A 134,846-nucleotide genomic window follows, 5' to 3' on the forward strand; every position below is an offset into this window, starting at 1 on the left:
TACTGCAGCCCCCCTAAAATAACTATGCAACCCCCTTGCAACTCCCTTTTGGGTCAAAACCCTCAATTTGAGAAACATTGGTCTCCCCTGTGAAATCTGTATAGTATAGAGTAAAAGCACACAAAAGACCAGATTTCACGGTGGGAGACCAGATATCACGGTCCGTGACACATTTTTCATGACATGAATTTGGTAGGGCCATACCTATACTAAGTGCCCCAGAGAGGGATCCTTTTTTCTACATTAACCATCCTTTGTTTCTCAGCAACTGCTGTGGCCACTAGCTGAGAAATCAAGGTCTCAGAGATTTTCTCCTCTTCTGCTCCAGAAGACTGGATATCAGAGGCAAATAGGTACAGGAAAATAACTGCTTTTGGTTGCATTTAATCTGGAAGGGGTTAATACATTACAGTGAGTATTCTGACATACCTATTTTGCTTCAGTCTTCACTAAAAAAGTTAATTATGATCAGGTGCTTAACACAATTAATACTAACACGACAGAAAGAACAGGTTAATGAAAATTTACATAAGTTAGATGTATTCAAGTTGGCAGGGGTTGACAAAATTCACCCTAGGGTATTTAAGGAACTAGGTAAAGCAATCTCTGAACCATTAGTAATTATCTATGAGAACTTGGAGCACGGGTGAGATCCTAGTGGACTGAAGAAGGGCAAACATAATACCTATCTTTCAAAGGGTAACAAAGAGGATCAGGGGAATTATAAACCAGTCAGTCTAACTTCAATACTTGGAAAAATACTGGACCAAATTATTCAACAATTAGTTTGCAAGCATTTAGAGCAGTGGGGGCAACCTGCAGCCCATCAAGGTAAGCTGATTGTGGGCCGCGAGACATTTTGCGGCAAGAATGGCCCCCCGCAGCTCCCAGTGGCCACGGTTTGCCGTTCCCAGCCAATGGGAGCTGTGGGAAGTGGCGGCCAACACATCCCTGCGGCCCGCGGGGTCTGTCCTGGGTCTAGTAATATTCAATTTTCATTCATGACTTGGATAAAGAAGTAGAGAGTATGCTTATAAGATTTGTGAATGATTCCAGGCTGGTGAGGTTGCAAGCACTTTGGAGGACAGGATTAGAATTCAAAATGACCTTGACAAATTGGAGAATTGATCTAAAATCAACAAGATGCAATTCAGAAAAGACAAGTGCAAAGTACTTCATTTACAAAGGAAAAATCAAATGCACAAATACAAAATGGGGAATAAGGGGCTAGGCAGTGGTACTGCTGAAAAGGATCTGGAGGTGGTTGTGGAACACAAATTGAATATGAGCCAACAATGTGATGCAGTTGTGAAACAGACTTATATAATTGTGGGGTATATTAACAGGATTGTTGTATGTAAGACATGGTAAGTAATTGTCCCACTCTGCTCAGCACTGGTGAAGCCTCAGCTGGAATACTGTGTCCAGTTTTGACACCACACTTTAGGAAAGATGTGGAGAAATTAGAGAGAGCCAAGAGGAGAGCAACAAAAATGATAACAGGTTTAGAAAACATGACGTATGAGGAAGGGTTAAAAAAACTGGGCATGTTTAGTCTTGAGAAAAGAAGATTAAGAGGGGGGATCTGATAACAGTCTTCAAATATATTAAGAACTGTTATAAAAAGGATGGTGAGCAATTGTTCTCTATGTCCATTGAAGGCAGGACAAGAAGTAACGGGCTTAATGTGCAGGAAGGGTGATTTAAGTTACATATTAGGAAAAAAATTCTAACTATAAGGATAGTTAAGTACTGGAATAGGCTTCCAAGGGTGATTTGTGGAATCCCAGTCATTGGAGGTTTTTAAGAACAGGTTAGACAAACATGTCAAAGATGGCCTAGGTATATTTGATCCTCCCTCAGCAGGGGGGTGGACTAGATGACCTCTCAAGGTCCTTCCAGCCCTACATTTCTGATTGTACCACACATTTCCCTGCTTGACTGGGCTACAGCTGCACAAAAACTTCCAGATCACTTATTTGTTTGTTTGGGTAAACTGCCTGCCCAAGTCCATCTCCTATTTTTGAACACAGTTTAAGTGACTGGTAAGAAATAGCTGAGGGCATATTATATTTCAGATGTTGCTGCATTACACAGTGGAAGGATTAGTACACTGCTTTCTATTTTAGTTGGGAGTCTGAGTATATCTTTCTTGTAAGCTGGAGTACAGGCAAAGTACTTTAGTTGGAAAATATTGCCAGACATATATTCTGTGACCTAGCAATGTTTGTGAGGGATACAGCTTTCAAAGTTACTCCTTTAGAATGCTTTCCTCAAGGATGCTTTCCTCAAGCTCAAACTGGTGAGTCTGACAATCAAATTTCTGGCAGCCTTTGTTTCCTTGACTAAGATCAGCATTACCCATAGGAGTAAAAGGGAAGATATATTCAGAGACATTGGCTTTTCCCCTCACTTTTTCCAGATTCTAATGACATGGCCTGCAAATAAATGTTGTACTAACTACGTTTGGTTAGATTTGATTAAGCATCTTGTAAATGTGGTATGTTTAGAAGATTACTCTCTCCATTTAGACCCAGCAGCCTTACATTGTATAATTATACTTAGTAGTGAATTGAACAGAGAAAGGAAGCCCACTAATACATTTTAAATTAGAAGTTCTCGCCATCTTATTTCTCTAAGACCACAAAGGATAGACAATTTATTCTAGGTTTCCCATTTTTCTTTCCACTTGATTTGATTAAAATTCTTGAGACAATCCTGGATTTAGTCACCAGATGGCACTGTAATGATATTCTCTTGTAATCCTCTCTGAATAGCTGAGGTTTCATTTGAAGTGACCCATAACATTGTCTACAATGAAAAATTATTGCAACTTTTTCAAAAGAGTTCTAACACTCCATTATTTGCAGTTTTACTTTGAACTTTGGCAGGGAGATAGTTCTGGGAAGGGCTCTTTATTGGCCTCATGCAAATCCATTCAGATTTTTCCAAGTTAAAGGTTTTGACAATTGCCACTGCCTGTCTTTGTCTGACACAGCACATGCTATTTTCGGAAATACACCAAAATCCCATAACATGCCATTAGCATGGCACATGCAGCTCCCTGGTACTTCAGCATTTTCCACTCAGAGCCGAACCTTCAGATGGGACAGACAAAAATGCATGATGATGGTCATTATCCTCTTCAACCTGCTGCAGCTTTTCCCTATCCCTATACATTTTGGTCTAGGTCCAGGAGAATATATAATGTACTAAGACCTAGCCCTAGGCAACCACAGATTCTAATCTAGACTCACCTGTTTTACTAACCGGTGTTGTTAATTCTGTGCCTTTCACAATCCTTATTACTGATCACAAAGTGACAGGTTATACAAATTGGGAATACAGCACAGATCTCTATCTAGTGCAGCAGAACCTTGTCTCAAAATTAAGAACAAATAAACTGCTTGTGTGAAAACATGCTTAAGTAGCAGTCATGCATCCCCTTTATTCCCTACCTCGCTTGTTTGTTTTGAATTTTGTTTATTTCAAGGGCCCGATCCTCCAAATATACACATGCAAATTAGGGGGGTACTGCTAGTAATGTTCTGCACGTGTGTTTGCAGGATTATGGTCTAAGCGAGTAAGCACTTTAGGGCAGTGACTACTATAATGAAACCTCAGACTTTTTCAGGCCTTTAGATATAGCGTAGCTTTACGACGAAGGACCCAAAACTGCTTCACTCTCTGTAGAGATCCACTAAACCACAGCCGTTTCGACAGAGGGTGGCTGCCAAGAAGGGTGCGGCAGGATTTAAAAGGGCAACCCCCTGCTCTTCTGAAAAGCGCCATGGGATGAACGTCCCAGCACAGCGAACGGGGCATTCCGGGACACAAGCAAACCTGCCCCCACCCCATTGGAGTACGCCACGGCGCGCGCGCTCCAGCCCACACAGTCCCCGACTAGTCCCAGCTTCCACGCGCTTGGCTCGTACGCTCCCCACGCCCCCTTCCTCCCGCCGGTGGGAGTCACTGCGCAGGCGCAACGGCTGGACAGCTGGAGGGAGGGGCTTTCCTTAGAGACGTTAACTCGTTGGGGTTGGCGCCGCCGCCATTTTGAATTCGCTCGCTGGTGGTCCGGTCGGTAGCTGCGGCGGCTAAGTGCGGCTCCGTGACCCCCTGAGAGCGCGAGAGAGACAGAGGGAAGACGAAGCATGGCAGCGAACAGCCGGAACTTGAAACAAGTGCGGATCGAAAACAGCTCCCCGGCGGCCCCGCTCGGCATGGTGGGGGGCGGCGGCCTGAAGGGGCTGCGGGGCCTGGAGGCGGACAACGAGGTAGGGGCCATGGCGCTGGCGCAGGTCAAAGAGGCTGGCGACGAGGAGCAGGAGGTCGGGTTCACCATCGACATCAAGAGCTTCCTCAAGCCCGGCGAAAAGAGCTACACGCAGCGCTGCCGTCTCTTCGTGGGGAACCTGCCCACCGACATCACCGAGGAGGACTTCAAGCGCCTCTTCGAGCGCTACGGGGAGCCCAGCGAGGTCTTCATCAACCGCGACCGCGGCTTCGGCTTCATCCGCCTGGTAAGGGCCTCTTTCCCCGTACGTGTCTGCGAGGGAGTCGGACAGGCCTCCCCGCTCCGGTACAGGCACCGTGTGGGGGTCAGTGGGACAGGTCTCGTCTCGGTGTTTGCATCCCGCACAGGCATTGTGTGTGGGGGGGAGACTGGGACGGACCTCGCCCCTACAGTCGCCTAAACTACACCCCCCTGACACGATGTGTGTGTGGGGGAGAGGGACAGTGCTTGTGTCGTGTCCGTCCCCCCTCTCCCCCGCCTCTGTGTGCCTGTTGGGGGCGGAGTGGGACAGATGTTTCTCTGCAGCCTCGTCTCCTTTCCCTTGTCGGTGTGATCAGTGCTAGTGTCACTGCCACCAACCTTATTGCTTCTCTTCTTCTGCTCCTCCGCCTGGTACAGTTCTTTCTTCCATACCTTGTCATAGTCCCGCTTCCATACACGGATTGCCACCTGCCTTATCGCCCCCATTTCTAGCCCCAGTAGTGCACACTGCTGCCTGTCCACCTGCATGTCCAGCTGCCTTCATGTCCCACCCACCAGTCCCACTTCTTCTACACCAGGGGTTGGCAACCTTTCAGAAGTGGTGTGCCGAGTCTTCATTTATTCACTCTAATTTCAGGTTTCGCGTGCCAGTAATACCTTTTGACGTTTTTAGAAGGTCTCTTTCTATAAGTCTATAATATATAACTAGACTATTGTTGTATGTAAAGTAAATAAGGTTTTAAAAATGTTTAAGAATCTTCATTTAAAATGAAATTAAAAATGCAGCACTCCCTGGACCGGTGGCCAGGACCCGGACAGTGTGAGTGCCACTGAAAATCGGCTCTTGTGCCACCTTCGACATGCGTGCCATAGGTTGCCTACCCATGTTCTACACAGATAACCTGATACTGACCTTCTAATTTTCAGTAATAGAAAATGGAAAATGCTTCTTTGAGTAAGAAAGCATGTTTAGTTGGGTTGAGATGGTTGGCCCATCCTCGCATTGCATTATTTCCAGAAATTTCTTTGTGTGACTAATTGGATTATTCCTGTTTATGATGTAGCATGAATTAACGTTTTATTATACTTTAAGGGGGAGACTCTGGATACTTCTCCCCTCCTTTTGTACTTTAGTTCTTTGAAAGCCAAATATGCACAGTCTGAGCCCGGTAGGATTATTTGCTGTAGGCTTTCATTCATGAAAGCATGAACATCAATTTCAGAGGTATACTGAGATATACGGAGTTATAGCATTTGCATTTTAGTGAAATATATTGTTGTTAGATACAATTGCTGTTTCCTTGAGATCCTTTTGAAAAGAAGGGCCTATATTTTCAAAAGTTGCGAGTACACCTCTATCCTGATATAACGCGGCCCGATATAACATGAATTCAGATATAACGCAGTAAAACTGCACTTGGGGGGGGGGGCTTGCGCACTCCGGCAGATCAAAGCAAGTTTGATATAATGCGGTTTCACCTGTAACGCGGTAAGATTTTTTTTTTGGCTCCCAAGGACAGTGTTATATCCGGGTAGAGGTGTACCAGTGTTTTTGCATGCCCCACTTAATGGTCTCCACTTTAAGAAACCTTAAAGGGGCCTGCCTGGTTTTTGGATGATATGTGCTCATCATTTCTGAGGATCTGGTTTCTGGTATCTCATGAAAAAATTGAGGCAGTCAAAACTAGGTTATTGGCCATAGGTTTTAACATGTTAGTCTGCTTGCTATGCTGAGATGCTTTTCATAGCCAAATCGGCTGTAAATAGAGAGTGCACAGGGTGGTGGACATAGAAAGGCAGAGTTAAGATTTTTTGGGGTACTTAAATTGTCAGTTTCCATAATTTACAGTATTTTAGATTTGTTTTAAATTGTAACTTTGCCATTGATTTTTCTAATGTCTAAACACTTGTATTTTTTAAAAATGTTGCTATACGTAGGCTTTTTTTCTTGACTATATAACGGGGAAAGAATACAGCCCCTTTGCTAGTAGTAGCTGAGAGGATTAAGAAATGGAGCATCTCATGTCACTCTTTTTTGCAGCCTTTTTGGCCAACTGAACAATTTTGCAGAGGTTGTGGAGAAAGCTGTATCCCACTTTCCTTGGTTTGAGGAATGATTCCTTTAGTACAATAACTTGGGGTATAGGTGAAAGAAGTTAAAGGAAAAACTCCAGGATAAGAATGGGAGGGCAACATCAGGGAAGACTGACACTTGGGTTAGATAGATGCAAAAGACACAAAAACAAGTGAAGAGTAATAAATACAACAGGCATAATGAAAATCCCTAGAGAAAACAAAACTCTTTGCTTCTAGGATGTAGCTTGTATTTTACTTTATTTCAGCTATCAGTTCAATCAAAAGTGATAGTGGATAAAAAGAATGGTAACAAAAAAAAATCCCTATAAATTTAAAAAATTCTGTCAGAGTGAATGAGGGAACACCCCCCCCCCCCCACCACCACAGATGCAGAAATAAAAATAATATATATATCCCTATGGAAAAAAAGTTGTGTGAAAGTTCTGAACTCTCTTTGGCTGTCATATAAAGAGTAGCATACTTTTCTGCAGTAGGAATGTGTTAGGGGAATCATCCTCTAACACATGCAAGCAAAACTCATGAATTTAAAGTATGACATCGGCGGAATTGTCACAGATTGAGGTGTCACTAGAGGAGATTTTGGAATTAATTAATAAACTTAACAGTAACAAGTGGTTTGAGCATTGTCCTGCTAAACCCAGGGTTGTGACTTCAATCCTTGAGGGGGCCACTTAGGGAACTGGGGTAAAAAGCTGTCTGGGGATTGGTCCTGCTTTGAGCAGGGCGTTGGACTAAATGACCTCCTGAGGCCGCTTCCAACCCTGATGTTTTATTCTAAGTCATCGGGACCAGATGGCATTCACCCAAGAGTTCTGAAAGAACTCAAATGTGAAGTTGCAGAACTATTAACTATGGTTTGTAACTTGTCTTTTAAATTGGCTTCTGTACCCAATGACTGGAAGATAGTTAATGTAACGCCAATACACCTCTACCCCAATATAACTCGACCCAATATAACACGAATTTGGATATAACGCGGTAAAGCAGCGCTCCGGGGGGTGGGGCTGCGTGCTTCAGCGGATCAAAGCAAGTTCGATATAACACGGTTTCACCTATAACGCAGTAAGCTTTTTTGGCTCCCAAGGACAGCGTTATATCGGGGTAGAGGTGTATTTAAAAAAGGCTGTAGAGGTGATCCCAGCAATTGCAGACCGGTAAGTCTCACATTAGTACCGGGCAAATTAGTTGAAACAATAGTAAAGAATAAAATTGTCAGACACATAGAAGAACATAAATTGTTGGGCAAAAGTCAACATGGTTTCTGTAAAGGGAAATCGTGTCTTACTAATCTATTAGAGTTCTTTGAAGGGGTCAACAAACATGTGGACAAGGGGGATAGTTAATTTCCAGAAAGCCTTTGACAAGGTCCCTCACCAAAGGCTCTTAGGTAAATTAAGTTGTTATGGGATAAGAGGGAAGGGTTCTTTCATGGATTGAGAACCGGTTAAAAGACAGGAAACAAAGGGTAGGAATAAATGGTAAATTCTCAGAATGGAGAGGGGTAACAAGTGGTGTCCCCGAAGGGTCAGTCCTAGGACCAGTCCTATTCAACTTATTCATAAATGATCTGGAGAAAGGGGTAAAAAGTGAGGTGGCAAAGTTTGCAGATGATACTAAACTGCTCAAGATAGTTAAGACCAAAGCAGACTGTGAAGAACTTCAAAAAGATCTCACAAAACTAAGTGATTGGGCAACAAAATGGCAAATGAAATTTACTGTGGATGAATGTAAAGTAATGCACATTGGAAAAAATAGCCCCAACTATATATACAATATGATGGGGGCTAATTTAGCTACAATGAATCAGGAAAAAGATCTTGGAGTCATCGTGGATAGTTCTCTGAAGACGTCCACGCAATATGCAGCGGCAGTCAAAAAAGCTAACAGGATGTTAGGAATCATTAAAAAGGGGATAGAAAATAAGATGAAAAGTATCTTATTGCCCTTGTATAAATCCATGGTACGCCCCCATCTTGAATACTGCGTACAGATGTGGTCTCCTCATCTCAAAAAAGATATACTGGCATTAGAAAAAGTTCAGAGAGGGGCAACTAAAATGATTAGGGGTTTGGAACGGGTCCCATATGAGGAGAGATTAAAGAGACTAGGACTTTTCAGCTTGGAAAAGAGGAGAATAAGGGGGGATATGATAGAGGTATATAAAATCATGAGTGATGTGGAGAAAGTAGATAAGGAAAGGTTACTTACTCCCTCCCATAATACAAGAACTAGTGGCCACCAAATGAAATTAACGGGCAGCAGGTTTAAAACAAATAAAAGGAAGTTCTTCTTCACGCAGTGCACAGTCAATTTGTGGAACTCCTTGCCTGAGGAAGTTGTGAAGGCTAGGACTATAACAGCGTTTAAAAGAGAATTGGATGGATTCATGGAGATTGGGTCCGTTGATGGCTATTAGCCAGGATGGGTAAGGAATGGTGTCCCTAGCCTCTGTTTGTCAGAGGGTGGAGATGGATGGCAGGAGAGAGATCACTTGATCGTTGCCTGTTGGGTTTACTCCCTCTGGGGCACCTGGCATTGGCCACTGTTGGTAGACAGGATACTGGGCTATATGGACCTTTGGTCTGACCCAGTACGGCCATTCTTATGTTCTTATGACATATTATTAGAACAAATTGTATGGAAAAACAAATGCAGATTGCTGAAATCATTGAACAAATGGAATCTGAAATATTCTTGCTTTAGGAAGAGGGTACTTTGAATGTTGACCAATCGCCCCCTAATTTTAATATGCTCATAATTTAAAAAAAATGTTTTAAGTAATGGTAAAATAGCTGAAAAGTAATAAATTGACTCAGTATCCTTGAGGAAAGTATAGAATGTATGCATATAAAATGTTTTTTTTTTCCCTCTTGGAAAGGAATCTAGAACACTGGCTGAAATAGCAAAGACAGAACTTGATGGTACTATTTTGAAGAGTAGACCACTTCGTATTCGATTTGCTACACATGGAGCTGCCTTAACAGTCAAGAATCTTTCACCTGTGGTTTCCAATGAGCTTCTGGAACAAGCTTTTTCTCAATTTGGTCCAGTGGAGAGGGCTGTTGTTGTTGTAGATGACCGTGGCAGAGCTACAGGAAAAGGTTTTGTAGAGTTTGCAGCAAAACCTCCGGCAAGGAAGGCTCTAGAGAGATGCAGTGATGGGGCATTCTTACTAACAACGTAAGTTAACGTTTTTTTTTTTTTTTTTTTCTGGTCAGATTCGTGGGTGAGTGTTTTTATAATGTATAGAAAACTGCAACCACAAGCCTGGCCATACCTTTTATTGTTTTCTCAGAACTGGGACCAGATTTGTTGTGAAATAGATGTCAGCTGGAAAGTCGTTTTGAGTATTCACACCAAACATCTTACTTTGCTCAAGAATTTTTCTGTGAAAACAAGCTAGTTATGAATTATATCTACAGCCATAAGATTTATTTGATTATATGTAAATACAATATTTTCATGGGTAGGTGGTATTATTTTTTTTGTAGATTCTTTAATTATTTGCCAGTAACTTTTACTTTCTCCATAGCTATTCAGAATTCTCCAAAGGTAATTGGATTCTTTTTGGTTTCACTCCTGACCATGAAGTTTCCAGTAACAGTAGTGAAAACTGACAAGACTCTAGTTGGTTTTTACTTTGCGGTATCTTGGCAAAACCATAAGCAGAAGCATTGGAGTTTTCTATTTGCAGACTTAGGGCTTAGGAGGAACATGACCCTGCATCTGTTCATATTTTGAAGGTTATGTTTGCAACTGTGTTGCTTTCTACTAACTGTGGGCAGGTAAATTTTTCAGGTCTTGCTGTTATTGATAGCACCTTATCACCTTTTTTTAAACTCTTCCTTCATACTTTTGTAATTCCGCCTTTTCACACTTTGCCATAATGGCAGAGGACTATCAGTGTTGTTGTGCCTGCTCACCTACATGCATTTGCTAGCAGCAGTTTCATGCTGCTTTGCTGAGTATGGTTGAAATTGCAACTGCTTAGGAAAAATGTATTGTGTGATTATCTGTAACTTTTCTCATTTGGGTGAGTGTCATAGTGTTTGAGTGAATAAAAACACATGATTTTGGCCTGAATTAAAAATCTGAAATATTCCCTAATGGACTAAATTACAGGCATATTTAGTAGGTCCCCGTTGTGGCTGCTGCATTGTGTTGCAGGCACATTATATATGGCACTCATTACAGGATGTAACTGATAATGGAATCATTATGCAACTGTTTTGTAAATATACTTTTGTGCAAACTGCTGTGCTACAAAGATGTAGGATAGGGAAAGAAGAAGCGCCATGGAAAGAATAGTGTGGCCACCAGAATTTTACATTACCAGTTTTAGTATTCCAGAAAACAATCATACAAGGAAACAATTTGTTACACTCTATGTAGCTTTTGGGGTTCTTTGTGAAGATCTATATAATGGGATGAGATTTTTCACATTTTGTACCCATCCTGATTGGTTTATGCAATTGTATTGAAAAACTCTTGTGTTATATGTTGAATGCCCTTAATAATCAGGGATCGAGGGAGCTTTTCAGACCATTGAGGGCCAGATTCTGCCACCCTAGTGTTGATATCTTGCTCTGTGACTATTTCCATTGAAATCAATAGGTACTACTCAGTTTGAGTAAGGGTGACAGAATCAGGAACTCATGGTTTAATTTCTTTTTTAATTAAATGAGTTCTTTCTTCCATTAACATTTGATTCTCTTCATAAGTTGAACATGAGCATATGCTATGTTGTAATGGCTATACCATCATATCACTTTGAATAGTATTGTGCAGTCCTGTAAGTTTTTTTCATTATTTGAAGCCTCTCTACTGTATGTAAAATAACAATATTAAAAAGTATAGAACTGACGATGTTGGGAAAGTAATGGAATCAGGGCTGCCCAGAGGATTCAGGGGGCCTGGGGCAAAGCAATTTCGGGGGCCCCTTTCATAAAAATAAAGTTGCAATGCTGTATTCTCGTGGGGGCCCCTGCGGTGCCTGGGGCAAATTGTCCCACTTGCTCCCCCCCCCCCCCACCCCGTGCCCGGGCGGCCCTGAATGGAATTGGCTTTCCCACAAAAGAAAGTCTCTATAATGTGTTGCTTGTTTGTGTTTGATACTCTGGTGTGCATGCTATTGAGGTATAGCTCATGAAGGGAAGATGTTGATTTCTAAGAATATGGCACTTTACGGAACAGGACATTTAAAAAGTCAGTTATGCTGAAATTATTTTCTAATTGTAATGGGAACTCTGTCTACAGTGGAGTCGCATCTTACGTGGGTTCTAAAGTCAGCACGTAAGGTGAAAATCACATAGTCAAAATTGCCCTTGAAAATCCTTTAAATTGCCCATAAAGTACAGTATACTTGGTTTTATGTACAGTATATAACCCTGTACAGTAATATGTATAATGTGCACAGTATATAATATAATTTTACAGTACTGTATTTTTAATTACATGAGAGAGATGGAGAATGAAAGAATAAAAAAGGAAAACAGTAAACCTAACCACTCACCATTCATCCTGGATATTCTTCCTAGTCTACGACGACAATGACACTATTGGAGAGGTTGTCAGGGCTTGATGTCAATCCAGGAGACAATGGGCCAGGCTCATCTGTTGCTGGTTGTTTTTTCTTGAAAAACCTGGTGATCGGCAACTGTTGCTGTTGTATCTTGAGCTGCTCAAACATTTCTTGATACTGTCTCAAATTGTCTGTGATACTTCGTGTGATTTTGAGGCTTCGTTCCATAGAGGGATCTTATTCAGAAATTAAATCATTCAAGTGTTTCGCTGCTTGGAACACTTCAGCAAATTTATGAAGATTCCAACTTGCTGGCTCTTCCTATTCATCGTCATCATCTTTGTCTTCTGTAGGCGATTTTATCAGTTCCTCTAAGTCTTTGTTTGTCAATGTTTCTCTCTAAAAAAACAGGAGTACTTGTGGCGCCTTAGAGACTAACAAATTTGTTAGAGCATAAGCTTTCGTGGGCTACTGCCCACTTCTTCGGATGCATATAGAGTGGAACATATATTGAGGAGATATATACACACACATACAGAGAGCATGAACAGGTGGGAGTTGTCTTACCAACTCTAAGAGGCCAATTAAGTAAGAATTTTTTTTTTTTTTGAAGTGATAATCAAGCTAGACCAGTACAGACAGTTTGATAAGAAGTGTGAGAATACTTACAAGGGGAGATAGATTCAATGTTTGTAATGGCTCAGCCATTCCCAGTCCTTATTCAATCCTGAGTTGATTGTATCTAGTTTGCATATCAATTCCAGCTCAGCGGTCTCTCGTTGGAGTCGGTTTTTGAAGTTTTTCTGTTGTAAGATAGCCACCCGCAGGTCTGTCATTGAATGGCCAGACAGGTTAAAGTGTTCTCCCACTGGTTTTTGAGTATTATGATTCCTGATGTCAGATTTGTGTCCAGATCTCTGATGATGCGCTGGAGAGGTTTTAGTTGGGGGCTGAAGGTGACAGCTAGTGGTGGTCTGTTATTTTCTTTGTTGGGCCTGTCTTGTAGGAGGTGACTTCTGGGTACTCTTCTGGCTCTGTCAATCTGTTTTTTCACTTCAGCAGGTGGGTATTGTAGTTTTAAGAATGCTTGATAGAGATCTTGTAGGTGCTTGTCTCTATCTGAGGGATTGGAGCAAATGTGGTTATATCTTAGAGCTTGGCTGTAGACAATGGATCGTGTGGTGTGTCCTGGATGGAAGGTGGAGGCATGTAGGTAAGTGTAGCGGTCAGTAGGTTTCCGGTATAGGGTGGTATTTATGTGACCATCGCTTATTAGCACAGTAGTGTCCAGGAAATGGACCGCCTGTGTGGATTGATCTAGGCTGAGGTTGATGGTGGGATGGAAATTTATTGAAATAATGGTGGAATTCCTCAAGGGCTTCTTTTCCATGGGTCCAGATGATGAAGATGTCATCAATGTAGCACAAGTAGAGTAGGGACGTTAGGGGACGAGAGCTAAGGAAAGAACAAAGAAAATAACAGAACGCCACTAGCTGTCACCTTCAGCCCCCAACTAAAACCTCTCCAGCGCATCATCAGAGATCTACAACCTATCCTGAAAGATGATCCTTTACTCTCACAGATCTTGGGAGACAGATCTGTCCTCGCTTACAGACAACCCCCCAACCTAAAGCAAATACTCACCAGCAACCACACATCACTGAACAAAAACACTGACCCAGGAACCTATCCTTGTAACAAAGCCCGATGCTAACTCTATCCACATATCTATTCAAGTGACATCCTCATAGGACCTAATCACATCAGCCATACCATCAGGGGCTTGTTCACCTGCACATCTACCAATGTGATATATGCCATCATGTGCCAGCAATGCCCCTCTGCCATGTACATTGGCCAAACCGGACAGTCTCTACGCAAAAGAATTAATGGACACAAATCTGACATCAGGAATCATAATACTCAAAAACCAGTGGGAGAACACTTTAACCTGTCTGGCCATTCAATGACAGACCTGCGGGTGGCTATCTTACAACAGAAAAACTTCAAAAACCGACTCCAACGAGAGACCGCTGAGCTGGAATTGATATGCAAACTAGATACAATCAACTCAGGATTGAATAAGGACTGGGAATGGCTGAGCCATTACAAACATTGAATCTATCTCCCCTTGTAAGTATTCTCACACTTCTTATCAAACTGTCTGTACTGGTCTAGCTTGATTATCACTTCAAAAAAATTTTTTCTCTTACTTAATTGGCCTCTTAGAGTTGGTAAGACAACTCCCACCTGTTCATGCTCTCTGTATGTGTGTGTATATATCTCCTCAATATATGTTCCACTCTATATGCATCTGAAGAAGTGGGCAGTAGCCCACGAAAGCTTATGCTCTAATAAATTTGTTAGTCTCTAAGGTGCCACCAGTACTCCTGTTCTTTTTGCGGATACAGACTAACACGGCTGCTACTCTGAAATGTTTCTCTCTGGTTCTCAATTAATTCTTCAATTTCTTCCTGGAGGATGTTGATGAAGCCAGCACCACCCAGTTACCTGGCCACCTGAACAATGCGTTTCACTTCTTTGTCAATGGTCGGGAAACCCTTTAAAATATTCACACATTCTTTCCATAGGTTTCACCAACGTGCATTGACTGTTTCAGGCTTGATTGCATCCATTTCCTGTTTAATATAAGTGATGCAATCGGCAATGTTGAAGGACTTCCAACACTCCATCACATGAGTGATCAGCATCCATAGCGTTACGTATCCATGAGAATGTAAGCCTCGTGTACGTGGCCTTGAAACAGCGAATCACGCCTTGGTCGAGAGGATGGAGGTGGTATTGGGGGGGGGAGAAAGACAACTTTAACGTCATTATGCGCAAACTGGAGTGCCTTGGTGGCCAGGAGCATGGTCTACGATCAGCAGCACTTTAAAGTCAAGTCCTTTCTCTTCAAGGTACCACTTGACCTCCGGAATGAAACACTTGTGGAACCAATCCAGAAATAATACCCAAGCCTTTTTATTTGATTGCCAGAACACAGGCAGGAGATTTTTGTTCTTGCCTTTTAGGGCATGGGGATTTGCAGCCCTGTAGAGCAAGCTCGGCTTTATTAAATGCCAAGCTGCATTGCTACAAAACAACACAGTCACACAGTCTTTAGCTGCTTTGAAGCTAGGGGCTTGTCTTTCTGATTTCGAAATGTAAGTACTGTTGGGCATTTTTTTCCATAAGAGCCCAGTCTCGTCAGCATTAAAAACTTGTTCCAGAAGATAGCCCTTTTCTTCTATGATTTTCTTTAATTGTTTGGGATAGGCTTTTGCTACCTCTTCATCAGCAGATGCAGCTTCACCAGTAGTCTGCACGTTTTTGAGGTTGAAGCGGTTCCTAAAACTGTTATGCCAACCTTGGCTGGCTTTGAATTCCTGCTCATCAGAAGGCTGTCCCTCTTCGGCGGGAGGTTGAATAGTAGAAGCTAAAAGCCTTTTCTTGCAACGTGTTGCCATCGATAGGCACATGTTTATGGTTCATGTCTTCCAGCCATAAGTTTAATGCCTTTTCAGTCTTGTCTTATCAGGCACCTGGCTCGTCACCGTAGCAGTTATTGGAGCACTTGATGCCACGGCTTGACGAATTTCTCTCTTGAATCTTGATGGCATGGATGCTAGATTCATTGCGGCCATATTTACGCGCCACGTTGGAGACCGACATACCATCTCTCAATAAGTCCAACACAGCCAGTTTTTCCTCCAGCGTTGGAACAGATCACTGTTTCTTCGGTTGAGCACCAGATGAAGTAGTTGGCTTGCGTTTCGGGATCATGTTGTATGAAAAATACGTATCTTTAAACATTAGAATCACACTCAATGCGGCAAAATGCTCACACTATGAGAGGCACGCAGGAACTGAGACCAACTGAGGGAACAGCAGATTCACGTCTCCCATCTCACGCTCATTGCGCGCGTATAGTTGAATTCACGTAAGTTAAATGTGCGTATGATGCGACTCCACCGTACTTATCAATTCTGTTTTTAATTGTACAGGTAACTTTCAAAAGCATCTCTGTATTTCTTGTAAATTTGAACAAAGCTGCTGTTGTTTATTTGTATTGTGATAGCTTCTAGGAGCCCCTCTCGTGGACCCAGACCCATTTTGCTACATTTGTACAAATGCATAATAAAAACATGGTTCCTGCACTAAAGAGTTTAAAGTCGCCTGTAAACAGTTATTTTTAGTCTTTTATACATTCTTTAAGTTGCTCCATTTATTTTTCCATCAGGAGAAGGGTAGTAGTGTTTTCTAGATAAAATAGTTGGCTTATGTGTAAGACAAATTTATTGTATTCCTTCGGACAATGCTTTTTTTAAAAATTTCATTAAACATTAAGGAGTTGTAGCTAACAGACCCTAAGAAGTCATTTTTTAGAACGCTTTCCAACAATATTACAAAATGTAACTTGTTTCAATGTAGATTTCCTTGGTTTAATTAATGAACAAAAATATTAACACACACAACCTTCAATATTTCTTTCAGAACACCTCGACCTGTTGTTGTAGAACCTATGGAACAATTTGATGATGAAGATGGGCTACCAGAGAAATTAATGCAAAAAACACAACAGTATCATAAGTAAGTTGGATTTAGATTCAGATTTCATTAAACATTATTAGTTTAGCTTGGTGAACAAAAGTTTATTAAATTTTATCTTGATGATGTGTGGAGTGAGGATGGGAGAGTGCTGTTTGTATAATAAGCAGTTTTTTGTTTTTGTTTTTAAATATACATATAATTGTTAAACTTTCTGAGATTAGATGTTAGGCTTTCCTGATTACGAAGTGCAAACTCAGATAATAGGCACTCGGTCCCTGATCCTGAAAAGATTTGTGCCCATGTTTATTTTTACTCTGAGCAGTCCCATTGACTCTGTGAATAAGTCCCTGCAGGATCAGGGCTTCAAATACCGCAGTGATCGGTGCAATAAAGTAAACTGAGAGTCTTGAGTGTCAGGAGAAACCAAAGTTCTTTTAATTTAGAACTTTTAGTGTTGAAATTTGAGACTGTCCCCAAGAAATCCTGATTGCTGGAGCCAAATTGCTTACTCAGATGACAAGCAAAAATAGAACGATTTATTTTTAAAATAATGTATGAGATAAATATTTTGGTTCATTGCTCTTTAATGAATTATTACAATAGCACAAGCATTCGAAAAGGATACTGTGAACTAAAATTTTGATGGGCTTTAGTTTTTAAGTCTTTGAGTAATATTTTAATACAGCAAGCCTTGACACTTTTTCAAACATTGGTGTTAAAAAAATCATGTTTATAAGTCACTTTCTTAGCAGCCTAATAATTATTAGTTTAGTTGCATAGTCTTCAGCTAAAGCATCAGAAATTTTCAATATAATGCAAAACAAGTCTTCCTTAAAAAGGAATAAATTTAAAGGGGGCTTGATTTGGACTATTTCTCTGGTCATGCACTCTCATCTTACTGCAGAGTCCTACCATAAAGTTTTGGGACTGAGTTCTGAAAATGAGCTAATATTTTATAATTACAGAAATTGGCTACTTGATTTAAAGTTAGAAATTAAACCGGAATGTTTGATTAGGAATATATTTTGCTACTGTAGCTGGTTATAAATACATATTTCTGTACATTTTAACTGTGTACATTTTTATTAGGGAAAGAGAGCAGCCTCCACGTTTTGCTCAACCTGGAACATTTGAATTTGAGTATGCTTCCCGATGGAAGGCTCTTGATGAGATGGAAAAGCAGCAGCGAGAACAGGTTGACAGGAATATTAGAGAAGCCAAAGAGAAACTAGAGGCAGAAATGGAAGCAGCTAGACATGAACATCAGTTAATGCTGATGAGGCAAGGTAAAAATCAGATACTCCCCCTACTATAAAAATAACCTGTTTCTCTAAAAAGGTTCCTTTGCATAACATATTGAGTGATGAATCTCAGTTGTGTATGACACATGTAAATGTTTGAGATTTTGTTAGACTAAATATTTATTGGCTTTTTAAGAAAATACTTAGAGGTGGGAAACAGTTTTTCATTTGAACCAAAATCAAGTCTACTCATCTTTTACTTTCAGAGTACAATATAATCAGACATAAAACAGACTTCTACAAATTAAAAAAAGTGAGCTTTGCTGGTGACCATGGCCATATTCTTGTTTTCTAACTCCACTTACATCTAAATACTGTGTGTGGAGAGGCTGGGTAGCTTCACAAATTCAGTAGGAAGGTTTTTTTGAGTTTGTTAATGTTGATTGTGATCCTGGGCTGAAATATGTTAATTTTGCACACTGTGTATAGAGAAATTGTGTGACTGGCACTGCTCTTTTGTTTTCCATTTCTTATACAGATAAGAGTGTTGAGGGAGATAATTTTATAGTTTTAATAGCTGAAAGCCTTTTGCTTTGATGCCCAATTTAGGAGGCTAGTGCATGTATGAGTCAAGGAGTATTCCATCCTCACCTTCTTGATTTTTAGTTTATTTTTTTCTGCACAGTTGGAAAGACTGTCAGACTTCTGAGTAAATAATACAATAGCGTCTTTCATTACGAAGGATCCAAAAGCTTTTAACAAACCAGACACGTACAACACTGAAACCTGTTGGATAGTGGCAGGCCACGAGCACAATGCACAACAGTGGAAGTAGGGGAAACTGGCCAAGTGCATCTGGGTAAGCCCTACAAAAAGTGTTGTGGGATCTTCTGATATCCACAATGGGGAGATGATAGCTGGATTTTCAAGTTCTTATCCAAAAGACCAGTACACTGAGCATCCTGCAGTTTTATTCTCTGTTTACCTGGATAGGCTGAAGGTCTGTGTCAACACTTAAGGGATTTGAACCTCCAAGGTTTCAGAGCATGTAGGTGTTTCAAACCTTAAGCCTAGGCAACTAATATGTCCCCTCTGTCACATGTTTAGTTTTAACAAGTAATCATGACATGACAATATAATTCCCCCCCCCCCTCTTCAAAGAACAAGATTTTCTTGTTTCTTGTGATTTTGCTGTAGATTTGATTATTCCATTTTTTTCCACATCTAAGACTTTCATGACTGGGGTAGACTAAAGATATTTCCCAAGTGGCTTTACCAACAAATGCTTTGAAAAGTGGGTACTGTTAAATAGGTCACTTTTTATATAAATAGTTCCTTTGGAGCTAAAACTTCCAATTTGGTTATTTTTTTTAAAGTTTGCTTTTAAAGAGTGTTTTAAAGAGATATAACAGCTTAAAAATCACATTTTTGTTTAATATTTTTATCTGCTGTTATAAGTAAGAGTTGATACAATGGCAAATGTCTCACTTAGGCCTTAATCTGGCATTATCTGTTATGCAAGGGGAAGAAGTCCCCTCTAGGTCTTATGTGATGTTCTGCTTAGGACACCGAGAAGTGTAAGCCACTGTGTTACCCCACTGCCTCAGTAAGTGAGAACTTTGCTGCTGTTAAGCTGTGTGTCAGCTCTCTGACATACTAGCATTGACTGCCTTGCCAGCAAACTCCATAAGGCTCTCCTAGTCTGAATCTTTCCTTGAAGATAATCGGTGAACCCCAGTTCCCCAGAGAAGTCTCCTTGCAGTGTCCAATCTCACCAACAGAAATTAAGTTTGCTGCCTCCAAAGAGATAATGTACACATCAGCCTGTTAGGTTTTCTGAAGACTCACACTTACTTCAATATAACAGCACTGAGAGAATTTACAAACTAAGAAAAAGTTTATTAACAAGGAACAGAGATTTAAGTGATACTAGCAAGAATAAAAGACAGGTATAGTTACAAACAAAACAGAATGCAATGTCTTGCGACTAAAACTTAACGTTAGCAAGTTTTCATGGACTGAGGTGAGGCTGACTGGCCTGTAGTTCCCCGGATCCTCCTCCTTCCCTTTTTTAAAGATGGGCACTTCATTAGTCTTTTTCCAGTCATCCGGGACCTCCCCCAATCTCTATGAGTTTTCAAAGATAATGACCAATGGCTCTGCAATCACTTTTGCCAACTCGTTTCGCACCCTCGGATGCAGCGCATCCAGCCCCATGGACTTATGCTTGTCCAGCTTTTCTAAATAGTCCTGAACCACTTCTTTCTCCACAGAGGGCTGGTCACCTCCTCCCCATGCTGTGCTGCCCAGTGCAGTAGTTTGGGAGCTGACCTTGTTCGTGAAGACAGAGGCAAAAAAAGCATTGAGTACATTAGCTTTTTCCACATCCTCTGTCTCTAGGCTGCCTCCCTCATTCAGTAAGGGGCCCACACTTTCCTTGACTTTCTTCTTGTTGCTAACAGACCTGAAGAAACCCTTCTTGTTACTCTTAACATCTCTTGCTAGCTGCAACTCCAAGTGTGATTTGGCCTTCCTGATTTCACTCCTGCATGCCTGAGCAATATTTTTATACTCCTCCCTGGTCATTTGTCCAATCTTCCACTTCTTAAGCTTCCTTTTTGTGCTTAAGATCAGCAAGAATTTCACTGTTAAGCCAAGCTGGTCGCTTGCCATATTTACTATTCTTTCTACACATCGGGATGGTTTGTTCCTGCAACCTCAATAAGGATTCTTTAAAATGATCATCTAGTCTGATCGCCTGTATGTTGCAGGCCACCCACCCACTCCTTTAGTAAGACTCATAACCTCTGTGTGAGTTACTGAAGTCTACAAATCATGATTTAAGTTACTGAGAATCCAGCCTTTATATTAGTTTAAACTTGCAAGTGACCTATGCCCCATGCGACAGAGTAGGGCAAAAAAACCAACAACCCAGTGTCTCTACCAGTCTGACCTGGGGGGAAAATCCCTTCCTGACCTCAAATATGGCAGTCAGTTGGATCCTGAGCATTTTGGCAAGACTCCCAGAAAGAATTCTCTGTAGTAACTCAGAGCCCTTCCCATCTAGCATCCCATGATTGGCCATTGGGGATATTTGTTACTAGAAGTCGCAGATCGGCTATATACTGTGCTTGATGAGGATGTTTTTTAAAAAGTCGATCAAGCACCTCTCTTTAAAAAAAAAAATTATCTATTGCACTTTGAACATTAAGAAAAGGAATAGTAAATATGAGAAAAACATGTCGTCATATAAATTCATGGTCAGGCCTCATCTGAAATACTGCATGAAGTACTGGTCTCCTCATCTCAGATGAATGTTGCAGAATTAAAATGAGTTCTGAGAAGTGCATTGAGAATGATTAGGGGCATGGAAAAACTCACGTGAGGAGGAATTGAAAAGGCAGATTGTTTCATTTATACACTTTCAACATATTTCCTCTAATATATACCATTGTAGGCAGTCTCGTCATACCATCCCCATCATAAACATATAAAGCTCAGTCTTGAAGTCAGTTAGGTTTTTTGCCCCCCACTGCTCGTCTTGGAAGGCTGTTCCAGAACTTCCCTCTGATGGTTAGAAACCTTCATCTAATCTCAAGCCTGAATGTGTTGATGGCCAGTTTATATCCATTTGTTCTTTTGTCAACGTTGATGCTTAACTTAAATAACTCCTCCTACTCCCTGGTATTTATACTTTTGATGTATTTATAGAAACATGGGAGACCAAAACTGCACAGAGTATTCCAGATGAGTTTTCACCAGTTCCTTGTATAATGGTACTAACACTTCCCTATCTCTACTGGAAATATCCCACCTGATGCATTTTAGGATTGCATTATTCTTTTTCATAGCCACATCGGCAGCTCATAGTCATCCTGTGATCAGCCAATACACTCAGGTCTTTCTCCTCCTTGTTGCTTTCAATTGATAAGTCCCCAGTTTATAGCAAAACAAATTCTTGTTGTTAGTCTCTAAGTGAATGACCTTGCACTTTGCACTATTAAATTTCATCCCATTTCCGTTACTCCAGTTTTCAAGATCATCCAGTTCTTGTATGATATGTTCTTAAGGTAAAATATCTTAGGATATATGTTCCAAGATATTTTATCTTAAGAACATATTTCCAACACACACACATAACTCTTTGTACAAATACCTACACATAAATCACACAATATTCATGACCAGCATGTCACTAGCTTTCATAAAAGACCTTACTTGATGCTCTTAATTTGATTGCTTATTCTTTGGGGTTCAGATCCCCCATTCTTCTGATGGGGTGGATGGACCCTGTTTGTCACACCTCACTACTAAGGTTAACATCCATTATCTCCCGTTCTGCTTCTGGGTCAAATAGGCCCCAGTGGTTTTTTGTGGAGTCCTATGTCTTCAAATGTCCTAGGTCTGATGTTATCACCACTTTCCAGTTTATTGGACCTTCATTTTCATACTGGAGTAAGAATATTCACTTGAACCTCAATCTTACCAGGTTCTTGCTCAATTTTGGATTCCTGATATGCTTGATGAGGATGTTTTTTAAAAAGTTTATCAAGCACATCTCTTTTAAAAAAAATATTATGTATTGCACTTTGAACATTAAGAAAAGGAATAGTAAATATGAGAAAAACATGTCATCATATAAATTCATGGTCAGGCCTCATCTGAAATACTGCATGAAGTACTGGTCTCCTCATCTCAGATGAATGTTGCAGAATTAAAATGAGTTCTGAGAAGTGCATTGAGAATGATTAGGGGCATGGAAAAACTCCCATGAGGAGGAATTGAAAAGGCAGATTGTTTAATTTATATACTTTCAACATATTTCCTCTAATGAATGGAATAGATAAGGTAGATTGAGAGTTTATATTCTCTCATAGCACAAGAAGAAGGCAAGGGAGGGGACATTCAGTGAAATTGAAAGTTTCAAATTCAAAACCGATAAAAGGGAATGATTTTTCACACACAGTGTAATTAGACCATGGAACTCATTGCCACAGGATGTTGTTGAGTCCAAGACTTCTTTGTATTAGGAAAGGACTGGATATTTATATGAACAAGAGTATCCAGAGTTGTAGTTAATGGGGAACATGATGATGAACTAAAAGAGTACTGTAAGGGAGATAAAACCTCAGGTTTTAAATCATTCTCTGTTCGGGATTAAGATGAGTCCTTCATTGAGGGCCAATTACTTTACATCTGCCTGTTTTGGGGGTTCTTGTATGTTCCTTTGAACTATCTAATGCTGGCTACTGCTGGAGACAGGAATTGCTGTATTGGATAAGACCCATGGTCCATTTAGTCCAGTATCCTATGTGCTCTTGACCGTAAAGGTAAATGACATTAGTTAAATGCATTGACCATTTTGATATGAATTAGTAGCTCATTCCTTAATCACATTCAGATTAAGTAATAGAATGGTAATTTTCTAATTTAAAAATGAAATCACTTTGTAATAGTGCTGATAGGGTGGATTTGATTTAAATCAAATTGATTTAAATCATTTAAATCACTAGTCAGGAAGACTTGATTTAATCATGGATTTCTACATAAAAGTGCATTCTTGTTGGTTTTTATAACCTTAATGCATATTCACAATTCAGAGATAGATGTAGGTTTCATTTTTAGAAGGTATACACTATACATTTTTTAAGTGATTTATTTTGAAAACTTTTCAGATTAGTTTTACAGCTATATCAGAAAATGAATGATTGTTCGGTTATTTCATTTATCAAAGGTAATTGAAGCAGATATTTATGAAGTCATTGGGAGGTGAACTATCTCCAATTCAACAGCTTAATCATTAATATTTGGAGGATTTTCTTGACATGCTGTATTAGGAGGAGAACATCACCAGACATTTACATTGTTTTATTTAATTAAAACAACGATGTTATGTATTCTGGATTTTTTTCTTCAACAGCAAACATATGATATTTTAACAAAACAAGCATATGAATTTTTGAATTTAGTTAAACATTCAAGTTTTTTAAAATCAGGTTTGTTTTTGTTAAAATTGTTTTTAACTAAAATAGTTTAAATGAAATATTTAAAAAAAAAAATTAAATCCACTATGTCAGCCAGGTCAACATGAGAAACGTAAAATACTGACTTCTGCAGCTAACTCAGTCATCTTCACCTTCACTTTCCTGTTTGTTCATAATCTGGAAAAGAAAAACAAGCTTTCCTGCTTTTTCAAGTCCCAAATGATTTCTTAATTTGGAATGAATTAGTCCAAAGGAAGAAAATATTCTTTCTACACTGGCAGAAGAAGCTACTGCTGTTAAAAGTGAGATTATCCCATCTCCTAGAACTGGAAGGGACCTTGAAGGTCATTGAGTCCAGCCCCCTGCCTTCACTAGCAGGACCAAGTACTGATTTTGCCCCAGATCCCCAAGTGGCCCCCTCAAGGATTGAACTCACAACCCTGGGTTTAGCAGGCCAATGCTCAAACCACTGAGCTATCCCTCCCTCCCCATTATCACTTCAACAGTCTCTGAATCCAAGTGCTTAAGGGACTTCCACCACTTAATGGATGTGACTTTCTTTAAAACATCATCAGCAAACATATATTTCTAGAATGTTTTTTATTCCCAAACTGGGTCTCTCTTACAGTCTGCTGCCATTATAGGTTTTCCCTTCTAGTGAGAGAATGGTATAGTAGATCTCAAATCAGTGAAGGCTACACTCAGAAAGACCTCAAGACTTCTGGAATATGCTGCTCAAACAGTTTCACTTTTATTTTACTGCCTGTCCCTCCCTTCTCACATTTATCTCCAGACTTCTCCTTGTCCAGATCTATTCTGCCCCCAACAATCTTCTACTCATTGAACTTTCTGAAACTTTGCACTTTTAGAGAGAGGGGAGGGATTGACTCTGTGTACACAAATTTGCAGAGGGACAATAGGGTTGAGGTCTGTTATTTCTCACCTCTATGTATTATTTATTTGTTTTAAAACATTTTTAATGTTAACAAGCCTGTGATCTCTGGACACACAAATTCATGGTTTGAGAACTGCAAAACTAAGCCTCTCTGAAGGTATCTTCTAGATTGAGCACTGAGTCCCATTGGGTAGATAGAAAGATGAACCTAAATAATCTATACAGAAACGCTTGGAACTCCATAAGATTGGGTTCCTAATCCATGAACTATTGGAACTCATTTACAAAACTTCTTAAACATTACATGAATATATTGTCTCATACTATAGAATTAGAATTTATAATCCCTATTCCATAATAAGAATATCTTTGAGCTATAATGTATCTTAATTAAAACTATCTTTAGATAGGTTTTTTTCCTCAAAAAGCATTTTCTCAAAAAATTCCAATTTAAATAAAAAAAAATCTGATTTTTATTCTTTTTTAAAAATCATTGATTTTTATCCACCGTGGGTAGTGAACATTTTGCTATGTGCATTCCACTACTGACAATGGAACACTTGCAACCACTGAAGTAAAAAAGAATAATTAAGGGTCTTATATAATATCTAACTTTTTGCAGATCTCATGAGGCGCCAGGAAGAACTGAGACGTTTGGAAGAACTTAGAAATCAAGAGCTACAGAAACGCAAGCAAATACAATTGAGGTATTTTGTTTTATTTGGTATTAAACATTCTAAATATGTAACTGATATTCTAGGTCTAAGTGAATGAATGTAGGTATTCTAGTTTAGAGGGACTGATTATGAAATCTAATGCAAGCAGTTTTTTTTGTTTTTTTTAAAAAGAATGCAACAATAATGCTTCTCTGCAGGTGCAGAAGAATATAAATATATGATGTTTCAATCCAGATATACCTTAAAAATAAACAGAATATGAAACAGAGGGCTTACACCAATTAGAAAGTGGTATGTTTAATAATTCTGTGGGTTTATTATTTCTTATGGTCAGCTGCGTTCAGTCTAAATAGCGTAGGATTATATTAATTTGTTTTCTACATTCCTTGTGCCAGTTTCTTTTAAGATTATGTAGGAGGTGCATTTGACTACATGAAGTTGAATTTGTCCCATTTTGGGGCACTGTTCTTCAGTTAGATTAAAATTATGATACAAAATGATGCAGTCTCTTTAATTTATGATAGAGATTTTTCTGCAATAATTACCCAGTTATAACTTTCTCATATGCATCTGTGTGCTCTGTGACATCTGTCTCTGAATACTAAAATAAACATTCTTTTTTAAGATCTATTTTTACAAACGTGGATATTTTATTAATGTACTAAGATTCAATAAAATTGGAGAAGCGGCTTAGTTACTTGAATTGAGTTTACCAATGCCTTTTGGGAGAACTGTTTTCTGATGCTCCTATTGCTTAATTTTGCATTTCAAAATAATTTACTGCAGTGAAATATGTACCAGAATGCAAAAAACAAATTGCAGGAGTTATTGATAAATTGTAGTTTTTAATGTTGTTAAAAAAATTCTCAGTTATCCAGGCTTAAACTATCATAACCATGGCAAGCAGAGAACACCCCTATAATGCTGTTAGGTATATACCAGGTGTGTGCCAAAATACTTCAGTGAAATGTCAAAGCCCAAAAGATGGAGTGGAGGACTAGTAGTAAAATGTTATGTTGCTATATAATTTAAGCCAGGGGTCCCCAACGCGGTGCCCGCGGGCACCATGGCGCCCACCGGGGCATCTAAGTGCGCCCGCGTACTGGCCGGCATACAAGCATCCGCCAAAATGCCGCCGACAAGCATCATCATCCAGAGGCGTTGCCGCCGAAATGCCGCCAATCAGCGGCATTTCGGCAGCGACACCTCTGGATGCTACTGCTTGTCAGCGGCATTTTGGCGGCGACCCCTATTGACATTGCTGCTTGTCGGTGGCATTTTGGCGGATGCTCGTCCGCCGCCACGGTCCTCCGCGCCAGACGAAAAAGGTTGGGGACCACTGATTTAAGCTATAAGAAATTTTTTTAATTAACTTGAAATTCATTCAGGTTTGCCCTAAAAGTCTATTGAAACACATGTATGAAGAGGTCATGAACATAATTTACACAAGTTTATGAATACTTTTAGACATGAAGAAGAACATCGACGTCGTGAAGAAGAGATGCTACGGCAGAGAGAACAGGAAGAACTGAGACGACAGCAGGAAGGAGGATTTAAACCAAATTTCTTGGACAATGTAAGTAGAATTCTATTTGATTAAAATCTGAAGTGCAGAAGAACCTTTGGTTCTTTTCCTGTATTTTCAAGAATGACCAGATTGAAATGTCTTCCTCTCCGGGCTACTTGAACTACTTTCCTGTGAATGCTCTTATTTCTGTAGCAGAGAGACCACAGTGATCAATAGTATGGTCTCATTTTATCCCCCATGATTTTCCTCCAAGTCAGTTATTCAGAATTTTAACTAAGTGAAGGTTTTTAGATATTCATATATTTTGTACATTCAGGAAGTATTATCTCCTGTATAATCCCACAATTTAAACACACTTCTACTATTTTCCAAGGTCAGATGACAGTGTTTCCCTTATGAATGGAAATATAGATAATAGCAAAGGTCATGTCTACATCGAGAGTTGCACTGGTTTTATTAAAGGCATTAATTTTAAATCACTTAAGTTTAAAGTGGTGCAAACCCCTGTATGAACTCTCTTACTTTAGTTTGAGTGGTTTATTTTGTTTTAGATTAAGTCTGTCAGGGAAAATAAGCCACTTTTAAACAGAAATAAGTGTTTACACAGTGGCTTGCATGGTTTAACTAAATTGGTAAAAGTTTGTAGACAAATCCTAAGATTACAGCCCATCTTGATTCTATCACTGTGGGTGGAAAAAGGAGAATATTTTCTAAATTAGGTCTAAAGATAACCTGCAAAGAAAAAAAGGGCATATATCCGTTTTCATGAACTGGGTTAGGTGGCCTAGTGGTTAGCGCATTAGTGTCACCACCCAGTGGGTAGACCTTACATTTCAGGCCCTCTTTTAATTAGAGGTGCAGAGAGGTGGGCACGTGGCTTGGATTCCTCCTGTAGTAGCGGCAATAGTAGGGAGCCTGGGCCTGCCCACTCCAGTGGGCTCCGACCTAGGGGCCCTAGGAGAGTCAATAGTATGTGGCCCACAAAGGTGCCCTCCAAGTTACCTTTTGTGGGTCACTTCCTATCTTCTGCTTTTCTCCCGCCCCCCCCTCAAGTCCAGTATAAAGTGAAAAGAAAAAGAAAAGGCAACCAAACTATCATCCCTCGCAGGGGTCTGCACACAATCTTATTCCCTCTGGGAGTCTTCTCCAGCTCCCTTGTCAGGAGCCTTCAGAGTAGGTCTGTCTGCCTCCCTCCTGAGCTGGGTTGTTCCCTTTTCAGTCCTTTCTCTAGTTGGAGCATGCTCTGGAGGGGCGTGGAAACCTGTGCCCAGTCCTGTCTTTTTACCCCCTTCTGGCCCAGTATGGAGTTTGTATACTCCATCACATTTGGAAGATACTGATGTCTGGAGCACTAGTGAAATGATGACATCATGAGAGAGGGGGAGAGTTTGACAATTTGAGACTCTTAGGTCTGGTCTATGGACAATTATTGTACTGATCTTTCAGTTGGGTGAGGGGTGACTTTTCTACAGAAATAGTTAAATTAGTACACCTAGTGTGGACACAGTTGTAATGTTGTTAAGTTATAGCTATTCTCTTTGGGAAGGGGAATAAGGTATGCACATATAAATCATCTTTATTCTGATATATCTGCGTCTGCATTATGGGGCTTGTGCCACTTTAAATATCCAGTATATTTAAAGCAGTACAATTTATGTATAGACAAGGCCTTAGCTTTGGGTTGTTTTTAGCACGTTCCTCAATGATTTCACATTTTGGAGAAAGAATATCATTGTTAAATATTCAGCACCATCGCACTAGCTATTAAGGTTGAAGAGAAGACAACATGCACGTTCTGAGACATCCCAGGAGGTTCTTTAGCAAAACTATACAAAACCACATTTGCTATTCCAAGCAGAACCCCCTTTTTTCACTTTTTTCCCCAGGGTGGTGGTGGTAGGAATGGAGCAAAAAAAGGCATGGGTTATAGTTTTCTGTGTGGCATTGCGAAGTGCTATTAGAGGTTTTGGCCAGATCTATATTTGATTACACCTCTCTAAAAAGCTTGATGCAGAAAATATTTCAGATTTTTTCCTTCATTTCCATATGTGCTTGCATTGTGAAAAAGAAAATGTGTAAGCATTGTGCATGTTTTGGGTGAGGGAAGCGATAGAAGAAAAAGAGATTTCAGAAGTCTGGAAGGTGAAAATATTGCTATTGCCCCTTCGTGTGTAGTTTTTAACGTAGGGTTATATAGGATTTATGTATTATAAAACTTACATAATTATATTTAAATATAGGGATTAAGTATTTTATGATTGATCTTGAGACTGTACTTGAAATGCCAAATTTTACTCTCTAGATCACATTAGTGTCTAAAGACCTATAGCATATAATCTTTTACATACAGCATGTGTTTTACCTATCCTCTTTAAGGCTGTATGAATGTGAACGTCAGATCCTGTCATTTCACTGAAATTTGACCCTCTGTTAAAGCTGATGTCCTGAACAAACACAAAAATATAGCATGAGAAGGGAAAAGGATGGTTTAAGTGGAAAGTATTTTAATTTCTGTTAATAATTTATGCTGCTTCACACATTGAAGTGGTCAGGATGCCTTTTTTGGGGAGCAAAGTGGTGGTGTACTTACTGTAAACTCTTTTCGGATAAACTTGTATAAATGTTCCATTGAGTTCCACTCTGAGTAATTTGTGATCGCCTGAAACAGTGCTGCTGCAGGAAATTGTATGTATATTTTGAAATAGTCATACAAGTATGAATCTGCTAAAACTGGTATGAGTTACACTAAAAATGGTTGCATATAAATTTATTTATTTTTAAATTGGGATATGTCATGTGAACTTGAAATGGCAGATTCCAAATACTACTATTGAACTATCTCATGGTTTTCAGGTCAGGTTTAATGATTCTAGTATTGTAGTGATAAGTTGGCTTTCATTCCAATAGCATTTTTAAAGCCGTGCAAAAATTAAAATACAGTAATTTACGTGATTATGGAACTTTTCCTCTAACAGTGGTTTCTAATGGAAGGAATCCATATTATACTTACACAACTTTTACTTTTGAATGTAGCAGATGAAACCAATTTCATATATGTACATTACAGTACATCTATAGATAACTATAAGTGACAGTAATTTTAAAGTGTGAACGAGAGCTTCTTTATTAAAAACATCTGGTTTTGGAGTAAATCAGAAAGATGAACAACTAATTTCAGGATATTGAGAAGTGGTGTATCTAATGAATTTCTGCCATCAGATTAATGAATAGGATTTTTTTCTATGATCATATTCCCTTTTAGTGATCAGTTTCTAGCTCAGACTTGTTGATTGTAAGCAGACTTGATCTGCTAATTTGTCTTAGCATTAGACTGCCCTTTTATCAATATTGAGAATGTTTACTTCTGTATTTGAAGCCTCAAACTTTGATTGTCATGGTTGAAACAGTAATTTCTATAATATATGAATATATTCATGGATGGTTTTCACTGTATCCAATCTTTGCCAGCAAACTCTAATTATGGCATGTTTCTTTAATCCTTAGAAGATCATACACTCTAATATCACTTTTGTATATGGAAAGAAATTAGTAATTGTTTCTAATATTTGTTTTTGTTTCTTAAAAGCTTTGAAAATATAAGCTTCCTTCACTTATATCCTATCCTTTTCACTGTTCAGTTTTAAAGAAGGACCTAATGGTAAGTGTAATGATTACCAGAATTGGAACCCTTCATGCAAGGATCTTATATCAGGCTATCTTCATTCATTAAGGTTACTTTCCATATCTTTAATTATTTTTTAACTCTCTTAAACTTTGATTTTCAATATGTTTGACTAATTTTGAAAAGAGCACTTACTTTGAAAAGAGTTTGATTGCTATTTTTTAATATACTATACTAATTGCATTTGATTCAGTTACTAGTCAGTGTTTCTCAGTTTTATTTTTAACTGACAAAAATATAAGCCAAACAACAAAAGTTTCTAATTTAAGCTGTTTTAAGTCTTTGAAAGGTTGATTCGGCCTGCTTCCTCAAAGAGGTAATATTGAATTTACAAAATTAGGAATCTGCTTGCTCTCTGCCTTAATAGACGACTTTTTCCGAGGGATGTTTAAGGATTTTCTTCTGTAATTATTGTTACCTGTAATGCAGCGACAGTTACCCTTAAATCCCCTTTTTATACTGTTTAGGATTCTGTTTTCTTAATGTTTAAAGGTTGGCGCTCACAGAAGTCTGCCTTTATAGCTCAAAGATCACTATATAAATTCTATACAATTTTCAGTTGTCGAGTTTTGTTCTAATTTAGTTTAGTTACTAGCCACATAATTATTTGCTTTTTAATGTGATATTTCTTACTCTCGAGCACAAATAACTTCAAAAGTTATACTTTAGTAAAGCTATTCAAATTGCATAATGTTTAAAAACCACTCCATTGGATGCTAAAGTGAACGTTGTGTGCATGTGTATCAAAACCATTTCCCCAAATGTTCGTTTCAGTGCTTAGAATCTGTTCTTTTAATTCACTTTCCTCCATTTGGGTGGGAGACGTGGAGATCATCATTCTGAACCAGTACTAACAAAAATATTGTGCTTTCTGGGCAGGTCTACCAAAAATAGGCAGAAAAAATGCAGGAATTGTGTTCTTAGAGATATGGTTCTGCAGCAGCAACATAAAATAAAGTGTATATAATAAGATCAAATGGAGTATTGTAACCTGATAAAACACTAGTTACAAGGATTGAACAGGGCCATCACACTTAAGATCTATGTACTGATCTTTAAAAGAGGAAATCCTGGTATAGACTTCGGTGTTTTTGAAAATTTTATCCCAAGTTCCGTTTTCAAATTGACAGAGGCATTTAACCGAAGTGTCATAGAAAGTCAATGAGATTTAGGCTGCTAAGGCACTTACTCTTCTAAGAATTTTATCCCTTGGTTTTTTAAAAAATTGTTAATTGTAGCTGTTTAGTTGACTTCCCATTTGTTTTCTTACCTGAACAGTGGGGCTTCTACCTATGTTCCATAGGCTTCAGAGTAAGGTGTCTGCCACAGCAGAGGTTGCTTGAATAGAAGAGTCTCTAGTAGCTTCAAAATGCAGAAGCCCTAAAAGAGCTGGGAGCAAAACAGAGAAAAAGTGCAATCCTCTCCTCTTTCCCTCTCCCCCACAAGCAAATGGTGGTGAGTGTTTTTTAAGGATTTTTTCCTTCCAACTCCATTCCAAAACTGAGAGTAGGGAAAGAACTTGTTTCCCTATTTCTTTTCTCTCTTGAAGGTGCTGCTGTTGTGGCTGGCCCTGTCTCATGCTGATGTACAAATAAACACTAGTAATAAGCATGAGTTCTACTTGTGATGAGATAGAAAAGCAGAGGGTCAGTTGAGGGCCCCTAAATATGATACCAGGATTGGTCAGGTTACACACCCTGGCCCTTATTTAAAAAAAAAAAAAAAAAAAAAAAAAAGACAGTGAATAGAGCTGCACTTCAATCATTCTGATTTCCTTGTACATCTAAAGGCCGTGCTAACTTTGAGAATTTTGAATACAGGATTGGGCACTTGTGATAAAACTAATATTCTTTTCTTCTCTTAACCTTTTGTTGTCTTTTGAAGAAATTGTCTCTTGTGCCACATAAATACTTTAAGTAAACAAGGTCAACTGAATATGTCTGTTCAAACCAGTGTGTGACAGTGAGCTGTCTACTATCAATAAATGCCAATTAGTTTCTATAATAATTTGGTCAACTTAGTGTGCTTTTCAGACCCTGACTCATCCCAGTAGTCCATGAATATAGTCTCTGTTCCTCAGCATAAACTGCTGTAAATTAAACAAACTGCTTTATAAAAAATTTATTGAAGTGTTTCACTTAGAAATTTTCTCATTGTAATCCAGTATACATACGAATGCATGTAATAAGTTGTTTTTGACACTTTAATAGCTTTTATAGGTCTTTTAATGTAAAACCGGGTTCTGAAAAGACAAATTTGACTAAATGAAACAGATAAAACTAAATGAACAAAAGTCATGACTGTGATACTTCCCTGTGTGGCTTTTTATTCAGTGGTGGATCAAGTTATTTCCCGTAATAAAGTCCTGTAGGTTGGGGGTAGGGCAAATGTTTTTTTAAAATGTGTGACATATTTCTGCATTTCTTTGTAACTGTGTTAAATTGGTTTGGCAATACCATTAAAAAGTTTTCTTTCAAAAAAATGGTGGTGATGCACGCTGTAGGGAAAGCACTTCTTTTTTTTGCCCTTACACTTCCTCCATGCGCAAAACTCCCACTGAAATATATACTGCAGCCCGTAGATGGTAATGGACATAATTCTGCAACAACTATTAAACAGACCTTAAGAATACATCAGCTTTATTTTCAGAAACAAAACATCTGTTTTCAGACTACAAAATAATTAAAGCCTGTAAATGGTGCAGGTATTGCATTTTCTTACAGTAGGAAAACACTGCATGCATAGTGCAGATCCCACTTGTTACAGCAAAATGTCTATTTGTGTTTAGCCATGTTTATAAAACATTTTATATTTTTCATATATATATATATATATATATATATATATATATATATATATATATATATATATATATATATATATATATATATATATATATATATATATATATATATATATTTTGTTTCGCAAAGCTGTATGAAAGTTGTCTTCCAGTTTTGCGGAGAGCAGCTATATTAATGAAAATAAACATTTTTTGAGTATTAGTATGGGAGGGTACTGTCTGAAATTCTTAACCTGTTTCTCTCCTTTTCTCATTGTTTCTGCAGTGGGAAGGGTGTAAAGCAGGTAAAGTCACCACCCAGCTACACGGAAAAGCTGCATGTTCATAGAGAGAGCCTGCTTTTATTAACAAAAATGTAATTCCAAAATAACACTATGAACTCCAGTCTGAGCCTTTTCTTTAGAACTGGGTGCTTCTGAAGTTCCTATCACCAGGACCTGTCTGTTGTAGACTCTATTCCCCTCTGCCAAAGGTTTATTCCCACATTCCATATATTCAAGATGGAGTCAATAATCAGCCTGCAATTTCTTACAGGTTTCCCACACCTGCTAAGATCAGTGGTTCCAAAACTACTGGTTGACATACCTCCTTATTTTAAAATATATATATTATATTTGAAGTACCACATGCAATTTTATTCCTTTTGTGCAAATTTATTTTTGGCCTTAATAGGTTTACTTGAATATTCACAAACTCGTACCAAAACAAATTTTTGAATTTGGCTGGTGGAGATCTGCCTGGGAAAAAAATTAGAAGAGAAGGAGGGTTAGCTGCGGGGGGGGAGGGGGGGCAGTTTGGGTGGGAGAGTTAGAGGACAACTGGTCAGGAATTTTTTGACAAAACACTTTTTGTCTGAAAATGCCAGTTTGTTGAAATTGAAATTTTGCAGGAACCTACCAGCTTTGACGAAACTTCTGTTGGAAAAAGGTTTCTTGGGTTCAAAATGGAATTTCTGGTAAAAACCAGACTCTCACCCATCCCTGAATAACTTGGTGGTCAGGGCACTCTCCTGGGATGTGGGAGACACTGGTTCAGTTCCCTGCTCTGCCTTGTTTAGATGAGTGCCTTTAACACCAAGCTATTGGCTATTCTGGGATTTGTCTCTCTTCCGTTTGTTTTTGTGAAAAACTTCAAAAGCTTTAATTTTTGTCCTGATGCACAATGGGAGAATTTTTTGAAGTCAGAGGTTAGACTGAGTGTAGTTACTTTGGTAGGAGTGCAGGGAAGGCTCTGATGGTGGGTATGTGGGGAGTCCAAGGAGGGCTAAGAAGGGAGGAGCAGAGAGGTGGTGGTGGGGGATGCTTTACCTGGGAATCAGGCAGCTTCAACTTCTATCGCCCTTGTTCCTGGTTCCCATCCAGTTCTTTGAACCAGAGATTTCTGCCAATTCTACTGCAGCCCTAGGCTTCTGTGGAGAGTTTCCCACAGATTTCCTCTTGCCCTGGACTCACAATTCCTTCCTCTTGCTTAAGGGATTCCATAGCCCTCCTTCACTGGATTATACCAGGATTCAAGCAGGTTTCCCCAGTCCACTAGTATCTAGGTTACCGCCTTTTCCACAGAACCTCCCTTGGTCCTTGGATTGACACTCTTTGTCTCAGGCGCCCACAGTTGTCCTCTCTGCCAGGAGTGGCCAAACTTACTGCCCCTCCGAGTCACATACAATAATCTTCAGAAGTTGGAGAGCCGCAAGACATGCACAGTCTGTCCCACTGGGCGGTGAATGCCAGAGTGTGGGTTTTTTCCCCCAATGACTGACACACACACACCTCTCTCTCTCTCTCTCTCTCTCTCTTCCCCCCCTCCCCCTTAGTCCCACCACAGGGAAAAAGCCCCTAGTCTTACCACTCCACTGCAGGGCAGAAGCCCCTAGCTCCCCCCTGCCCAATCTTGTAGGTGGAGAATGGGGAGGAGGTACATGGGGGGGGGGGGCTCTGGGAGCCAAACTTTAACTGTAAAAGAACCACATGCTGCTCACGAGCCACAGTTTGGCCATGCCATGGATTTGGGTGGTGATTCAGGCAGGCTTCCCCAGCCTACCAGCTTCCCGTCTGATTCTGGTTCCCCTATCAAGGGGTCTCTCTCCTGACTTAGTGCTCCCCTGCAGTTCTGCTCTCCAAGCTGTCTACCCTCTCCTTAATCTTCTTGGAAGTCACTTAATAACTGGGTTTTATGGTATTAAGGAGGTAGCTATCTGACACCTGGCTCCCATGCCTCAGTCTGCTGCTCTCCTGAATATCTTTTTCCTTAAAGGGGCTATGTAATGGAACAGGGTTTGGCTGGCCTTGGGCCTCACTTCCCCTTAAAGGGGACAGACCACCCTGTTCCAGTGTACCACTTCAAACAAGGTTATGTACACAATTTGGGAACGTCTGGAATAGGTTAGTAAGAGAATTCCAGCATCCTGATTTGTGGTAGGAAAACTTCCAAAAACAAATCAAGCAGAATTTTTTCCCCTGCTCAGATAGTATTTTGTAAAGGTTGGGAACTGATTTCTAATCTTATATTCAGCTCCTAAACACGTATCATTAATGTCATTTTTCAGTAATATAGTAGCCACCAACTTTGGCTCAGATGTGCTTATTTAAAGAAAAACTTGAATTTTAGTTATAACTTGCACTTCATACAGGATGAAGTAGGAATGTTTAGATTCTTTAGAACAGGGGTCGGCAACCTTTCAGAAGTGCTGTGCTGAGTCTTCATTTATTCACTCTATTTTAAGGTTTCGCGTGCCAGTAATACATTTTAACGTTTTTAGAAGGTCTCTTTCTCTAAGTCTATAATACATAACTAAACTATTGTTGTATGTAAAGTAAATAAGGTTTTTAAAATGTTTAAGAAGCTTCATTTAAAATTAAATTAAAATGCAGAGCCCCCCGGACTGGTGGCCAGGACCCGGGCAGTGTGAATACAACTGAAAATCAGCTCGCATTCCAGAGTTTGCCTACCACTGCTTTAGAACAAAGTGTTGAGCAAAAAGGTTTTGATTTTCCTTTGATATGTGCAAAAATAGCCTTACCCAGGTTATTTGGAGGTATACAGTATACAATTTTAAGCTTGTTAGTTTATTACAATTATTTACAATTTTCAGTGTTTGAACAAAATCTACATTCAATTTCAATTTTTTCATAAGAACATACAAACAGTAGGTAATTTTATAAAATAGAATTTAGAAGACTTGTCAATCCATACATACTAAGCTTTTGTCTGCATCATGCAGTGGTCAGGATCACAGTGAAATAAGCAGAAATCACTAGTGTGAATCGATGCAATTGTTGTTTCTTCAGACTCACAGTTCTGTTGAGTCTTGCAGAGGGCGCAGAGCATATTCTCTCACCTGTTGTTCCTTTTTTCTAGACTTTTATATCTAGTTTAGTTCTTTGAATATGGTTGACAAATCAAGAAACTGAAGGAAAAACTCTTGTAAATGTATTTCTTGTGTATGGAAATGCAACTCAAAAGTTGATAAACACCTTGTTTAGAGCCCTAGACAGCACTAGCATGCCAACAGAGACCTTAAATACAGCTGACACAAATTTTTGGACTTAATTGTAGTTTGTATGCTCATTTTATACTATCACATGATTTTATTTACTTATGTAAATAAATGCTTCATCCATTTTATGTCTGATAACGATGAAGCCCCCTCCTTTTCTGTGGGGCAGATGAAATCAAATGATGCAGTTTCATTCCACCACTTACTGTTAATGCTCAAGTCCTGGACACTAAATTTACATTGCCAGTTATGAAGCTCTCCACAAGTGACCACCAGAAAAGTCTGATTCCCAACATTGGACTCCTGTAATAGCAAACTGCTCCAGCAAATCTTTTTTCTCTGAGGATAACACTGCTTCCAGGACTTCATCAGCAAATTAGGGAAGCTTTTTTGAAGAGATGAGGACCAGGTGGTCTGTCACTAGAAAGTGTAAATCTATTTTTTAAAAGGGAACAAAATTAGTTATTTATTCACCCAGCCCCTTTCTCCCCCCTCCCTCCCATTAGTGAGGATCAGTTTCCTTTGAAGACCCCATATATATTTACTCAAGCTGAGAAGAGAGAAACTTTTCAGTTTTAGCTGGATTTGTCCATCTTTCTGAGCCATAGAAATCATATCTGTGCAGATTCTCTTGAGATTGAGAATTCCTGGCTAGATTAACAATCCAGTCTCCTGTTTCTGTGGCTAGGAAAGTTTATAATTGTTCTGAGAGTTCTAATTATCTAGAGTGAGGGATAAACCATCTAGCAGGTAGGATAAGTATATCTAGGGGAATGGTATCTTTTCTTGTCAATATTCACATCTCTAGAATTCAGTTTTGGCACCCATCGATGAAACTATTAACATTCACAGTGAATTCAAGGAAACCTGGTTTGCAGATCTGCGTTACCTGTTTAGATACAGGTGTAGACTCTCCCACAGATTCCCATCTTTTTTTTTTCCTGGGACATGGACCTCCTCTTGGATTGACAGACACCAGCACGAAGGCTTGATATGTGAAAGTTTAACTATTCAGTAACAATGGGGTTAAATTACTTAAATTTTAGGAGAACCAGGATTTGCATTATATGACGATTTTGTGAGTGTCTCTTGATGTCAAGGTGAGTGCTGTCTTTTTAAGTAAAAATCCTTTATCTTTTGTAAAAGTGTTTTGATTAACAATGAGAATTACTCAAGCTTCAGTTCTGTGCTTTACAAACCTAAGCTTTATGCTGTAACCGGTTATTCAGTAGAGGCTAATGCTCTTACGGTCTGATAATTTTAATCTCAGACCTCCCATAAAAAATACTGAAATTAGTACTTGCAACTCTGTGCATGTCTCCCTTTGAGCCTGTTGGCACCACTTTAAATTTAGTTCTAGTTGCCATTGTTTTCCCTAGATGAGTGAGCTGTTCTTTTCTTCTAGCAGACTTTTACATGATTATTAAGAAAAACAAAGCAAATTTGTGTACTAGTTCTTTTTCCTAAGTGTTCAGATGAATGGCTGACTGGCTCGATGAATCCAGAAATAGTTTTAAAGCTTCCAAAGGCCATCAACCAAATGGGTTGAAGTCTGCAATTTAAATAAGCTTGTTTTTAGAAGGTGCCCACTGTAGTGTTAAGGGTCACTCAATGAGATCAACAGCTGTCTTGTAAGCTAAAAGGGCCTACATTATAGAATTTTATGCTAGAACACAGCATTTGGGTTCTAGCACTTGGATTAGAGAACATGTTGCTGAATGCATCTTGGTAATCAATATAGATCAGGATATGTTCTGTTCAGTATTGTCATCTGACTTGAGTGCTCCAAGTTAAAACATAAAATTTTCTAACAAAGATCAATCCAGACAGTGGAGCCTTTCATGGATGAGACTTACAGAGCTGCATTTTGGTCCTCAGCTCAGCCTATGACAGAGATTTGAATCCTACCCTCACTTTATTGACACTACTACTTGCGTCCTGATATCTTGCCCTTGCTTATGTATTACACTTATGTCATATCTTTAATTAGGTTAATTGTAAATTCTTCGTGACAGGGATCATGTTTTTCTGTACGTTTGCATAATGCCAGGTGTAACCCACTAAAGTTTGATTATACAAGTACCCCAATAATTCCATTTAACTGCAGGAATAGCAAGTGGGTTCAGTCTATTTTGACAGTGGAACGCCCAACTGTAAATAGTAACACACAAGATAAATGTGCAGATTTGGACAGTAGTGGATGTCCATATCCTGAGTTGTTCCAGTTTGGAATAAACACACAACAATGTAGTAAAGCTGCTCAGACTAAAAATTATAGGAAGACAGTTTGCAGGTTAATTAAGACTCCTCATAAATTTAAGCATGATGTTATTACAGCAGTACAGTAAATACTGTGCAAACAAAAACAGAAACATACAGATTTCTTCTGTACCAAACGGTATGCAGGACACGAACCCTATGCATTTAAAACCGTGATCTGCTGTTTTAGCATTTGTCGCTGCACCATCCTGCGCTGAACAAGTGACAGGTGCCCAGTTCTTTGAATAGGCTGGAATCCTTCTCCTTGTAGTTATCGTCTTACTGCAGCTAGTAAAAGCAGGTCTATCACCATTAGCCCTCAGGACAAAGAACTTCACCTTCCCTCCATAATGGCTGTCTCCCTCTGGGTTTAGCTGAACTCACTCAAGAATTTTGCTGCTCCCTTCCCCCTCCCAATTATATATATACATCACACACACACTATACAATATCCTTAAACATCTAACAATAATTTCTAATGGAATCCCTATATACTCGTTCATAAGCCGAATTTTTTTAGTAAAAAAGGGAAGCAACAGAGAAGGGGGTCGGCTTATCGACGGGTATAAAGAGGGAGAGGTGGGACACCGCCCCTCCCCCAACAGAGGGAGCAAGGAGAGGCAGCACAGCCAGCAGAGACAGAAGGGAAGAGGCGGGGCCGGAGTCTCTCCGCTTCTGGCCACGCTGCTCTCTCCCTAGCCTCCGGAGCAGCTGCAGGGGCTAGCAGGCTGCATCCGTGCCACTGGGCCCCACCCCCCAGAGCAGCCTGTGGCCCGCTGGAGCACACTGCAGCCGTGCCGCCTGGCCCAGCCTGCTGGAACATGCCGTGGCCGTGCCGCCCAGCCTGCCGGAGCAGCTCCAGCCAAGTCAGAGACATCTTCCCCTGGCCCTTCCCAGGTATGGTGGGAAGGGATGGGATGGGGAGAGTGTGGGGCTCCCGGGCTAGGGGTGGGGTCATGTGGGGGGTGGTCACAGGGGTTACTCCCCTGACTCCCAGCTTCTCCCCCCCAAAAAATTTCACCACCAGTTGCTGTCCTGGCCTGTCAGGGTAAGCAGCTGGCGCACCGGGGCATTTTGTTTACTTAGGTTTACCTCCGTGCCTGTGGACGCTCGAGGTAAACAAACCATCTTGGCCCACCAGCGGCTTATCCTGATGGCCTGGGAGCCAAAGTTTGCTGACCCCTGAATTATAGGGTCTGCTTATGAACAGGTTATAAAAATTTACCATTTTTACTTATCCGTCTTGGGGGGGTTGGCTTATAAACAAAAAGGCTTATGATCGAGTATATACAGTAAGTTTGGCTCCAATGCATACATGGAATTTGTTAAAGCAGGCCTGTAAGCATCAGCAATCAGAGCAGAGATCTCAATACTTAACCTCTCCTTTGTAAAGCTACTTCAGATGTTTGGATGAAACATGCTGATTTCACGCTTAAGAAAGATTGTATAGACTGGTCTGAGTCAGTGAGGATGTCATTTTTAAATTGTAATAGTATTTCACTTCATTTGGATTAGTCCAAATGATCCCAGATCAACTTACTTTTTTTTTTTTTTTTTTTTTTTTTTTTTTTTTAAGTATTCACCCCTATTTTGGTATAGTTTTTGCTTACCATATAGTCCGTTCAGTTTGATCATTGCATTTTTGTCTAGTGAATAAATTAAAACCTTCTTCTGTTTTAGTTTCGTTCGTATAATTTGCTTCCTCATTTGCTGAGACTTGTGTTATACGCCCTTCTCTCTCAATTTGAGTAGTTAATAATGATCTTCTAATCTGTATGGCAGGGGTTGTTGGAAATTTAGGGAGGGATGGGATGGTGCCTGGCTTTGTGCCAGTAAAATTTGCCACGTCATTGGTGCGTCTTTCTGCTTTACAGCATGTGGTGTAGATAAAGGTGGTGTATGTATGGACTGACCTGAAACCTGTCAGAGAAATATAATTTGCAAGTAAAATATTTTTACTTCCCCAAACAGGTACACGTCCTTTCAGTCTGCAACATTATTTTATATGTAGGTCCCTACCAAATTCACAGTCCATTTTGGTCAATTTCATGGTCATAGGATTTTAAAAATAGTAAATTTAATTATTTCAGCTATTTAAATCTGAAATTTCATAGTGTTGTAATTGTAGGGGTCTTAACCCAAAAAGGAGTTCGGTGTGGGGAGGTGTCACAAGGTTATTATAAGGGGGGGTTGCGGTACTGCTATCCTTCTACGCTGTTGTTCGCAGCGGCGCTGCCTTCAGAGTTGGGCAACTGGAGAGCGGCGGCTGCTGGCCAGGTGCCCAGCTCTGAAGGCAGAGCTGCTGCCAGCAGCAGCATAGAAGTAAGGATGGCATGGTATGGTATGACCACCCTTACTTCTGTGCTGCTGCCTGCAGAGCTGGGCCCTTAGTAGCTGCCACTTTCCGGCCACCCAGCTTTGAAGGCAGCATTGCAGAAATAAGGGTGGCATGGTATGGTATTTCCACCCTTACTTCTGCACTGCTGCTGGTGGGGCGCTGCTTTCAGAGCTGGGCGCCTGGCCAACAGTTGCCACTCTCCAGCCACTGAGCTCTGAAGGCAGTGCAGAAGTAATGGTGCAATGCCGCGACCCCCCTAAAATAACCTTGTGATTTCCCCCCCCCCCAACTCCCTTTTGGGCAGAACCCCCAATTTGAGAGACGCTGGTCTGCCCCAGGAAATCTGTATAGTATAGGATAAAAGCACACAAAAGACCAGATTTCATGGTCCGTGATGTGTTTTTCATGGCTGTGAATTTGGTAGGGCCCTGTTTATATGCAAGTTACCAGTTCTGAATATAAAGATTTATGCTGAAAGTATCCTTATAAGAACTTCAATATGATTGAGAATTGCTGTGTTTCCACCTCTGTTTGAAAATTTGGCTTTCGGGTATATTGTGGTATACAATAAATAATTTGGTTGTGATGCTGCATGTCCAAAATGCTTGGCACTACCCACGTTGATTGTATGATAAAACATATTAGAAATATATAACTAATTACCAGCATATACTATGAAACAGCACATGTTCTGTTGCAATAAAAGCATTTAAACTGGAAAAAAAGTTAAGATTTCTGCTGAAAAGAAAAATTGTGTTTGCCAGGCTTTGAAATGGGCTCTGCTGCTGTTCCTCTCTTTCAAAATTTTGTAAAGATATGGCAGTGGGGTTGTATTTCGTATTCCATCTAAAAATAGTACCAGAATTCCATTTTATATGTCTGTTGCACTTTAACCATGAGAAATGATTTTTTTTATTTATTTTGTTGTTGTTGTTGTTCTTCCTGGAACCAATTGGGAATATATTGTATACTTTTAATTCAATTTTTCTATTTTCTGTCATGGCATCTCATATCTTAAATTTAATCTTCAGAAGATAGACCGTTCTTTTCAAGTATCTAATGCCCCCTCTATCTGGGTCCAAAGATTTAATTAGCTCCTTTGTCATATGCATTATGAAAATTGTTAATGTATGTAATGTATTAAAAATTGCATTGTTTTAAAATTTTGTAACTTTAAAGATAAGAATTTTTTGCTGTATTTCTACATGTACAGGTGGTACAATTAGTCCAGCTTTCTCTCTTACTGGGTAAGACAGCTCTTCATCTCTGCAGCCTCCACAAGTGGGGATTTGTGGAGTATGGAATTAATGGAAAAGTTTGTAACTGAGGTTCTATGAAGGTAATATATCCTCCATATTGCCACACATCCTCCATTTTTCCTTGAGAGTCAACTACTATGATGTTAAACTACCACTGTTAGTTATATCAAATGTAAGTAAATGACTGGAGGATAACTTACTGCATAAAATCCTTTAATATCCATTCCTGGACATTTGAACATAAGGACACACCATGAGCTTGGATAAGGTGAATATTGCTTTTAAATAACTATTTTTACAGGTAAGTAGTATTTTATTTCTCAGAAATAGTTGTTTTCTGTCACTAGTACATTGTAAGCAATAAGTATGTATGAAACTCTCGTCACAAATTGTCATGATGTTTATCCTGTGTTTAAATAGCAACAAATATGGTAATATGGGTTATTATTAAATTAGATTTTTTTCCCCATAAGTTTACATTTTTTTGAGAGTAATTGAAATGATAGTGAGGAACATGAAGCTAGATTTTTTTCATGCCTGCTGCTTCCTTAGTTCTTAAGCTGTGCTTGACAGCTCCTGGGAACTAGGAATAAAATGCAGGAACTGTTTGATTCTCATTTGCTTTTAAAAATATATATATTTTTAAAGTGGCTTGCAAACACTTAAACTAAGAGGGCATACGCTCAATTTTTTTTTATTTGATATATAAAGAAGGCCTGAAAGACTTAGTTGTTTAAGACGAAAAACATAAAAAGATTTACACCAGGAATGTAAAATCTAAACTTCTCTTGTTTTGATGGATAGGTCCAGTAGAGCAGCAGGAGCTCTAAGAGATGTTTAATGTGAGCTCTTTATATCTTAATTGAAGTTTTGAGGGTGTTGAATCAAGACTTTCGTTATTGAAAAGGTTAGCTGTTAAAGTTGGATTGATAACAAACACAGTACTAAAATTCTCTGGGCTCTTGTGGTGATGTAATTTCATTAGCATTTGGAGATATCCTATCTCCTAGAACTGGAAGGGACCTTGAAAGGTCATCGAGTCCAGCCCCCTGCCTTCACTAGCAGGACCAAGTACTGATTTTGCCCCAGATCCCTAGGTGGCCCCCTCAAGGATTGAACTCAAAACCCTGGGTTTAGCAGGCCAATGCTCAAACCACTGAGCTATCCCTTCCCCCTGTCAACATAGTCTTCTAATCTAGATAGATCCTGAATTTCTAATTAAAAAGCAATTTTTTTAAATAAACACTTTTAGTCCTGCTTTATCCCCAATTAAGAAGCAAAAAAGGGCACAAGTCCTATTTTTTCCTTTGCGAGGTTATCTTGAAGTAGTTCCCAGAAGCCAAGGAGAGCCAGGCAGCACAGGCTGCTTTGTGAGCTTGGGGTGCAGTATCCTCTGGGGGAGAAGGAGCCTATTTTGAATGGTGCTTTGAATAATGGGGGGGGTGGGGGTGGAGGGGGGAAGGCAGGGAGAGAGAATGGAAATTTCTGAGTGATATTAACTTCTGTTTTTTATGAGAAAGTACCCATCAGTGTTCCCTCTAATTTTTTCCATCCGTGTGCAGAATGAATTTTGTTATGTGCACCATATCGAGGTGATGTGCGCCACCAGTAGAAACCAGAAACCTAGATATAATATACAGTTTAAAAAAGTTAACATAGGGGTAATTACTCCAGCAAGGATAGGTTAGGCATTTTAGAACTCTCTACTCAAATAATTAAATTTAAGCATAAGAGAGGAATAAAAATTATGAAATGCATAGACCAGTCAAAAAAACTAAAATAACACACTGAAAGAAGTATCCAGAAGTAATAACAATACAAGTATGTGTTGAGAGATGAGTGTGACTCTGTGTGTGTGTGTGTGAGAGAGACGCTTTTGCTCCTTTAAGTACTCTGACTCCACTTTCAGTACAATGCCCTTTTAAGTAGATCAGCAAGTTCAAACACAGCAGCAGCTGCCTCAAGCTCCCTCTGTCCTGAGCCCTGTCGTGTCTCTCTCCTCTCCCCCCCCCCGCCCCGAGATGGCATACAGGGGAGAGGAGGAGACCCTGACATCCGCACCTTCCCCCCCTCCTCCCGCACAGTGAACAGGAGGCTCCCTGGAGCAGCTCCAAGGCAGGAGCAGCACATGGCAGTGGGAGGGAGGGACACCTGTACTGCGCAGCACTTGATAGTCTGCTGGGTGGCCCCAGCTGCACAACTTACAGGGAACTTAGGTACCCATAATCATGGAAGTTCCATACTAACAACTGTCCCTTCCCCTTTAGTGAACCACTACTCTAAAAGTACATGTGTTGTTAGAATGGTCTGTTTACTCCTAGATAAATTGTTCATTGAGAGACAGATTGCTAATTAGGCCAGGTGGTACTTAAGGAAATATGATACTATTTATTAATCAAAACCTGTGATTGAAAAAGGAGTGTAAATAACCAGTGTTTCTGTACAGATAACACAAGTTGTCCTCTCTATAAGTATGTATATATACATCCACAGTTAAACATTGTTTACACATATACACACACACATTTTCAAAGAGTTTACCATCTGTATTTTTGTTTTATACATGTAATTTGGAAGGAGAGTAAAGACTTGTAAGTATTCTGTAACAAATTTAGCACATAAAGGTGGTTGCAGTTGTCTTCTGAGGAGCTTAATGCATTGGTGTTCTTTCTTACTCCTTGAAATTTTGAACAATGGACCAAAAGTGAAAATTAATTTCTGTAGTTCAGATTTATGCTATTATTGTAATGATATGCCTCAGAAAGTGTGCTAAATGCTTTCCAAAGAGAGAAGGAAAACTGAGTCCCTGCTCCAAAAGGCTTAAATCAAAAAAGTTAGGATACATTTTACAGTTTTAGTATTTGAGGGTTCTAATATATATCTTTTGGTTTAAAAAGTTGTAGTTTAAACATTTTTTCAAAATCAATATGTATACTTAAATATTTGCCTAGATAAGTGGTAAACATAAGGTCTGTTTTAAAACAAAAACACTTCAGCTCCATAAAATCATTGTTCCACTTAGTGAGGACCAGATCTATGAAGTCCTGCACAATGGACATTAAAAAACCTTTAGGGCTGGGGGATTTCCTTAACAGATTAGATTCTAGTGACAGTGAGTCTAGAAGAGGGGGACAGTGAGGCTAGAGCAGGGAGCTGAAAATTGAGGAAATAGGTATTCTACTCCTGAGTAGACTGTATGATCATGAGCAGTTCATGGAGTGGGAGATTCTTCCACCCATATTTATGGACAGTATAACCTTGTTTTGTGAGTACTCAGACCATTGAAAACAACTTGAGTAAAGATGGCAGAATCTGGCTTTTAATGTGTCTGTGCCTAATCTTCTCCATCTGTAAATACCCATCTTTTGTAAAGCACTGTGATACCCTATGAAGGAAAGGAAAATATTTATTATTATAATGTAAAAAGACCAGGAATAAAAATTTACTCCCGAAAACTCCGAATTTTTAAGGCTAATCCTGAATATACTTTTCACAAATGCAGGAAAGCATAAACAGTTACAGAAAAAAGACTGAAATGTCAGTCGACAAAGAATATATAAAAATTGCCAAATTTGGAATGAAGTTTTGTAATAGATCAACAGATTTTAAATCTTTCCTTGTTTTAGGCTACAAGTTTCATCAACAAAGTTCTAAGCATCATCAAAATAAGAATATAAGGAAATTCTTGCCATCCATTATCACTTGCATTGTTGGTTTGGGATATGGCATTGTCCAAATGAAAGATTTTTGATTAAGACTATATGAAATTTTGTCTCAGACTTTTCCGTAAAGCGCCACAGGAATCAAATTTAGTTTCTAGAGCCAAGATGGTATTGCATAGTCTGTCAAAGGAGACTCCAGGTTAAGAATTCAAAAAGACTTTGGGCAAGAATGTAGAGTGAAGTTTGCCTGGTCTTCTGTGGTGCTGGATGAGAGTTGTCTTTGAACAGGCAAGAGACACTTAAGCAATAGTCTGACTGAATTTCTCCAGTACTCCCACAGTAGATTTTTTCTTGGGTGCCTCTTCAGCACAGTCCTACAAAACAATATGTTGTTTAAGAGTCAAGTTTATTTCAAAGTGGTCAGAGGAAAAAATCTCCTTGTGAAGACAGTAACTAGTTCTCCTTAATTAAAAAGCAGTTATTGCCGTTGTACACTAAAATAGGCTCCTTTTCCTTCACTAAGGGTACGTCCAAACTACCCGCCGTATCGGCAAGTAGAGATCGATTTATCGGGGATCGATATATTGCATCCCGAATGCGCTCCCCATCGACTCCGGAACTCCACCGGAGCGAGCGATGGTAGCGGAGTCGATGGGGGAGTTGCGGCCGTCGATCCCGCGCCGTGAGGACGGGAGGTAAGTCGGAATAAGATACGTCGACTTCAGCTACGGTATTCCCGTAGCTGACGTTGCATATCTTACATCGACACCTCTCCCTTCCCCCCCAGCATAGACCAGGCCTAAGTGGGGTATATACTGTAGTAGGACTGAGCCCTTGTTCAGAAGAGTTGCATTTTGTTGTCAAAAGTTTTTATATTTGACTATTTTTAATCTGAGGGGAATTTTTGCCAGATCAATGAGAAACCTCCTTGCATAGTCAGGGGGAGAGACTTATACCCCATGGTATGTTGTCATGGTAAATATTTTTGGCTCAGACTGCCAGTGCTGTCATTGGGCTCCCCCACCCTTCACTTGCCCAAGCAAGCACGATGATGTCCAGTCATTGTCCACAATTTTCCTGCTCTGAGTCTGGTCTTACACTTCTCCAGTTAGATTCCTGCCTCACTTAGAACAACACGGGAAAGTGACCTCTCTGGCTGCTTCTGACTCGAACTCAGCAAGAAGTATTTTTCCTATCCTGTGATACGAGATTTTGAACATTTTCCCCATCCCTTATCACATCAAAATGTCATTTTTTTTTGCGAATCAAAAATCAGCGTTTTTTTACGCTTTTATTTTTTACTGTAAATTAACTTAAATATTGAAAGTTATTTGATCTGAAAAACTTTTTCATTTAGAAGATGATAATTTTGAAACTTTACAAAAGTTTTTAAACTGGAAATTTGTCAAAACCAACCCTTTTGGTATTAGCAAATCAGCATTTTCTGAGGAATAACATTTTTGTTGAAATATTCCTGACTAGCTCTACTTCCCATGTGACCAGCATTTGGCCTTTGATCAGAGAAGGCTAGAGAAAAAGAAGAACCTTCTCCTGAACTGCTACTTACTTTCCTGCAAGGGTCTAAAGTGTTTTCTGTGGTCTCTTGCTCAGTGACTGAAGCAATTTCTGGAGCTATGACTGGAGGAAAAAAAAAACCAAAACCCTAAAACAAGCATTCGGTTTGTCTAAAAGGTAGAGAAGCTGTGCTTAACGCAGCAGTGGACAGAGGCAGTTTCTGGAATAGTAAAAGAGAGCACTCCCCTGCTGTCCCCCTACCAAAAAAAAATTCACAACGAACTGTGAAGTACTTTGAATCCTTCCCAGCTACTGATTTTTAGTATGAGGCATTAACTTCTTCCAGGTATTGCCTAAAGTCGGAGAGAGGCTTGTTGGGCTACTCATTTTAGCCCTGTTCAGGTCATATGTAAACCCTTTTCTTAGTGAAAGGATCTCCTAAGTTTCTGGTGGTGAGCTTCTCAAGTTTTTGCTAAATCTGCTCAGGTATTGTGTATCCTTCCAGAGAATTTTGGAAATAATTAGATCTGCTTCCTTAAAGTAGATTCCACATTTCTTGCTTGTGACCTGAAGAAGAGCTCTGTGTAAGCTCAAAAGCTTGTGTCTGACCAAAAGAAGATGGTCCAAAAAAAGATACTACCTCACCCACTTTGTCTATAAACTCAGGCATTCGTGTGTTCTCTAACGTCAGCTGAAAGGATATTAAGGGTAGGAATAAGGAGTCTCCTAGAAAGCTGCACACAAACCTTGCACCTAGGCTAAAAAATTAAAACTCTCCAGGAGGTCCTTTCACAGTTAGGAGCCTGACAAATATTATCCAGAACCCCCTCAGGATTTCCACTAACATCCTTGGCTCACTTGGCTAGATACTATGGTCTGAATGCAGAGGCGACTCCAGATAGAGTAATTGACCACGGAGTGCTTACAGCTGGGCTTCTGTGAGAAGCTTCTTTTTTTTGTAGAATAGGCAAAGGGGCTACAGATTCCTGTTTCTCTTCCTTCCCCACCCTTTTCCTCAGGATTTTTCTAGTTCAGCCTTGTCTCTTGTTCTCTTTTGATGTTTTCTAGGGCTGTCAATTAATCAGAATTAATGTATGTTGTTACTTTTTTTATTCTCACAATGAATTGCAATTTTTAAAAAAGAAATAATTTGACAGCCCTAATGTTTTCTCGTAACATCTTTCCGATCAGAAACCAATTCCTGTGCTGTTGTGGACCAAGTCATAAAAAGACAAATTATATGTCCACTTTTATTGCACATTGTGATTCTAGACGCTTCCATTCTTCCTCGCTTCAGTAAGAGAATTGCCCTCTCTGTTACCAAGGTGTAGCTGGCCAACAGACTTTTTTCCAATTGGAAGGCATCACAGTGGAGAAGCAGGAATGGGGGAACCCTGTGAGCAGGAAAATCTTGGATGGTGATTGCTTGTTACCCTGCTTGGCAAAACAAATGAGAAGGAAGAGCCCAGCATCTGTGTTGTCTTGAATGATCCACCGAAAGCATATTACCTGGAAAATAGGAATATTGTCTTTCCTTGCCAAGGCACAAAAACAAGTATGTTCTAATAAAGAATTTGAACTGTCTTTACACTTGCTGGATCAGGTTTTATGGAAAACCTATGAAATCTCATAAGTCAGATAATGAGATTCAGCCTTTTAAAAAATAGATAGCAATGAAAAACACTGCTCACATCAGCAATTATATCTCTTATACTAGTCAATACATTTCTATTCTTTGCTTATTCAAAATTTGCAACTATCCAATCAAATCTGCTTTCAAATAAGTGGAAGGTTACACTGATAGGCTGTCCAATGAGACAAATAATCGCATTAGCTGAGGTGTATATATATATATTTTTATGATGGTTAGTAGTGTTGGCATGTAAAGCCTGGCATACATTAAGGACAGTTTGCAAAAATTTCTCATTGGGGCTAGAATTGTTCAGTATCAGTGGTGTTAGCAAGGATGGGAGCCTTTCTGTTGAGCTACTGCTACCCTCCTGTAGGTGAGTTGTTGGCTACTATTCATTACATCTGCTCTCTCCATAGTTAGATTACAACAGGTTTGGCTCATGTGCACTAGGACTGGTAATGTCCTAACATTAGTGGAACTGAACCAGACTTGGCAATAGTGATAATTTTTTGCAAACATTTCCTAGTGTAGTCAAGACTTAACTTCCTCTAATTGTGATCACTTAACACTTTTCAATGTTGGGTGTATTTAAGGGAACCCAAGTTAGAAAAAACATTGCATTTGTTTTTCATGGTCAGGGCGGGTATTCCACTCAGGAGTTTAAATGAAAACTTAGATTTCTATGGATACACAAAGTCAGCAAGAAGCGACAAAGAGTCCCTGTGGCACCTTATAGACTAAGAGACGTATTGGAGCATAAGCTTTCCTGGGTGAATACCCACTTTGTCAGATGCATGTATCCGACAAAGTGGGTATTCACCTACGAAAGCTTATGCTCCGATACGTCTGTTAGTCTATAACGGGGCAGGCAACCTATGGCAGTGTGCCAAAGGTGGCACGCAAGCTGATTTTCAGTGGCACTCACACTGCCCGGGTCCTGGCCACTGATCCGGGGGCTCTGCATTTTAATTTAATTTAATTTTAAATGAAGTTTCTTCAACATTTTAAAAACCTTATTTACTTACATACAACAATAGTTTAGTTATATATTATAGACTTCTAGAAAGAGACCTTCTAAAAAGGTTAAAATGTATTACTGGCACGCGAAACCTTAAATTAGAGTGAATAAATGAAGACTCGGCACACCACTTCTGAAAGGTTGCCAACCCCTGGTCTATAAGGTGCCACAGGACTTTTGTCGCTTTTTACAGATCCAGATTAACATGGCTACCCCTCTGATACTTAAAGTCAGCAAGAAGACCCTAAACCAGTGGTTTTCATCCTTTTTTCATTTGCAGACCCCTAAAAATATTTCAAATGAAAGTGTGGATCCCTTTGGAAATCCTAGCCATAGTCTGCTGCCTCCAATGGTCTGCGAAACACAGGCTGAAAACCACTGCCCTTTAAACCTAGTGTTAATGGAATTAGTATGCTGGCTGATTTCTTGTTTCACCTGATGCTCCATTAATTCATTTAGATATAATTATTAAGCTTGCCCTCTCCCAAATCGTTCTGTTGTTTCCTGGGAGCTGAGCCAATGCAATAATATTTTTAAAGCTTTCTAAAATGTATTCCAGTATTTTAGGAAAGGGTAGCGAGCCACGCTGAAGAGCAGTAATCAGTGTTTTTCAAAAGTGGATAACATCTTCAACTAAAATAGCCCAAATCATTTGTTTTTATTATAGAATAAAAAGTGGAAATTTGTGAGCAAAGCCTTCAGAGTTTTGGAAAACAATTTGCACTTTCTGTTGGTTTCAGTATATTAAAAATATTTAAATGTTTTTACAAGATAAAGAAGTCAGTTTTACTTTAATATCTCCCCCCCCGCCCCCATCTAGAGGCATTTAACAACCTATAGTTTTTAAAATGAGAATTGGTGAATTTTTTTAAAAAAGCTGTGGACTTTTAAAGTAGATGCTTTCCATCTGAAAGTAGATTTGTCTTACCAAACCCATAAGATAATATATTGAATTTCATTAATTTGTATATTCCTGTTCAATCTTTAATGGCCTGCCAATGGGTGAGACACTAGGATTCATTTATGAAGGGTTTATTAATGAAATAGTACACTACTAATGAAACCCTATCTAGCTTTTGGGTTGGTCATGTGCATAGTGTATTTTTAGCATTATTTAACATTTAAATTGTAACGCATATTTTTACTGTGTATTTTTATACAACACTATCCTTACTTGACTTGCATGGTGTTAGAATTAAATATCAACGTGTATTTTCAATTACATTGTAACTTTTTAGAAAATTTTCTGTTGGGAAGTGTTAAAATATGTTGTGCTCTTTCTGGTCAAGGAAATATCCTTGTGTGATTTTTAACTTCTGTTTTTAAGAATAGCTGAAGACTGAACACTAAATACCTTAGGCAGCATTAGCTGGTCTTATGTGTTCTTAGGTGATTAAGGTTCTATCTCAGCTAAAGTCTAGACTGGGGAGTAAGGAAGGTTTCACAAAAGTGGGTGACATCCCCCACATATGTACTTCCCAAAATAAAACGTACAGGACAAGGGAGTTTAGCGTGGAGGTTTCCTTAAAAGTGATAACTTGTGGGGAATGATGAGCTCCTCTGTAAAAGTGCAGGCCTAAATAACTTGTACTGGTTTTTCTGCTATTCCTGCCCACCTGATTTTAAGGAAGTTGTTACATTTCAATCCTGTGTGTGTGTATAACTCTTAGGACAGATTATTAATGTATCTTTTTTCCCTAAAACAGATCAAATTTTTTGGCCAGCTGTCTTTACTCTTATTACTAACATTAATAGTATTTTTCCTAACATGAAGATTTCATGGGATGCCTATATGTGTATATTTTATATAAAGTGTACGTTATTTGTTATAGGTTTCATTGATTTGATTTTTACAGTATCAGCATTTGCAGTAGTTTGTAAATTGGTTCAATTTAATTCTTAAAGGCAGGTTTGGCAGAATTAATTTTTTATAATTTCAACAGATATCAGTGTTTATTTGTGGGGGGGAAATTAGACTTTGATTTAAATTTTCATAATTGTGGGAAATTCTGGGGGGATGTCAGACAATAGTTCTTAATGACAGCAGATGTTAAGATTCAAAAAGTTAAAACACAAATTGTATATTTTGACATGTGATGTTGACAAAGTATAAATATCCTTAAATCAAACTCGGTAAGTTCTTAAACAAAATTTTTCTTTCTTTTGCTTATCTGTAAATTTTAATTAACATTGGTGGAAATATTTTTCATCTGTGTTCGTGTGTGGTGAAATCGATGTTTACCAATATTTACTGATAAAAATCTAATCCTTTCAAGTCTACTTCATCTGTTTGGTCTTAAAAGTTGACCTAATCTAAAATTTGGTGTAATACAACAGTTAATATTTGCTGTTCTATTTCCGACAATCTGGGTTGGGAGGGAAGGGGGGAATGGCTCCTTTTTAGGAGCAGTAACACCAAAATAGAATTTATGTGCTGCCCAATGTGGTCTCTGGAATGGAGTTAATATTGCCACTCTACATTGAAGTTTTGAATGAAATGGACTGCAAGTTTCTGAGCTGGTCATTTTCCTACTAAACTATACATGCCAGTGCACAAAGGATTGCATTCAGTTTTATAATGGAATATTGACAACTTTTTCCAGAGTTTTTCTTTTAAACTTGGTGGGAGATAGTGAAGTGCTAAAGATCTGTACTTATCTGACATTGTAGTCAAAGTCCCCTCTGTTGTGGAACGAATCCTATTGCCTATTTAACACATGAAATAGCCTTAAAGTGAGAAAAACACGATGTCACCTGAGTTTTGTTTTGCTTGAAAAAGTAAAATGGTCCGCTATTTTTGATAACAGCATCCATATTTAGAAAAAATAACTTGATTTTAATGGATAACATTTAAAGTGACTTCACAAGAAATGTTCTGGGACCAAAATTGCAGTGTTTTTTTTTTAATTCCCTTCTTTTCATTTTGCTACTCTTGTGATCACTAATCTCAGCTGGGGGAAGGTGAGTGATTTGGTCTTACATGAAGTAAGATTTGCATTCCCTGCCACTGGGTGCTGACTTACGTGGTGGTTTGCCTTCTGATATAAACCCAATATAAATTGCTTTCTGCCATTGTTATTCAACAGAATATTCCATTTCAAATATATTTCTATTTACAACTTTATTATGATGAATAGTGTAGCATATGTAGACTTGAATTTTTGTGGTTCTTTAGGCTACTGAAATTGGAAGGCAAATTTCCTAGGAAAAAAATGTGGTGATTACCTTGTTTTGTCTGTACCTTAACTCTTGCATTCTGATGCTTTTTTAATACTAAAGGAGAAATGACATCTAATGATGATGGAGATGCTTTCATCCCTCATCTCCACAAACTTTTCCTCCTACCTCTTAATTTCATGAAGTTTTGTAGCAATGGACTTCAAAATATTATTTTAATATTTTTATATTTTAAAAATGTGTATATTTTTAAAGATTGTTAGTGTATTTATTTAGCTCAATGGTACTGATATTCCTGCCCTTAAAGATCTTTTTTTGTCATGAATGTGGAGGAATGGCAAGCTGCAAGTAGATTTTAAGTTGTATCTGAGGGTACACATTTGGTACATGCTACAGGAATTTCTTTTGCATAAAATCCTAAAAAGGGAAAATGCATAAAATTAAAATTTTATGAAGATACAAACATTTTGAATGCAGGGAAGACAATATAATTTCTACAGCGTTGAAATAAGAAAGTCAAAATCTACAAGAAAAACTCTGTTTTGGGTTCATGTGACCCTTACAGTTGCCCAGGACTATAACCATAATTGCCAACATACCGAGAAGTTTTCTAGGGACAAATTTTTCAAATAAATCGGGGCCACTGGAGCCTTATAGTTGCTTTCCAGCACGTTTTAAATTATTTTCTTAGAAGCGTGAGAGAGGCAGGAAAGAATAACCTAACATTTGCAGCTAAATCACTCCAGACCCTTGGTTTATTTGAAAAGTTGTCCTTTGAAAATTGTGTTACTCCCTTCTGTCTCCGTTATTCATTCTGTGCACTCCATATGACTCCTATTATGCTCCCCATGTTTCAGCCTTCTCTTCCCGTCGCTTCTTAATTGTAGTCTTCCATGGCTCCCAGTGTCCCATAGGATTGCACACTCTGTTCCCTCCCAATCTCTTGGTTGCTACTTCAGTTTCTCAGCTCTCTTTTCCCATCTTCTCCCCAATGACTCCTATCCCATGCAGGCTCCTGTGTTGGCAGCTCAGATGTTTCTGCCCATCTTTCCTTCTCAGTATCAGCTGGCTCCACTTTAATCCCCTGCTGTGCACAGCTGAGAGGTGGCTGCAGGGGCTGGAGCTGGTTGCTGCTAGCAAAAGGACAAGCTTCCAGAGTGTGAGAAAAGGGCCCAGTGATCTGGAAAGGAGCGATTTAGTCCTGCTTTTGTACTGTCATAAGATATTCTGGGACACCATTTATGTGGGGTAGATTTTTTTGACTCTCATGGCCAAACCCAGATTGCTGTTCGTAATTCAGTAGGTAGTCTTATTCTGAATAAATGATTTTTAACGATAGTATGGCTGTTAAGAATTATATCAGCCAAGCAATAGAGTAACAGTTAATATTTAGTGATTTTTTTGTGAAGTTAAATGCCTCCTTTTGGCACATTAATGTGGTTTTTTTGGTCCTTGTGTTTTATTTGTGAGTACCTCACAAAACAAGGGAAGAAGAGAATGTCCCGGCTCTGAAGAGTATAAAAACTAAAATTTAACAAGACACTAAAAGTTAGTTATAATCAGACACAACTGGGGAAGATGGAAGAATAGATTTGTTGAAATGGTGGCAAACAAATGCACATCAATCTGCAGGCAAATTTTGTGGTTCTTTGGTCTGCACCCTGAAATATTACCTCTCTCCTTTAAAAGTCAGCAGCAAAGCTAAAATGAAAGTTGAATAAAACCCAGTAGAACCAGTTTAGTACTCTCACTAACCAGTTTTTTTTTGGGGGGGAAGGGGAGTTACTTTAAAAAAACAAACAAAAAAAACCACCCTAAACCACCACCTTAAGTGAAATCCTTTAGCATTAATTGCTTTACTGAAGACATGCAGTATTAGGTAGCAAGCCAAGTGGTGCTTGTGTGTTTGAGTGGGGACAAAAAGATATTTTTTAAAGCATAAATTAAAACATATGTATATGTTAAATGCTTCCTATCTCCAAAAACACCCCCCCTCGCCGCCGCCCCCCCCAAAAAATACCCCTCAAAACCAAACACCAAAAACTGATTGTTTTTGGATATTCACTGTTTTTGGTGTAGTTCAGTGTTCAGTACCATTGCAGCTTGCTTTAACTAAACATTTGGGCTCTACATTTGGCTCTGGCACAGAACCTTTCATCAGACTTGCTATGTGCAATGCAGTCTGAGATGCTGTAAATTCTGGTCTTGGGTGCTGTGGGAATTGGGAAAGCCTCATACTAGATTGTGTGTAGTAATTTACCTAGATGTTGCTCACTTCCAAGTTTGTCTTTAAGGGCAAAATAAAATGGGCTGGGATTGGTAATGAAATGTGGGCCATTTCATCTCTAGGTCACCTGCTTCAGTCTAAGCTGGCACCTGAGTCAGTTGTAACTGAAAGTCATTTTCTGCTCGGTGTTTTGTGGCCTTTATGTATTGGTGGTCTATGTCTAGTTCCTAACAGGTTACAAAACCAAAAAATATTAATACGATGGGCACAAATTGACATCCCTGCTGGCATTTTCCCATAATAGACTAAGGATTGAACGGGCATAGAGACTGAACTACTCTCACTCCTTGTGATGATCTTTTCAGCTCAGTAGTGAGGCATATTAACAGAGCAGTGTGGTACTGCTTCTATGGATAAGTGGTTGGCAACAGTGTTTCAGTATATGAATTGTCACCTTGTAGGAACACTAATTTTGCCTCTATCCCTGTCCTTCCCGTGTGCCCTCACCCCCCCCCCTTTTTTTATATTTATTTTATTTTATTAAGATAGGCAGCAGTAATTGCAGGGGAAGGGCCAGGCGGCGCTTTGGGGCTCCAAAATCTCGTGATAGGGTTATACAGGATAAAGGCTGGAAGATGGATGCAGTGGTAAGGAGAGAAGGGTAATAGCTCCTGCCCTTATGACAAACGCTCATTGACCAGTCCTCCATTCCAATTACCCAGATATGCCTACATCCTTTAGTGATGAGCATCCTAACTCTTCGTCACCTTACTAAATCAGGACTCATCCAAAATAAACTGCCAAATCCTTGTACAGTTTACAGGAGTTGTCCACCCAAACCCTGCACTTTCCAAGTTCAGAACTGCCAATGACAATGTCCTGACCTCAGTTAAAACTCCCGTTTGAACCCTACTCATAACAAGTTCCCACATCTGGACATTACAGGAATAGTTGCCCTGTACTATTAAATGTTGGTGATTCCTGCACTAGAGCATCTGAAGTCAGCAACTTTAAGTTCACATTGCATATGTGGGAGACTGAACAGCTCTCTGATATTAGGATAATGGAGCCTTTACTCTTTGTTACCTGTTGCCAAGACTGCTTTAAAAAAATCAATGCCTAAAGTTAGATTTCCAAATCCTTAATAAGTGGTCTGGTTTTCAGAAGGGAAAATATATCCTTGAATATTTACCGACTGTATTTTAAAACATCAAGTACATTTTCCCTTCTGTTTGTATATAACGCTAATTCTCAAGAGTCATGCATATCTACCAAGAATACATGTTTAAATTTATGGAATCTGCTTTCCTCATGGGGGAAAAAGGCTAGTTGACTGTCACGAGATTTTGTTTTCTTCTCCTGAAAATTTGTTGATTGGTTTAATATTTAACTAACTGTGTGTGCTGTTCTTTCAATACTCCTGGGGGAATTCTCCACCAAAAAGTTAAAAATTCTGCGCACTATATTTTAAAATTCTGCATGTTTTATTTGAAAAAATAACACAATATAATCATTCTGCTTTCAATTATTTTGGTAATTTATTTAAACTACAATAGAATGGATGGGGAATGCGAGTGGGGAGCATTGGAGGAAATCCCCAAACCCCCTTGCTTAATAGTAATGTAGCTAGGTTTGACCCTTTATTGCTAGTTATTAGTCAACAAATATATGCAGCCATATGCTCAATGTTACATCACAGGCAAGTGAGGGCTGGGGAATCAAACTCATAATTTATATTGGCTACTGACCATCTCCAGAAAGTTCAGTAGCAAATAGTTCCTGGAGCATATTTTGATAGGAAATTTTTTCAGTCCAAAAATTTAGACCAGTTCTAATCACAAAAGCTCCGTAAGAATTTATAAGGCCATACTGTCCTTTACACCCCTCTGGCAATGTGAAGGAGCCTTAAAACTTTTACACCTGTTTTATGCTCTTGTGGGAATTCACAAAAACAATGGGAACAATTCACTAAGCAGGCAGGGTGCTACGTTCTGCTCTGCCTGAGGGGACAGAGCCTGCCCCATGCCTACCTCCTCAGAAACACCCTGAAACCCTGCTCCTCCACACTGAGCATGCTGCAATAGCAAACCAGAGGGACAGAGTATCTGTCTGTCTCTCTCTCTCACACTTGCACAATTGCCCAGTCCCTGCCTTCCGGTGGTGGTTTACGTCTCTATCGGCTGCTCCGGGCACCCAAGCCAACCTGCCTGTGCTGCCGGTGAGGGGTGCATGACCATTCTTGCAGCTTCCCTTTGCTTTCCCATCAGAAATCATTTTTCTGGGGGGAAGCAAAGAAATGTGTGGGGGACATGAATTCTGCACGCACACAGTGAGGCAAAATTCCCCCAGGAGTATTTCAATACTTTTTGTCTTCCCAAAATGTAAATGGCAATGTGTAAATCATTTTGAGTGCTAGTGATCTATGATGGACAACACACTTGTGTTTTCAGTTGTGTTTTTTCCCCCTTTTTTATTGGTACTACCTTTAGTTTTGAATACTGGGAATCTCAGGCTACAAGGCAATCAGACCTCACAGCCTGATTAAAAAATAAAAAACATTTCTTAATTTTTTTTAACAATAACGCAAACTATTTTGAGAGAATACTCTAAAGCAGTGGTCTAAAAATAGAATTACTTTAGCATCATTAGACCTTTGCTTCTGTTTAATGAAATTTCTCTGTAAGATTTATATTAGGTTTATGGGAAACTTTTAATAAGACTTATGCACTTTTGTCTTGTTTGTTTATTACCAAATAATCCCAATTCATATCAATTGAAGAATATATTTAATTGTATTTCCTGTATTTTTTCTAAATATGACTAAAGAAATTAAAACTTAAAAAAAATTGTGCTTTTTTTGTAGTAGATGGGAATGTTAAAATAATCATGATAGGTTGACCATGAAAACTATGTTTACTTTCAGAGAGAACAGGAAATGAGAATGGGTGATATGGGTCCTCGTGGAGCAATAAACATGGGAGGTAGGGATCTGAAGCAAATAGGCTTCTGTAATGTAAGACTACAATTCTTTGGGACTGTACATGTTACTCATTGGTATTATACATTAGTGACGAGCTAGTAGTAAGGAAAAATCATTTTAATGATAGGTAATATAAAATCTCATCCATTTTGTTTCCGAATGACTGATTCTTGCAGTAAGTATCTATTTACTGTACTTGCATTTTATTATTTTAGTCTCTGTGTGGAAGAAAAATTTAGATATTTACAAAGTAGGAAAACAGGAGAAGGCACTGAAGATGATATCCTGAAAAATGTTGTTTGATGGAAAACGTGAAACAGATTCTGCTGTTTATAATAAAAAACATTTTGTATCTGAATACAAAAATTTAATGTATATTTAGTTAAACAGATTTAGAATAATTCCGTTCGTGGCTTTGTTAGATCACTTCTTGGTGCTATGTTACTTAAGAAGTTAAATACTTGTTGGGGACTAAACTTTAATAATTTTATCCCAAGTAATAGCTGCAAATTGTCTTGCATTTTCATTGTTGCCATCACTGATATTGTCACGGTTACAAACGTGTTTTTATTAACTGAATGTTCAGGCTACAAATATAAAACTATTTTGTGTATATATAGCATGGGTAATCACCACTTATATTTCATACTGAATCAGTCAACGTGGAAAAAGTGTTCAGTTAGACTAAGCAGAATATCTGCTTTTAAACTACACTAAAATTCAAGTAGTATATCTCTTGAAGAATCAATTCTATTAAAATATATTAATCATGAATATGTATTTTCACTGAGCTTCATAATCTTTGATTAAAACAAATCTTGAAATAAACTTGAATAGTATTCGTTAAGGTATAAAATTGTCATATCTTTCTAACTTTAAATTATGTCTGATCTGTATATCATTCATCTTATGGCTTTTAATACCTTTTGACACTTGGTAAAGAAACATTCTTTTTATTTTCAAAATAAGCTGTATTTTACATCTTCTCTATAGTGCCTTTTTAAATATGATAGGCTTGAAAAATTAAATTTGACAAGTATACTCTAAACTTGAATCATAGGTTTACATTAATATCTAATCCAAGTTCTAAATATATTAGTGTCTATTGTTATACACCAATAGAAAAAAAGATTTACAACTTTAACATAACCTCATTTGCCATTAAAAATGTATCATCCAAGAAATGAATAATAAGAAATTCAAGAAGGACAGTTCAGAAAAATAATGAGCTAGAAACGTAACATACCTAAAAGACCATTAGGCTTGGATCTAATACTCAAATCATTGAATATATAATTACATTTAAAAAGGGATTCTGCTTATATTTATTAAACTGAATATTCTTCAGTTTCTTAAATAAGAGCTACAGCTTCCCACGGTGTAGCTCATAGACTTATACTAGAAAAGCATAGTCTGTTTTCTTAGTAGCGTTGCAATAGTGATGCTCTGTGCTGAAACCACAGTCCTAGTTGTATATGCACCTATTGAGTCAGCCGTGATACCAGCACTGAGCACTGCCAGTACTATAGGCAGTTTGCTGCTACTGTCCAAAGATGCATGTGTGTGCCTGTTACGACTCAAGCAGTAGTATTAGCCCCTCCCCTTTTCTTTTTCTATCTGCTAGCAGAGGATCCATGGTATGCTCACAAGGATGGATACTCCGAGCAGACTGTTCTTATGGACAGAGATGTCTGCTTCTCTCCATCCCATGAACTAGTCATGCTAATGGTTAAGTGAGAAGCTCCTTACGCTCCTCTTATTCCCTGCCCTCTAGTGCAGCATCTGTCTGTAGTGGATCAGGGAGACACTTGCCGAAGTTCATGTGGAGGAACAACCCTTCAGAACTGTGATGAGTTCACACTTTTCTTTAATTAAAGACTAATGCCTCTCCTCCAAATCTTCTAACAGAAAGTCCTGTAGCACTTAGCCCTAGTACCACAGATCCTTTGCAAAACCTTTCCCTCCAGCAGAACTAATATAAGAGGGTCAGGGTGAGGCTGATTTTAGCACTCCTCTAGTATCAGAATCATGCACATACATCTTTGGGGGCAATGATTCACTAGTTGATCACTGTGATAACGAACAGTCAGTGCTAATAGCACAAAGGAAGTGTCATGTACGTATGTATAGTAGTAGCAGTATGATAATAGTTCTGAATGACCTATTTACAGTTAATGCATTTATTATAATTTCTTCCTAACATGAAAAGTGGTAATCTAATGAAGTATGGGAAGGACTTTACTAGGTATTTCAGTCCATCCAACATGTTTGATCCTTGGATTGTATTCACATACTACAATGATGGACATGGTGTAAAACCCTGGAATTTGGCATATTTTCTTGTTTTGTTTGTCAAAGAAAATGGATACATATAGTTGGCTGAACAGGATGGATTGTCCATCTGAACAATACTGTTTCATTCCCATTCTATTTGGATTTTTTTACATTACATCTCATATGTCTAATTTACATACCCAAGTTTTTTCTTCCTTATAATGCACTTTGCAAATATATACAATTAGTCTTACTGTATCTGCTGATTAGTTTAGTTGTTACTGACAAATGAATCATTTATATGGAAGCTGAATTTTTATTATAGATAAACTTTCTGTCCACCTCAGATTGCTGTTTCTTTAGTTTTTGCTTCTACTTTCTTACCTCTTATTGTTCTAACAATGGATCAAAAGTTGTAATGGTTTAGTGTTAAATGTTCCATTTGTTTTGTTGTGTCTTCTTAATTTCAGAATCTATTGATATTTATAATATTAGCCATAAATCTCTTTACAATCCTTTTCTTAACTTTCCACTATCCAATACTTCTGTAAAAGACCACATTTTAAAAAGGATTGGAAAACCTGGGGTTTCAGTATTGCAATTGATTTGTAATATGGAATAAAGTAAAGTGTTGCCTTTTCTGATGTAAGGTGCTTGAAACCTAAATGGCTAAGTTGTGTAAAAGTTGGCCAGTTGCAAATTGACTAATTTTTCTTGTCTATTGTAATTGTGTATATTACTCACAAAATATTAATACATTTTTAAACTTTTGTGCAAAACCAGTAGAAGTACATTTATTTGCATACCGTGAGGTTCTCAAATTAAAGGAAGAAAATGTTTTCGTTCAGAAAGCAAGTTTGTAGAATAAAAAACATTTGAGCAATAACTTGAAAATGAAGATCAATTTAAAAGTAGATTGAGATAAATGTACAGTCTCAAAGAATAAAAGCAACTTTTATATTTCAAGTAATGGAAGTCTTGTATAGTTGGTTTCTTAAATATTATAAATTGTTTGTTGCTTCTTGTAAAATTCAGATAGGACAGCTCTAAGTATAGATTGTTTTGCATAGATGCGTTTAGCCCAGCACCTGCTGGTAACCAAGGTCCTCCTCCAATGATGGGTATGAATATGAACAACAGAGGAACTTTACCTGGCCCTGCACTGGGTCCTGGTCCTTCCATGGGACCAGAAGGAGCTGCAAATATGGGAACACCAATGATGCCAGATAATGGAGCAGTGGTAATGTATCATTATAAAACTTAATTACTTTGAACAGTTGTCATGTCTCATGGCATATCTTTTTGCACCAAAGTTAACTTCACACTAAAGTGACTTTATAGTATCACATATTTTCAATCTAGTGATGATACTTACCTGAAAACATTTTTAGGAAGTTTAAAAAAAAAAAATGTTTTGGGTCTGTTAAAAGCAACTGATAGGTAAATCTTTGATATGCTTAAATTAAATATTTTTGCACAAAGAGAATCTTTTTCACTTTAAAATCTGTTGAGGATATAAATTAGGAATATTGAAAATCCAGAATTAATTTCCCCCCCTGGTACAGGGATGATTATCTTCAAATGGAAATTTAGCTATTAGTGGACCAGTCTTCTAAGAAGTTGTCTGGTCCTTACTTAGTCTAAAATTGTCACTTGTAGTAGAACTGTGAATGTAAAATCTATCATGTAAAAATACATTTAATCTAGCAAAATCTTAATTTTTTTATAGGGTATCCTGCATGTGTTAAATATACTTAAATCACTACACCTCTACCTCGATATAACGCTGTCCTCGAGAGCCAAAAAATCTTACCGCGTTATAGGTGAAACCGCCTTATATCTAACTTGCTTTGATCCGCCGGAGTGTGCAGCCCCACCCCCGTGGAGCACTGCTTTACCGCGTTATATCAGAATTCGTGTTATTTTGGGGCGTGTTATATTGGGGTAGAGGTGTATATTATGTTACCTGTTCTCTATTCTGTTAGTTATGAAACTAAAATGTATTTATTAATTTTACTCTGTTATGAGGTTTATTTTTCAATAACACCAAATACAATTGTGATTAAAGATGTACATAGTGTGAAGATATCTTTGTGTAAAATACTTTTAAAAATTATTTTAGTATATAAACACATTATTACAAAGGCACTGGCTAAAGCACCCATAAGAGTTATGGCGGTGATTACATATCATAGTAGAATAGTTACACCAGCAAAAATTATGTGGAATAATTCATGTACCAGGCTAGGAAAAGTCCTATTGTCCAGAAGTTCAGGGTGACCAAAAACATGGTCTGGACAGTTAGAATTTACTTACTGAACAACAGAAGAGCTCCTGGCCTGCACTTAAAAGGGATGGTTATCTTGGCTTTGCCCATTAACCAGTGCACCCTCTTTTCCTATCTAATATCTTTTGGAGAGAAACAACCATTTGTTTTTAATAACTTTTTAATATTACATATTTTCTGTGTTTCTGGGTGAGTGCATGTCTGAGGGGATGTTCTGGTGGCACTATATGAAGAGTAGAACAGGCAGCTTACAGTATTCCATGATCGCTTTGCTGGAGCACTGAAATGTGGCTGAATTTTTCCCTTCCTCTATCTGTCTCCTCAAAGGAAAATTAACTTGAGGAAACAATACATCACTGTCTGATTTGGAGAGGTAGATGCTGAGAAGAATGCATGCTCCTTCAATACTAAACTCACATTTTTGGCTTAGTGCATAATGTGCACTGAACCTAATCTTTTCTAGTGAGAATGGAGAACCTCTTTCACCTTCAGGACTTTTACTATCAGTGCCCCAAGATAACAGACTGTTGCTGGTAACTACTGCACTGATTAAATGGGGCTTTCATGCATTTGCCAAAGTTTTGGCTTCATTGTGCTCACTGAAGTCATCTTCTCCAAACTGGTTTCTTAAAGAGGGAGAGCAAAGGAGAAAAAAGAGTATATTAACTATTGCAGTGATTCAGCAAAACTGTTGAACACAGAAAAGTCCTTATTCTGCTTGCTCAGTTCACCTCTAGAACACACCCTGAGGGTTGCATAATAAAAACTGCTGGATATAATGATGTGTCAGCTTGACCAGCCTAAAGCTGAAAATTAAAACTGCTGACATTTCGAAGGAAATGGGAGTTTAAAGAGCAGATTAAGTGGATGATTTGCTCATCTGGCCCTCTAATTTTAATAATTCCTCTTTTGGCTTTGCTCAGACATTTGGGTTTTTTTTGTTAGATGGTGAAAAGAATGTAGCTGGCTAATCCTTGTGTTCTCCTCAAAGGACTGTAATATAGAGTATTTGCTGTTTGGTGGGTACAAGAAAACAGAGAATGGGGGATGGAGGGAGGGGAATCCAGTTTTCATTTTCAAGTTCAGATGGACATGCACCTAGAATTTTTTTTTTTAAGTGCAGGTCATATCAACATCTTGTTATTGATGTAGACCTATAACCATAATTTAATTTAAAATAAAACACCTCACTTTGGCTTCCATAACTGTTGGACAGCCATATTTTCTTCATCACAACTAAATTTAAGATCCAGATTGTCATTGGAAAAATCACTTTAAAATGTCCTAGCTTGGCTCAGAGCTTAGACCATAGATACTTAATAGTCATAGTTCATTTTTCAGTCTAGAAGTAGAAACCCTAATTAAAATACCCATCATTAGCTTATAATTATCTGAAAATTAAACCAACAGTAAGAGTTACATTATTAGGAGTATGGGAACTTTGCATTAAACAAGTCATTCTTTCATGTCTGGGTATATTCAGTGTTGGCAAATTTGCGTTGATTAGAAACAAGATTTTATTGAAAGTACTGTTATATTTTAAAATTAAATACCTGTGTAAATAATTATCTCCCAAAAATTACCTAGAAGGGGAAAAAACGGAGCACTTCAGCGTTAAGAATTAGGGGCTAGATTTTCAGAAATGGTTAGCACCCAAAATCTGGCCACTTCATTTAGGTGTCTAAAGGGGCTGAGCTCTTTCGGAAAGTCTGACCCAATATGTAACAGTACATATTATATCCACATCATATTTAGATAAAACTTTTAAAATGTTAGTGACTAGAGTCCTTATCTTGCAAATGCTTATGTTTATGTTTAAATTTGAGTACTTAGGCCCCGATTCTGCAAATATTTATACATCTAATAGAAGACTTTTAAAGGAGGATTATGGTACCCACATCTGTATTAGTTTATATTTAACTTTAATATGGTTCAGGGAGATAAATAAAATGTGGCCTAGAACACTAATCTGATTTTTATCTTACATCTGTATTTCAAGTTGGGCTACATTTAAATCTGTCTGAAGAGACTTAAATGTATTATATTCTCTGATGGGAGAAGCTTTATTCCTTGAGTCAATAATCTTTGGAAACATTGAAGCTACAACTCACAATCTCATTTTTTTCTACTTTGACTATGCTTCAGTTTCTGAACAAGCTAGTGAATACAGGAGCATTAAAATACGGGAAGATTCACATAAAATGTTTGCTTCCTGTCTTCTAATAGACTAAAAAAATATGTTTACTGTTACATGGAGGATAAGTACAGCTTTGTGGAGAGGCAAGCTTTAGAGTGTAAATTTAAATTATATATTCTGTAGAAGTGGTTGCTGATACAGTCTGAGTGGGATGCAGCTCTTTAGTATTTATTTGTTTAATGTACCTTTGTCTTAATTTTACAAAGTTGGAGCATAGCATTTAATAAGCTTTTATTTTCAGCTCCTTTTTGAATAATAACTAATTTAATTGCTCCTTTCTTCCTTCTATGTATGATCCTGATTCTGCTGGACTATCTGCCGAACTTCATGACACCACCACTTGGGGTTTTGCCATATTTGTTATAATTTACATTTGGCGCATTCCAAATGGACTTAATATTCATTGTATGTTGTTAGCATAATGAGAGATTCCCACAAGGAGGCCCATCACAGATGGGTTCACCTCTGGTTAGTAGAACAGGCTCCGAAACTCCTCAGCCGCCAATGAGTGGTGTAGGTGCCGTGAGTGGTGGACCTGGTGGCTTTGGTAGAGGAAATCCAGGGGGCAACTTTGAAGGACCTAACAAACGTCGCAGATATTAAAACTTTCTTTCATTCCTTACTGTTTAGAAAATGCAGTACAACTATCCGGTGGTATGCCTTTATAATTTTTAGCTGTTATCTGGAAAGCAGTTTTATTGTTAATGTAGTCTTTAAAACAATTTCTTTTGTAATTCCTAAACTTTTTTGTATTCCATCTTAGGCTTTGTAGTGTAGAGCAAAAATAATGCGCATCATTATGTAAGTCAGCTGTGTTTGTGACTTCCATAAAATATCAATGTGTGACCATGCTGTAAAACTTGTGCAGTTATTTGATCACAATAAAATATAAAACAAATTACTTAAAAGGATTTTGGAAATGTTATTACAAATACTGATAGGGAATTTTAAGTTTAATTGTAAATAGCTTCATTTTCATTCATCTTATTACTTAGGAATTCCCACCTTAAGTGTGAAGAAAATTCCATACTTAATCAACTGTAAATGTGTGTGGAAATAGAACTGTAAGTTTCAATACATGTTATGAATACTTGTTATAACAAGTGATTGAAGCTAATGCAACTTTTGAATGGTATCCCATTATATATAAACCCTTAATGATCTGTAAAAAACACTGTTAACCTATTTCTCACCTTCCTTGTACGAATTTAGTCACAATAGGATTGTCAACAAAATATGTTGTGTTGAATTTTTCAAATAAATATTTTGAACCTTGGAAAATAACTTCTATCAGAAGGTAAATCTTTACCTGTGCTTATTCATTCATAAAATGCAACAAATGGTATTAAGGATACTTGACACAAAATAAGGTTTTATAAAAATTAAGTTGTAATTTCTGTGCATTTGTGAAATATGGTGAGCATTAGTGAATAGTGTTAAAGTATCCTGTTATAACAGAATGCTGCATTATTTACGTTTAGTTTATTTAAGGCCTTTTACTAAGTTACACACTGGGCAAATGTGTTTCCCCTTCTAGCAGCTGGTCCATATAGCAAATAAGAATCTTCTACCAATGGCTTGTAAGAAGACACGATCAGTATCAGTGACTTTCCATGTTTATTTCAGAGGGGGAAATCATCTTTGTTTTTCCAATTTATTATTGCAATTACTGGTATTTGCCTCCAGTGGAGCATCGAGTATTTTTTATTTAGAAATAACTAAATCTTAATACCAGTTATTCTAGATTTTGAAATGAATAATTACAATTTGATCATTTAATTAAATTTATTCTGGATAAAAATGATTTATCAAAGTGTAAGACTTAAAACCCACACTTCCAGCACAAGTACCAGAGAGCAAGTAATGTGACAGAATTATTGGGGAAGTCTGTTATGATAAACAACTGGAACGACCTATTAGATTATCTAGTCCTCTGTAAAGGCAAGTGGGTCTAAATCTTGGCTGCCTTGTACTTTTTTGTCACTTTCGCCTGTGCAAAATGGGTATAAAATCCTACCATTTTGATTTGGGATGATTTGCACCCATTTTGCACAGGTAGAACTGACTACATGGGGATTTGTGTACACACAAGTTGCACTGGTTTAAAGGTATGGTGTTACACAGATTAAGTTAAACACATTTAATTCAACATCATATCTTTTAGATAAATCAGTGCAAGAACAGGCCAAGGGTACAGGGCAGCTGATAATTGGGCCCAAAGGCTCTATGTCATGTAAACTTTCGATATAGAGGTGTGGTGATCTTGTGGAATTTCTTTGTAAATAAATGGATAACCATTTAAAATTAGTAGTAGTGCTGGGAATTGAAAAATACTTTTATACACACCGTGTTATTGAGTTGCTTAAGGGAGATATTAACTGATTGCCACAAACATAACACAAAAATCAAGAATACTGCTCAGCAAATTTACAGCTTGTAATTTATGACCGGTATAGCTAAATCCATTAGCAACTTCCTTTCTCTTAGGCTAGTGCTGTATTTTGTCTAACAGCACAAACTTGATTCAGTTTCTTACAGTTTGCTATGCAAAACGATTAGTTTGGTTAAAAGTTTGGTATATTTTGGTTGCATGCTACAAATTGCAAAAAAGAATACCCATTCTTAAAAGTAAGCTGTGCCCAATTTACTGAGCATATTATCCTTAAACTTAACACGGTGAGAAACATTACTACTTGTCCTTAAATTAAATGTAAAAGCTTTCCTAGTTGGCTCTCATTCATGATGGAAAATGACATTTGTAACAATTGTAGGGGACCAGTGTTGGAGATTAACTTTATCCCATCCTTTCAGGCTGCATTAGTTGAAGATTGCAAATTTGCCTAAAGATTAAGAAATATATTATTTTTACATTTAATCTGGCCAATGGTAAATATTTTTCAAGTGCTTGTTTAAATTTATAATTTGAATGAGAGGCATAGTGAGATCTTCATCGATTGATAAAGATCCAAGAGTTTTTTGTTGTTGTTTTTTCCCAGTACGGGGTTTCATTCTGAGTGTCCTGGCCAAATCCTTATGTATTATTCAGACTCTTGTATGGCCATCGTAACTGTAGTATCTGAACATCTTCCAGAAGCACATAAAGCAGTGTAACAAGAATCTGTCATGTGGTTCGTTCTTTTTTTCTTCTTCCACAAGGAGAAATTGTCTTTTTTCAATATGTGGTGTTACACTGATTGTACTGTCTTTATTAGCAAAAGTTAGGTCAAAGAAACACCTTGTACTTAGAAGTGAGGTTTATGGTACATTTCAATTCCTGTGGGAGTTAGTTCCAGTGTCTTGAATTGATCCCCCCAAAAAAGTCTCCACACCTTTGTGGTGGGTAGTTCCGTGGTGCCTGAGGAGTAGAGCTGTTGTCTGCTGTATGTGTGCCCGAACAATAGTGATTTTATGTGAACTTTTAGGTATCCTGGGCCAAAACCATTGATTGCCTTAAAAATAACATAGATCTTGAATTTGACACATTATTCTATGAGAAGCTATCTTAGAGAATAGAACACAGGTTTGAAGTGTGTGCAGTACCTGGGTTGTTGAGACAGGCTGACGCACTCTGTGCCACCTGGAATTTCCTGAATGCTGACTGCTTCATGCCCAGGAAGGTATCATTCTCTAGTCCTTTGGGAAGATGATAAAAGCAGGTATAACTAAGGCCAGCTGTAAAGTGGGGGTCCTAAAGTATCTGTTTAAAATGGTAAGTAGAGATGGCTAAGGCTGCTGGTGTGTTGACTGCCTGTCATGCTTATCAGTGTTGTCTCATTGTTTTCTTTTACTACCCTGGCTATCCGTCTATTGTCTCTTGTTTTATACTTAGATTGTAAGCTTTCGGAGGCAGGGACTGTCATTTTGTTCTGTGTTTTTGCAACACAATGGGGTCCTGCTTCATGACTATGGCTCCTAGGCTCTACGGTAATATAAGCAATAAATAGTAGTAATATATATTTTTATTCTGTAAAGGAAATGAGAATTTATGTAATTCACATAATAGTGGTCTACTGTAATGCCCTTGAATTATACATGAGGAATCAGAAAGATGTTCCTGAAATTTCTTCCCACAATGACTTAGTTTATCTTCCTGTAGTGTTGTCCAGAGGTTTGGACGGCATTAACATTCTATTTAAACAAGTCACAAAACTTGGGCGAAACTACCACACTTTTCATTTTGATAGAATACAACAAACTTGAGAGATTTTGGAGTCATTGAAAGCTATTCTCTGTACTATTGTGCTGAAAACTCTGGAAAGAAAAGGAAAGATAGCATCCATGCAGAAGAGGACAGTACATATGTACAGGATTTGGAAGAAATATTTCAATTATTCTTATTGTAACACAACTTTTTCCCAATTATCACAGGCCTTGATGCATGACAATGTGTGGCATGCAGATGCCACATTTGAGTCTCAGTTACTTTGGTTTAAGGAGGACTATCTGGTGTACATATTGCAACTTTGATTTTCATTTTTTAGTTCATTACTATTTAGTACCTACCTGCCCAGCTTTCTGGTTCTTAGAAAAAATAATTTTTTTATTTGGAAATTAATTTTTGTGATTCAGATCCATTAGGCTGGATTTCTCACAAAACAAAATATTCAGAAGAACATCCTGAAGACCTGTCCAGATGAGTGAAAGTTCCTGAACCTATCATGCTTTTTTATTGGCTACATGTCTTTCAGACAGAAGAGATCCAGTCGGACATAGAGATGCAATAAAAGTTGAAACTAAATTTTCTAAATGACTAACCTTTTCTCCTTATTTACCATTTTGAATATTGTACTAATAAGAATATTGTACTAAGAATGTGTCCTCCTGAATATAATACAAGCTTTGTAATAAGATCAAGTAATCTGAATAAAATTAAAAATAGGAAGTTTTTACATAGCTCACTGACATAATTACTTAATTCATTATAACATATACTCTTTTGTTTCAGCCCTACTCTTAAAGATATTTTTCAATATATTTCACTGTTGCCCCTTACCTCATCTTCACTTTTATTTCTTAATCATCTTCCTGGCTTGAAAAAATAGAACCATTTTAATTGGCCTTTCAGTTGGTTTCAAATAGTTTTTGTGAAGCACTACTTTCTTAAATAATTCTTGTATTCTAACTGGAAATAACCTCAGGAGTTACGAGAGACACAGCAGTAACTGTGTGATAGAAAGTAGGAAGTCCATTGTTAAAAAGTGCTCCATACTTGCAAAAGTAATGCACTTTTTTAGAAGAGGTATGCTCATCTGACTTCTGCTACATAATGCAAGAGCTAGGTAAGATGTGATAATATTACTGTGATTTGCCTGTGATGGGGAATGGGAAAATTTTATGTAATGAGCAGGTTGTAGGAAAGCAACTTTTTGATACAACTGTTTAATCTACTATGTATATGTTATGCTTATACAACAAGGAGAATGAAAATTCCTTTGAAATTCTGTTGGCACATTTTAAACAAATTGTGAAGTAGGCTTCTGAGTCACAAAGTGAAATAAGTGTCTTGTATCTTCTTTCTAGGCTACCAACTATCATATGTTACCTTTATAGCAAATGTCTCAGAGACTTTTCGTTATTTAGATTCAATAATTTTTACTAAAATCCATTTGAAATATGTACAAATGTAACAGAGAATTGCATAAAGAAACTTGCGGTATTATTTAATCTTGTCTAGAATGTGTAATTTTGATTCTTGTAACTCTCAACATAAATGATAGACTTTTTATCTTTTATGGATTTTTTTTAATAGCAGGGCATGTCTTCTCACCAATGCATTGTGCTGATATGAAGAATTAAAGCATAAGTTTATCAATAGATTTTTTTCATAAAACATCTATAATCCTAAAAGCCTCACTTCAGCTATATAAATTTCAGAGCTTCATTTCACTTCTGTGACAATCCATGAGATGTGATACTTTTACCATGATTAATCAATCCATGACAAACTTTTAACTAGTAAAACGTCTGTTGTAACTTTCTTAAATATAATAAACTGAATTTTGAATTCTGTCATGAACAATACTTAGGAATACATTCTGAACATACAGAAAGAAACCTTTAATATAGATACATCTTTTATCTGCGTTTTCAGGAGGATAGATTTAATAGGTCTTTTCCATCTTAAATGTACTTTTATCTACAGTAAAAGGTAAAATCAGACTTAAAGTTTATATTTTAAAGCATTTTTTATGTTCCTGTTTTATAGAATGGTTCTACATTTAAGTCATGCAGCATTAAACAGCTGGTTGACATGGTGAAAAATCCCTTTGTCTTTTGTGCTGTCCCATTAATTGGAACAAAATGCTGCTGTAATCTCCAGCAGTAATCAGAACAAACATAACCTTGGTATTTCATGCACAGACATCTGTGAGTTAATATATTTTTGACTTCCTTTACTGGTGCGTAGTGAATTTATTGATCAAAAAAATTCTAACTGCCTAATTATTTTAGTGCTTTCATATCTAACTCTTGTAGATCTGACCACTGTCAGAAGACAGGATACTGGGTTAGATGGACCATTGGTCTGACTCCGTGTGGATGTTCTTGTGTAGTACATTGCTGTGTCATTTGATTCCTTTGTTGACTGAGGGTACTTATTTCTGCTATCCTGCTGGATGTGGGGCATAAGTGTTTTAATTTTTTTTTAAATGTGGTGAATATGGGGATATTGTTATTGCCCCAATGAAAAAGATTGAATATCTTGAGAATAACATAAGCACAAACAGTTCTGTGTGTAAACTGCAAAAAGTGAAAAATAAACAAACATGCAATGAAAATAAACCAGGACTGTGGTTTAATTTTGTATTTATATCAAATATACCACCATATACTTTTTGAAGTTTGTCATACATGAAAGTTTATAGGGGAAAAAATTGAACCAATTACTGTCGGGGATACTTTTCCTGTTAGTTTCTAAAATATTTGGTTACATTTAAAAAAAGTTCTTACACATTACTCTTAAGGGGCTGGTGGATCAGACTGAGTTTCATGGCTGAAAGTTTTTTGCCCACAAGAGTAACAAAAGATTAAAAAAATGTAATTTGAACCCTCTCACTGTCATGTCCAAATAGTATGGAATATAAGACTATCCCTACTGACCTTATTATAGTTGAAAAAAATGTGAACAGAATGGGGTACAAGAATATAACTTGGCAGTTAACAAATTTTAAATCTGGATACTGAATAGAGCTGGGATGTTTTGTAGCCAGGGTCTGCAAATGCCCAAGCCCAACTCTTCAGCCTATAAATTCTAATCATATGGTTAAAGGGGAAACTACAATATTATTTCAAGTGAGGATGTTTGAAAGAGGCAAACTAAAGATAAGTAAAATTTCAGCTTTCTGCATACCCATACATGTTTACCAGTTAACCTAGGTAGCAGGGAAAATGTGTTATCAATAGTCTGAGCCATAGAAGATTTAAAAAGGATACATGAATGTTCATTATAAAATAAGTTATTTCTATGGCTAATTATCCTTACTCATTTTGAGCTCCCCGCTATGCCTGCTCTCTTGGTTTTCTTAGTATCCATACTGGCTACATTAATTCTTTGATTAGTGAATATTAATACTTCCACTGGGGTTAAAAAGATATATGTTTGACTGGCATATTTTAATCAGACTATTGGATCTATGATTATTGTTTTACAGTTTTTCTATTTTGTTATTTCCCAGGGAGTTAAATCAGACATTTTACTTACAAACATCTCAAATGTCTATAACCACCCTCCCCAGCATCATCTGCGTCCGCCATCCATGTTGTTACTTCCCTCCTCTTTTTCTTTAGTACTTCATATTTTAAAAAAATATTCTCTGGCTGGAATTGTGCTCCTGGCAAGCCTAGATATTTGTCTAGCATAAAATTGAAAGAGTTCCATGTAAACCAGCTACTTCACTGTCAAAATGTAGTTCCAATACAGTCCCAAACATAAGTGTCCTCATAAACTGCTAGTACATGTGCTTCATGTAAAGATTTTTCTGTTAAATAGAAATGATTAAGCAACATGGACATCTAAAATGTAAATATTCATAGATCAGCCTAGATAGCATGAGTGAGCTGCTTATCAGCTATTACTAATTTTTATTTCTGGGTAGATCTTCCATCTGTTTGACTGAAACTGTAAGAAAGCTGTTTTCAGTCATAGGTAAGAAGCTTTTTGCCTGTAAGTGTCCTCTGTCCACAGTAAATAAATATTTCATGAGTAACTGCCAACTTTGTGTGTTAATCTTTTTCTGGTTCAGCACCTATTGTGCAATAGAAACTATGAAAATAAATAAATAAATATTCATTGCTATCATGTCCTGTTTAAGTGTCTTTTCAGTACTATCAGACAAATACTTGGCTTAGAAATGAGTGGATGAGAAATGAGTTGGGAGTTTCAGTCCCATTCTTCATCTTCAAATGTCCACATTACAGAAAAATCATAAGTGGTACTGTTAATGTCAGTCTCAGCAGAGGTCAAGAATTGAAGGTGTGGAGCAGGGGTCGGCAGCCTTTCAGAAGTGGTGTGCCGAGTCTTCATTTATTCACTCTAATTTAAGATTTCGCATGCCAGTAATACATTTTAACATTTTTAGAAGGTCTCTTTCTATAAGTCTATAATATATAACTAAACTATTATTGTATGTAAATAAGGTTTTTAAAATGTTTAAGAAGCTTCATTTAAAATTAAATTAAAAGACAGAGCCCCCCAGACCAGTGGCCAGGACCCGGGCAGTGTGAGTGCCACTGAAAATCAGCTCGCGTGCTGAAGGTTGCCTCCCCTGGTGTGGAGAGTTAATTAACTTAACCTATAAATGGTCCTTCCAGAATTTGCTTGTGTGCTAGCTGTGGGAGCTTGCCTATTCACTGCCTGCACTTTTATTCTATCTGTGGGGGGGGGGAAAAGCTTTGATATTTAAAGTTCGCAATATATTATTTGTCAAGAATGCTAAAATTCATGTGAAATAATTTTTTGTGTAAGAAATATAGTAATGTTAACAAATGAATGGTTCATAGACTCCAGGCCAGAAGGGATCATTGTGATCATCTAGTCTGACACGATATGTATTTAATCACTTGGGGGATAAAGTATATAACAGGTAAGATACAGTTTTAATCAGTTTGAAGCAAAAACATTTAAAGGAAAAGTCACAAGAAGAGAACGGAGTATGAAGCAATAGTTTTATGTCCTCTATTTTTGATGCAATTTAGACTTCAGACTCCTAGAATTTACTGCATTATCAGTAACTGTTCTGCATCTGAACCTGTTTTGGAATAACCAGTGCTGTTCCAAGTAATACAAAGAATAATATTTTTGATTTAGTGTTGGGCAATGTGATTTTCACTTTTCAAAGTACAATATTTAGACATCAGAAATCTAATTTATAAGAGAATTACAATAGTATATCAACTTGTAAATTATTACAATAATCACATTAACAAATATTAATATTTTAAGTATTTTGATTTACAGTAATGAAAGTGATATACAATTTAACTTCATGTTGGCATGAGCTGTGAATATTCTTGTAGAACCTTTATAATGTCAGTTTACTGTTGCCATGTTATGTCCATCTGATGTGTCTGATTTTATGTTTGCATTTTTGCATTAATACAATTTCAGCACAATTAACTGATATACACTGTGTCCAGTGTACATACATCCTACTCACCCATAGTTTTGAATGTTAATACACCAGTATGGGATCAGGTTGTTAGAGCATTTATTTCAACTCTCCTACTAGGACTTACTGTACTAGTAACTATGAGGTTTTTCTTGCTAAACTTGCTTTCCTTTTTCCTTTGAACAATGTACATTTTGTGGATGTTCAGTCTATTGTACCTGAGGATGGATAAAACATTGATTATTTAAAAAATCAGATTTGTATTTAAAATGGATTTTTTTAAATTAAATTTATACATATTTTTTTAAAAAAACAAACCTATTTAAAGTTGACAACTTACGTTAAGCTAGTTTTATCAATTTTATCAACTCTTTAAGTTTTAAAAACACCTTATACAAGTAAAAAAATGGAGCCAGACTGGATGAATGTTCCTCACTAGATACATCTCTCAAGTCTTCCAATAAAAAAGTGATGTCAGAGTTAGGATTAAAACAATCCCTGCCTTTCATTCTCCAAAATACAATCCTAGACTGTTGACATCTATATTTATTATAATTTTAGTTTATATAAGAACTTGGTGGTGATAGGGCTTTTTCTGGTCATTTGCTGTTACAAGATTTTATAAAAAGCAACAGAGGGTCCTGTGGCACCTTTGAGACTAACAGAAGTACTGGGAGCATAAGCTTTCGTGGGTAAGAACCTCACTTCTTCAGATGCAAGATTTTATACTGCCTTCACATGAGACAGAGCAGAAATAAGTCTTAATTACCACTTAAGAGTAAACCTGTTAAAGATGAGCAGGAATATGAATGTAGAGTGAAGGAAGCATAAAGTTCATTGAAAGATTTGCTATTTTAGCACCACTTGGGGGGAGACTGATGTCACAAGAACAAACCATGCTGTAATATTGATAACAGCTTTATGTTCTATTCAATTTCCAAACAAACCAATGTATTAAGTTAAGTCTGTAGATTTCATTTGCTCTTATGACTCAGCCTGAGATAACTTCTGAATTGAAAACTCTGTGTGCCCTCATAGCAGAGAAGTTTTCAAGATGGATCGCAATGCATGCTAAATTATACTAGAATCAAACATAAGATTGGAGAGCATTCCTTGTTTTGCATGATGGCAGTATACAGTGAAGGTTAGAAAAAGATAGCTATTAAGCATTAGCTCTCACTTCACTGTCTATTTTACATACTGCTTCATATATATGTTTATTTTAAATGTATAGTCGACACCTTTTTGAGTAGTGTCCCTGTATGTGCTCCACTTCGGGTGCACCTGAGCCCTATGCCTTTGATTGACCATTTTTGGTGGTAGTGCCTGTTCTGCCTGCTCATTTACACCGCATACATTCTCATGCCTGGTGCTGAGGCTATATGGGGCTGTGTAGGCAAACTGCCCTCGGTTCCTTCAGAGTTCCCTTTGGCATCTAGTGTGTGCCTGTTCTCTTAATATTTAACTTTTTCTCACTTAATTACCTTATAGTGATAGTTGTTGGAACAATTGTTCCCTTTGGGCTTTTTTCCCGTAAAAAAGCCAAGTGTTTTATTCACAGAGACAGTTATGTAGTTCAGAGATTTTCCCCTTCCAGGGGTTAAATTTTCATTAGTTTTTCTTGGGCCTGCTGGGCTCCCATTCAAGAGGTGCCTCTCCTATGGTGAGGCTATTCCAATAAGTGATGGACATTCTAAGTGCCTCTGCTGTCTGGATGATACTTGTATCCCCAGTAAGTGCAGGATCTGCACTTCCTTCAAAGATAGATTTAAAAAAATAGAGAAAGTAAGTATCAACTCCTAATGATGGAACAAGCTCTAGGTCCTGCTTTGGATGTAGGAGTGGAGGAGACACCCCTCCCCCCCCACATAGAACTCCCAGTATAGCTAGTGCTCCGTTCACATCAATGTCTCAAGTCACTGGAGGTAGGTGGTACTGTGGCATAGAGTACATGTATGGTCCTTATCTACATCTGGCTCTAACAAGGAGGAGGAAAGGAATAAATCTCATGCGCAAATATGGCTATTTAAATTATAACATATTATATTATTTAATGAGCATCTGCCAGAAGAACATCAAGACCAATTTAAATCCATTATACAAGAGGGTCAGCTCCTGGCAAAGACATTACTCCAGGCCCCCTGGGAGGGGCACATAAGACAGCATAGTCTGATTCCATTGCAGTGGTTATGAGAAGAGCATCTTGGCTATAGCTGCCGGGCTTTCCGAAAGGTTCATAGTACTGTCGAATCCCCTTTCACAGTTGCAGTCTCTTTGCAGACTTGATGGATGCATCTCTCCACATTTTAAGACTCAAGAGCCACACTGTGATCCCTAGGGATTTAAAGATCTGTAAATAAAAGATTTAGTAGGTCTGGTACTGCACAAAGAGCATACCAAGCCCTGTATTCAACATACCATAGGCCAGGGATATTCAATTATTTTTTGTCAAGGTTCACATTTCTTGGTGAAGGTATAGTAAAAGTCCAGTCTGCAGAGAAAATAAGAAAAATAGGTAAATAAAAAATTTGGCGGGTCTATACAAATGCGTCTGGCAGTCTGGATTTGGTACATAGTCCGCCTGTTTGACTACCTCTGCCCTAGACCCTTTGAACCCACAGCTAAGAGATGAAGATCAGATGTTATGTCCACCAAATGACAGTTTTGATGGCTTGGTTGAGAGTCTCAACCATCCAATCAACAGACTGGAGGGTGGAAGCCAATTTTAGACTTCAGGTCTCTTGATAAATATGTAAAGCAACAAAAATTCAGGATGGTGACCCTGGCAGCAATAATTCCTTCATTAGAAGTAGGAGATTGGTTTGCAACTTTCAACCTACAAGAAGCATATTGTCATGTCACTATTCACCCTTTTCATTTTCTAATAACAAACACTACCGATACAGGGTGCTCCCTTTAGGCCTATCTTTGGCACTGAGGATATTTTCAAAGATTCTGGCAGTAGTTGCCGCTCACCTACGTCATTTGGGTATACTCGTTCTCCCATCCTAGACAATTGGTTGATCAGGGACGGATTGTATCAGGAAGTGTTGATGCCAGTAAAGATCATGTGTTCCCTGTTTCACAGCCAGGGCCTTCAAAACAACCTTGAAAAGTCCATTTTGACTCCACTACCATGTCTAGATTGCACAGGAGCTTTCCTGGATTCAGTGACAGGCAGAACATATCTACTGTTGAGCAGATTTCTCACACTTGTGAATCTCATCTCAAAGATTCAGGGTATACCTCAAGTAACAGTAAGAGATTGTCTCCAACTGCTGGGACATGTCAGCTTGTGTCATTGTAGTGCAGCATGCCTGATTACGCCTCCGAAGTCGACAGGGATGGTTTCAGTTTTCAAACCAAGCAAACACAGGTTAGTGTCTATTCTCCAGTGGGTTCTGCAATCACTCAATTGGTGTAAAGACCAGACCAAAACCTGTGTAGGTGTTCCGCTCTTGCAAATTCTGCCTACTGGAGTGATATCAGATGCTTCACTTTTGGGTTGGGTGGGCACATCTGGGACCTCATAAGGTATAGGGAAAAGGGTCATTATAAGAACAGCTTCTCCACATCAATCTTTTGGAATTGAGAGCCATCAAAAATGCTTCCTTACGCTTTCTACCGCTAATCAATTTGAAGTCAGTAAAGATAGTGACAGACAACTAGGCATTCATGTATTATATCAATCGTCAAGGAGGTGCACTTTTCCCAACTGTCGGTGCGGTGGCAGTAGAACTCTGGAATTGGTGCCTAACCAACAACACAGTCATCTCAGCATCTTACTTCCCAGGTATTCAGAACACCATGGCAGACGACCTCAGCATACATTTCTAAACTACGAATGGGAACTGAAGAGTCCTCCACAAGATATTCTTACCCTGGGGGTTCCCGCAGGTCAATCTGTTTGCCATAGCAGCCAATACAAAATGCATCAGGTATTGCTCCATAAGAGGGCTCGATCCTCAATGCATAAGAGGTATGTTCCTCATCTCATGGACCAAAGGACTTCTCGGTCCATAACCACTGATACCATTTATTAAAGGTTCTCAACAAGATCAAGCCAGAGTCATACCGATCGCACCAATGTGGCCAAGACAGGTCTGATATCCCTATTTGATCAGATTCATCTCTTGCGTTTTGTGGAGGCTATTGGTCAGTGCTCATCTACTGACCCACGATGCCAGTTGATCACCCCAACCTGCAGATTTTGAGGTTACAAGCATGGTTCCTCAGTGGTTCTCGGTAATGGTGATACCCTGTTTGTCAGAGGTACAACATGTTTTATTAAATAGTAGAAAAGAATTTACAAGAAATACCTCTAGAAAATGGAAACAATATTATCTTTGGTGTAACATTCACCAGATGTTGCCAACTCGGCTCTCCTCTTCCCATGGTATTGGATTCCCTATTGGAACTGAAAACATTGGGTCTTTCTCTAAATTCCATAAAACCTTTTCACATACCCATAGAGGTTTTTTCACTCTTCACTTAACCCAGCTATGGCAAGATGTCTATGAGGTTTATCAAATATCTCTCCACAAAACAGAGATCCTACTCCAAGCTGGGACTTGAAGCTAGTACTTACTTGCCTTCTGAAACGCCCTTTTTAGCCACTAGCTACATCTTCTTTGTTAGATTTATCAAAGAAGACAATCTTCCTGATAGCAATAACTTCTGCCTGAAGAGTGAGAGAATTGGGGGCCTTAATGGCAGACACAATATTTACAGTATTCACAAGAGAGAAAGTGTCACTACAGGTATTTCCCAGGTTTTTTGTACCTACAGTGTCCTCAGAATTTTGTATTAATCAAACCATTCATCTCCCAGATTTCCCCCGCCCCGCCCAAACCACACTGGACTACTCAGGAAACCATATTTGGTAGCCTAGATGTCATGAGGATGTTAGCCTTCTACATAGTTAGGATCAAACCATTTAGAAGATCCCTTAGACTATTTATATCCATTGCAGACAAAAACAAAGATTCAGTAACTTCAGAACAGGTTATCAAAATTGATCTCCGGTTCTATTAAGATTTGTTATGACAGAACTCGTGTTCAACCCCCTTCGAGAGTGGTAGCACATTCCACAAGAGCATGATCTACATCTATAGCTTTACTTAAGGATGTACCAATTGCATACATCTGTAGGGTGGCAACTTAGTCATCTGATCATATTTTGTCTAATCATTATGCTTTGGTACCTGCAGCAAGATCAGATGCTGCTGTAGGCATAGAATATCAGGATTGGAAGGGACCTCAGGAGGTCATCTAGTCCAACCCCCTGCTCAAAGCAGGACCAATCCCCAGACAGATTTTTGCCCCAGATCCCTAAATGGCCCCCTCAAGGATTGAGCTCACAACCCTGGGTTCAGCAGGCCAATGCTCAAACCATTGAGCTATCCCGCAATGCAGTTCTCTCTTCGTGTTGGACTCTGCTCTGAACCTGCCACCTCCTTAATGGGGGTGTTGCTCACAAATCACCTCAAGTGGAGAACCCACAGGGACACTACTCGAAGGAGAAATTCTGAGGACACCTTAGGTAAAAATCTTGGACACTTTCTCACCTGGTGCAATAACTGGAGTTTGAGATGTGTCCCCCTTTGGTGCTGCACTACCTGCCGTCCTTCCCCTCTGTTTCGGAGTCTTTGTTATGGGTCTTCATGGTGGAGAAGGAACTGAGGGTGGCTTACCTGTTCAGGCCCATAGAATCTTGGCACAGGAATGTGTGGGGTACACGTGCAGGCTGAATGGGCACTGCTACCAGAAATCTCTGATCAAAGGTGCACGGTACAAGCGCACCTGAAGTGGAGCGCCAACAAGGGGACATACCTCAAAGAACTCCAGTTACTGCTCACAATGAGTAACCTCTCCCTCCTTCCTCTGCTGTGTGGCTGATACAGGCGCGAGCTATATAATTGATTTGACGCACTAATACTTGAGCGTTACATTGAGACCTTCTAATATTTTGAAAGTGAAATTTTGTTGAGTGCTATATCCAGTACCAAATAATGCTTACAGCAGTTCTGTACCTTTTGCTTGAAATATTTCAGTCTGGGTAACAGTTTTACAAATAATAGTTTAATCTTGAAACTGGTATCAGATAATCTGCAATTGGGTGTAATAGGGTGGTAAGAGGGGAAATCAGGTATTTTTGCCTCTTTCTGACCATACATCCAGGGCTAGTGCTGGTGAAGGTTGTTTTGCCATGAAAGCACTTGACTTGGTCTGCCAAGGCATATGTAGGCATGGTAAATTGCTGTTGGTTGAAGGATGATTTTGTGGTTAATGGCATCAGACTGGGAGTCAAGAGACTTCTGTTCCCAGTTCTGCCACTGACTTGCTGGTTAATCTTGGGCAAATCAGTCCTTTTGCTTCGCTTTTGCCAGCTGTAAAATGGGGATAAAACGTACAACATTGCTGCGTTGAGCCTTTTTTTCATAGACTGATCGCTTTTACGGTGAGAATGGACCATTATGGCTCTAGAATTTTATCAAGTAATTCTTGCATCGACCCCAGTAATTTGTGCTTGAACTAGAGTGTATCTTTTAGAAAGTCATCAAACATGTCTTAATTCATGTCTGCAAAATGCATTGAGATGCATAATAATGTTACTAATATTACTACTTTACTATTATCAGAACTTAAATTCATTTTATTGCTATCAGTGTGCTTTTCAATCCTCAATTATGACTTGATATTAGTGATTATGTCTCAAACTCTAGAAACTAAAGACTAAGGGTCAGATTTTTAAAAATGGATTTCAAAAGTTATTCCTAATTTATAGTTAACAGTTTACACCTATTTTAAAAATATTTCTAAAATAGTTTGAACATTGATTTCTGGTTCTAAAGATAGTGGCAATTCTATCAGAATTCGTATAGGAAAAAAAAGCAAGATGATAAACTGTTGTGATGTTACTCTGATAGCTCACAACTTGCCAGGCTGTAAATGGATGTAGCATAATAGTAAACCTGAGAGCCAACTGCTTCTTTCTAATGTTACGTGGGTCATTAAATTCTAGCCCTAATATTTCAGAAGATATCCAGACTTAACTTTATCACTTGTTCCTTGCTTTTAGTAGTGCTGTTTAGATGATGGTCCAAGGCTGAATATCAGTTGTCCCAGATTTTGTACTAGTGCAGGTTTTTGTCCCCTGGGAAGTCTTAACAGAAACACATATATGCCTCCATCCCAACAAAATATGTATTTTGACTGTTTATTTGAAACACATATATTTCATATATATATTTACATTTAGATGGACCTATAAGATGTAAAGCATTTGTGGCATACGCTGCCATTTATTAAAGATGCTTGTGTATTTTCTGTGGCTATCTTTAAATACTGGCTTAGTTTCTTGTTTCAGATCAAATTTAGAATTTTTTTCTTTCAAGATTATAGTAGAAGCTTTAAATAGTTATTGTGTGCTTATATCATGATAAAGAAATGAATTCTTACGAAATGGAAGAGACTGCATACGCTAGTGAAGCAGTGACGGGAGTACAGGACTTCACTGCAATGGAAATAATTTCTTTCAAAATATAGATCAACTGAGATAAAATAAAATTTGGTCTAATTTTTTGACCTATGTGAATTGGCATAAATTATATGCCTGCTGCTAAATGTGTTTCCTACCTGTTCTCCTTTTCATGCATATATGTATGTATTCTCAGTGTTATAATTTTAAATTAAGGATTTAAAAGATGGGGGTTCTTTGAATAAAACTTCTTGAAATTTGTTGATCTTTACAAAGACATGCAACACGGCCCTTCCTTGCCCTTCCCCTTCATGTCATGGTTTAAGAAGTTGTAGCCCTACAAAGACTTTTCAAATCTGCTGTCATTATTTTGGAAGAGGATGTTAGAACACTGCCCTTACTTGGTACCTGCTGCAAAATGACAGGTAAGAAAAAATACACAGGAGGGAATGGGAAGCCTTGAGTTTATGTGTATAAAGCAGCAATATTAAAATATTCTGAAAATTATTTTAATACTTTAACATAAGGAATGCATTTAAATAACTTAAATATTGCTTACTTTGAAATGCTGATCTGATTTATGAAATACGGATAAACTCAGATTATCGGTAATTCAGATTATGCAAAATTCAGAAATATATCCTGAACTATAATTTTGTTTTCCCAAATTTTATAGTTTGCTGAAATTCAAATATGTCCTCTTAGCAATTAAGATATCCAGGGTTCAGCTACACTTAAGTACTTTTTGTATGCTGGAAAATTTGTGCTTGTTTTGTAATTTTTTACATAGTGTTACTAAAGTGTAAATACAAGTAAACCTTCTCCTAGACTTGATCTACATACAAATCTTGCACTAGTTTAACTAAACTCAGTTTTAAAATTCATGTAAACTGGTACAAAACTTTTCATGGAATGACTTAAATCTGTTTGCCGAGTAGCTTATATCAATATAGTTGAATTTGATAAGGGATTGTTTTAAATTATAATGTAGAAATCAGTTGTAGGTCAAGTTTGCTGTTTGTACAGTGCCTACCAGTGGAGGCCTAGCCATGACTAGGGCTCCTAGGAACTACGATAATACAAATAATAATTTAAGTAGATCCATGTTTGTGCTAGTTTAACTAAATCTATTTCAAAATAGACTTTAGGTAAATCAGTGCAAGTTCTGTTTGTAGATCACACTTTAATCTATGTTTCTGTAACTGGAAAAATCTATCATTCAAAATACTGTTGGAACATAATTTTTAAAAAATTCCTTAAGTTTATAAGCACAATTTTAAGACCGTGATTGATTGCACTGACTTTAGGTCCTTTTCGTTCTAAAATTTAATGATTTATTTTTCATTTGAATCTAATTATGTCACAGCTACACCTCAGAATGTTTGCAAGTGAGAGATTACCATGTTGGGGAGAAGGTTGTATATTCTCAGTCTCCCTCTTTGAGCAACTTTGTATTTCATAGCTATCTAATAATAATATAAAATATAATGATATGCTTGTGTATACTTAGCAGTTAAGTGTAAGATTGATTGGTATTAATTACTGTGTGTGACCTTTTTGAATGGAGAAAGCCTCCTTATTCCTTTCAAGATACCATTATCTCACATTGATAGTGTGGAAATTGTATCAAAGTCCCCTCGTTCATATGTAAAGTGTATAAAGAACTATTGTAAATACACACTGCTGTTTTCTAATAATTCCAGCAGATATTTGTAATGAATTCTTACAAAAATCACTTGGTGATGCATCAAAGTATTCCACTGATACATATTTTAAATCAACAGTCTGACCACAAATTTCATTCTCAGCAGAATAAACCAACAATTCAGACTCATTTCTGCCAATCTTGAGATCTAGTAGACCCAGATTCAAAATGTACCCATTTAAGACCAGTTGTTTCATATACATTTATTTTAAAATATACCATTTCAGTTATATTTATATATATTTTGGGGGGAGGGATAGCTCAGTGGTTTGAGCATTGGCCTCCTAAACCCAGGGTTATCAGTTCAATCCTTGAGGGGGCCATTTAGGGAACTGGGGTAAAAATCTGTCTGGGGATTGGTCCCCCTTTGAACAGGGGGTTGGACTAGATGACAGCCTGAGGTCCCTTCCAACCATGATATTTTATGATTCTACAACTTAAAATCCATAAAGCGTTTTATAAATATTATGTCTTGTATCACATCTTCATTACACATCACATGGCAAATGGAAATCTTTGTGATACAAACTGCATTGTCTTTGCTTTTTCACTGATCTATTAAAGTCAGTTTTTTTAACAGTTTATTTTTGCTGGTCAGATCCAAAGCCCATTGAATACATTGGGAGGCTTTGCATTGACTTCAGTGGGCTTTAGATCAGGCTCTAAATTTAGGCAAAGTAGTTTTTGCTAACAATTGTAAGATGCATGGTCTGACATCTAGAAACACCTGACTACAAGTAAATAAATTGTGGGACTTTTCAAGAATTATTATTTTTAATGTCCAAAAATGTACAGAGTGCTGTAAATTCCATTCTATCTTCAGATTTACATTTCAGTTGAATTACGTTGCGTAAAGCTCTACAGCTGCGTTTCAGGTTTCATAAATATTTTCAAATAAGTCCAAATATCCTTCAGAAAGTAATTGCTTTAAATCCTGGCATGAATAAAATATGATCTAATAAAAGACTAAATATAGAGAATGAAATCTTTTCCTTGGGCATGCTGTCTTTTATCCCCACTGACATTTGCTTTAACACTATTAAATCTCCCACCATTTTTCCTTATGATTAAAAGTTCCCCTAGAAAGAAAATAGTACTATATTTACATTTCCTCATTCCTTTCAAGAATGATAATTTTGCAGATATCTCCTAATCTGTAAACTAAAAACTGTAAAACAGATGGAAAATATCTTTTCAACTCATAAGCCCTTCTCTGCCAATAAAAATGCCTTATTTGGCATCAGTTGACCCAGTATTTACCCTTGGTATATACAACAGTTTAATTTTGGTCTGTACTGTGTAATTGTTTTAATTATTCCTTCAGATATCCCGTCTTCTCTCAGCTGCCTGTTGAGATACATTTGTTGTTCTTAAGGAACAAATTATGCTTGTTTTATTGACAGTAATGCACCAGTTGGTTTCAGTAGGGTCTATACTCATGTTTAAGTTGAGCAGGATTCAGCCCTGAATGAATAAGAAATACTTAAGTGAAAGTGATAGAAAGCTAAGGGAAACAGTCAATGGTTGACAATTTTTAAAATGTGTATCGTATTTTTTTATTGATACTTCAGCAACCAGCGTTGTTCTCTGTCACCTTTTGCTAGGAAATCAAATGGACAAAGCAAATACGAACACAGCTGTGCGGAATATCTGGCTGAAGGTTTCTTTTGGATAACATCTGTTTCCCCAAATACGTAATCACAAAGGGGAGTACATGTCCTGAGTGCATCTCAAAAATGGAGTTCTTCTTTTCTGTGTGGTGGATAATGGGTATCATAAAGTGATTGTTTTTCCTGCTGGCTAAGTCAAAGTGCCATATGGCCCACTTCAATGGAAGTCTATTTACTCTGCAGTTCTGTATCTTTAGGTAAATTTTATGTAGACACACAGTAAAGAGGTGGGTCAGGATGGAAGGGGAGACCAGATATAAAGATTACAATTAACATTGTCATTTATGTTACGAAAAAAGTAGGAAGTAACCTCGGCCTGTTCACTCAACCAATTTAATGAAGCTGTGTAAGGAATTATGTCCGGGGAGAATGAGGGCAAAGTACAATGTTAAAACAGAAATACAAGATTCAGAAGGTGCTTGGCTGTAAGTGATGAGTGTGGTATAAAATCACAGATAGACTTCTGCTATGTGTTTGGGATTTTAACTAAGAGAGTCATACCAAAATTGTGTATTAATTTTTAAGGAAATAATATATTTTAAAGAAGTTCTTAATTAAACTAAACATACCAATATTTGCAAGTTATGTGCAACTCATGCACTGAAGAGCTAATGCTTTCATTAGATTACTGAAGAGAATAACACCATACCTTCCTGAGCCTTAGAAGGAAGTAATATTTTGCTGCAGTAGTATGCTTGCAAAGAGTCAAGAGTGTTTAGATCTTACATTCATTCTACTCTCTTGACATAGAGCATATTTTTCGTGCTGTCAACTTCATAAGTGTTTAAATAATATTTAAGTATTACTACTTATTGAGTAAGTAACCACATCCTGGTATTAAAAACCAAAAACAAACCTCTTTAGCTTAATTAACATGATGAAACTTCCAGTTATTATACCGAAAAGTGATCTTTCCTCATCTGTGCACTCCATCTAGCTATTATAAATCTCTGAGCTCAGCTGTTGCCATCAGAATACTCCATCCAGTCCTCACTAACAAAGAGTAATTACTTTTTAATTAAATTCTACCCCACAGTTTAGGTTAGAGTGACAGGGAGGGGCCAGAGTTGAGAGGCATAGTTTATTATGGGGATTTGGTTCTGATGAGAGTAGCCAGTCAGAGCACAAAGGGATATAATCATAGTTATTGAACTGTATGGCTATTAAAGTGTAGGGATCACTAGCATTGTAATATCCCTGTGCTCTCACCAACTGAGACAATTCTGTTTCAATATTATACATGCTTTTTAATTAAAAACATTTTGTGTAATCAATTTAATGATGGAAAAATGCACTCTTTAAAACATCACTTATTACAGATTTGTTTATTGGGATTCAGATTGCTGAAAGCCACTGATACTGATTTGCTATGAGAGGAAATCCGACGAAGTGGGCATTCACCCACGAAAGCTTATGCTCCAATACATCTGTTAGTCTTAAAGGCGCCACAGGAGACTCTGTTGGTTTGCTATGGTTACAAGGATGATACCTACCTATTTATTTTGCCCTTGTGGTTAATCCAGTTTTAGCTAGCCTCACTTTTGGCCAAAGAGAACAGTCCTAAAGCAGGACTGACCAACATTAGCCCATATATAGTAGGTGAACTATTACCTGGGGCCTCAGATGGAGATTGGCTATTATGGAGGAAGGCAGATTGAGGGCTCTTATCTGTTAGTGTGGTACATGAGAATGTGGAAGTTGTGAAGATTCCATTGCTTGTAATGAGTGTACAGGATAGTTTTTGAAGCTGGGAGGGTAGTAAAATTTGGAGGTTTGCTACGGCGTCTTTTGGAGGCTGGTTCATATTGGGAAAGTTACTTGTCATTGTGTCTTAAACCTTTCACCCTTCCTCCTCCTTTCCTATCACCTATGTCTGAACCCCTCATGCTTCAGCCAGCCTTCACCAGCATCACTGGTCTCCGTAACTTGACCTTGTGGCCCAGTTGAACCTGTGCTGAGATGCACAGCATTTCTTTTTTAAATCACATCCAGACCCTTTCATGTATCAGATATGTGTGACAGGTACTTCTGACAGCTCTTTATTCTGATCCTGCAGCATTTAATGTATTTTGGAGGATTTTAAAATAATATCTGAATGTGAACATCTACAATGGAAGGGGAAATTATTTCAACTGTGCATTTGAAAGTGAAACAAAAATGGCTGATTATGAGAATCCAGAATAAGGGTCTACTACTAATTTGAATAGGATACATATATCCTGGGTGTGATATCCTTAAGATTAAGGAGGTTTATGGAAAAGGACTAAGATTTGGTTAGGTGGAATGCGGGAGGGATTTGTTTGTTTGTTTCCAGATGGAGAGAGAGGTTTTAAAGATTAAATGAGATGCGGAGGTTGATGAACAGGATCGGAGGTGTGTATTGGGCAAGTGTTGAAATGGTCTTTTGAAGCTTGCCCAGGAAATGTGGGAGCCTAGTTCCAGCAGCTTTGTTCCTTCAATAACTACTTCTAGGTGGCTAAGTAAGTGTAATAATGCTATCATGCACTGAGAATCTGATAGGAAGTTGAGGGGAACTCTCTGCAGGCTTTGGGTTCCTCAGGCTTTGTGGTGGTGGGTAGTGGGAAGATCAGGCAGGTAATAGCAAAAAGAAAATCATAGTTACAGGCTAAAATGCATAATCTCTGTTTTATTAGCTTTGCTAAGTATAGACATGGAAACATCAAATGATGGCTCACAAGGAGCTTTGTCTTTACTTAAAGTTGGTGTATAGATTTCCCTACTGCACCCCATTATTCCTTAGCTGAATTTTAGGTACCTCACTAAAATGGTGTTGGAAGTGATGGCGAATAGTGAATAGTGATGATGCTCAGAGACTTCAATATCTGTCCAAATGACAGTTCATCTAGATGGATCAAGGAGTTTGAGACAGTTATGGAAATTATCCCACATAGTTTTTGGCTCTATATGTATAGCAACATAACTAATGTTTGGAGGTTGGAGATGTAACATTTATGTCCTTATGGGACAGTCATTACCGCCTGTGGTTTGAGGTTGGGGTTCTCCTTTATTCCACTGCGGGGAAGGGAAATGATTTGATAGTCCATTCAAGGATTCATGGGCTCTGTGGGCATGTGTTGTACAGACAATGGGCATACTTGAAGGTCTTTGATGGGAGATATTTTCTCCATGACTAGTGATAGAAGGCTCCTAAATGCCTTCTCCTATAGTTTTGTCCTTACATGTCATCCTGGTTTTCAGATAGCTCGCAGTGGATGAAATGAGAGAGCACAGACAGTGTCAGTACTGGAAGTCCTGAGTGGAGACCAGCCACATATGATATAAATAATTTTAAAACACTTAATCCATGGCTGTGTAGGTGAGAGTTCCTTTGCTTTAACTATAGATCTGTTGTCTGAGGTTTTCAGAACCCACAGCAGTGGTAGCTTCGCTGTTTCACTTCAGGTGATGTCAGGAATAAATCAGTGGGAATGCAGCCAATCCATCTGATGGTAATTGATACAAGTGTGCTCTTGTCTAAAACTGCAGTTTATTAGATTTAAGCACACACAGACATAAGCAATAGGTTTAGAACAGCCCAAATATTTACCTAAATTCTGGTACAATATTGAGTAATTAACAGCAGGTCCATGATGGCCATTCGCTTCCACTTCAGGGAGTAAAGGTGTCAGAAAAAAAGTCTCTCCTCAGACAGCTCCAGAGGACTGCTCTAAAATACACTACATTAGCTAATTTTTTATAACTAATTTTTACAAAACACATAGGTCATAGTGACCGCTACTGGGTCATCACTTTTCAGAAACCTATGTATCTACAAAGATTCCTAACAATCTTAGTCATAATAAACCTATATTGAAGGTGCCCAGATTTAAGGGGTTTTGTCCACTTATTTTATTTCAGTCTCAGTTTTAATAACTTTTCTCCCTCCTCTCCTCCTCTCTCTAACCCTCTCCCCAATTCTGATTAGCAGAACCTGCCAGCATACAGCTAGCATTTGACCTTGCCTTCAAAAGCCTGCTTATTCCAATGCTGGGTGGGTTCTATTTTATTAATTCACCGTGGGTGAATGTGCATAATATGGTTGCAATTAGTAATCACATTCTGGGGTCCACAGACCCCTCAAATCCAGGGCAACACTGCAAAGTCTCTCTCAGCCAAATTCTACAGCAGCAGTGAATAGTTTGGTAATTGTGAGCTGTCTTCATCTGGGACCAGTTGAGTTTTTCTTAGCAAGGATTTTTCTGGTTACATTGCAAATAAAAAAAAAAAAAACTGGGATTTCACATGGAACTTGCCATATCTGAGGGTGCAGAGCAGTGTCTTAGTATTCAAAAGCCAAGTCCTCTCTGCTTGATTGAGTTTTGACCAGTGTTACTCACTAAACACCTGGAAATGTTGGGGCACCAGCTTATTGCACCATTGTCCCCTTTGTCTGATAAAAGTCAGTAGTGAGAAATGGGTACTTTAATGGAGATTATCAATTCCTCCTTATCTGAGGATGGAGTTGGGACTGCTACATAGAAAGGAAATCAAATTTTGACCCTGATAATCTCATCTAGGATGCAGTTGAATCTCCCATGTATGGAAAAGTTTACAGAAGGTGGCAGTGAAGCAGAATGGCAATATTTCCAATATCAGAGGAGTAGCTGTGTTAGTCTGTATCCACAAAAACAACAAGGAGTCTGGTGGCACCTTAAAAACTAACAGATTTATTTGGCATAACCCTGGTCAGTCTGTGTTTAGACCTGGATGTGGGATAGAAACTGCACTAGTGTTGTTAGTTGGTGTTCTTGTGGGTAGAGTATTGAAGGCATGCCCAGGCTGATTTTATTAGAGAGATGTATGTATATAGTCTACTTTTGATACACTTGATCCTGAGATAGTGCTGCTAGATAGTAGTGGTAGTTCTTTGTAGTATGAGCCCTTTAGAAGTGCTAGTAAGACTATATGGGCTATAGTGTCTGCAGTAGGCAGAGGATACCCAGCTGAATAATTACATTATGGCTAGTTTCACGGGTGTAGTGGAATGGATGGCCAGATGTCTATGGAGAATGGGATGTGAATGAAGACTAGCTAGTTGAGGATCAGTCTAGATCACGCAGAAATAAAGAAAGAAGATGAGCGTTAAAAGGGGCTCTTTTTTTTTTCTAATTAAGTTTTGGGGCCAGATTGATTTGTGGGGGCGGTGGATTTAAACCAGGGGTCGGCAATGTTCGGCACGCCGCTCACCAGGGTAAGCACCCTGGTGGGCCGGGCCAGTTTTATTTACCTGCTGACGCGGCAGGTTCGGCCAATCGCGGCCCCCACTGGCCGCATTTCGCCGTTCCGGGCCAATGGGGGTGGCGAGAAGCGGCATGGGCAAGCGATGTGCTGGCCGCGGCTTCTCGCCGCCCCCATTGGCCAGGGGCCGTGATCGGCCGAACCTGCTGCATCAGCAGGTAAATAAAACTGGCCCGGCCTGCCAGGGTGCTTACCTTGGCGAGCCGCGTGCCAAATGTTGGCGACCGCTGATTTAAACGGTCTGAATTTTTGATGATTCTGAATGTTTAGTGTTCTTAGGGGCACCCAGAGTTTGGGATGCATACCCTGTTAGTTTTTAAAATAACTAATTACTTTGACTCTTTTGTGCTTTATGGTAACATTCATTATAAAATATTAATTATAATTTTATTTCTGTTAAAAGTACTAACTTGTATTATGAATTGCTCTTTAAAGTTGTGGCTGCATTTATATTTAAAATGAGCAAATCTTGTATTTAAGTTGAATATATATTTTTCTAAAGAATTTTAAACCACAAATGTCTTAAACTTGAGTATTAGTCTTTACAGTTTAATATTAAAGATCTACATGGATTAAATGTATCATATTTAAATATATTAAAATATGATTCTGCTCTGAAATGTTGCAAAAAATATGGTGGTTCCTTATGCCACAGATTTGCTTCCTGTTTGTAATTCAGAGAAATCTGCTGATTTTAGATAATGTTTACTGCTTTGTATATCTGCTAGTTATATTCATTCTGTGGAGCTAGAGGGGAGGGAGCTGAATTCTATTCCTGCTTGCACACTAGCAGCAGAATTATGTACAACATTGCAATACACTTGTGAAATTCCACTGAAGGCACTGGGATTGCACAGATATTACTGAGGGCTTGCTTTGGCAGAATCTTCTACTAGTGGTAACATGAGAAGGAAAGAACCTAGTTTTATTCTCAAATCCTTCAGTGTGTTTGAGTGAACAAAGGGAACTAATGTCATACACATTTTTCATAGTAGAACTGCACTTGGAGCTGAAATGTTCATAGCAATATAATGACAAAGGAACTCATAATGACTGAAACACCAACTGGCTGTTGGCTGACTGGTACAAGAACAGATTTTAAAGATCTTAGTAATTAAGAGTAGGGAAAACTGCTTATAGTGGAGGCAATGGTAATATAAGAATGGTTAGAGATGAAAATGAATTTGTGAGGAGGTAATTTCAATTTTGGTCACAAGTTGTGTCCTACAATAATTCTACCTTTTAAAAGTTCATATGTTAGGGAAGGGAAGAATTACTGTACTTTGAACAATATGGGGCCCACTACTATGTAGGTAATTGTTTTATTTTGCTTAAAATTCCACAGATATTTAATTGACGATAACTACGTTTTTTTTTTCTAGGTTAAAATTAAAATGCTAAAATGCAGATGAAGATCGGTTTAAAAAAAAAGTTCTGCTCTGTCTAAGAGTACAGAAGGTCAAGATCCTGAAGCCATTTTTTTTTTTTTTTTTTACTTTCAGGTATGTATTTGCACTTTTGACTTTTTATTTAGTAATTACTGACAGTTATGAGACCGTTGGGTTTTTTTGTTTTTGCATTTAATTTGATGAAGTAATTTGTTCACACACTTCCACCAGTACCTTTGAATCTTATCTTCAGGTAACAATTACTATATCCTTTAACACTTACCATTTCTGTCAACCATTATGTTAACAGACTTAGTCTTTTAATATTTTCTTGAATTTGTGTTTCCCTTTTGCTTCCTCTGTGAGGAGAGGGCTTGAGTAACAGTATGTTGATCTAATACATATACAGGACATATATAAGACTAGTGTTGTGGAATGCACAATGTGTAAATACATGTTGTGGCACCAAGTTCTCCCACTTGGTCTAAAACTGAAGCTTTGTGTATATTACAGGTTGCACCAGTTTAACTAAAGGTGTGTTTTTTAAATTGATTTAAAGTGGTCCAAACTCCTATGTGGACACCTCAATTTAGCATAAATCAATTCATTAAACTAAATCAGTATAAACCAGGTTTAGAGCATGCAGGCTTGCACTGCTTTAACTGAAAGTCTGTTTTTTTAAGATCAATATAGTTAAACAGCTGCAACTTGTGATATAAACAAGGCCTAAGATAGATTCTATGAAAATTTCATCCATTCTAAAATGTGTCTAATCTCTGAAGATACTCAACAAACAAATGTTTGATTCACATATATGTTGAAAGATAACTGGAGTTTTATCTGTTATGGCATCTCCCATAAAAATAGAACAAAATATTCCAGATTTTTACAAAAAAAAATACATTATGGAGATGAGATCATTGTGATTGCTTGGATACAGTGATGTTTGATGTTTCATTACTTAAGAAATCTTAAGCAAAATTTGCAAAGGTTGAAATGATCAGTCAGGATGAGTTCAGATAGATAATTATTTCTCTATCTGTTTTTATACTCTGCCTGTCCCTGTGGGGTGAGAGAGCCTTCCCTCCCAGTGGTTTTGCCATCCTCAGTAAGTAGATAGGGAGAGGAGAATTAAGAATAGCCTAGTGCACCATGAATATGGGGTGCAGTGGAATACATAAGATTAAAGGGTGAGGCTGATCAGGGATTTTAAAGCCAGTATATTAAGGTTATGGACAAAAGAGGTGTGGATGAGAAAAAGTAAAACTTGGGGAAAGTTGCATTGCCAGGAAATGGATCTAACAGGTCCCTCCATTTCTAACTGCTGATTCTGTTGGGATGGGGTTTGTAAAGGGAGGGGAAGCTGAAGGGAGATGTCAAAAAGGAAAAAAAGGGACAAGAGAAGAATTCTAGGGCAATGGATAGGGTGAGAGCCAAGGTGGTGTTTTTGAGGAACACTGAGGCACCCCACCACAACCTGTACAATCAAGCTAACATGCTGGAAAATTTGATTCACAAAGTATATGAATGAATATAAGCATTGGAAAATCGCATGTGGAATCCTAGAATTATTCTGTTTTGGGAATGAAAATTAGGACTTTTGATACAGGATCAGTCTCCTGCTTATTTCCCCCTATAAGCTTGAGTCTCCTATTCCTACCACTCCTGTGGAGTTGCCGCTTTCCCATGTGCCCCTATCACTCCTAGGGAGAGAACTTCAGTTTTCAGGGCTGTATATGCATAATCTTTCATAAACTCCTAATTCACTGGGTAAAAAATAGGGCTGTCAATTAATCACAGTTAACTCACCGGATTAATTTAAAAAAATGAATCACGATTAATCGCACTTAATAGAATACCAGTTGAAATTTATTACATATTTTTGGATGTTTTTCTACATTTTCAGTATTGATTTCAACTACAACACAGAATACAAAGTGCAGAGTGCTTGCTTTATATTATTATTTTTATTACAAATATATGCACTATAAAAACGATAAACAAAAGAAATAGTATTTTTCAGTTCACATCCTACAAGTACTGAAGTGCAATATCTTTATCGTGAAAGTGTAACTTACAAATGCAGATTTTTTTTTTTTTGGTTACATAACTACATTCAAAAATAAAACTGTAAAACTTTAGAGCCTACAAGTCCACTCAGTCCTCTTTTTTTTTTTTTTTTTTTTTTTTTATTCTGCTAATCGCTAAGACAAACAAGTTTGTTTACATTGATGGGAGATACTGCTGCCTGTTCCTTATTTACGTCACCTGAAAGTGAGAACAGATGTTTGCATGACACTTTTGTAGTCGGCATGGCAACATATTTACATGCCAGATATGCTAAACATTCGTATGCCCCTTCCATGTTTGGCCGCCATGGACATGCTTCCATGCTGATGATGCTCATTAAAATAATGCGTCAATTAAATTTGTGACTGTTCTCCTTGGGGGGAGAATTGGATGTCTCCTGCTCAGTTTTAACTGCATTCTGCATATATTCCATGTTATAGCAGTCTCGGGTGATGACCCAGCACGTTTGTTTTAAGAACCCTTTCACAACAGATTTGACAAAACATAAAGACGGTACCGAAGTGAGATTTCTAAAAATAGCTACAGCACTTGACCCAAGGTTCAAGAATCTGAAGTACCATCCAAAATCTGAGAGGGACGAGGTGTGGAGCATGCGGTCAGATGTCTTAAAAGAGCAGCACTCTGCTGCAGAAACTACAGAACCCAAACCACCAAAAAAGAAAATCGACCTTCTGCTGGTGGCATCTAACTCAGACGATGAAAATGAACATGCATCAGTCCGCACTGCTTTGGATCGTTATCAAGCAGAACAATCGTAATCAAAAATAAATATAAAGTGAGCACTGTGTTGTAATTGAAATTAATATATTTGAAAATGTAGTAAACATCCAAAAATATTTAAAATAAATGGTATTCTATTGTTGTTTAACAGCGCGATTAATCACGATTAATTTTTTTCATCGCTTGACAGCCCTATTAAAAAACAAACGGGAAATTTAATAGGAAATGAGATTCAACCTGAGGAGTTGCAAGTTAAAAAAGAATCTGAAGAGAGATACTCAATGAGAGGGAAAATGCCTGGAAAATAGTAATAGTGAAATGACTAAGGCTATGTTTTAGTCATGGGTATTTTTAATAAAGTCATGGACAGGTCACAGTCAGTAAACAAAAATTCATGGCCCATGACCTGCCCATGACTTTTACTGTATACCCTCGACTAAAACTTGGGCCGGGGGGCTGTGGGTGCTCTGGGGGGAGGGGGAAGGGAAGCAGGCTGGGGGCACCGCGGGTGCTGGGATTGGAGTGGGGGGAGATTGATGGGGCTGGCAGGCTCCCTTCCCAGCTCCGACTGACATGTCCCTGGAGCTCCTAGGGGGAGGAGCGGCGGGGGGGGAGGGGGCGCGCCGTGTGCTGCTCCTGCCAGAAGCACCGGCTCCACAGCTGCCAATGGGAGCTGCAGGGGTGGTGCCTGTGGGCGTGGGCAGCGCTTGGAGCCCCCTGGTCCCTACGTGGAAAAGTTGCAGGGACATGCCAGTGGGAGCCGGGGACCCGCCCCAGGTAAGTGCCATCCCAACCCTGTGTCCCAGCCCTTAACCCTCTCCCTCACACCCAAACCGCTGCTAGCTATGGTGCTGCCCAGCTCGGGCAGCTGCAGAAGTCACGGAGGTCACAGAAAGTCACGGAATCCGTAATCTCCATGACAGACATGCAGCCTTAGTCATGGCAGATTGATTTGATGTTAACTGTGGTACGTTGTGGAAGGGGAAAATAACCTTCTATGACCTCTTACCGGGGCTGTTGGGGAGAAAACTGTACTCGTTCTAGGGGTAGAATGGGCATGCCATGCACCTGAAACCTGAAGTAGAAGGACCAGGTTGGGGGGGTGAGAAGGTAATTAGCTTCTGTGTCTGTTCAGTCCTGGTCCCTCTGAGACTGCTGATAGGGCTGGCAGTTGGTGCATTTTGTGATGTGGCTATTTGTGCCCATGCAATTAAATGTAGACCAGCAACTCCTCTAGTTCCCTTTGCATTATTTTTGTGTGCAGAACCTCCTGTGTTGTTGTAATCTGTGAAATTAACCCCTACCCAGTGCTTCACTACACTGGGTTTTTTTCCTCATCATCCTTTTTAAGGCCCTTGGTATGAAAACTGCTCTGGGACAATACTCCGATCTAAGCCAGTTCTAATTAATTTTTCAAGGTGGAATGAAATGTTTTGATACTTCCTTCCACTACTGCAAGTGAATTAAAGGAAGACTTTGTAGAGAAAATAGTATCTTCAAAATAATGATCGGCATCCTCTGCAGCTCAATTCACAGAGCAGAAATGATCATCATGCTTAAGACCTATTCTGTTTTGCTTCTGAACAGCTGCTACAAATTAAAATAGTACTGCAATGATGGTGGAGAGTGAGGAAATTATAAGTTATTTGTAAAATGGTGGAGAGCAGCCAGATAGTGACCATTCACCTGAAGAGGTTTATACTTAAAATATGTATTGTTTTGCAGGTTGGAAAAAGGCAGCAATGAAGTCAACTTTATCTTCACCCTGAGAAATACTGTGCAGAGCATTGAGCAACAAACATACTGTTCTCCCAGTGTGAAGCATGTCTGTCACTATCAGCATCCTCCACACAAAAAAAAAACCAGTTTTTTTTTCAAATAAAACATTGGTGCTGAATCAACATTGATTTATAACTTTTGATTTATGATGTGGGGACTATAAGCATGGAAAGTTCTGGTAGACCTCTATTCAGAGTATTGATAACCGGGTTTTCAAGTTTGTAGACACTATAACCCAAGGCAGGTTAAATTTATTATATGACTGAACTGCATTTATGGTGTTTCTCCAAGATAGAGAAATAACTGAGTTAAATGACACCATCAATTCTTATAATCAGGAAAAGGATGGGAGTTAAGTGTGGTAAAATTAATGGAAGTTGAAGCAAAATCAGCAAACTTGACACCTGCTGATATACAAAGTCTGGTTGTTACATGCTATATCTCAAAGTAGCACCCTGTAACTCCCATATTCATCATTTGTATATCGTGATTTTTCATAAAAAGCATGCCATGTAAGATACCATATCTGCTGAAACTCATTGTTCTGTCAAACTGTGTGCATCACTATGGTGTATGAAGTTATGAGATTTTGCTGTATGGTTGTGGTTGAAATATGTTGAGAGTTTGGGACTCGCCCACTGCTAGCTCTCCAGTGGCTGAGGGTGGTGACCCACACCCAAGGGGGTGTTAAAACTACAATTGATCAGAATGGTAAACAAGAAATCTACAATTCAATAAGACAGTTACAGAAGAACCACACAATTAGGATTGTTCAACTCTGACTCAGCAAGGCATGCCTGGGCCAGTTTCTTTCCAGGGACATGGACTAAGAGTATAAAATAAGGGACAATGACATCATGAGATGACCTCTCTCCTCCCCCACTTATGCCAAAGGCAACAAGAATCCTGGGAAGACAAAGACTGAGAAGGAAACTCAGACTGTATTAAGATCTGCAACCTACCTGCAACATCCAGTGGGTTGAGAAAAGCAGATTCAACTCTTGCTTAGGCTTTGTCTACGCTACCACTTTTGTTGGTCAGGGGTATGAAAACAAACACACCCCTGGCTGACATAGCTAAACATGACTCAATGGGGGTGGTTTAATTATGCCGGCAGGAAAGCTCTTGCCTGCTGGCAAAGAGCAGCTACAGGGGAGACTTTACAGCGGCACATCTGCACCACTGTAAAGTCTGTAGTGTAGATGTAGTCTTAGTGTAAAAGTTTAGCATTTAAAATGTTTAGTTTTTCTCTGACTTACGGCTGCCACGTAAAAAAATCTATTTTCTGTAGTCAGTAAACTTGTTTTACCCTTACCAGCAAGTTTGTCTAAAGTACTGGGAGAATCTGCTCAGATTACAAAGGCTGCTGCATGTTCCCTTTCCTTGGATGAAGTGGCAATAAGCTTGAACTGTTCAAGAGAAGGTCTTGAGCAGTGTAAAATGGTATATTATTGGGGTGTAAGGCTTGGGCAGTTTTGCTGTTTCCCTAGGTATGGTTCATTCATGCAGCTTAGATTGGTTTGCCTCTGCATGCTGGTGGCTGAGTGATAATCCCTGGAGAGATTTTCTCCTTGTCACTGACAAAGCACTGTGGAGAGCCCAGGTTGGAGAGTTAAAGGGACACAGCTGTCTCACAGTTCCTGGTTGCAGCCTGTTGACCCTGTCACAGTGTACAGTTAAGTGGTTAGGTTGTCATATGATGGCTTATGGAAATTATATAAAATGTTTCAGGGGGTTATTAGATAAATTCAGAGAGCTTCAATATTTAGTATATTGAAGAGTTGGGGTAAGTAAATGTAGTCCCAAAGGGGAAAATTTCCATAGCATGGAATTTGCAATTTCCTTACCCTTTTACTGTAAGGAGTTTATAAAAATACCAACTCTAGTCACAGGCTCATTGCAAGTTAGACTAAAAGTAAAATTGCTACTTGTTGCTATTCCCACTTATGTTGTGGGGAGGGAAATGAATAGATGGTGATGGAATTTTGTGACCTGAAACTACTAAAAATAAAGGCAAATAGTTACTCTGGTCATATTCGCAATCTGCTCCAGCAAAAGACAAAACTACAGATAGCATCAGCTTTGAATGAGCTGTCATTCTGATAAACATTTCATACTTTCACATCAGAAACTATTTTACATTGTTTAATGTGTTAAAGACTAGCTGACATTTACAAATTTAACATGAATCAAACAACAGACTACCCCTATGGACAAAGGGGTTTCTTCTCTCCTTCCCTTCCATGAAAGATGGCTCCAGTGTGACTTCCTCTGTATCACTGGAAAATGAACGCTGCTCCTCCAGGCTGTGATTATGCTACAAGGGGTATTATTTCCCCAGCTCACCTGCATGTATTTATGCAAGTATAAAAAGCAACATAGCACAAGCAGTATCAGTGGCAGCAGGTGAACTGGGCCAAGTACATATGTACAAGTGCTACCAAGACTCCACTGCTATTTATACTTGCAGAGACCTTGATGAGAGCTATTGTGAATATCTGTACAGCAGCCAGGGAATCATGGCTCCCCCTGTAGATGCAGCCTGGCTATGGGAGAAGTTTCCTACTCTCACTTCTATAGGATGAATAGATATAGTAATACACCTGAGCTGCTTTTCGTAGCCTCAGATGATTTATTTATAGCATTTAGACTTTATTAAATCCACACAAAGAGCAGAACACTTTTATACATAAGGGAAAAGAAAGCCAGTTCAAAGACTGCAGGATCCTCACTCTTGCAGAGACAGCTGATTTACAACTGTGGTTAAAGGTATCACAATAATCTCACCAATAATTAAATGACGTGTGTGATCTGAGCTGTTTTCCATCAACCAGATTGACTGGCTTTAATTAGTTCTATCCTTTCCATTGAATGCCATGTCTATTTTCCATTGTTTTGCCCAGGTTTAATGTTAGATAAACGCGGTTAGTCAGCTCATCACACCAGTCCTTGTTGAATCTTGAAATAACAGTTGCAGTTTTCTGAAATTCCTTCCAGGCCAAGTTGGTAATGCAGTCACTTTCCTAAAGAAGGAAATAACTTAATTCTTGTTTGAGTGCTGATCCAGATGTGTAGTGCACTTCTGGGTATGCATGTGCTCTGTGCAACTGAGATGAGAGGTTTGGAGCAAGTAGTATCCATTGGTCAACATACAGTTGCTCTCATGCTCCAACCAAAGGGCATAACACCTGGCATGGATTAACCCCTCTTCAGTTCCAGCTCAGACTATGCAGCTGTAAGAGAGAATTCTGGGTCCAGTAGAAGTTGTCTGTTTTCAATAATGTAAAAAACTATTTTAAATGGAGAAAGTTGTAAAAACTAGAAAATCTCCTGCCTTGTCCCTTCTCAGTCAATGACAAGAACAGGTTAGTGCCTTGGCAAGGTGCACATTGTCACCAACCCTGATGGACACGTTTCACTTCCTGGGCCTGCCATCTGAAGTCCTCAGAGCTCTCAGCTCCAGCAAAGTACACGTAGCAGCTATCAGTGCTTTGCAACCTCCTGTGGAGGGACAGTCGGTTTTCACTCATCCTTCGACTGCCTGATACTGAAAGGGCCTTATATGCAAATACTTGCCCATGCAGCCTGTTGCTCCTCAACCTTGTCCTTACCGCACTGATGAACTCGCCCTTTGAACCTCTGGCCTGCTGTTCCCTCTCACTTTCCTTGTCACTATTACCTCTGCAGGAAGAACAGGCAAACTGATAGTAAATTACCCTTTCTCTACATTCCATCAGGACAACATCTCACTGAACTAGCATCCCAGATTTCTACTGACAATGGTTTCTTGCTTCTACCTCAACCAATCCATAGATCTGTTGATCTTCTTTCCCAAACAGCACACTTCAAAGGAGGAACAGCATCTTTACTCCCTCAACATACAAAGCCCTCACTGATGAAAGCAGGTTGGTGTCTAAGACATCACTTTGGACACCAGGGGACACAGCTGACAACGCAGCTAGAGCCATGAGGCTTCATTGTTAGGCATTCTGCAGGGAGATCCAGAGTATTCTTGAGTGATTTCCCCTTTGATTAATTTAATCTCTTCAGTGAGAATAGTCACTACACACACTCCTCTCTCTAGGCAGCCCCAACAAGAAACAGCTACAAGCAAACAGACATACCTAGACCTTCCCTCAGCCCAGCATTTTATCTCCAGCATCTTTACAAACCACCGTGCAAATGACAAAGGGTTGCGCAGCAGTTTTGACCTCTGCCAGTCCCATCCAAGGGTTTCTCTTTTGATAGGACACCAAGGACTGTGTACTTATTGATGGCATCCTGTATTGCCCCTTATCTTGGTGGGTGCCTTAATCACTTTACACACTCAACGGGAGGGTGACAACAACAGACGAGTACTAGAGATCATCTACTCTGGCTACACAATTGAGTTTCTCACCTCCCCACCACAAACTCCCTTCCTGGCCCCCTCTCAAGAGGAGATCCTTCATCAGGAGGATAACTCTACGCCAGAGAGGGACCCTAGACCACATATCACCCCAACCAAAGGGGTTCTACTCCCCATATTTCACAGTTCCCAAGAAAAATGGAGGATGGAGACCAATTCTCAATTTATTCAACTAAATGTATTTATTTGCAAGATTTTCATGATAACACTGCCATCAATAATTCCCTCCCTGGAGCAGAACACAGGGATCACGACCCTTGACATTAAATGTTTGCTTTCATATGGATATTCACCACTCCCACAAAAGGTTTCTCAGATTCATGGTAGGACAAGAGCACAGTCAGTTCAGAGTATTCCAATTCAGGCTGGTGAGAGTACCCATGGTCTTCATGAAAGTCTTCTCTGTGGTGGTAGCCCAGATGACATGCAATAGCTACAGATCTTCCTGTATGTGGATGATGGGCTAGGAACAGGCAAATCAAGCCAAGAGGGCCAGTCAGCAACCATATTCGTACTCGATCTTCTGATATCATTCGGAGATCTGTGTAAACAAAGAAAGTCCACTTTGACTCCTACAAGGACTACAGATTTCATAGGAGCAGCTTCCAGAAAAAGCTTACCTCTCGCTAGACAGATTTCAGTTTTTTGGCAGCCTGATGGAATCAAGTCACCCTTAGACCTCACGCCACACTAAGGGTCTGAGATCCTTCAGAACTCAAGAGTTCTAAAGGAACTCAAATGTGAAATTGCAGAACTACTAATTGTAGTATGTAACCTTTCATTTAAATCAGCTTCTGTACAAGATGACTGGAGAATAGCTAATGTGAGGCCAATTTTTTTAAAAGGCTCCAGAGGTGATCCCAGCACTTACAGGCTGGTAAACCTAACTTCGGTACCAGGCAAATTGGTTGAAACTATAGTAAAGAACAGAATTATCAGATACATAGATGAACATGATTTGTTGGGGAAGAGTCAACCTGGTTTTTGTAAAGGGAAATCATGCCTCACCAATCTACTAGAATTCTTTGAGGGGGTCAAAAGCATGTGGACAAAGGGGAATCCAGTGGATATAGTGTACTTAGATTTCCAGAAAGCCTTTGACAAAGTCCCTCACCAAAGGCTCTTAAGCAAAGTAAGCTGTCACGGGATAAGAGGGAAGGTCCTCACTCACGAATCGGTAAATGGTTAAAAGATAGGAAACAAAGGGTAGGAATAAATTGTCAGTTTGGAGAGAGGTAAATGGTGTCCCCCATGGGACCAGTACTATTCAACATATACATAAATGATCAGGAAAAAGGGGTAAACAGGTGGCAAAAATTGCAGATGATACAAAACTACTCAAGATAGTGAAGTCCAAAGCAGACTGAAGAGTTACAAAGGAATCTCACAAAACTGGCTGACTGGGCTACAGTGTGGCACATGAAATTCAATGCAAAGCAATGCACATTGGGGAAAAATCTCAACTATACATATAAAATGATGGGGTCTAAATTAGCTGTTACCCACTCAAGAAAAAGATCTTGGAGTCATTGTGGATAGTTCTCTGAAAACATCCACTCAATGCACAGCGGCAGTCAAAAAAGCTAACAATGTTGGGAATCGTCAGGACAGTGATAGATAGTAAGACAGAACGTATCACATTGCCTCTATACAAATCCATGGTACATCCACATCTTAAATACTGCATGCAGATGTGGTCACCCCATCTCAAAAAAGTTATATTGGAATTGGAAACAGTACAGAAAAGGGCAACAAAAATGATTAGGGGTACGGAACAGCTTCCATATGAGGAGAGATTAATAAAACGGGGACTTTTCAGCCTGGAAAAGAGATGACTAAGGGCGGGATATGATAGAAGTCTATAAAATCATGATGGGTGCAGAGAAAGTAAATAAGGAAGTGTTATTTACTCATAACACAAAAACTAGGGGTCACCAAATGAAATTAATAGGCAGCAGGTTTAAAAATAAACAAAAGGAAGTATTTTTTCACGCAACTTACAGTCAACCTGTGGAACTACTTGCCAGAGGATGTTGTGAAGGCCAAGACTATAACAGGGTTCAAAAAATAACTAGATAAGTTAATGGAGGATAGGTCCATCAATGACTATTACCCAGGATGGGCAGGGATGGTGTCCCTAGTCTCTGTTTGCCAGAAGCTGGGAATGCGTGATGGGATGGATCACTTGATGATGACCTGTTCCATTCACTCTCTCTGGGGCACCTGGCATTGGCCACTGTCGGAGGACAGAATACTGGGCTAGATGGACCTTTGGTCCGACCCTGGCTTAAGAACAGCCATATTGGAAGTGTTGGATCCAACAGCTGCCACCTGCATCCTAAGATAGTCGGAGACCTATATCTCCCCAGAGGACATTTTTGCTCTCCCTTATCTTCAATCCTCTCAGCTCTGACCTTATTTGGAGATGTTGTTACACTGAAGGAAGAAACCATCACAAAGACATAGGGCCAATTTCTTCTCCCAGCTGCGAACCCTGGTACCTATCCATTGGTACAGATGGTTATGCCAGTCTATTGGGAACCAGCCCTTTCACTGGATGAGTCAGCAGGCCCAGATGAACCTCTACCATTCATAGGGAGGCAAGCCTGGACAGAAGTTCCATGGGAGATTGGGGTTCCCAATGCCATGGGGTCTGCCCCAACTCATGGACCTCTCATACTGGCACTACTGTGGCTCCCAGAGGCCCTTACTCTAGGCACTTTGGCTCTGCATGAATCCTTGGTACTCAGTCTTACCTGACACCAACCTCTATCTGAGGCCTGGTCTACACTAGTCTGTTATTTCTGAATTAGCCGAGTTAATTCGAAAAAACAAAACAAAATGATTCCGTCCACACGACCAAATGGGTTTTTTTTTATTTAAAGGGCTCTTTAATCCAATTTCTGTACTCCACCTCGGCAAGTGGAGTAGTGCTTATATCGAGATCGCAATCCCGGGTTAAAGGTATTGTGGACACAATTCGACGTTATTGGCCGCTGGGAGCTATCCCAGAATGCTCCCTTGTGACCCCTCTGGACAACACTCTCAACTCTGATGCACTAGCCAGGTGGGCAGGAAAAGCGCCAGGAACTTTTGAATTTCATTTCCTGTTTGGTTACCATCAGCACAGTCCACCATCACAGGAGATCACGCAGTCCCAGATTCGCAGACAAGCTCCAGCATGGTCCGAATGGGAGGTACTAGATCTCATTGCATGTTGGGGAGACGAGTCTGTTATGGCAGAACTACGTTCCAAAAAAAGGAATGCAAATACGTACGCTAAAGTCTCTAGGGCCATGACGGAAAGAGGCTACTCCAGGGACACAGAGCAGTGTTGTACAAAAATCAAGGAGCTCGGGCAAGTGTACCAAAAAGCCAGGGAGGTGAATGGGTACTCTGGGTCACAGCCCCATACCTTCCGCTTCTACCGTGAGCTGCATGCAATTATGGGGGGTGATGCCACCACTACCCCACCACTGTCTGTGGACACCTGCAAGGGGGGAGTTGCATGGAGCGAGGAGGAAGAGTCCTTGGAGGAAGAGGAGGAGGACAGTGCACAGGCGGCAAGTGGGGAATCCGTTTTCTCCCCTAGCCAGGAACTATTCTTAACCCTGGAGCCAATAACCTCCCCCCACTCCCAAGGTGGGCTGCCCGACCATGACCCTGGAGAAGGTACTTCTGGTGAGTGAGAGCCTGATTGGAGCCATGCAGTGGCGGGCAGGGGGAAAACCCAGCCGCGCTGGGCTGTTCGCGTTTAGTTTAAAGGGCTCATCCCTGCTCAGAGCCTCATCGGAGCCACGTGGTGGTGGTGGTGGGGGGGGCGGGAGTGTTGTGTGTAGCAATCATCCCAGAGACCTCACAGGCCCTCCCTTTATATGGCAAACCCACTAGGCATTGCTTGCTATGGGAAAGGGGACACAGCAGTTTGAAAGCATTGAAATGAATGTAGAAGAAGCAGAACCCCGCGTGCCTCTAGGCTGCCTGCACGCTGAATTCTGTTGCCCAGCCGTGTGTGATGACTTACTCACACCAAAGTGTCTCCTTTGTTCTCTGAAATGTATCTTTTAAAATACTACCCTCCCTTTTTCTCCTCCCGCAGGTGCAAATGTTTCAACACAGCCCCTATCTACTGCATCCCAGAGGCTGGTCCAGATTAGAAGGCGGAAAAAATGAACTCGGGATGACATGTTCGCTGAGCTCATGCAGTCCTCCTGCAGTGATAGGGCCCAGTTGAATGTGTGAAGGCAAACAATTGCGGAGTCCCGTAAAGCATTACAGGAACATGAAGAGAAGAGGGATGCCCGCGATGAGAGCAGGTAGGACGCTACAGTCAAGCTCATGGGGGAACAAACTGACGTGCTCCGCTGTATGGTGGATCTAATGTAGGAAAGGCAGCAAGACCACAGACTGCCGCTGCAGCCCCTTTATAACTGCCCTCCCTCCTCCCCAAGTTTCATAGCCTCCTCACCCAGAGACCCAAGAACATGAGAGGGGAGGCTACGGGGACCCACACACTCAAACCCAGAGGATCACCCAAGCAGCAGAAATATGCGAACCCAAGGATCACCCAAGCTGGGATATGCGAACTTTTGATTTGGTTTCTGGCCTTGTCCTTCCCTACTCCTCCACCCCCCCAGTTCAATACCCTCCCCTCCCCCGGTCTACCTTCAGATTTCTCTCAACGTGTTGTGCAACAAATAAAGAACAGTTTTTAAACAATTTTGACTTTATTTCCTTTCATATATATAGGGGGCGGGTAACTTCAAGAGAAACAAACACAACTTCACACCGTACCCTGGCCAGTCATGAAACTGGCTTTCAAAGCTTCTCTGATGCGCAGCGTGCCCTGCTGCGCTCTTCTAATTGTCCTGTTATCTGGCTGTGTGAAATTGGCCGCCAGGTGAGTTGCCTCAACCTCCCACCCCGCCATAAATGTCTCCCCCTTACTGTCACAGATATTGTGGAGTACACGACAAGCAGAAATTACAATTGGAATATTGGTTGTGCTGAGATCTAACCGAGTCAGTAAACTGTGCCAGCGTGCTTTCAAACGTCCAAAAGCACATTCTACCACCATTCTGCACTTGCTCAGCCTATAGTTGAACTGCTCCTTACTGCTGTCCAGGGTGCCTGTGTATGGCTTCATGAGCCATTGCATTAAGGGGTAGGCTGGGTCCCTGAGAATAACTACAGGCATTTCAACATCCCCAGCAGTAATTTTCTGGTCTGGGAAGTAAGTCCCTTCCTGCAGCTGTTCAAACAGACCAGAGTTTCTGAAGATGCAAACGTCATGCACCTTTCCCGGCCAGCCCACGTTGATGTCAGTGAAACGTCCCTTGTGATCCACCAGTGCTTGCAGCACCATGGAAAAGTACCCCTTGCGGTTTATGTACTTGCTGCCCCGGTGTGCCGGGGCCAAGATAGGGATATATGTTCCATCTATCGCCCTGCCGCAGTTAGGGAACCCCAGCACATTAAAGCCATCAACAATGGTCTGCACATTTCCCAAAGTCACTACCCTTGATAGCAGCTGATCAATGATTGCGTTGGCTACTTGCAGCACAGCAGCCCCCACAGTAGATTTGCCCACTCCAAACTGATTCCCGACTGACTGGCAGCTGTCGGGCATTGCAAGCTTCCACAGTGCTATGGCCACCCACTTCTCAACTATGAGGGCTGCTCTAATTTTGGTGTCTTTGCGCTTCAGGGCAGGGGACAGCAAGTCACAAATTTCTATGAAAGTGGCCCTACGCATACGAAAGTTTTACAGCCACTGGGAATCATCCCAGACCTGCAACACGATGCGGTCCCACCAGTCTGTGCTTGTTTCCCTGGCCCAGAATCGGTGTTCCACGGCATGAACCTGGCCCAATGCCACCATGATCTCCCAATCGCCACATGCTGTGCTTCTAGGAACGTCTGTATCCATGTCTTCATCAGTATAGTAATCACACTGTCGTCGCTTCCTCACCTGATTTTGCAGGTACTGCACATACTGCTGGATAATGCGCGAGGTATTTACAATGGTCAAAACTGCAGCAGAGATCTGAGCGGGCTCCATGATTGCCACGCTATGGTGCCTGCATGGGTAATCCTGGAAAAAGGGTGCAAAACGTAGGAGGCCTGTTTGGTTCAAGATGGCTGATAAAAGGCGGTAAATGGTTGTCTTCTGTAGCTTTCATGGAGTTGGGAAACTCGCTAAAGCTGCAAGAGAGGGAGAGCAGAGTTTGTGGCGGAAGCTGTGCAGCTCAGGTCACGATGGCCGAAAAACAGTGGGGAATTGTTGCTGTCTGTTGCTCCCCGGGAGCCTAGGACTGACAACATGGAAAAAGCAGTGGAAGCAGTTCGGTTCAGTTTATGAGGGACAAAACACGGTGGGGAATTGTTGCCTTCTATAGCTTGCAAGCAAGCCCAGGACAGACAACATGGAAAAATTAGCTAGCGATGCAAGAGCAGGAGAGCAGAGTTTGCGGCAGAAGCTGTGCTGCTCGGTTTACAGTAGCCGAAAAAAGGCAGGAAATGGTTAGATAGAAGAGTAGATAGACAGATGAGAGGACATGCGAGGTGGATTCATAGTACCAGGAGACAGGCGGTGCACCGTATGCCGGCAGTATGGCATCTGCCGTAGCTTTCACGGAGGGCGGAGCGAGTGACAGCACACACCCAGAAACACCCGTGAGAATGTTTTTGCCCCATCATGCACTGGGAGCTTAACCCACAATTCCAATGGGCGGCGGGGACTGCGGCAACTGTGGGATAGCAACATTTGATGCTAGCCTCGGTACTGTGGATGCACTCCACCGAATTCACGTGCTTTAGTGGGGATGCACAACACTGAATGTATAAAATCGCTTCAGAAAATTCGAATTAATTTCGTACTGTACCCTGAGTAGGAGGAGGAGAAAGTTGAGCCAGATCTAATGGTTCCAGTGGCTATCTCGTCCTCCCCAGATGAGGTTCTCACCCTGTCTTTACCATCTCTGCCTGATGATCACAGGCTCAAATCATGAGCTCTTAGAGTGGCATTTGAGTTCCAGATCTAGTTCAAAGAAGTCCTCCAAGAGCACAACACTGACTGCTGGACATTTTGCAACTCTTGGGTTCCAGTTGAGTGGCTCTGCTGGTCAACAAGGCAGTTACGGTTCCAGCCAGCATAGTGGGGCACACTTCTGCCTTATGTGCTCCTATCCCCAAAAAGGCTAAGAAGCACTACTTGTACCATTTAAAGGAGCAGTGTCCTTTCTTGTTCTCACACCCAATTTCCTGATGGTATAAGAAGCCAGAGATTGAGGCTGCAGCACTCCAAGATGACACCTTCAAATGCCTCCATCTCCTATGAAGAAAAGTTTCTCCTTAACAAGACTTCAATTTCAATTGCTATCTACCAGGCCCTGTAAGCAAAATACAATTTCACCAATTATGTGAAGATTTTGGACTTAAGAAGACAAATCCCATAAGACGACAGAGCCCGATTCCAGAACCAAATTGGTGAGGATACAAACTCATGGCCAAAACATCTTCAGGCAGCAGTGGATGCTGCTGATACTGCTTACAGAGAGAAGACTACTCCAATTGTTCGGAGGAGAGAATCCTAGTTACAGTCCTCAGGTTTTTCTGGGGAGGTACAAAGTACCTCCGAACACCAGCACTTTGATAAAATTAACTTGTTTAATGAAAAGACAGAATCTTTTTACTCTTTTAAGGACTCAAACAACTACTTAATTTGCTGGGCATCTATACCCTGTCCCAAAAAGTAAACACCAGAAACATGCGTACAGGCTGTAACCGTGCCTCAGTGGGTAACAACTGAGGATGCCAAATTCAGGACGAACTGCTGAGAAATAGGGCAGATACACCCCATGGCTAATTCCCATAGGATATACCAAACCAGCAACAAAAGTAAACTGTTTCACTACACTGGCTAACAAGAAGTCATAAAGGCAGTTTCCTTGGGCATTCCAGTTCTTATGTCACCACCAAAAATACTGGATTTAGAGATGAGTGGTTCTTTATAACCAGACTCATCAAATAATAGGTTCTTCTGATCCCAAAGGACCAGCCACACACCCAGGTCAATATATAACTCAGATCTTACCCAAAATTCATGCTGATGCCAATCCTTTAGTATTTAAAATCTAAAGGTTTATTTATAAAAAGAAAAAGAAGGGTGAGAGTTAAAATTGGTTAAAGGACTCAAATACATATAATAAATGCAAAGTTCTTGGTTTAGGCTTGTAGCAGTGATGGAATAAACTGCTGGTTTAATAAGTATCTGGTTGCTTCCAGATCATTGGAAGGACCTCAGTCCCTTGGTTAGAATGCTCCCATTAGTGTAAGTCCACAGTCCAGAGATTTGAGCAGGACAGAGGCAAAATGGATGGGTTTCCAGGGCAATTATATCCTCTGCCATGTGGCAGGAAAGCCATTGTTTCAAACAAAAACCTCAGCACAAGTAGTGGAGAATCACAGGTGACCAGATAGTGTTTTGAGTCACATGGGCAAGTCACATGTTCATGCCCAATTTTGCTCAATCTTTGCAGGAAGCCATTACCTATGTTTCAGACAGCATGTTTACATGACAGCCCACTCAATGTAGATGGGCGTTTCCCATGGTCCATTGTGAGTTAAGTATCCTTTTGATGGGCCACTCAATTTGAATAGTCCCTCCAAGATGTGCTGGTTAACTACTTCATGGGCGTTACCCCAGGAGCAAACATTTGAAATCCAGGTATTAGAGCCATATTCATAACTTCAAATACAAAAATGATACATACATATAGATAGCATAATCATAACTAGCAAATCATACCCTTTTCATAGATACCTTACATATCCTATTTTGTACAAGATTTGTTGCAAATATTGTGGCAGAGCTCTGACCTTGTCCCCGTGGGTCCTGCGCTTCTAGGCGGTATATACTAGCCTCAGTGGCTCTCTGTGACCCTCCACATAGCCCTTCCCTCTCTAGGGCCAGGGTTACAGTCTACTGAGCCCTTTTCATCATAAGCCAGCAAGGAGGTTGGTGAGAGAATTCCCACAGTCTCCGTTGTCCCGAGGGCTTGTTTTAGAACAGTTTAGCCTCCTGTCCTGACAGGGGCCCGACTTCCCCTCCCAGGAGGTGTTGCTTGTAGTTGTGGGTTGGGGGGAACCCGGGCCCGCCCTCTACTCCGGGTTCCGGCCCAGGGACCCTAATGGTAGCAGCTGTTGGCAGCCAACCTTTCACTGCCAGAGTTGCTACATTTCGCTGGGTCACTTCCCCACAGCTCTCCTGCTTCCCCCTTCTTCACCCTTACCTTAGGGCTCCCTTATCAATAACTTGAGGGTGTCTTCATTAACCAGCCCTTCAGCCGCACTTCCTCTCCTCTGGCTCCCTGGCTCTCCTCTGCCTGACTGGAGTGAGCCCTTTTTATAGTATCAGCGGGGCCTTAATTAGAGTCAGGTGGTCACATTAGCTTAATGGCCTCACCTGACTCTTTGCAGGTTAATTGGAGTCAGGTGTTCTCATTAGCCTGGAGCAGCCCCTGCTCTGGTCAGTCAGGGAACAGAAAACTGTTAATCCAGTGGCCAGTATATCTGTCTTCTGCTATTCTGCTGTACCCAACTGGTCTGGGTCTATCACAATATATAATAGTGGTTGCAACAATGATCTATATAGTCATATTTTAATTATAACATCACACAGGCCAACACAGTTTCCTCCACTGTTTCACCATCAGCGCAGTCACAAGTTACCCTGCAAACAACAGAGGGTACAGAGACAGATGTACACAGCTTCTTTGACACCTACTGCTACAGCTCATCCTCCACCCTCATCAATCAAGAATTTTTTTTAATGGGACATTTGAGATCCATGCTCCTTTGTTGACGCCTCATTATTCTGCCCCCCTTGTTTTTAATGCCCCCTTCTCCAAAACTGGAGGGCAACAACAACAGACACGTGGATGCAGAAAATTATTCATTCTAGCTATTCAACTGAGTTTGTCACCTCCAATCTACAAACCCCCTTCCCTGCCGCTTTTCAGGGACCAATCTCACAAGGAAATCCTACATCAGGAGATGGACTCTTCTCCATCAAGGAGCTGTCAAACGAGTGCCACCTCAACATCCAGGGAAAGGGTTTTCCCCTCATTTCTTAGTCTCCAAAAAGAACAAAGGATGGAGACACATTCTATTCCAAACATTAAAATTCTGCATGGTTACATTCCCATCAATAATCCCTTCTCTGGAAGGGGGCACATGGTTCATGGTTCGACATGAAAGACACTTACTTTCACAGACATTCACCGATCCTACAGGATGTTCCTCCTTAGGCAAAACCATTACCAATTCAGAGTCCTCCCATTTCGACTAGTTGCAACAGCAAGGATCTTTACAAAAGTCCTTTCAGCGGTGGTGGCTTAGATGAGAAGACACTGCTTTCCAAATCTCAATGACTGGCTCCTGCCAGGCATATCCAGCAAAGAAGTAGAGTTGGGAACCTTATTCCTACTCAAGCTATTATCTTTCCTGGGAATCTGCATCAATGAAGAGAAGTCCACTTTGATTCCCACAAGGATCACAGATTTTATAGGCACGACACTGGACTCAACTACAGCAAGAGCCTACCTCCTGATGGAGAGATTTCATGCCATGAGTAATTTGATAAAACAGGTCACCCTCAGACTACAGTAAGGGTCTGCCTTTCCCTTCTAGGCTAGATGGCCTCATGCACCCACATAATGTTTGCCAGGCTCCACCTCCACTGCCTACAAAACTAGTTTCAGTCCGACTACTCACCAGAGAAAGACAACATAAATGGCAGAATAATAATCCTGGCCAATGTCACACCTTCTCTTGTATGGTGGGCAACCCACGAAAAACATTCAGGTGAGTTCCTTTTCTCCCACCCATAGGTGAGGCAACTATTATCACAGATGCTTCCCTCTTAGGTTGGGTAGTCCACATGGACAATTACATTGCACAAGGCACCTGGACCCCTTAAGAGACCAGGATGCATATCAATCTACAGGAATTAAGGGTCATCCATCTAGCCTGCAATGCATTCTTTCCACTCATTTGATCTCAATATATCCAGTTAATGTCAGACAACATGATGACTGTCTTCTACATAAGCATGGAAAAGACAATTCCTTCCTTTGTGTATGGAAGCTGTGTTAATTGGTGCATCAGAAATGAAGAAGTGAGGTTTTTACTCACGAAAGTTTATGCCCAAATAAATCTGTTAGTCTTTAAGGTGCCACCAGACTCCTTGTTGTTTTTGTAGATACAGACTAACACGGCTACCCCCTGATACTTGAAACATAACTCTTTTGGCAGTATACCTACCTGGTGCACAGACAGTTGTCCATAGACCACCAATAGGAGATTAATTATTCCATCCCGAATGAGATTTTTTTACCCTGTGCGAAACAGTGTCTTAGAACCTCTGTCTCACAGGTGAACAGGAAACTCTTCCTATAGTGCTCCAGAGCAGCTCTGGGCTGGGGCTCGAAGGGCAATGCCCTTCTGCTACCTTGCAGGGACCACCTCAGATATCAGAGGGGAAGCCGCGTTAGTCTGTATCCACAAAAACAACAAGGAGTCCGGTGGCACCTTAAAGATTAACAGATTTATTTGGGCATAAGCTTTTGTGGGTAAAAAACCCACTTCTTCAGATGCACCTCAGATATGCCTTTTCTCTCATCCCACTAATATCGATGTCTAGTTGGCAGCTGGTATCAAGCGGAGTGCCCCCGGAGTCGGTCCTGGGACCAGTTTTGTTCAACATCTTCATTAATGATCTGGGTGATGGGATGGATTGCACCCTCAGCAAGCTTGTGGATGACACTAAACTGGGGAGAGGTAGATATGCTGGAGGGTAGGGATAGGGTCCAGAGTGACCTAGATAAATTGGAGGATTGAGCCAAAAAAAATCTGATGAGGCTCAACAAGGACAAGTGCAGAGTCCTGCACTTAGGACGGAAGAATCTCATGCACTGCTACAGGCTAGAGACCGACTAAGCGGCAGTGCTACAGAAAAGGACTTGGAGATTACAGTGGATGAGAAGCTGGATATGAGTCAACAGTGTATCCTGGTTGCCAAGAAGGCTAATGGCATATTGGGCTGCATTAGTAGGAGCTTTGCCAGCAGATTGAGGAAAGTGATTATTCCCCTCTATTCAGCACTGGTGAGGCCACATCTGGAGTACTGCATCCAGTGTTGGGCCCCCCACTACAGAAAGGATGTGCATAAATTGGAGAGAGTCCAGCGAAGGGCAATGAAAATGATTAGGGGGCTAGGGCACATGACTTATGAGGAGAGGCTGAGGGAACTGGGCTTATTTAGTCTGCAGAAGAGAAGAGTAAGGGGGGGATTTGATAGCAGCCTTCAACTACCTGAGGAGAATTGAGCTCCGCTGTTCTCAGTGGTGGCAGATGACAGAACAAGGAGCAATGGTCTCAAGTTGCACTGGGGAAGGTCTAGGTTGGATATTAGGAAAAACTATTTCACTAGGAGGGTGGTGAAGCACTGGAATGGGTTACCTAGGGAGGTGATGGAATCTCCATCCTTAGAGGTTTTTAAGGCCTGGCTTGACAAAGCCCTGGCTGGAATGATTTAGTTGGGGTTGGTCCTGCCTTGAGCAGGGGGTTGGACTAGATGACCTGCTGAGGTCTCTTCGAACCCTAATCTATGATTCTGCAAAAGATTTGTCGCGAAAATGCTCAGGTCATCTTCAGTTCTGGTTCTTGGACCTGCTGAGGATTTCAATCCATCCTCCCATCAGCATCCAACCACTTCCAGATCTACTGATGTAACCAGGCATCCCAACCCAGGCCCTCTACAACTCATGGCCTGGTATTCGAATAGGCATCAGGTACAGAACACTCGTGTTTGGTATCAGTCCAATCCACTCTCAACCAAAGCAGCACAGATTCTACCAGCAGATGCTATCTGGCCAAAAGGAGACATTTCTCTGTCACAACAGCACAGTTGTCTCCAGAATCCACAGGGATTCCTGTCATTTTATACTAACTACTCACCCTTAAGACATCAGGCCTTAATCATAAGCTCCTTATGGGTCCACCTTGCAGCAATCAGCGGCTTTCATTCGCCACCTGAGGCCCATACTATCTTCACTCAAACAACTAGATTCTTGAAGAGACTCCTCTGAACTTTCGCACTGGTGACGAAACCAACATTACAATGGGATTTTGATCTTTTCCTTTCAGTATTTAACAGACCTCCCTTGAAACCAATAGCCACATGTGCTATGTCCCACTTCTCGATGAAAGTTGCCTTCCTAGTCATCATCACATCAGCCATAAAGGTTAGTGAGCTGGAGCCTGTGACATATGGGGGTAAAACCTAGACTAGTGGGCGGCTGTGTTACCCCTGCCCTGCAACCTTGGATGTCTTACAATGCCTTGCTGAAGTAGCTCCCACAAGCCACACCCTGAGTGTCTATATAACTGCAGTCTGCCAGCTACACCCTGGCTCTCACCAGCCTTGGTTATACTGCATGGTGATCCCAACACACCCCCAGTTCCAGATTTCCCCCCAGAAATGTATGTCTTGTACTGTCCAGGAGAGGGCTGGGAGTACAAATATATTAATCCCATTATTCCTTTAATGGAACAATATGCCACTTTATTACCTTAAATGGTTATCCAAATACTTCAACTAAAACACACTGGATTAGATAGAACAGTAAAACAAGTTTATTAAGTACAAAAAGAGAGTATAAATAATGAGACATAAAAGTTACTGACCAAACTTTTCAACAGCTGTTTTCTTTTATCTTCTCAGGTGCAGAGAATGTGATGGGCAGGGAGAGAGCGAGAGAGAGATGAGTGCCTTTGGAGTGTTTGTACCTCCTTTTTATAGTTTCAGTCCCCCTCTGGAAAAATATTTCCATCTGAGACACACAAGACAAAGTTTATGTGGAAGAATATTCCCGGCTGGTATGTTTTTTTCCCCACCAGTTTGAACTTCTTTTGTTTTCCCTCACTGCTTGATGACCCTGTTTCCTGCTTAAATGCAAATTAAGGCAAGCACACATTCCTTCAAGACAGACCTGACTTCTGCATGGGTAGGGCTGTGGGGTTTGGAACATACGTTAATATCATACAGGGAAATCTTATAACTTCACATACAATGTTGCCACACATTTTATTAGGACAATACTGACCAGCAAATTTCGAACGATACAAGGCACACCTTGTACAAAGATTTTTACAGTAGTAATAGGGTGTGAATTCTGCCAAGCCAACCATTATGTACAGCCCAGAGAAAAGTCAGAGCCCTCATGGCAGATCCAACTATATACCACTTTTCATAAAGAGAAGGTCTCTCTTCACCTTCATCCAAAATTAATTCCTAAAATAACTTCCGAGTTTCTCACAAAATCAAACCATCTGCTTACCAGTATTTTTCCCAAAACCTCATGCTTCTGATGAGGAGAGAAGGCATTGTTCTCTAGACATCCAACAGGTGCTGGCATTCTATCTGCAGTGAACGAAAGCAATTAAGAAAACACCTAGACTATTTATCATCGTAGCAGAGCGATCAACAGATCATGCATTACCTGCACATAGCCTCTCTAAATGGATCTCTGGCTGCATCATTCTTTGTTACCAACTAGCCTGAAGCGCGCCCCGCTCCAACCCGCTAAGGGGGTAAGAGACCACTTTACCAGAGTGCAAGCAACCTCTACAGGATCTCTATGAGATGTACCTCTACTAGATATATGTAGAAGCTCTGTCCATGCTTTCACAAAACATTTTGGATTGGTCCAAACCTCTACTTCATATACAGCTGTGGGAATGGCAGTACTTCAGACATCCATGCTATCTGCATCCTCACACCCACCTCCTGTTTGACTACTGCTTATGTCCCACATGTGCAATACACTTAGGGACCATCACTAGAAGAAGAAATGAGGTTACTTACCTATAACTGGAGGTTCTGAGAGATATGTGGTCCCTGTCTATTCCACTATCCAACTTCTATCCCCCTCTGCTGTGGATCACAACTGGATTCATGGTAAGAGAAGGAATTGGAAATGCGTTGATCCGCACTATCATCCATTCAGAGCATGCGAAGAGCAACTGCACACACACGGAGCAACGGACACTACTTACTACAAATCTCTGATCTCAAGTGCATTGTGCACAAGTGAAGCCACATATAGAAAACAAATAGGGACCTCACATCTTGAATCTCCAGTTACAGATAATTAATCTCCATTGTTTCCTTAGTATAGCTTTGGTAAACAATTTTCAATGAATTTTTAATAGTATTATAGGAAGGGAAGTTAAAGTCCTCACACCAAGGAACACCTCTTCCCACAGTACCCCAATATGGGTATCACACTATGCCCAGAACACCAGGCTTTAAAAACTGCTTCCTGTTCCTTCTCCTTCTCAGTCAGTGACTACCACTACCAATGCCTTTACTAACTTGGGAAGTGCATATCTCTGCCAAGTGCAGTATTTGTCACTCCTTCCTTAGCTGCACCTGCCAGGTGTGGGAATTCCAGCTTTAAAAGCACCTCTTGGAGAAGGCTATGAGGCTGTGACCCAAGCCAGTGGACCCAAACTCCTGTGCATTGGCTAGAATCAGCAAGAAGCGTGCCTCCTACCATGAGGTCTGACTTAGGAGTGAGGGTATATACACCCATAGACTCACTCTCAGGGTCTAATTGGGAAGGTAGGGAAAGCTCTCCATGTCTACTCTAAAGAGAACTGAATCAACCGTGCCCAAATCAACTAAGTCTTTGCCCTAAGCCCCGAAGTACTCAGAATGTTGTAAGTCTAAGAGCCATGATAAAAAGGCTGATAAGAGCAGGGCTCCATCAGTACAGACTCTGCACCTCCTTCACCGATGCTAATGATACCACCCAAGTCAAAAAACTGAGAGCCAACAGCACCAGTGAAGAATACCCACCAGGAACTTCAACCACTGATGGTACCACCACAACTCTGTACATCATCAGCACATAGTCTCCCAATATTTGCTCCATTGGTACGGGCAGATGAAACCGTAGTCTCTAAAAGGAGAATGAAGACATATACCACACCAGAGAACATATTTGTCCTCCCATATCCTTAATCTCTCCTGCTATTGGGACTGTCCTTCACCAGAGTGACCTTGACTCCATCAGGGGACATGAGCTATGAGGGAAGTTTATCCCCCATCCCCACTACCAGTCACAGCTTCACTCTGATGGGATTGGCTCCAGCAGAATCAGTCACAGGAGGAACTGTCATCATCTCCTCTGAAGGACATCAGCTCAGGCAGGAGGTTGAAAGCCTCCTGGTATCACTTTGTGTCGAGACATTTCCCTCAGGCAGTGGTACCATACCTCAGGGACCCTCCTCAACCCCTCTTACTGGCCATACTGCAGATCATGGGACCCATACTCATGGCACACAGGTGGGTGTGAGCCATCAGGGAGTCTCTCCATACCTTCCCTCCTAGGGAACAGCCAGAACTTCCACTTGATCCCACAGAAGAGAGACTACAAACCACTTCTCCTGGAACTAGCAAGGCTATCCTTATCTCCAGATGAAACAGCCACCCCAACATCTCAATCTCCTCCAGACAACTGTAACAATTTTGGGAGCTATTATGCTGAAGCTCCTGTGCACCCTGATCTTCTTAGATGATGTCCAGGCTACACGACACAAACTCCTAGACATTCTGAAACCTATAGGGTCCAGCTGCACAGCACTTCAAGTAAATGAGGACATTCTGGAAATTGCCAGAGCTGTGTACCAGCTAAATGTACCCCCACCCCAAAGGGGGCTGAGAAGCACTACTTCATCCTGGCTAAAGCAGTAGAATTTCTTTTTACTCATGTGGCATAAGAACATAAGAATGGCCATACTAGGTCAGACCAAAGGTCCATCAAGCCCAGTATCCTGTCCTCTGACAGTGGCCAATGGCAGATGCCCCAAAGAGAATGAATAGAAAGATCATCATCAAGTCACCCAATCCCAGCTTCTGCAAACAGAGGCTAGGGACACCATTTCTGCCCATCCTGGCTAGTAGCCATTGATGGACCTATCTTCCATGAATCTATCTAGCTCCCTTTTGAACCCCGTTATAGTATTGGCCTTCACAACACCCTCTGGCAAGGAGTTCCAGAGGTTGAACAGTGCGTGGCATGAAAAAATACTTTCTTATGTTTGTTTTAAACCTGCTACCTATTTATTTCATTTGGTGGCCCCTTGTTCTTGTATTATGAGAAGGAGTAAATAACACTTCCTTATTTACTTTCTCTATACCACTCATGATTTTATAGACCTCTATCATATCCTCCCTTAGTCACCTCTTTTCCAAGCTGAAAAGTCCCAGTCTTATTAATCTTTCCTCATACGGAAGCCGTTCTATACCCCTAATTATTTTTGTTGCCCTTTTCTGAACCTTTTCCAATTCCAATATATCTTTTTTGAGATAGGGTGACCGCATCTGCATGCAGTATTCAGTGTGTGGGCATACCATGGATTTATATAGAGGCAATATATTTTCGGTCTTATATCTATCCCTTTCTTGATGATTCCCAACATTCTGTTCGCTTTTTTGACTGCCGCTGCACATTGGGTGGATATTTCAGAGAACTATCCACAATGACTCCAAGATCTCTTTCTTGAGTGGTAACAGCTAATTTAGACCCCATCATTGTAAATGTATAGTTAGGATTATGTTTTCCAATGTGCATTACTTTGCATTTATCAACATTAAATTTCATCTGCCATTTTATTGCCCAGTCACCCAGTTCTGTGAGATCCTTTTGTAGCTCTTCACAGTCTGCCTGGGACTTAACTATCTTGAGTAGTTTTGTATCATCTGCAAATTTTGCCACCTCACTGTTTACCCCTTTTTCCAGATCGTTTATGAATATGTTAAATAGGACTGGGCCCAGTACAGATCTCTGGGGGACACCACTATTTACCTCTCTCCAGTCTGAAAACTGACCATTTATTCCTACCCTTTGTTTCCTATCTTTTAACCAGTTACCAATCCATGAGAGAACATTCCCTCTTATCCCATGACTACTTATTTTGCTTAAGAGCCTTTGGTGAGGGGCCTTGTCAAAAGCTTTCTGAAAATCTAAATATAGTATATCTCCTTTGTCCGCGTGCTTGTTGACCCCCTCAAATAATTCTAGTAGAATTCTAGTGGCACTGAGCTCCTTGGTTGTTCAGGCTACCTAAATGAGGTCTAGGAGGCCACCCCCTCCAAACGTCTAGATTTGTTGGGGAAGAAGGTTTTGATATCTACTTATCTTCAGTTTAGACTATCAAAGTATCAGGCACTTGTGGCTAAGTGTGATTTCCTGAACTATTCGAAGTATCTGGATTTCATGGACAAGCTACCCCAAGACAACAGGGCCAAATACCAGGCCCTTATCAAGGGTGGCAAACTGGTGACTAGAACCACATTACAATCAGTGGTTAATGCAGCAGACACAGCACCAAAGTCAATGGCAACTACCATTGTGATGCACTGAGTCATTCTCCTGAGAGATCCAGAACACTGTTGAGGATTTGCCCTTTGATGAGGCCAACCTTTTCAACACAAACACTGATGAGTCCTTGCATTCTCTAAAGAACTCCAGGGCAACCATCTGCTCCCTAAGAATATATATACCTGCCCCAAAGAAGAAATACCATTAACACCCTACAAACCAAGGCCTATAATGCAACAGTTCTACCACCAGCTGTCCTATGAACTGCTTCGTAAGAGACAGCGTACAAAAATTATGATACACTGCTCCTCCTGCGCCAGCAACTCCATCTCACATCCCCACCCCAAGGTAAAATATAATTTTTGATAGGACACTCAGGAGCTGCAAACCACTAGTTTTGCCATCCCAATCAACCCCACATATCATTTGGTGGCTCCTAGCATTCTTTTTCCACAACTGGAGTGCAATTACAACGGACAAACGGGTATTGGATATTAAGGTTAAGATTTTGTGATGGTTCTTTTTAGTAAAAGTGAGGACAGGTCACGGGCAGTAATCAAAAATTCACTGAAGCCAGTGACCTGTCCCTAGTTTTTACTAAAAAACAAACAAACAAAAAAAACCCCGGACAAAATGGGGCTGAGCCTGAGCCCTGCTGCAGGAGGGAAAGGGGGGGAGGTACAGGCCCCCATGGCGGTAGCTAGGAACTGTGGCTCAGAGCTCCAAGGCCCCGGTCAGCTGAGAGCTCCAGCCCCGCCGCCCTGGGGCTGAAGCAGAAAATGTCACGGAACCCATGACCTCTGTGACAATCTTAGCCTTAGATATTATCCATTCCAACTACACAATAGTTTATCTCCCTATCCCCTCCAAAATGAAAATACCTCCCCTGCCCCTTTTCAGTGACCTTTCTCACGAGATCTTCCATCAGGAGATAGAATACTTCAATGGTAAGCTATAGAGCAGATATTTCTTCAACATCAAGAAAAGGGGGTTCTATTAGACCTAGTACCAAAAAAAGGTTACCCATTCTCAATCTCTGCTAACAGCATCTTTATTTGTAAACTGAGATTTGTAGGATTCTGTTGGCATCAACAATACCATTCTAAGGAAATGGGACACATGGTTCACAACTCTCGCTATGAAAGATGTTTATATGCATCCGAAGAAGTGGGTTGTAGTCCACGAAAGCTTATGCTCTAATAAATTTGTTAGTCTCTAAGGTGCCACAAGTACTTCTGTTCTTTTTGCGGATACAGACTAACACGGCTGCTACTCTGAATACTTTCACATGGACATTCATCCTACCCAAAGAAGGTTCCTCAGGTTTATGGTGGGCACTAACCAACCACTTTCAATACAGAGTATTCCCATTTGGCCTAGCAACCATAGTGTTTCTAGTACAGTAACTCCTTGCTTAACATTGTAGTTATGTTCCGAAAAATGTGCTTTTAAGCGAAATGATGTTAAGCGAATCCAATTTCCTCATTAGAATTAATGTAAATGGGAGGGGGGGGTAGGTTCCAGGGACATTTTTTTCACCAGGCAAAAGACTATATATTTTTTATTATATATATTATTGTAACAGGGTCATGCCTGGGCTACAGGAAAGTGATTGAAGGCAAATATATTAGCCCCAGGTTAAGTAGGTCCCTTTTCCCTGGGTAAGGTAACAGGGAAGGTTCCAGAACAATCAGGAACTTTCTGGAAACAATTAAGGCAGACAGGCTGATTAGAACACCTGCAGCCAATCAAGAAGCTGCTAGAATCAATTAAGGCAGGCAGACTAATCAGGGCACCTGGGTTTAAAAAAGAGCTCACTTCAGTTCGTGGTGCGCGTGAGAGAAGCTGGGAGCAAAAGGCGCAAGGAGCTGAGAGTGAGAGGGTGTGCTGCTGGAGGACTGAGGAGTACAAGCATTATCAGACACCAGGAGGAAGGTCCTGTGCTGAGGATAAAGAAGGTGTTTGGAGGAGGCCCATAGGGAAGTAGCCCAGGGAGTTGTAGCTGTTACAGGAGGCACTATAGACAGCTGCAATCCACAGGCCCTGGGCTGGAACCCGGAGTAGCGGGTGGGCCCAGGTTCCCCCCAAACCTCCCAACTCCTGATCAGACACAGGAGGAGTTAACCCAGACTGTGGGTTCCACCAGAGGGGAAGATCTTTGAGGTGAGCAAATCCTCCAATAAGTGCAGGACCCACCAAGGTAGAGGAGGAACTTTGTATGTATATATATACACATACATACACGCACACACACTAAGTTGTATAGAAGCAATACTGTACACAGCAATGATGATTGTGAAGCTTGGTTGAGGTGGTGAAGTAAGAGGGTGGGATATTTCCCAGGGAATGCCTTACTGCTAAATGATGAACTAGAACAGCTGAGCCCTCAAGGGGTAACACATTGTTAATGTAGCCTCACACTCCACAAGGCAGCACAAATGGAGGGAGGGGAGACAGCATGGCAGACAGACAGAGATGGAGACACACACCCTGTGTGAGAGAGAGAGATGCGCATTGCCCCTTTAAGTACGCTGACCCCACTCTAAGTACACTGCCTTTTTAAGTAGATCAGCAAGTTGAGACAGCAGCTGCTGCCAGTACGCTCCCTCTGTCCTGAGCCCTGTTGTGTCTCCTCCCACGCTCTATGGAGATGGAGTAAGTGCGGGGAAGGAGTGGGGGGGGGCACCCTGACATTAGCTCACTACTGAATTGTGTAACATTTTCTCTGAGTGGGGAATGCCCCACTTTGGACTTGTTTACCTATCAGACAAATAGGAAATGCATTTACTGCTGTAGGGGAGTTCAAAGGCAGCACTCCAGAGGGAATGTTCTCCTAATGCTTTGAATCATGCCTTCACATTGCACTACTGCCTCACATCCTACAGAAGATTCAACAGGATAAGGCAGGGGTCATCTTCATTACCCCCAGACAGCCCAGGCAATTCTGGTTTTCAAGTCTTCTATGAAGATCATCCTGCCTGCTGATCAATGCTCAGTCCTTCATGTATTTCTTGACCCAGGAGAGTGACAGGGTCCAGCATCCCAACACCGCAACATTTCATGTCCTTGCTTGGTATTTGGCTGGGCATCAAGCCCAGAATGTCCCTGCTCCGAAGCCATGTACATTGTCCTTAAGAGCAGAAAGGACCCCATCAGAAAATGCAACTTAGTCAAGTGAAATGTTTCTGGTATCTGGGCCCAGCAAAAGCATACATCTCCAGCAGCAGTGGCTATTCACGTTATTCTACACTATCTTCTTTTGCTCAAAACAACAATTTTCCCTAAACTCCCTGCAGGTCCATCTGTCGCCCATCAGTGGATGGGTACTCAATTTTTATTCACCCAGTAACAGATTCTTGAAGGATCTCATTAGAACCTTCCCTGCAGTGAAGAAACCAACTCCTCACTGGGACCTTACCCTAGTACTTTCAGCACTCACTAAGTCAACCCTTTGAACCACTAGCTACATGTTCCCCGTCCCTCCTGTCAAGAAGGATTGCCTTCTTCATTGCCATCACATTGGCCAGAAGGGTAGGCAAACTCAGGACCCTATCAGCTGGTCCTCCATATACACTATTCCATAAAAACAGTCTTGCTATGACTACACCCAAAATTCTCTCTTTAAGATAGCTTCAGATTTTCACGTAAGCCAGTCAAATTCATTTACCTGTGTTTTTTTCTGAAGCCCCATGTGTCGTGAGGAAAGGGGACATTATTTCCTCAACATGTGACAAGCACTGGTGTTTTACCTGCAAAGGACAAAACCCATCAAAAAATCACCTAGACTATTTGCTGCTACAGCAGAATGAATCTGGGGCCAAACTATGCTCAGAGAATCGAAGTGGATCTCTGGTTGTATGCTACTTTAGTTGGCACAGTTTCTTCCTCCACATAGGTAAGGGCTCAGTCTAGCAGGGTACAGGCCACTTCAGTGGAATCGTTCCAAGTGGTACCCCTGCTTGACATTTGCAGGGTAGCTATGTAGCATTCTATTCACACATTCACTGGTCCTGTCCCTAGTCCAACACTCCTTTGCTGATACATTCTTTTGGGACAGAATTTCTACCACCTGCATCCTTGCAACTGACTCCTCTCTGAGTACTGCTCATCAGCCACCCACAGAGGAGGACACAAGGACCAGCACTCAAACAATGGGAAATTACTTATCTTAATAGGTGTACTTAAAGATGTGTGGTCCCTATTTTTATTCCATTACCTGACCCTCCTTCCACGGCTTTGGATAATCTGATTTGTGGTAGCGAATGAACTGGAGAGGCAGTTGGTCCATCCTGCCCCTTATACACTTGTTTTGAAACACAAGGAGATCTAGGGCACAGGTACAAACCAACAGTTCTTCTTCGAGTGATTGTTCACGTCCATTACACATTAGATGTGCGTGCGCCGCGTGCACGGACGTCGGAAACTTTTTCCCTTAGCGGCTCCCGTCGGGCCGGCAGGGCCCCCTCCTTCCCGCCAGAGCGGCGCCCCGCTCCAGGGTGTATATATATCCCTGCCGACCCGACCCCTCCAGTTCCTTCTTACCGTCCGTGGCGGCGTTGGAACAACTCTGTCTCTCGTCTGAAAGTGTCCCTTAGCATAGTCATTAGTGTTATTTAGCAAACAGTTATCAGTTATTTAGTAGTAGTGTTGAGCTTAGTAGTTAACAGCTCATTAGGTACTTAAAGTTCCTGCTGTGGTTGCTTGGTCAACCCCGGCACCGGCCCTGGGCGGCGGGGCATGCCGCACGCCCAAGGCTTCAAGGCTTGTGCCACGTGCCGCAAGCCTATGCCATTGAGCGACCCCCACGACTCGTGTCTCCGCTGCCTGGGGGAAGCTCACCAGAAAGAGCGCTGCAAGATCTGCAAGGCCTTTAAGCCCAGAACTAAGAAAGAAAGAGACTTTCGCCTCAAGCAGCTGCTTATGGAGACGGCGTTGCAGCCCTCCACTTCGGCGGCACCGTCTGCCTCAGTGCGGAGCGCCCCGGCATCGGTGCGGGAACCGGCGCCGGCGGGTCACCCGAAGCCCACGGCACCGACCCAACGGGGGCATGTACGACACCGGTCGTCTTCGCCGGCAAAATCGAAGGGCCAACCCAAGGCCCGAAGACGCTCCCCGCATAAGAGGGCGGCACGGTGAAGACCTCGAGTGCGCCTAAGGCCGGCATGGCCCCGGCACAGACCCCGGTAGTGGCTCCGGCGCTGAAAGGCCCATCGAGCCCCGGGATAGGCGCGTCGAGTGAAGATGAAGGGCTAGAGGAGCTCTTGGAACAGCCCTCCACTCCGGACACATTTGAGGCAGCTAAGGACCTCATTGCATTGTCCGTTGAGGCCCCTCCACGTACTGAGGATGCTCCGCCGAAGCTGCCACATAGAGACAAGCCGGCGATGGTGCGCCCATCACGGTCGCCATCTCGGCACCGTTCAAGGCACCGGTCCCAGTCGAGCTCCGCCTCGGTGGACTCCCAGTTGCCCTCGGCGCAGAAAGCACCGCAGCAGTCGGGCTTCAACAAGCGGTCGGCACCGACTCAGCAACCAAGCACGAATCGGCACCGCGAGGCATCGGCGGTACGTTACCCAAGACCGACCAGCCGTAGTCGTTCCCGGTCCCGCGATCACCAGTACCAATCCAGGTCGACGAGACGCTGCTCCAGGTCCTGGTCGCGGAGGCGCTACTCCCCAAACCCGGACCGGCACCGTCCTACGGCTCCGCCGTGGCCTTCCAGGTCACCGTCCGTGGTGTCGGAGACTGACTCGGGCCGGTACGGCGGGTATGCCCATAGGGCGCAGGCTAGCAGGGATCACGAAGCCTGTGGCCATCCCCAGTGGGGCCAACCGAGCCAATGGCCGTTCTGGACACCCTGGGCCTACCATCAACAAGGGCCCCCATCTAGGACCTCGAGATCTGGGCCATCAGGGTACCGATCCCGCTCCCCGCGGTACCGCCCGCCATCTCATAAGGAGGCAACGGGCTCTAGACCGCAGGAGCGGGAGGGAGTGGACTCGGCACCGAGCACGGTACCGTCCCAGTCCCACACCATGGGTCAGGCCCCAGAGGAGCAACCGGTCGACGCCGGGTTGCAGGAAGATGAGGATGGGCAGAAGGCCCCGACCTCTTCCTCCTCGCCGGACGAGGCAGTAGCGGGCACGACAGTGTCTGGCCCTCCCCAGATTGACCATCGGGCGCACCAAGACCTGCTTCGCCGGGTAGCCCTCAATCTGGGCTTGCAGGCAGAGGAGACTGTAGAACAGGAGGACCCCATGGTCGATATCCTGAGCCCAGAGGGGACTTCCAGAGTTGCTCTACCGATTATACGGACAGTCCAGTCCAACTATAAGACGGTGTGGCAAACGCCGGCCTCCAGTGCACAGACTGCAAGAGGTGTGGAGAGGAAATACTTCGCCCCATCTAGAGGATTTGACTTCCTCTTTTTGCACCCGTCTCCTTGTTCGCTGGTGGTCTCGGCGGTCAACGAGCGAGAGCGTTATGGCCAGCAAGCCCCTGCGCCCAAGGGCAAGGAAGCAAAGCTATTAGACTTGTTCGGGAGGAAAGTCTATTCATCTGGGGGCCTTCAGCTGAGGATCGCTAATCAGCAGGCGATTCTAAATAGACACAATTTTAACTCTTGGGCATCAGTCTCCACGTTTAAGGACTCCCTACCACCGGACGCACATCCTGAGTTCACGGCCCTGGTGGACGAGGGTATGGCGGTGGCCAAGACCTCATTGCAGGCCTCCCTCGACTCAGCCGACGCAGCGGCTAGAACAATCGCGTCAGGGGTAGTGATAAGGCGTTCGGCATGGTTACAGGCTTCAGGCCTTCCACCAGAGGTGCAGACCACACTGCAGGACCTCCCGTTTGAAGGTTCGGGCTTGTTCTCCGACCAAACGGACGCCAGGCTACATAGCCTTAAGGACTCGCGAGCAACCCTTAAGTCATTGGGTATGCATACCCCGGTGACACAGCGCAAGCCCTTTAAACCGCAGCCATCACAGAGGCAGTACCACCCTCGCCCTCGGCACGAACCGTACCGCTGTCGTGGCAGGGATAACAGGCGGAGACGTAACAATACGCCTAACCAGGGCCAAGGTCACGGCCAGGGCAAGCCGCAGCCAGGGAACAAACCAGGCTTTTGAAGCTACGCCCGAGGACAGCGTACCACACTCCATACCGGATCCTCCTCCAAGTTTCAAGGACCGCCTGTCCCATTTCTACCGGGCATGGTTGCGCATAACATCGGACCGCTGGGTCCTGTGCACAGTGAAGGCGGGCTATACCCTCCAGTTTTCCTCGCCCCCTCCCTGCCATCCCCCTTCCCCGTCCCTCTTCAGGGACCCCTCTCACGAGCAACTTCTCATGCAGGAGGTACAGACCCTTCTCGCAGCAGGAGCAGTGGAAGAGGTCCCACCGGACCTAAGGGGAAAAGGATTCTACTCCAGATACTTCCTGATTCCCAAGGCAAAAGGGGGCCTCCGTCCTATCTTGGACCTGCGCGACCTAAACAAGTTTCTGATCAGAACGCGCTTCCGTATGGTCTCCCTTGGAACTATTATCCCATCCCTGGATCCGGGGGATTGGTACGCTGCCCTCGATATGAAAGATGCCTACTTTCACATCGCCATCAATCCGGCCCACAGGCGGTTCCTGCGCTTCACTATCAACCAGCGCCATTTCCAATTTACGGTCCTGCCTTTTGGCCTGGCATCAGCACCATGAGTATTCACGAAATGCATGTCTGTGGTAGCAGCCTTCCTTCGGAAGAGAAGGATGCGTGTGTTCCCGTACTTGGATGACTGGCTTCTCGCGGGCAGGTCAGAGGCCGAGGTCCGATCTCACGTGACACTGGCCTTGCAGATGTTCGACAGGCTCGGCCTCCTGGTCAATGTGCCCAAGTCCACGTTAGTTCCCACACAGAGACTGGACTTCATAGGTGCGACCCTGGACTCGGTGACCACGCGGGCAAGCCTCCCAGAGTCACGGTTCCTGACAATTCAGAGGGCCGTAAGCTCGGTCCAAAAATTCCCCACGACAACGGCAAGGTGTTGCATGCAGCTCCTGGGACACATGGCAGCCTGCACACATGTGGTCAGACATGCCCGCCTAAGGCTCCGGCCTTTGCAGTTGTGGTTTGCCCAAACGTACCGCCCCAACAGAGACCCCTTGGATCTAGTGGTGACGATCCCAGATCGGGTGCTGGGCTCGCTCCACTGGTGGCTCGATCAACAGCAGGTCTGCGAAGGGATCCCCTTCGCTGCCCCATAGCCCACTCTGACGTTAGTAACAGATGCATCGGACCTGGGTTGGGGGGGCGCATCTGGGGGAACTGCGGACCCAAGGGTTGTGGTCCAGAGAAGACAAACTGCTTCACATCAATCTAAAGGAGCTAAGAGCGGTTCGCCTCGCCTGTCAGACCTTCCACGCCACCATAGAAGGTCGCAGCGTGGCAGTCTTGACGGACAACACTACCGCCATGTTCTATATAAACAAGCAGGGCGGGTCCCGGTCCTCTCCCCTCTGTCGCGAGGCACTCCAATTATGGGACTTCTGTATAGCCCATGCGATCCACCTCATCGCAACGTATCTCCCGGGGATCCAAAACGGCTTAGCGGACCGCCTCAGCTGATCCTACCGAATGCACGAATGGGCGTTGAGGCGAGACGTCCTGCATTCAATCTTCCGGAGGTGGGGCTTTCCCCGGGTGGATCTGTTCGCCACCAAGGACAACAGTCAATGCCCTCAGTTCTGCTCATTTCAGAACCTCAGCCCGGGGTCATTAGCAGATGCCTTTACGATCCCATGGGGAGGGAGCCTGAGGTATGCCTTCCCTCCGTTCCCGCTCATACACAAGGTCCTCCTCAAGACCCGCAGGGACAGGGCGACAATTATACTCATCGCCCCAGCCTGGCCGCGCCAGCATTGGTTCACGACCCTGCTGGAATTGTCCATAGCCGACCCGATCACCCTCCCCCTCCATCGCGACCTAGTCACACAAGACAAGGGTCGCCTGCTCCACCCGAACCTGTCATCGCTACATCTCACGGCGTGGTATCTCTCTGGCTGAACGATGCGGAACACAGGTGCTCTCACCAGGTTCAACAAATCCTCCTTAGTAGTAGGAAGCCCTCCACAAGAGCGACCTACCTGGCCAAATGGAAAAGGTTCTCCCACTGGTGCGAGCCTCAGCACATACAGCCTTTACAGGCCTCAGTTCCGTCGATCCTGGACTACTTACTGCACCTCAAGCATCAAGGGCTTGCGCCCGCCTCGATTAGAGTGCATTTAGCCGCCATTTCGGCTTTCCATCCGGGAGAGTTGGGAGTGTCAGTGTTCTCCAACCCCACAGTGGCCCGATTCCTCAAGGGGCTGGAGAGGGTGTTTCCCTACTCGCGCCCGCCTGTCCCGGCGTGGAGTCTGAACCTAGTCCTAACAAAGCTCATGGGACCCCCCTTTGAACCCCTAGCCACTTGCTCCCTCATGCACCTCTCGTGGAAGGTGGCGTTTCTCGTGGCCATCACATCGGCCAGGAGGGTATCGGAATTGAGGGCCCTCACTTCAGAACCCCCTTATACAGTTTTTCATAAGGATAAGGTGCAGCTGAGGCCGCACCCCAAATTCCTCCCGAAAGTGGTATCGCAGTTTCACATGGGACAGGACATTTGTCTACCGGTGTTCTTCCCTAAACCCCATACGGACCCTCATCACCGCAGCCTACATACCCTTGATGTTCGAAGGGCATTGGCGTTCTACCTGGAACGGACCAGGTCGTTCCGCAGAACACCTCAGCTGTTCATTGCCATTGCGGAACGTATGAAAGGCTTGCCTATCTCGACACAGCGCTTGTCGGCGTGGATTGTGCATTGTATACGCACATGTTATGAGCTCGCCAATGTTCCGGCCCCAGAGATCCGGGCCCACTCGACTAGGGCCCAAGCGTCCTCAATGGCCTTCTTGGCGCAGGTCCCTATCCAGGAGATCTGTAAAGTGGCCACCTGGTCGTCCGTGCATACGTTCACAGCCCACTACGCGATCCATCATCAGACCAGAGAGGACGCGATGGTCGGACGGGCTGTGCTACAGTCAGTTGTACCTTGACTCCTACCCACCTCCAATGGTAAGCTTGGGAATCACCTAATGTGTAATGGACGTGAACAATCACTCGAAGAAGAAACGGTTACTTACCTTCTGTAACTGTTGTTCTTCGAGATGTGTTGTTCACGTCCATTACACTTCCCACCCTCCTTTCCCTCTGTCGGAGTCTCCGGCAAGAAGGAACCGGAGGGGTCGGGTCGGCAGGGATATATATACCCTGGAGCGGGGCACCGCTCTGGCGGGAAGGAGGGGGCCCTGCCGGCCCGACGGGAGCCGCTAAGGGAAAAAGTTTCCGACGTCCGTGCACGCAGCGCGCGCACACCTAATGTGTAATGGACGTGAACAACACATCTCGAAGAACAACAGTTACAGAAGGTAAGTAACCGTTCTATACAGCTTGCAAAAGTTTGCAGGCTCCAGGCACATGCATACCTACAGTGGAAGACAGATAGGGACCACACATGTCAAAAAACTCCAGTGACAAAAATGGTAAGTAACTTCCCTTTTGGAGAGCCCCTTCTCTCCTGTCCTGAGACAATGCAATATAAGCTAGTGCTAAAGCAACAACTATCATGTAGCAAGCAGGTACAGAAAGAGTGAATAATTAAACTAAGTTCCTGGGGGTTATGTACTTTTAACAGTATTAAACATGCTGAGGCCTCTGGAAACTACTGCTTGAAAAATAAGATAAGGTGGATGAAGGCAGGCTCCCTCCCTCTCAAATAACCCCCTTAAAGAACAATTGAGTTCCTCACTCAAATACAAGTCCAAAAACCCATTGCGAGGACTCCAGCAAAACCACCACAGCAGTATTATCTGTGAGGAAAAAAGAATTGATTGCACAGATTCTGTTTCCACTTTCTGAGCCAATTAACAGAAAGGTTGCACCAGTGGAAAATTGCCTCCCTGCCCCATGTAGGAAGCAAGGAGGTGTAGCTAGTGCTTTTCCAACAACAAGACATAGCAACAGGAAGCACAAAATATGGGAAACAGGAGTACACCATGGACAGCAAAGAGGAACTCGACCAAGTTAAACTGGCTGCCGTGGGGTGTAGGGGGACCTCAAATGCCAGAGTGCTCACATTTTGCTGAGAGAAGCTGAAATGTGCAGGAGGAAGTAGCATACGTTTATATAGGCTTTGTAAAGAGCTGAGGCAGAGCAACACTAATCTCTAGTCTACACTACGAGGTTAGGTTGAATTTAGCCGCGTTAGGTCGATTTTATAAGCAATGCGTCTCCACAACCAACCCCGTTCCATCGACCTAAAGGGCTCTTAAAATTGACTTCTGTACTCCTCCCCAGCAAGGGGAGTAGCACTGAAATCGACCTTGCTGGGTCGAATTTGGGGTAGTGCAGATGCAATTCGACAGTATTGGCCTCTGGGAGCTATCCCAGAGTGCTCCAATGTGACCGCTCTGGACAGCACGTTCAACTCCGATGCACTAGCCAGGTACACAGGAAAAGTTCCTTTTGGAGCATTCAGTGAGAGACAAAGTCTGGGTGATTTATAGGATAGTTTAGTCCTGTCTATGTAAGAAGCCAATGCCCTCCGAACATAAAAATTATGGAGTGTGTAATGTGTTCTATCTGTGTGGGGTTTAGGGGTGTGGTCAGAGGGAGGCTTTATCCTCAAAGACGACCATGTATGGGGGTTCCACCATGAAAGCCCACAGTGCTCCCACACGTCTGAAAGATGTCACTGCCCCAAGAAATGCTACTTTCATAGAATGGTGTAGCAGTGATTACCCCTCTGATACTTGAATCATTGTGTTTCTGATGAACTTGTTGAATTACCGGAGGTCGAGCATTGGTCTCCATCCACCAGAGTTCTTGTTAGGGGAAATTGATGGTTGGGATGCAGCAACTTGAGAAATAGATTGTTGTCCCCTCAGGGCCAGCGTCTGCGACCCTGTGAGGCAAATCACTGCTGTTGTTGTGAATACATTAGCCGGTGGTATCATTGGGATATAAAGTAATTCCTCTGTTTTCTCTTAGGTTTGGGGTTATAGGTTCCCAAGGATCGGAGAGTTGCTTGTGAATGAGTGGAATGAGTCGTCTGTCTTTTTGGTGAATACTTTGGGCTGGCAAGTCTTCCACCATGAATTGCACCTCTTCGGGTAAGCGAGAAAGATAGAGCCATGAACTTCTCATTACAACCACTGTCAACGCAAATGTTGCAGCCCTGCCTCAGAATCAAGTGCTGCGAATTGTTCTCCCTTGTCTTGGCAATAAAAATCAATCAATTCAGACATTTTTGTGTAGTTTGTATAGTTGTATTTTGTTAGTAATGTCGCATAGTTGGCTATGCAGAGGTGAGGGGTAGCCAAGGAATAAGATTTATTGCCAAAATTGATCAAGTCTTTTCCAGTTCTTACCATGAGTTGTGTTTCAGGGCTGTTGTTGCATGTCATATTGCTGGACTGCGTCTACCACTAAGAAATTATGTGCTGGATATGAAGTCGACGCCCTTTGTTGATACACGGACCTTCCGCCGGCTGGAGGGGAAGCTGCAGGGGTCCACAGAATGACCCTTACAGGGTCCATCAGTGCCTCATTTATGTGAAGGGCAATTTTTTTTTTTAAACAAAGCAGATGTATGCAAAAAAATCCACTAGCTCATGCTGTATCACTGGGACTTCCTCAAGGGAGATGTCCAGAGAGGGCCACCCTCTCAAATAAGCTATGGAACAGTTTGAAATCATCCCCTATATTAGGGGAAGGAGGCATAAAGGTGTCCGCTGTGGACAATGATGGCAAGTGGGTAGGTGATCTCCCCTGCAGGGGCGGAGGTTCTTCTTCCTCTTCCCCTGGTACCACTGAGGTTGCTGGTACAGAAGCTGTGGGGAATTACTGTGTGCTGGGTCTGGCCGTGACAGGCAATCCCCCCCTTGTGTGGGCATACGACCCATGAAGTCCAGTATGCCCATTGGGATGGGAGCGGCATAGGGGGTCCCCATACCACTGTAAGTATCTGGGGACAGCATAATATGCCCCAGGACAGACTCCTGGGTTGACTGACTCCTGATGGATAGGAGCAGATGGGGGAATAGCTCCCTGTTCTTCCTCATCTTCCTCCTTCAAATAAGGAGCGAGTCAGTGAGTGATGTTGGGGATGCAGGGAGACTTGGTGCCGAGGGTATCATTCTCATATCGGTACCGCAAATAGGGGGATCAAGGGCAGAGCCAAATAAATACCAGAACCCTCTGTCTGAGGAACTGCCGCTGTGCTGGTTTAATTGGCCCCTGGGGCTGCCTCCTTGTCAGTGCCAGGGCTGCGGAGGGGAAGGTGGCACTGCTGGCTGCACCTATGTGTGTGTTGGACGTGCCTTTGAAGAAGCCGCCTTTTGTAGAGGTGCCATGCCGCCATTTGTAGATTGCAGTGCGGAGGCACAGGGTTTTGGTTTCCCCTTAGTGCCCTGTGTCGGAGCCGGCTCTTGTAGAGTCTCTGGCTCTAGGGGTGCCGGGGTTTTCCACCACCTTGGCTCCCGATGCTGCCAGCACAGCTGGTGCCAGCACTAGATACCTGCCCGCGGAGCAGCTGTGGATTGTGGCACGGAGGCACAGGGCTCCGAAGTCTCTGTCTGCAGCGATGCCGCAGCTCCCGGCGCTGACAGCACAGCCAGTGCTGCTATTATCTGCAGGACAGCTGTGGGTTTTTATTTTTTATTCCTGTGGTGGGGACCCAGGTGCTTCCTCGAGTGACGCCCAGCAGGGCACTCCAATGTGGGGTTGGAGAAAGCACTTCTGTCCGAAGCTGTGGCTGGTGAAGGGGGGGGAAGAGAGGGGTCCCAAGCCTAATGCCCCGAGACAGGTCCAAGAGACCTCTCCATTCCCTGTCTGTGAGCCTGAGGCAATGCAACACTGCCTGCAGCAGCGCGAGGCAGGGACCACGCATGTGCAACCCAACCGGCACTGCTACTAAAAGTCTCCTACTACAAGCGCAGGGGTGCACGAACACCTAAAGTGGAGCACCCACAAGGACAGCACTCGAAGAAGCATCCATGCACTATTTCTGCCCCCCTGCCCCCCCCAAAAAAAAAAAAAAAAACACCCTGACAAAACCAGTGACTATGGTAACTTGGAGAGCAGCAACAGATGTTCCTGGAAATGTTTTAGGTTAGTTTTATGTACCTTGCACTGGAGAGAGTAATTTCTAAATGGTGGCTATGTTTATAAAGTAAGACTGCTTAAGGTAATCGGTTCAAAGATCTTTTGTCCCAGTCCTCACACAGCTCTTGAATTTCTCCAACCTCCATCACTGAAGGTTTCAGTACAAAAGCGATGTCACTGTGTAATGCACTCTGGCACATCAATCACATTTTGTTGAAAGAACCGTGCATACATATGGAATTGTAAAACTAACTGAAAAATGACTACCCTAGTCAACTACACTTATCAAAAAG

The 134,846-nt window shown here is 40.8% G+C and overlaps 1 protein-coding gene across 4 annotated transcripts; it reads left to right on the forward strand.

The window, feature by feature from the left end:
- The first annotated feature begins 3,995 nt into the window (after positions 1-3,995).
- On the forward strand, positions 3,996-97,618 carry PSPC1 (paraspeckle component 1). 4 transcript variants are annotated; one of them, XM_005308892.5, is made up of 9 exons: positions 3,996-4,523; positions 9,474-9,775; positions 16,611-16,706; positions 17,757-17,953; positions 25,410-25,494; positions 26,932-27,040; positions 58,985-59,042; positions 62,386-62,555; positions 66,217-67,080. In XM_005308892.5, exons 1-9 carry the CDS (start codon positions 4,155-4,157, stop codon positions 66,400-66,402), a joined length of 1,572 nt encoding a protein of 523 aa, XP_005308949.1. In that variant the 5' UTR covers positions 3,996-4,154; the 3' UTR covers positions 66,403-67,080. The 4 variants fall into 4 exon arrangements, 2 of the variants coding, with proteins under 2 accessions (XP_005308949.1, XP_005308950.1); XR_010597837.1 differs by lacking the exons at positions 58,985-59,042; positions 62,386-62,555; positions 66,217-67,080 and adding exons at positions 92,901-93,020; positions 97,443-97,618 and having other exon boundaries at positions 4,015-4,523; XR_010597835.1 differs by lacking the exon at positions 58,985-59,042 and having other exon boundaries at positions 4,015-4,523.
- The last annotated feature ends 37,228 nt before the right edge of the window (positions 97,619-134,846 follow it).

Source organism: Chrysemys picta, chromosome 1 (genome assembly GCF_011386835.1).
Source record: "Chrysemys picta bellii isolate R12L10 chromosome 1, ASM1138683v2, whole genome shotgun sequence".
NCBI lineage: Eukaryota > Metazoa > Chordata > Testudines > Emydidae > Chrysemys > Chrysemys picta.

What these genes read in the sequence shown, in the direction of transcription:
- PSPC1 (XM_005308892.5), top strand. Translation starts at nt 4,155, where the DNA reads ATGGCAGCGAACAGCCGGAACTTGAAACAAGTGCGGATCGAAAACAGC. An exon ending in GCTTCGGCTTCATCCGCCTG is followed by an intron (nt 4,524 to 9,473) that starts GTAAGGGCCTCT and finishes CCTCTTGGAAAG; the next exon opens with GAATCTAGAACACTGGCTGA. An exon ending in TGCCAGATAATGGAGCAGTG is followed by an intron (nt 62,556 to 66,216) that starts GTAATGTATCAT and finishes GTATGTTGTTAG; the next exon opens with CATAATGAGAGATTCCCACA.